The 120,931-nt window shown below is 42.5% G+C and overlaps 4 protein-coding genes and 1 non-coding gene across 9 annotated transcripts; 4 read left to right on the top strand and 1 right to left on the bottom strand.

Moving 5' to 3' along the window:
• The first annotated feature begins 5,036 nt into the window (after positions 1–5,036).
• On the top strand, positions 5,037–29,700 carry LOC124036265 (dihydropyrimidinase-related protein 2-like). Its single transcript, XM_046350594.1, has 14 exons — positions 5,037–5,396; positions 19,046–19,134; positions 20,559–20,743; positions 21,859–22,023; positions 22,203–22,264; positions 23,047–23,127; positions 23,422–23,490; positions 23,777–23,897; positions 24,128–24,284; positions 24,488–24,629; positions 24,879–25,049; positions 25,831–26,010; positions 26,146–26,335; positions 27,477–29,700. The coding sequence occupies exons 1-14, from the start codon at positions 5,355–5,357 to the stop codon at positions 27,566–27,568; spliced, it is 1,746 nt and encodes a 581-aa protein (XP_046206550.1). The 5' UTR covers positions 5,037–5,354; the 3' UTR covers positions 27,569–29,700.
• A 4,785-nt stretch (positions 29,701–34,485) lies between these two features.
• Positions 34,486–34,538, top strand: LOC124036783. Its single transcript, XR_006839033.1, has one exon. It is a non-coding gene; the product is annotated as a U7 small nuclear RNA (small nuclear RNA).
• An 8,442-nt stretch (positions 34,539–42,980) lies between these two features.
• Positions 42,981–70,959, bottom strand: LOC124036264 (alpha-1A adrenergic receptor-like). Of its 3 annotated transcripts, none has more exons than XM_046350592.1 (3): positions 70,439–70,959; positions 52,425–54,154; positions 42,981–44,910 (listed from the first exon to the last, which is right to left on the bottom strand). In XM_046350592.1, the coding sequence occupies exons 2-3, from the start codon at positions 53,326–53,328 to the stop codon at positions 44,399–44,401; spliced, it is 1,416 nt and encodes a 471-aa protein (XP_046206548.1). In that variant the 5' UTR covers positions 53,329–54,154; positions 70,439–70,959; the 3' UTR covers positions 42,981–44,398. The 3 variants fall into 3 exon arrangements, with proteins under 3 accessions (XP_046206548.1, XP_046206547.1, XP_046206549.1); XM_046350591.1 differs by lacking the exon at positions 70,439–70,959 and adding an exon at positions 61,365–61,590; XM_046350593.1 differs by lacking the exon at positions 70,439–70,959 and adding an exon at positions 56,453–56,533.
• A 5,844-nt stretch (positions 70,960–76,803) lies between these two features.
• LOC124035199 (transmembrane protein 230-like) lies at positions 76,804–78,705 on the top strand. Of its 2 annotated transcripts, none has more exons than XM_046348628.1 (3): positions 76,804–77,257; positions 77,548–77,682; positions 77,812–78,705. In XM_046348628.1, exons 1-3 carry the CDS (start codon positions 77,162–77,164, stop codon positions 77,950–77,952), a joined length of 372 nt encoding a protein of 123 aa, XP_046204584.1. In that variant the 5' UTR covers positions 76,804–77,161; the 3' UTR covers positions 77,953–78,705. The 2 variants fall into 2 exon arrangements, with proteins under 2 accessions (XP_046204584.1, XP_046204585.1); XM_046348629.1 differs by having other exon boundaries at positions 76,819–77,257; positions 77,548–77,670; positions 77,812–78,704.
• Positions 78,706–79,388: 683 nt separating this feature from the next.
• On the top strand, positions 79,389–116,472 carry LOC124036263 (protein turtle homolog A-like). Of its 2 annotated transcripts, XM_046350588.1 has the most exons (22): positions 79,389–80,018; positions 86,684–86,779; positions 91,199–91,405; positions 101,968–102,114; positions 102,846–102,997; positions 103,106–103,223; positions 105,350–105,491; positions 106,003–106,148; positions 106,260–106,402; positions 106,506–106,646; positions 108,034–108,150; positions 108,253–108,403; positions 108,518–108,629; positions 108,731–108,906; positions 109,018–109,256; positions 109,431–109,515; positions 109,775–109,945; positions 110,674–110,710; positions 110,979–114,560; positions 114,717–114,886; positions 115,021–115,230; positions 115,507–116,472. In XM_046350588.1, exons 2-21 carry the CDS (start codon positions 86,719–86,721, stop codon positions 115,212–115,214), a joined length of 6,291 nt encoding a protein of 2,096 aa, XP_046206544.1. In that variant the 5' UTR covers positions 79,389–80,018; positions 86,684–86,718; the 3' UTR covers positions 115,215–115,230; positions 115,507–116,472. The 2 variants fall into 2 exon arrangements, with proteins under 2 accessions (XP_046206544.1, XP_046206545.1); XM_046350589.1 differs by lacking the exon at positions 115,021–115,230 and having other exon boundaries at positions 79,391–80,018.
• Positions 116,473–120,931: the final 4,459 nt, after the last annotated feature.

Here is a 120,931-nt window from a genome sequence, read left to right as displayed (position 1 = left end):
GGCAAAATGATGTGCTCTCATATCAAGTGAGAATGAGTGAGCAGGCGAGGATTGATGCTTTACAAATATTTGAGTTCCTTATAAATTCATGTCAACAGAAGAGGAAGGTAGGTGTGGGATTAGTGTTAATGTGTCTTTTTGGTGGCTTTACATTGCTGACCGGGATGCATGAAATTTACAAAGAATAGCAAGGACATGTGCAGAGGTCTCACATTATTCATTGGCTGATGTTATTGAACCTAGACAGCACGGACTGGGTAGATGTAACAGTGCCTTCTCTCCATATTTTCTAACAGTGATGCACAAAATCAAATGTGGGTCAAATGTGCCAGTAACCAAAAGGTTGTTACATTACATTTACATTTACATTTAAGTCATTTAGCAGACGCTCTTATCCAGAGCGACTTACAAATTGGTGCATTCACCTTATGACATCCAGTGGAACAACCACTTTACAATAGTGCATCTAAATATTTTAAGGGGGGTGAGAAGGATTACTTTATCCTATCCTAGGTATTCCTTAAAGAGGTGGGGTTTCAAGTGTCTCCGGAAGGTGGTGATTGACTCCGCTGTCCTGGCGTCGTGAGGGAGTTTGTTCCACCATTGGGGAGCCAGAGCAGCGAACAGTTTTGACTGAGCTGAGCGGGAACTGTACTTCCTCAGTGGTAGGGAGGCGAGCAGGCCAGAGGTGGATGAACGCAGTGCCCTTATTTGGGTGTAGGGCCTGATCAGAGCCTGGAGGTACTGAGGTGCCGTTCCCCTCACAGCTCCGTAGGCAAGCACCATGGTCTTGTAGCGGATGCGAGCTTCAACTGGAAGCCAGTGGAGAGAGCGGAGGAGCGGGGTGACGTGAGAGAACTTGGGAAGGTTGAACACTAGACGGGCTGCGGCGTTCTGGATGAGTTGTAGGGGTTTAATGGCACAGGCAGGGAGCCCAGCCAACAGCGAGTTGCAGTAATCCAGACGGGAGATGACAAGTGCCTGGATTAGGACCTGCGCCGCTTCCTGTGTGAGGCAGGGTCGTACTCTGCGGATGTTGTAGAGCATGAACCTACAGGAACGGGCCACCACCTTGATGTTAGTTGAGAACGACAGTTTGTTGTCCAGGATCACGCCAAGGTTCTTAGCGCTCTGGGAGGAGGACACAATGGAGTTGTCAACCGTGATGGCGAGATCATGGAACGGGCAGTCCTTCCCCGGGAGGAAGAGCAGCTCCGTCTTGCCGGTTCAGCTTGAGGTGGTGATCCGTCATCCACACTGATATGTCTGCCAGACATGCAGAGATGCGATTCGCCACCTGGTCATCAGAAGGGGGAAAGGAGAAGATTAATTGTGTGTCGTCTGCATAGCAATGATAGGAGAGACCATGTGAGGTTATGACAGAGCCAAGTGACTTGGTGTATCGCGAGAATAGGAGAGGGCCTAGAACAGAGCCCTGGGGGACACCAGTGGTGAGAGCGCGTGGTGAGGAGACAGATTCTCGCCACGCCACCTGGTAGGAGCGACCTGTCAGGTAGGACGCAATCCAAGCGTGGGCCGCGCCGGAGATGCCCAACTCGGAGAGGGTGGAGAGGAGGATCTGATGGTTCACAGTATCGAAGGCAGCCGATAGGTCTAGAAGGATGAGAGCAGAGGAGAGAGAGTTAGCTTTAGCGGTGCGGAGCGCCTCCGTGATACAGAGAAGAGCAGTCTCAGTTGAATGACTAGTCTTGAAACCTGACTGATTTGGATCAAGAAGGTCATTCTGAGAGAGATAGCGGGAGAGCTGACCAAGGACGGCACGTTCAAGAGTTTTGGAGAGAAAAGAAAGAAGGGATACTGGTCTGTAGTTGTTGACATCGGAGGGATCGAGTGTAGGTTTTTTCAGAAGGGGTGCAACTCTCGCTCTCTTGAAGACGGAAGGGACGTAGCCAGCGGTCAGGGATAAGTTGATGAGCGAGGTGAGGTAAGGGAGAAGGTCTCCGGAAATGGTCTGGAGAAGAGAGGAGGGGATAGGGTCGAGCGGGCAGGTTGTTGGGCGGCCGGCCGTCACAAGACGCGAGATTTCATCTGGAGAGAGAGGGGAGAAAGAGGTCAGAGCACAGGGTAGGGCAGTGTGAGCAGAACCAGCGGTGTTGTTTGACTTAGCAAACGAGGATCGGATGTCGTCGACCTTCTTTTCAAAATGGTTGACGAAGTCATCTGCAGAGGGGGGAGGGGGGAGGGGGAGGAGGATTCAGGAGGGAGGAGAATGTGGCAAAGAGCTTCCTAGGGTTAGAGGCAGATGCTTGGAATTTAGAGTGGTAGAAAGTGGCTTTAGCAGCAGAGACAGAGGAGGAAAATGTAGAGAGGAGGGAGTGAAAGGATGCCAGGTCCGCAGGGAGGCGAGTTTTCCTCCATTTCCGCTCGGCCTTCCGGAGCCCTGTTCTGTGAGCTCGCATTGAGTCGTCAAGCCACGGAGCGGGAGGGGAGGACCGAGCCGGCCTGGAAGATAGGGGACATAGAGAGTCAAAGGATGCAGAAAGGGAGGAGAGGAGGGTTGAGGAGGCAGAATCAGGAGATAGGTTGGAGAAGGTTTGAGCAGAGGGAAGAGATGATAGGATGGAAGAGGAGAGAGTAGCGGGGGAGGGGAGCGAAGGTTGGGACGGCGCGATACCATCCGAGTAGGGGCAGTGTGGGAAGTGTTGGATGAGAGCGAGAGGGAAAAGGATACAAGGTAGTGGTCGGAGACTTGGAGGGGAGTTGCAGTGAGGTTAGTGGAAGAACAGCATCTAGTAAAGATGAGGTCGAGCGTATTGCCTGCCTTGTGAGTAGGGGGGGAAGGTGAGAGGGTGAGGTCAAAAGAGGAGAGGAGTGGAAAGAAGGAGGCAGAGAGGAATGAGTCAAAGGTAGACGTGGGGAGGTTAAAGTCGCCCAGAACTGTGAGAGGTGAGCCGTCCTCAGGAAAGGAGCTTATCAAGGCATCAAGCTCATTGATGAACTCTCCGAGGGGACCTGGAGGGCGATTGTTAAATCAAATCCCCGAGCTGACAAGGTAAAAATCTGTCTTTCTGTCCCTGAACAAGGCAGTTAACCCGCTGTTCCTTAGCCGTCATTGTAAATAGGAATTTGTTGACTGACTTGCTAAGTTAAATAAAGGTTAAATAAAAAATACATTTTTTTTTACCATTAAGCATTTATCTTAATATATGTGAAAGGTTAAAGATTGTTGCAAGGTATGTGTCATATATATGTAAACATTCATACACATAGCTCATATAATATACAGCGCCAAGCCAAACCGCCTGACTCAAGTCATCTTACGTACCCCTGCTAAAACAGGAACTAGCTCACACAGCCAGCAATAAAACTACCCCCCCCCCCCCCCCCCTTCAGCTCTGTTGTCTCACCACCCCAGGAAACAAAGATCTTCCATCGCAAGAACACATACACCCAGCCATAAAACTGACCCCCTCTGCTCTCCTGTATCAGATTTCCTGACACACAAATACCTTCGTGAATGAACACACACACCTTACTCCCCCCTCTACTGGTCGGGTGCTCAGAACAAGAAGACTCTGATGTGCACAAATGGGGCTACTGCTCTGGCAAGAGCAGGTCCGCCTCCAACCCTTTCGGGACCAGTCAGAAGACCAACACGACAAGACTCCACCTACATATTCCATGTATAAAATCTGCTGTGACCAATATCTAAGTCTCTTTTTCACCTTTCTAACCGAGTTATATGAACTAGATCCGTGCACGTAAAACTGCGGGACATTTGGATGTCTGTCCTCTAAGCTTCAACATGAAATGTGACCAAATTAATGTTTACATTTCTTTGTGATTGTTGAAAAAGTCTATGTGTATGCCGGAACAATGTTTTGTAGAAAAGAGATCCCTCTTGGTTCATCCCATTCATGTTTCCATTGATTATTGTATACTCTATAAACGGACAAATACCGGTCATGGCTAGCTGGGATACAGTTTATGTCAAATTGAAGTCAAAAGTAGATTTGTTTGCATTTTAGCTAACCCTAACCTTTTCCTAACCATAACCTAAGTATCCTAACCTGCTATGTGCATTATCCTAACCTGCTGCGTAAATTCTAACCTGCTACTAAAAGTAAACTCTGACAAAAACTACCTCATCGTAAATCCATGGCAATAGAGGGGTTTGGGGATTTCAGACATTTTGATTGGCTAACCGTAGGAGTTCTGAGGATGAAGTAGGTGTTATGTGTTGTGATTATTTTTTCCCACCCGATTAGACTACAATGGTGTGATTGTTATGATGATTTCTACCCTTTGATGGGGTAATTCGTCTAATCGGGTGTCTTTCCTGGCGTTTGAGACTAAATTGTTTAGATTTGAAAATCCAACTGTTGTATTGGAAGGGGGGCTCGGGGCTGTTTGTGCTTGTCCATGTTGGTGTTCGAGTGAGAAAGACACAGAAAACCAATCAGTAAAAACATCACATCCTCTTCATTATCGATGCATCGTGCCGAGAACATCAAAATAGCCTTTCCAGACTGAAGTCAGGAGGACTTCGAGTTAGGTGTTAGGCATACTAACTGGGCCTATACAAGTGAATGACCTTGTTTCATTTTTAAATTAAGGAATTAATTAAATAAACATGCACTTCACTTTCATATTGTTTAGTGAAAAATAACAGCAATAAATCCATAAGGATTCCACATAATATGTCTTACTAAATAAGCACAACATTGGTTTCGATCAAAGGTGGTGGTTAACTTTAAACCTGACAGTACCTTGTCACAATAGAGTTGGTATAGGAACATCAGTGTGTGGGCCTTTTCCCCACTACATTAGTAACGTAGTAACATTCATGTTGACCATGCACAACTTGATTATACAGGTTAGGGTTATTCGTAACACACAGCCCTTTTGACTTTGTTTGTCCTTTCTGAATAAAGGAAGTTGCATTGTTTCAGACCAGTCAGATTAGCATCAGTGTTACTGCTACTTCTCTCATGCTCCAGACTTGCTGGTAGCAGGTGAGCTGGAGAGTGAAGATGGGAGCAGGGTGGGGCGTTGCGCATGCACTGTGGCCACGGCCCTCATCACCGGTTATATTCTCGCTCCCTGTTGGTGACTGACTGTCTGGACTGGCTTGGCTCAGCATTGGAACGTGAGGAAAGACTGTCAGACCGTTCAGGTTCATTCAGCAAACCTCTTTGGACGTTGGAACGGATAGAGTTATTTCACGAATTTAGTTATTGGTTCTGTTGCAGGCGATAGCTGCAGACACAATTTTGTCTGGGCGTGGACTGGTCTCAACACATCTGAGCATCCATTCCTTTCATTGCTAGCGGTCTAGTTTACATAAGTGTGGTGACTACCATAATCGAGGAGGCTGACAACGCGCCGCTAAAATGTCTGGGTACCAGGGAAAGAAAAATATCCCACGCATTACAGTGAGTATTGTGTTTTAAATGCTTATAGTTTTACAAAATGGTATGTAAAATCTTGACCGGCGATGCATGGCTGAACAAGCTAGCAGTGGGGATTACACAGTTAGCTTGCTAGCTACAGCCAGCATAGTCTGAGGAGGACTGGATCCATTTGTACAAATGCAATTTCACCACTTGCACTGCTATAATAAACAAAGACACGGTAATTGGTCATAAGAAATTGAACGCATTGTAGCTCGCTCTTGTCATTGGAATACTCATTGAGACGCGCATTTGATTCTGTGCATCATATTTTGCAGCCATTCCATATCCTACCATGTTAGACGATTTAGCCTAGCGGCAGGTTTAGGGAAAAATAATAGATGATTGGGACATTATGTACTTCTTCCTCCTTATATTCAGATTGATTATATTATACTTTTAATGCAGTATTGGTAATACTGTAGTTATAGACCTTGGGAATACCATCATATAAAATCAAATGTGAGGAAAATCCCAGCAACAATAGCATTTGTTTTAGCTAGGCCTCATTATTTTTCAAATTGTTTGGAAATATATTAATTGGATAAATATGTATTTGTCACAACAATTCGTCCTATCAACCCTAGAAAGCATTGGGTTGATTTGCCATGATGACATATGGGGATGGGGACAGTAATTGAAAGGGCAAAAAAACATTTCTATAAAGTAGGTCATTGGATGAAATCCATCCTTGCTTTTTGCTGTGATCGTGAAGGCCTGGCTTTTGACTATATGCTGAAATATACTGTAGATACAGTAATGACATTTAGGTATTTATTGCATTGAATCAAATAACAAACCACACATTTTTGTGCGTTCCTCTCTAAAATATATGAATTATTGAAATAAAAAAGGTTCTTGATAGCTGTTCATTTTTGTTTCTGCAAGGGCAGCATGGAGGGGAACTGTTATTTTCAGGCAGCTGTCGGATCTCCTTCACAACTGGAGGAGGCCTATCTAAACCCCTTACATCTCAGGCATTGCATACAAACGACTCAATTCCAGCAGCCCCCAGCCTTCAGATGACAGCATGGTGTGGCTTTAAAAGGGGACCCTGTTATTTGCATGAACTAGGCTACTCTCTCACCCCACCTAAGCAAAGAGATAAGTTATGGGATGCTGGCAATGTACATGGATTTGACTGTGGGGAGGTATGCTGAGGAGTAGTTTTGTCCGCTCTGCTGAAAAGTAATTATTATTTTAATGTTTTTTTTATCGGGGGGCGGTGCTGCAGCACCCCCAGCATCCATTCTTCCCATGGCTATGCCTAGACTAGAGGTCGACCGATTAATCGGAATGGCCTATTTCATGTTTTCATAACAATCTGAAATCGGTGTTTTTGATCGCCTATTATTATTATAAAAAAAAAAGAGACTGCCTGTTACGCGAATGCAGTAAGCCAAGGTAAGTTGCTAGCTAGCATTAAACTTATCTTTTTAAAAAACAATCAATCATAATCACTAGTTAACTACACATGGTTGATATTACTAGATATTATCTAGCGTGTCCTGCGTTGCATATAATCTGACTGAGCATACAAGTATCTAAGTATCTGACTGAGCGGTGGTAGGCAGAAGCAAGCACGTAAACATTCATTCAAACAGCACTTTCGGGCATTTTGCCAGCAGCTCTTCGTTGTGCGTCCAGCATTGCGCTGTTTATGACTTCAAACCTATCAACTCCCGAGATGAGGCTGGTGTAACCGAAGTGAAATGGCTAGCTAGTTAGCGTGCGCTAATAACATTTCAAACGTCACTCGCTCTGAGCCTTCTAGTAGTTGTTCCCCTTGCTCTGTATGGGTAAAGCTGCTTCGATGGTGGCTGTTGTCGTTGTGTTGCTGGTTCGAGCCCAGGGAGGAGCGAGTAGAGTAACGGAAGCTATACTGTTACACTGGCAATACTAAAGTGCCTATAAGAACATCCAATAGACAAATTTGAATGAAATACAAATGGTATAGAGGGAAATAGTCTTATAATTCCTATAATAACTACAACCTAAAACTTCTTACCTGGGAATATTGAAGACTCATGTTAAAAGGAACCACCAGCTTTCATATGTTCTCATGTTCTGAGCAAGGAACTGAAACGTTAGCTTTCTTACATAGCACATATTGTACTTTCTTCTCCGGCACTTTGTTTTTTGCATTATTTAAACCAAATTGAACATGTTTCATTATTTACTTGAGGCTAAATTGATTTTATTGATGTATTATATTAAGTTAAAATAAGTGTTCATTCAGTATTGTTGTAATTGTCATTATTACAAATATATATATGTTTAAATTGGCCGATTTAATCGGTATTGGCTTTTTTGGTCCTCCAATAATCGGTATTGGCTTGAAAAATCATAATCGGTCGACCTCTAGCCTAGACCTACTGAACATTTGACCTGTAGCCATAGAGATAGCCATAGAGTTGGAGGACTGTAGTGCCCTAAAGCCAGTTTTAGCATGGGGTGCGTAACCTGATTAGGGAGTCCTCCCACAGAGCTCAGAATGAAAGAATCACATTTGATTACGATAATTCATATTAACAGAACATACAAGTCGAGGATGCAATGATGTGCGGTCCTTCTTACCAAATTCTGATGTGCACACTGAAGACGCTAGAGTAACAGGCCACATTTACTTTTTCTCAGCCAACAACACGAGTAATGAACAGCAAAATCACTAGCCTATGTCAATCTACTATCCCCAATAGTAGAAAAGTTTACCTATTGTATTGGTCAGTTTGTCGAGAAGGAAATAGCCTATTCCAAACAGACTTTGGGACAGTTGTGGGAATATAGATCAGAATGTTTAGTTTAAAATGTTGATAAACTATTATTTCCTCACATTATAAGAGTAGCAATGCGCACAAGGCAGTAGGCTATGGATGAATGTTTGTTCCATAATGCAGTTAGCGGGAAAACACCGATGTCAAAGCCGCACCGCACATGCAAACGGTTTCATGTGACAGAGATGAAAATGTCTGTTAGAAATTTAGAAAGAGGGGAGTTCTAATTTTTAACAACTAACATGGGTTGCTAATATGACTAGGATTGTGCCTTTAGCTACTGGACGATGAAAAAAAGTTGATATAAAATAATTGCCTCCGGATATGGTCTGATTTTGACTGGGCTACATTGAAGCAAGGCCAAACATGCCTCATAATAATTTATAGTAAAACGTTCAGGTTTCAGACAATTAAGTGTATGTTTTCAAAGTGCATACTGTCTCCAGCCCAATGCGAAGTGGTGTGTGATGCGCTGATGAAACCTGCCTTCTGTTGCCTGTGCAGTTGCTGTTTGAGATGCTGTAGCAGCAGCTCTCGTGCTGTCGGACAGATTTTCAGCTCAAAGCCTCTGTATCTGCATTTTGTACACGTGTGATAAATAAGATACTTAATATACAGTATACATGTGCCAATTTAATTCCTCTTATGCAAATTAACCTATAGACCAATAAGCATGACTAGTCAAATGTATTTACATTGACTGGTATTTCCATCAATGAATAGGTTAAAAAGCATTCTTTCGAGAGAAAAAAAGCATTATAAAAAGCATTATTATTATTTTTTTCCTTCTCGGACAATCGGCGGACCCCAATTTTATAGACTTTTCTATTTTTTTATCGTCCAAAAGCCGGCTATTATCGGCTAATAGAAACCCTGTGTTTTACCTCAATTAGCCACAAAATCCCTAGTTTGAAAGCAACTGTTTTTCTCGAAGCTATGCGGTGCCATTTGCCCTATATTTTCCCCCACATGGGCCGGCCCCTAGCAATTTGAGTTCAACCAATGAGCTTCAGCCCCTTGCCATTTGAGCCAGATGCACATCATTCACACAGCAGAGACGGTAGTGACATAGTTCACATATCTGCACATATGTGACATAGTATGCAATTTTCAGGGACCACTTTATGCTTGTGGTCACTACTTTCAGAACTACTTGATAAAATGTATACAAAAGTACCAGAGAATCTCTTTAAGGAAGGATCACATAATTCCATCCAAGTCACCAGAAGGGATCAGCCAATAAATTATACTAGTAAAGGAAACATTCCATAACTGCAGGGGGCAGTAAATTGCCAACCGTGGCTTCATACCTATTCAAACAACACACTCTAGGTGGCAGTGTGCACCCTTTCAGTTTGTTTGCCAACTTTATTTATTTATTTTAACTAGGCAAGTCAGTTAAGAACAAATTCTTATTTACAATGACAACCTAGGCACAGTGGGTTAACTGCCTTGTTCAGGGGCAGAACGACAGATTTTTAACTTGTCAGCTTAGGGATTCGATCGAGCAACCTTTCTGTTACTGGCCCAACGCTCTAACCACTAAGCTACCTGCCGTCCCAAAACCCATAGAAGTAGCAGAATAAGAAAATGGACTACTTCAAATGGCACTGCCCATGCTCTCACGGACACCATAATGGGACAGATACTATGATGCGAAGTCTATGGCAGTAGCCTAAATAATTCCAGGAGAGTGTTTGGTACAGAATCATTTCCGTGTCACAACGATTACCCATCCACTCATCCACAGAGCCCATCCAGCTCAGCATTTTACTGGGCTCACTGTACATGAGGCAGGAGGAAGCCTTTTTAAGTGAGGATATGGATTATCATTACCTAACTAGTCATAATGCATGTTCTAAATGCCATTCAGTGGAGTGGTTGCATTTCATTTCGCTCTCATTTCATCACTGTGTCAAGAATTTTCACAGCATGGAGTTGCTCAGATTTTTCACAATTATACCCTGGGCCCAATTGTTAACAGCATTACCATGACATAAATCAATTATATGCTTGCCCTTGAGGCTTTCAATCTCAGGGATGTTTATTTCTCTGAATAAATAGTTTACCTCCACTGGTGCATTTGGGTGTGACAGAGATTCATTCTGTTTGTGAGGTGTTTATTAAAAGATGCTTCAGTTATCACCTGCCTCTGCAGTGGCAAGACATAGATTAAAACACAATACATCAGTGTTTTGCCTAGATCTCCTAAGACTATTAAAGATACAGGTATTACTATGGATGATGAACAGAGGAAGATAAGTAAGACCAGATCACTCATGGTTCTAAAAGAGGATATTGGAACCAGTGTGCTTTATTCTCTGCATTCAGGCCTGTTATTAAAAATGTTCCAGTTTGAGTCCAGAAATGTAGCATAATCTGACCCACTTGACAATAGTCTGTTAGATCATGATGGAAGAATGCCCTTTTGGACTGCCTTTAAGATTCTGAGGTTTGTCTAAAGTCTTCTCTGCGGCCATTAGTGGTTGGCTATTGGTCACTGTCTGAAGGTGGAAGTGGTCAGGTCAGGGTGCTAGCTAGGGGATACTAACATCCTGCATCTTGTGGGCTGCTGTGCAGTCTGGAGAGAGCCTCTGTCAGCCTCATTACAGAAGCTACCCAGCCCACACTGGGTAGCTTCACACTTCCTCACCGAGGAAGGCCTGATGAGAAGTAGGCCAGCCCGAGCCTACACTAACATGCTCTCCTTAGATGGAAATGGGATTATTTGTCCTACTCTTAAAGGTGCATTGTGCATAATTCACTCCTCCATTTCCTTGTTGCTAAAATTGTAATATACTGAACAAAAATATAAACGCAACATGTAAAGTGTTGGTCCCATGCACACATTTGTTTACATCCCTGTTAGTGAGCATTTCACCTTTGCCAAGGTAATCCATCCACGTTACACATGTGTGGCATATCAACAAGCTGATTAAACAGCATGCTCGTTACATAGGTGCACCTTGTGCTGGGGACAAAAGCCCACTCTAAAATGTTCAGTTTTGTCACAACACAATGCCACAAATGTTCTCAAGTTTTGAGGAAGCACGCAATTGGCATGCTGACTGCAGGAATGTCCACCAGAGCTGTTGCCAGAGAATTTAATTGTAATTCCTCTACGGTAAACCGCCTCCAACATCATTTTAGAGAATTTGTCTGTACTTCCAACCGGCCTCAACCACTAAACACATGTAATGGGGCGGCAGGGTAGCCTAGTGGTTAGAGTGTTGGACTAGTAACTGGAAGGTTGCAAGTTCAAATCCCTGAGTTGACAAGGTACAAATCTGTTGTTCTGCCCCTGAACAGGCAGTTAACCCAATGTTCCTAGGCCGTCATTGAAAATAAGAATTTGTTCTTAACTGACTTGCCTAGTTAAATAAAGATAAAAATACTTTTTTTTTAAACCATGCCAGCCCAGGACCTCAACATCCGGCTTCTTCATCTGCACAAAATCGTCTGAGACAAGCAACCCGGACCGCTGATGAAACTGTGGGTTTGCACAACCAAAGAATTTCTGCAAAAACTGTCAGAAACCGTCCCAGGGAAGCTCATTTGCGTGCTCATCATTCTCATCAGGGTCTTGACCTGACTGCAGTTCGGCATTGTAACCAACTTCAGTGGGCATATGCTCACCTTCACTGGCACTCTGGAGAAGTGTGCTCTTCACGGATGAACCCCGGTTTCAACTGTACCAGGCAGATGGCAAACAGTGTATGGCGTCGTGCTGACGAGCGGTTTTCTGTTCACAATGTTGACATCAGAATGCCCATGGTGGCGGTGGGGTTATGGTATGGGCAGGCATAAGCTACGGACAATGAACACAATTGCATTTTATTTATTGCAATTTTGATTGCACAGAGAAACCATGACGAGATTCTGAGGTCCATTGTCATGCCATTCATCCGCCACCATTACTTCATGTTTCAGCATGATAATGCACGGCCCCATGTCTGTACACAGTTCCTGTAAGCTGAAAATCTCCCAGTTCTTCCATGGGTTGCATACTCACCCAACATGTCACCCATTGAGCATGTTTGGGATGCTCTGGATTGACATGTATGACAGTGTGTTCCAGTTCCCGCCAATATTCAGCAACTTTGCACAGCCATTGAAGAGTGGGACAACATTCCACAGGCCACTATCAACAGCCACATCAACTATATGCAAAGGAGATGCTGCATGAGGCAAATGGTGATCACACCAGATACTGACTGGTTTTCTGATCCACACCCCTACCTTTTAAAATAAAAAAAAGTATCTGACCAACAGATGCGTATCTGTATTCCCAGTCATGTGAAATCCATAGATTGTAGCCAAATTCATTTGTCAGTTGACTGATTACTTATGAACTGTAACTCAGTAAAATTGTTGCATGTTGCGTTTATATTTTTGTTTAGTGTAGTTCACCTAATGTAGAGAATCATTGTACCATCTAAACTGCTGTGAAATATATTTTCAATAATATATTGTTTTTTCAGTTTGAAGCTGGTGTATAAAACCAAAAGTAAAAGATGCATTTGGTCAGGTTGCCCAAAATGTTACGTATTGCAGCTTAAGTGCATTCTCTTGGTCTTCCATTAACCCATGCCCTAGTCTACACAGCACTTTCCTCTGCATCTCAGACTGAACTAAGCTACCCCTCTGATCTGAGCTATTCTCCATGATCTGAGCTGTTTGTGATCGGGGTGGAATCTCTTATGACTTAATGTATAAAGCCTGATTCTATATGAAAGATATAGCCTAGGCTAGTATAAATGTACAATCCGAGTGCTGTCTGAGTAGATTATGGATGTGGTTGCTTTAATAGGGCTTTTCTGTTGGACATAAGCCTAGTCTTTGCACTCACATAATATGGAGACGCGTTATGAGTATGTGTTAACTGCATCACTGGTTTGACAGAGAAAGAAACAGCTCTGGTTGGGAATAGTTGGTTATGAAAACTACAGAAAGAGACAAAGAAAGAAAGATGTGGCCATAAACCTGTGTCCTTTCTTTTGAAATATTCCATGTAAACAAATCAAACTTAAATTTTTGAAAACCGTTGTGTTACTTTGTTTTTCACTTAGCTCTGCTTATGCATTGTTGTTTGGGGTTTCTTGGCAGACTAGACAATGGCCATGTCTTGGCAAAGCCCTAGTGCTGTTCTATACAGGAATGCATGCTGAGGATTCTTGTCAGGACCCGGTTACGAACCCGGGTCTCCGGAGTGAGAAACAGTCACTTAACCAACTGAGCCACGAATAGTCGGTAGAACCCAGAAGATGAGGCAGACACAGCAGTACTTGAGACGGTGTATTTAATGAAGTAAAAAGTAAAGTTCTTCAGGAAAACATGTAACTCCACAACCTCAAAAGGAATTCCACAAGAACAAAGGTAATCATCCAAGACAAAAAGGTAAATCCACAAGGTGGAAGGTATAGCACAAAAAGCCTCAAAAGATACTCAAAAACAAACAAACAAGAACAAAAAAAAACAGAATTCCACAAGAGAGTCCACCGGGATCAACAAGAGTTCACAGAGTACTAAGGATGGGTGCTAACATACAAACACAGAGCAAAGAACTGAGGAAAACGAGGCACAGGTGCAAATAATAATGGGGATCAAGGGAAAACAAAAGGTCAAAAGGCACAATGGGGGCATCTAGTGACCAAAAACCGGAACAACCCTGGCCAAATCCTGACAGAATCCCCCCCCCCTAGGAACGGCTCCTGACGTTCCTACCAGCTCTCTCAGGGTGGAGGGCCCTGAACTGACGAATGAGGTCAGGGTCCAGTATGTCTTTGGCAGGAATCCAGGAGCGCTCCTCGGGACCGTAGCCTTCCCAGTCCACCAGATACTGCCAGGACTGCTGCACCCGGCGGGAATCCATTATCCGATGGACGGTATAAGCCGGCTGGCCTCCAATGACACGAGGCGGATGGGGAGGTCTGTCTGCCGGGACAAGGGGAGAAAAAAAAACAGGTTTTAATAAGGAAATGTGAAACGTGGGATTAATCTTAAGGGATCTGGGTAAGTGTAGGCGATAAGAAACTGGGTTAGCTCTCCTGGCAACCTTAAAGGGACCAATGTATTTTTGGGACAGCTTGCGAGACTCCACCCGTAGTGGTAAGTCTCTTGTGGAGAGCCAGACTCTCTGGCCAGGGCGCAGGGTAATATAATAATAATAATATATGCCATTTAGCAGACGCTTTTATCCAAAGCGACTTACAGTCATGTGTGCATACATTCTACGTATGGGTGGTCCCGGGGATCGAATCCACTACCCTGGCGTTACAAGCGCCATGCTCTACCAACTGAGCTACAGAAGGGTAGGCCCGGGACGGCGACGTCTGTTGGCTTGGTGTTGGTACCTCTGTGAGGAACGCATAAGATTAAGACGGGTCTTCCTCCACATAAGCCGACAGCGTCTGATGAACTTCAAGGCTGAAGGCACTCTGACTTCTGCCTCCTGGTCCGGGAACAATGGAGGGGCATAGCCAAACTGACACTCGTGCGGGGACATACCAGTGGAGGAGGAGCGCAAGGTGTTGTGCGCGTATTCGGCCCAAACAATGAAGGACGACCATGTGGACGGGTTGTTACGAGTCATACATCGGAGGGTGGTTTCCAGCTCTTGATTCATCCTCTCTGTTTGGCCGTTGGACTCCGGATGGTACCCTGAAGATAGACTGGCAGAAGCCACCATGAGTTGGCAGAAGGCCTTCCAAAACCTTGAGGCGAACTGGGGACCTCTGTCAGAAACCATATCTTGAGGAATGCTGAAGACTCGGAACACATGATTAATTACCAACTCCGCCGTTTCCTTGGCAGAAGGTAACTTAGTAAGAGGGACGAACCTGGCCGCCTTAGAAAACCTGTCGATTATGACTAGGATAGTAGTATTGCCATGGGATGGAGGAAGGCCAGTAATAAAGTCCAACGACATATGGGACCAGGGTCTGTGGGGAACAGGTAAAGGGTGAAGGAGTCATTGCGGGCGGAGGTGAGAAGATTCGCCCTGGCAGCACACGGGGCAGGCATTGACGAAAGTGGCAACGTCTTCTCTTATGGTAGGCTACCAGAACTTACGCTGGATGAACTCCAAGGTGCAACCTACGCCCGGTTGACAGGTGAGGCGAGAAGAGTGCCCCCACAGAAGGACCTGAGTCCTCACTGCCTTGGGGACAAACAACCGATTGGCAGGACCTCCTTTCGGGTCCGGTTCAATAGCTTGAGCTCGTCTCACGGTATCCTCAACTTGCCACGAGATCGGAGCCACGATCTTAGCAGCAGGAAGGACAGGCATGTCCGTGTCATCTCGAATGGCAGGAGCGTAGACTCGGGACAGGGCATCCGGTTTGAGATTCTTCGACCCGGGCCGATAGGTGAGGATAAACTGGAATCGATTGAAGAAAAGAGACCATCTAGCTTGTCTAGAGTTCAACCGCTTCGCCTGCTGGATATACTCCAGACTTTACTCCAGACTTGAAACGGGTGAGAAGCCCTCTCGATCCAGTGTCTCCATTCCTTCAATGCCATCTTAACCGCTAGGAGTTCACGATCCCCCACATCGTAGTTCCTCTCAGCCGGGGTAAGCCGGTGTGAGAAGAAAGCGCACGGATGAAGCTTCTTGTCTTCACCCCTCTGAGACAGGACAGCTCCAACACCAACCTCTGAGGCGTCTACCTCCACCACAAACGGTTCATCCGTAGTCGGTAGTATCAGGATGGAAGCAGAGAGGACGCGCTGCTTGAGTCCTTGGAAGGCCGTCTCAGCTTCTCTTCCCCACAAAAACCTTGCATTGCCACCCTTGGTTAAAGCTGAGAGAGGGGCTGCCACCAAGCTGAAGTTCTTGATGAACTTGCGGTAAAAGTTAGTGAAGCCCAGGAAACGCTGAACTTCCTTAACGGATTTGGGGGTGGGCCAATCCGCTACCGCCCCTACCTTCCTGGGGTCCATTTGGACTCGACCGGGTTCCACTACAAATCCCAGGAATTGTACTCGGGATGAATGGAATTCACATTTTTCCGGCTTAACGTACAGATGGCTGTCTAGGAGGCGTTTGAGTACTTGTCTGACATGTTTTGTGTGTTCTTGAAGAGAGCTCGAAAAGATGAGGATGTCATCCAAGTAAACGAACACAAATATGTTAAGCATATCCCTAAGCACATCGTTTATGAGCGCTTGGAACACCGCTGGGGCGTCGGTCAGGCCGAAGGGCATCACCAAGTATTCATAGTGACCAGTAGGCGTGTTGAAAGCGGTCTTCCACTCGTCACCAGGTCTGATCCGCACAAGATGGTATGCGTTCCGCAGGTCAAGCTTAGTGAAAACAACTGCTTCATGGAGCAGCTCGAAGGCTGTGGCCATAAGGGGTAGCGGGTAACGGTTACGGACGGTTATGGCATTGAGTCCCCAGTAGTCGATGCAAGGACGTAATCCACCGTCTTTCTTGGCCACAAAAAAAAACCCTGCTCCCGCCGGGGAGGTGGATGGACGCATGAGGCCTGCTTCCAGAGCGTCCTTGATGTAGGTATCCATAGCAGCTCGTTCGGGTGGAGATAGGGAAAAGATCCGACCCCTGGGGGGCAAGTGCCCGGAAACAGTTCGATGGGGCAATCATAAGGTCTATGGGGTGGTAGCATGGTGGCCCTCTGTTTGCTAAATACCAGTTTGAGGTCATGGTAACACTCGGGAACTCGGGTCAGGTCGATGGATTCTAAAGATTCGGGAGTAGAACTCGGGGAATTCGGGAAAATACAAGTAGCTTGGCACGTAGGATCCCACTGCTTGATAGTGCCCACTCGGAACAGGAGATCAAGTGAAAGTTCATCAATTCCTGGTGTTGTGAAACTGAAAGTCGCAAGGAGGTAGTGACATGAGTGACAAGTCCAGATCCCAAAGGGCTTCCATCCAATGTAGTAACCCTCATGGGGTCACTTAGAGGTTCAGAGGGAACGCCATTCTCCTTCGCCCAGACACCATCCATGAAGTTACCTGCGGCTCCAGAGTCTACCAAGGCTTGAAGGTGAAGCTTGTGGTTGTCCCAGGAAAGGGTGACTGGAATGAGCAGACGGGAGTTGGACGGATGGGAGGAGGTTATGTTTCCCGTTACAGTTCCCCCCCGGTCTGTACGGGACAGAGCGTTTCCCTGGAGCCCGGGACACGTGGAACGGAAATGGCCCGGTTTGCCGCAATATAGACAGCGTCGCTCCCTCATCCGGCGGTCTCTCTCAGCCTGGGAGATGCGTCCAATCTGCATGGGTTCCGGTGGAGCCAGCGAGGATAAAGGTGGGGACTCGGAGCTGGGACTGATAGGGGCTAGAGGTCTACGGTTGAGTTCTCTCTCTCTCAGACGCTGGTCAATGCGTGAGGCCAACTTGATCAGGGACTCGAGATTGTCCGGTGGTTCCTGAGTGGCAATTTCATCTTGGATAGTGTCGGAAAGGCCTTTCAGAAAGCACACCGTGAGCGCCTCGTTGTTCCAGCCACTAGCTGCTGCCACCGTGCGGAACTGGATGGCATAGTCCGTCACGCTGCGCCGACCTTGGTGGAGAGTCAGGAGCTGTTTGGCTGAGTCAGGACCACTGCTTGGGCCTTGAAACACTCGTTTGAATTCCTCAGCAAAGGCAGAGTAGCTGGCACAGCAGGAACTATGGGCATCCCACACAGCAGTAGCCCAGGCCAGGGCTTTTTCCGACAGCAGGGTGATGATATATGCGATCTTAGACCGGTCGGTGGGGAACGACGAGGGTTGCAGCTCGAAGGAGAGAGAACATTGGGTGAGAAATCCTTTACAAGCACTTGGATCACCTGAGAACCGTTGGGGAGGTGGAAGACGAGGTTCAGCCAGAGGGTTAACTGCCATGGGTACGTGAATCTGAGGTACTGGGATGGGAACTGTTGCCGGGGTAAGTCGATCAGATATCTGCTTTATGGAAGTCAGCATCTCTGACAGAAGATGAGAATGTCTAGCCATTAAGGCCTCTTGCTGAACCAGGGCGGCTTCGTGGCGTTGGACAGTCTCCTGGTGGTGGGACAGCATGGCAACAAGGTCCTGGGAACTGGCTGCCTCTGGGTTCATTTTTGGCTCTGTGTTTCTGTCAGGACCCGTTTACGAACCCAGGTCTCCAGAGTGAGAAACAGTCACTTAACCAACTGAGCCACGAATAGTCGGCAGAACCCAGAAGATGAGGCAGACACAGCAGTACTTGAGACGGTGTATTTAATGAAGTAAAAAGTAAAGTTCTTCAGGAAAACATGTAACTCCACAACCTCAAAAGGAATTCCACAAGAACAAAGGTAATCATCCAAGACAAAAAGGTAAATCCACAAGGTGGAAGGTATAGCACAAAAAGCCTCAAAAGATACTCAAAAACAAACAAACAAGAACAAAAAAAACAGAATTCCACAAGCGAGTCCACCGGGATCAACAAGAGTTCACAGAGTACTAGGGCTGGGTGCTAACATACAAACACAGAGCAAAGAACTGAGGAAAACAAAGGGTTTAAATACAATCAGGGGAAACGAGGCACAGGTGCAAATAATAATGGGGATCAAGGGAAAACAAAAGGTCAAAAGGCACAATGAGGGCATCTAGTGACCAAAAGCCGGAACAACCCTGGCCAAATCCTGACAAATCTATCCTTTTGTGCAGCTTGTTCGTTAGCTACTCATGGAACGCCTCTGTGCTTCTATTCAGTGTGGTTCTGTTAAAGCTCTCCTGGACGGATGGATGTGCCAGGGTTGAGTATTGGCTAGTTTACCTTTCATGGCAAATATGTTCAATGTGGAATATGCTTTTTAATCAATGGGTTGTGGTACTCACTGCTATAAATACAATCAAGTCCAATATAAATGAAATTCTTCCCACAGAGTGATCGTCTCCTAATCAAAGGTGGGAAGATTGTGAATGATGACCAGTCTTTCCTTGCTGACATCTATATGGAGGATGGCGTCATCAAGTAAGTCCTAATAGTTAGAGTGCCATTTTCTTGCCTGCACCTTTGTTGGTTATATAAACTCAGTAAAATAAGAAACGTCCCTTTTTCAGGACCCTGTCTTTCAAAGATAATTAGTAGAAATCCAAATACCTTCACATATCGTCATTGTAAAGGGTTTTAACACTGTTTCCCATGCTTGTTCAATGAACCATAAACAATTAATGAACACGCATCTGTGGAACGGTTGTTAAGACACTAACAGTTTACAGATAGTAGGCAATTAAGGTCACAGTTATGAAAACTTAGGACACTAAAGAGGTCTTTCTACTGACTCGTGTAACAACACCTGCACAGGATCGGTACATCCGAACATCACACCTGCAGGACAGGTACAGGATGGCAACAACAACTGCACGAGTTACACCAGGAACACACAATCCCTACATCAGTGCTCAGACTGTCCGCAATAGGCTGAGAGAGGCTGGACTGAGGGCTTGTAGGCCTGTTGTAAGGCAGGTCCTCACAAGACATCACTGGCAACAACGTCGCCTATGAGCACAAACCCACCGTCGCTGGACCAGACAGGACTGGCAAAAAGTGCTCTTCACTGACGAGTCGCGGTTTTGTCTCACCAGGGGTGATGATCGGATTGCGTTTATCGTCGAAGAAATGAGCGTCACACCGGCGCCTGTACTCTGGAGCGACATCGATTTGGAGGTGGAGGGTCCGCCATGGTCTGGGGCGGTGTGTCACAGCATCATCGGACTGAGCTTGTTGTAATTGCAGGCAATCTCAACACTATGCGTTACAGGGAAGACATCCACCTCCCTCATGTGGTACCCTTCCTGCAGGCTCATCCTGACATGACCCTCCAGCATGACAATGCCACCAGCCATACTGCTCATTCTGTGCGTGATATCCTGCAAGACAGCAATGTCAGTGTTCTGCCATGGCCAGTGAAGAACCCGGATCTCAATCCCATTGAGCACGTTTGGGACCTGTTGGATCAGAATGTGAGGGCTAGGGCCATTCCCCCCAGAAATGTCCAGGAACTTGCAGGTGCCTTGGTGGAAGAGTGGGGTAACATCTCACAGCAAGAACTGGCAAATCTGGTGCAGTCCATGAGGAGGAGATGCACTGCAGTACTTAATGCAGCTGGTGGCCACACTGGATACTGCTTGTTACTTTTGACCCCCCCTTTGTTCAGGGACACATTATTCCATTTCTGTTAGTCACATGTGTGTGGAACTTGTTCAGTTTATGTCTCAGTTGTTGAATCTTGTTATGTTCATACAAATATTTACACATGTTAAGTTTGCTGAAAATAAACGCAGTTGACGGTGAGAGGACGTTTCTTTTTTTGCAGAGTTTATATGTAGAAAATCTGTATATTGTTTTGTAATACCTTTTGATAATTTCTCTCAATCTGTTTCTTCTTCTCTCAGGCAAATTGGAGAGAACCTGATTGTTCCTGGTGGGGTGAAGATCATTGATGCCCATGGGCACATGGTGATTCCCGGGGGCATAGATGTGCACACACGCTTCCAGATGCCAGACAGGGGCATGGTGTCAGCAGATGACTTCTACCAGGGCACCCGAGCTGCTCTGGCTGGGGGAACCACCATGATCAGTATGTACTAATGAAATGGCATACTTGACAGAAACCCATAATACATGTGATGTCTAGGTAGATTCTGACTTACTGATACTTGGTACTGACATCCTAGATGGTAAATTGCTGAAGTTGGTAACGGAATAATTTTTTCCCCTGTTTGTCGCATTTTCAATTTAAGCTTAGAAGACGGTGTGTGCCCTCAGGCCTGGAGGAAGGGAAAAGGTCATTACACGGCCAAAGAATAGCAAATCACCCTTTGGTTGGCTGTTTGAACCATTAATCGGCCTGTTAATAGTGTTTAGCAAACTTTTGGAAATCACTTTTGACCAAATACAATGTTATTTTACAGAAAACAACAGACTTTCAGCATGCTTATAAGGAAGGGCACTCAACATGCTTGAAACTGACATAATTGACTAATGATTGGCCGAAAGCAATTGATAATAATAAGATTGTGGGAGCTGTTTTTTTAGATTTCAGTGCAGCTTTTGATATCATTGCTCATAACCTATTGCTGACAAAACGTAGGTTTTATGGATTTATATTATCTGCCTTATCATGGATTGAGAGTTACCTATCTAATAGAACAGAGGGTTTTCTTTAATGGAAGCCTCTCTAACATGCTGACCAGACGGCCTGCGTGTGTCCGTCCGTCATTGCGCGCATGTTGATTTGAGGAGAGATTGACTGCATCACTATTGGTCTTTGTGCGAGGTGTTGATGGGTTAAAGGTACAGAACTGTCTGTTCAAGCAGTTTGCACACATTTCGGGCACTCATCAGTACAACACAAGACATGCAGGCAGAGGTTTCTTCACAGTGCCCTGGTCCAGAACAGAGGCTGGGAAACGTACAGTTTTAAATAGTCATGACTACATGGAACTCTCTGCCACCCCGCTAACAGTACAATAGATAAAAGAACACCTTACAGGGACAATATTTTGTACTGTATTTTTAATTGTGTTATGTATTTTCTTTGTTGTGTTTTGTTTCCTGTTTGGACCCCAGGAGGAGTAGCCAATACCAGGTGTTCACATTGTCTCATGATTTTTAATATATCTGGCCTCTGTAAAATGTGATAATGTTAATGCTAGTGTGTTTTCAATGGTGTGTGTTTGTGTGTGTGTGTAGTTGATCATGTGGTTCCAGAACCTGGTGTGAGCCTGCTGGCAGCGTTCAACCAGTGGAGGGAATGGGCCGACAGCAAGTCCTGCTGTGACTACTCTCTGCATGTGGACATCACTAACTGGCACAAGGGCATGCAGGAGGAGATGGAGAGCCTGGTGAAGGACCATGGTACGCCGCTAACACAATTACACAACCCATTCTCTCTACATTCACTCATGTCAGGGGGTTGGGGCAGTTATTACTTCTACTAAGACTCTTTCTGGTTTATTTCCTTCCTGTGACTGTCCTTTCCTCTCCCTTTTCTATCCTTTTATTGCTACTATTGCTCATAAGTTTTCTATCTTTAGGTGTCAACTCTTTCCTGGTCTATTTGGCTTATAAGGATGTTTTCCAACTTTCCGACTCCCAGGTACGATTTGAAGCATTTCAGATTGGTATGATTTACTGGCGACGGATGGAGGAGTCAACATTTCTGGAGGCTTGTGCCTTTTTAAAGTAATGATTGAATTGCACTTTGTGTAGCTAAATTGCATGACAGAATGATATTCTGTATTACATTTCTGATAAACTCTTTGGAGGCTGAATCCTAACTATAGATTAGCAGGCGTAAAAAGTAGTTGTTGACGTAAAATGGGGGATTTGCACGAGTGTTCACGTTACGCCTGCGTATCTTGCTTGCTACAGTACATCACTGCTCCAAACATTCAGAGATTATTGTAGACCTCTTCACCTCTTCTGGAAAGTCTACTGCTTTCTGAATGCTAGGTAAAGGATTGTCTGTCTGGGGTGAATGATCACTTCCATGTGCCTCATGTCTTTCTGTGAGAGCTTTGTTATGGGCCAATATTGAGTTTCCCCACTCAGCACAGGCTGGTTAGTGTTTAGGACTGACACTGGGGATGACAACACGTGGCAACACGTGCTGAAAGATTGCCTGACCGTTTCCTGTGGCCTATTGCAGCTGTGAATAGCTAGTTGATTGCCGTGGGAATTCGGAGTTGAACAAAGTGGTCCAAGCTAAAGAGAGAAGTGGAGTAAATGAACTAATCTGTGCATTTAGCACTCTCCTTCTGATTCTGATTCTCATCCCAACACGTGTTGCTCTGATAAAGAGATCTCCAGTCATCTTGTAAATGTCCTCATTGCTAAAGCCTGCCCTGCGTGTGACCGGCTGCTTTCCTCCTCCTGTAGATGTACGAGGTGTTCGGTGTCATCAGAGACCTGGGTGCCATCGCTCAGGTGCACGCAGAGAACGGGGACATCATTGCCCAGGTAACAGAACCTCTAATAAACCCTATCACCGTGTCCCAGCTTGCCTTCTCCGATGGCCAAGCGCAGGTAGCCTAAGGGTTAGAGCGTTGCACCTGTAACTGAAAGGTTGCTGGTTCGAATACCCGAGGTGAAAAATAGGATGATATACCATTGAGCAAAGCACTTATCCCTAGGTTGTTCTAGGGGTGCCGTACTACTATGGCTGACCCTGTAAAACAACACATTTCACAGTTTTATTGTATGTGGCAATAAATTATATATTTTTTAAAAAGCTGTTGTCTGATGTGTTTGCAGGAGCAGTGCAGGATCCTGGAGCTGGGCATCACTGGCCCTGAGGGTCATGTACTGAGCCGCCCAGAGGAGGTAAGTATGACCTCTGGCCAGGTCCTGTGCTTCTATCAGCCTTCTGCTTGTATTTTATGTGTGCCTTTGGTTGCTTTACATGGACATTAGGTAAGAGGCTGTATGATATTAACAGAATTCAATACAGATGTAAATTAATGAGGCAAGTGTCTGAGTGTTCTTTCCTATGCTTGCTTCTTCCAGAATGCCGAGAAGCACTAAAGCTAGTCTGTAACTCAACATGAAGGTCACTGAGTCTGGTCTGTTTGGACTGAAGTCCCTCTCTCTGTGTCTGTCTGGTGTGTAGGTGGAGGCAGAGGCAGTCAACCGGTCAGTCACTGTGGCCAATCAGACCAACTGCCCCCTGTACATCACCAAGGTGATGAGCAAGAGTGCTGCTGACGTCATCGCCCTGGCCAGGAAAAAGGGTACTAGTAAAAAGGAGAAAGAAGTGTGGTGATGGACTACTGCAACATGTTTTTGTATTGATTGTTCTCTGTGGTTATAGATACACTAAATGTCAAATCCCACATAAATGATTCCACTTGTAAATCAGTCCTGGCTTGCAGACCGGGCACGAGCACTCTGAGGTGTATAGAACACTGACTCTCCCTGCCATGCTGACCTCGTGTTTTGCTGTGTTTCTGTGGTACTCTAGGCGCTGTGGTGTATGGAGAGCCCATCTCTGCCAGCCTGGGCACGGACGGCACCCACTACTGGAGTAAGAACTGGGCCAAGGCAGCTGCCTTCATCACCTCCCCACCCCTCAGCCCCGACCCCACCACCCCTGACTATCTCAACTCACTGCTCTCCTGGTAGGTACACCATTTACACTATGTACCTTTATTCAACACAGAGCTATGCAGTAATCATGTGTTACTTACGCACATCTTCCACCAGAGGGCGGTATGACATCCTAGCCTCCTGGAAAGTCGTATCACTCAAGACAGAAAGATCAAACATAAGACCTGTCAGTAGTCTCTCTCCCTCTTCCCCTCCATCCTTTGTTCCTTTCCAGTGGTGACCTGCAGGTGACTGGTAGTGCTCATTGCACGTTCCACACCTCCCAGCGTGCCGTGGGTAAAGACAACTTCACCCTCATCCCAGAGGGCACCAACGGCACTGAGGAGAGACTCTCCCTCATCTGGGACAAGTGTGTGGTGAGGCACACTACTGACTTTTCTGCCGGGTTTCCTACCATCAAACATACCCCAATCACACATGCTTCTTTTAAATGTATCCTGTTATTGTAAATAGACACAGATATTGTGGTATTAACAATCAATCTACTTTCCCTGTTTGTGCCACAGTTATTCATGTAATCAAGCGGTTGTCTCAGTTGGTGGTGAATGTTTGCAGCTGTTTTGTTAGAAAGGAAGTGACAGCGCCTTGTCTTCTGATTCCCTTAGGTGACTGGAAAAATGGATGAGAACCAGTTTGTGGCTGTGACCAGCACCAATGCAGCTAAGATCTTCAACCTGTACCCCCGTAAGGGCCGCATCGCTGTGGGCTCTGACGCCGACCTGGTCCTCTGGGACCCAGATGTCAGCAAGGTCATCTCTGCCAAGAGCCACAACGTGGTAAGAGCCTGGCCAACCCACACTGTATTGACCATGTCATGGTATTTATACATGGTTTTAGTCACACCTACTGTATGTAGGACTCATTTTCATATGAAACATTGAAGCTCTTTTACCAACAAAGCTTTCATCCAACCTAAACAAGTAAAAATCTACTCACCCGAAATGGCTTTTCACAGAACACCTCATGCTGTTTGGTAGCCTAGCGGTTAGAGCGTTCGGCCAGTAACTTGTCGGTTTGGGTTTGAATACCCAAGCCGGCAAGGTGAAACATCTGTTGATGTGCCCTTGAGCAATGTGCTTAATCATAATTTGGTCCGGGGCGCTGTAATTGCTATGTCTGACGCTGTAAAACGTCATATTTCATTGCACCTATCTATCTGGTGTGACAAACGATTTGTATTGTTCTTTTTTTATCGCTCACTGAGTCATCACTACTCATCATTTAGAGGAGCTAGCTGGCTATATTATGGCACTAGTTTCCCAGTAGGATGTCAGCTGAATGTCAGTGACTCACTGTGTAACAGTGTAACAGTCAGTCTTTCTCTCTGGGCATCTATGTTGATGTGATTGATGGCCATCACCATGCTGGCACAAGTCATTGAAAGACTAAGGCCCAGACTGAAGTTCATATTGAAAAAGGCCTCAACTTGTTTAAATGTGTTGTTGTTTTGTGCATGTGATAATCGTGTAGTCATGGTGTTCTCTTTCTATGTTATTTGCCCTCTTGTACTGTGCCAGTCTATTTGTCACTGTTCTCATCAGAGCTGTTCTTCTGCAGGCGGTGGACTATAATATCTTTGAGGGCATTGAGGTGCGTGGAGCCCCCCTGGTGGTGATCAGCCAGGGTAAAATCGTGTTGGAAGAGGGCGACCTCCATACCACTGAGGGATGTGGGCGATATGTGAGCCGCAAGCCCTTCCCTGACCATGTCTACAGGAGGATAAAGGCTCGCAGCAGGGTGAGTCTATAGTGCTGTGAAATTGGCACAGAATAGATTGTTTATGACCATTCCCACTGACAGTGATGATCGCAGAACTCGAACAGCCGAACTGATACTGTCATCTTGTCTGTCTCTCTGTTTGTCTCCTCCAAGCTGACGGAGCTGAGGGGGGTCCCCAGGGGTCTCTATGACGGGCCAGTGTGTGAGAATGTGACACCTAAGGTAATGACTCCGGTCACCTCAGTGAAGACCTCTCCAGCCAAGCTGCAGCAGCAGCAGCAACAGCATCAGCAGGGTCCTCAGCCAGTTCGCAACCTGCACCAGTCTGGCTTCAGCCTGTCTGGTGAGTACAGCTCAAAATGTCTCACAGCTCTTACATGGAACATCAGTAGGAATAGCATAATACTAAGACATGTACAGTTGTGGCCAAAAGTTTTGAGAATGACACAAATATACATTTTCACAAAGTTTGCTGCTTCAGTGTCTTTAGATATTTTTGTCAGATGTTACTATGGAATACTTAAGTATAATTACAAGCATTACATACGTGTCAAAGGCTTTTATTAACAATTATATGAAGTTGATGCAAAGAGTCAATATTTGCAGTGTTGACCCTTCAATCTGCCCTGGCATGCTGTCAATTAACTTCTGGGCCACATCCTGACTGATGGCAGCCCATTCTTGAATAATCCATGCTTGGAGTTTGTCAGAATTTGTGGGTTTTTGTTTGTCTACCTGCCTCTTGAGGATTGACCACAAGTCCTCAATGGGATTAAGGTCTTGGGAGTTTCCTGGCCATGGACCCAAAATATGGACCCAAGATGTTTTGTTTCCCGAGCAACTTAGTTATCACTTTTGCCTTATGGCAAGGTGCCCCATCATGCTGGAAAAGGCATTGTTCGTCACCAAGCTGTTCCTGGATGGTTGGGAGAAGTTGCTCTCGGAGGATGTGTTGTTACCATTCTTTATTCATGGCAACCCCCACGTGAATGGTCTCAGTATGCTTTACTGTTGGCATGACACAGGACTGATGGTAGCGCTCACCTTGTTTTCTCCGGACAAGCTTTTTTCCGGATGCCCCAAACAATCGGATAGGGGATTCATCAGAGAAAATGACTTCACCCCAGTCCTCAGCAGTCCAATCCCTGTACCTTTTGCAGAATATCAGTCTGTCCCTGATGTTTTTCCTGGAGAGAAGTGGCTTCTTTGCTGTCTTTTTTGACACCAGGCCATCCTCCAAAAGTCTTTGCCTCACTGTGCGTGTAGATATACTCACACCTGCCTGCTGCCATTCCTGAGCAAGCTCTGTACTGGTGGTGCCCCGATCCCGTAGCTGAATCAACTTTAGGAGACGGTCCTGGCACTTGCTGGACTTTCTTGGGCGCCCTGAAGCCTTCTTCACAACATTTGAACCGCCCTCCTTGAAGTCTCATTCAAATCCCCTTTAAGATTTGACTTTTTTTCTCTCTATCTCTCATGCCCAGGTGCACAGGTTGATGATAATATTCCTCGCCGCAACACCCAGCGCATCGCGGCGCCCCCTGGTGGGAGGTCGAACATCACCAGCCTGGGTTAAGCTCTCCTGTCAGCTGAGCCAGAGAGGAGATGAGCGGGAGAATCCACCCCAACTCCCAGACAAACCACCACAACCAACGCTTCATCTAATGTGATCCTTCTCCCTGACTCAACTGCACCCTGGTCAAAAACACTTCATCTTCATCCATATTTAACAGCTCTGTCACCTCATTCAAAGAAAAAAAAAGTGATAGCACTCAATGTTTTGTTTTGTATGACCTATATGCCACCTTCATTTAAAGGAAGAGTCCAGTGAATTTAGACCTCTTGATGTTTTACAGTTTTGTGACAAATATATTTATATCCCATTTAAGTTTGGGCTTTGTTTACATTTAGGCTTTTAATTGTACAAGAGGAACTGTGGATTGCAGTCGTGACATTTGATGTATCTGTTATTTAATGGGCCTTGACACGCATTGTTTCCAAGAAGTGATAAATGTCGTTATGAACTACGGAGACACTGAATTGAATCATTGTCAAAGACACGTGGCATATTTTATTAAAATACATCTTATTGTTTTCCTTCTATCCTATAAGTGAATGGAATGGTTTCTTGCATTTGGCATAATTTTAAGGCTTTAGAGTAGTGTCGTTTAAGTAACTGAGAGGACCTTTTAACCGCTCTGTCAGTTTGCAGTATTTGAATGACTTTAAACAGCTGTGAGTTCTTGGTATTATGCTCCCAGTCTTTCTGGTCAGCATTACCACAGAAGTTTCAGCTGAACAAATTCACTTTAATCTTCCTTTCTCTCATTACTGCACTTTTTGTATTGTTGTAATATTTTTGTTGTTAATATTCTACATTTTCAATCGTGTCTAGAGCTAAAACACTACTGTAATCTCTGAAATATTGACTATTAGATCTTAGCTTGTTTGCTGATGGAATGCACAGAAGTCAAAGGTGAGAGTATTGTAGGGTTAAACCATTCATCTCCTCACTCAGAACACCTTTGACACAAAGCATGCACAATACATGGCAGCAGGGAGAACCTTTGGCAAAAAAACAAACAGACGAGAGACATTTTGCCTCTTATTTCATCCTTTATTTTTCTCTAGCTTTCCAAAGTTAAAGCTCGCCAAGACACCAGGCTTCCTATAATCACACTGCTGTTTATTTCTAATGACACTGACAGCCATGCTGGATAGAAGGTTGCCCCTAGCAACCTCTCTGGTGCTATTTGTTCAATGTGCAGATGGTGGTGCCTACTTTTTCCACTCAACCACACAAATTCAAGCTTTGTGAAAACCACTTTACGGGGGAAGCGGGGTTAGCTCTTACCATTCCTCCATCATGGTCTCATACGTCACAGGTCTTCATTTTCTATCTGCTAAAGTGCAAAAGGTGAATCTGAAAAAGTTGATTTGTATTAGATGTTTGTTTTAGTTATTTTTCAGAATGTTTGTTCAATATCACTTGCCTGCCTATTCTATAAAGTATTGATTGATTGCACACTATATGAACCATGTATTTATGAAAAATATCTTAAGCACTGTCAGTGACAAAGCTAGTACAAGTGGTGCTTTGAGATCCAGTGAAAAAAAGCTATGATAATGACATCCATTATTTACAGTGTGCCGGTTATGTGGTTTGACTCCTGTCCTTATTGTTGGAGACATTAGAATAGCATCTCCTTGTAGCTCTGTGAGTGTTGACGATGAGAGCCACTTTTAACAGGTGCTCCATCATCACTCTCTTTATCCTCTTACCTATTCACATTAGACCCCACTGTTAGTGCCACTCATCAGGGTATGGACAATGTTAGTTAACCACTCACTAAGCACTCACTGTGTGAAAGGTACAGTAGAGACCTTTTACAGTAGGCTCCTTATTCATTGATCAGTTATCTGTATAGCATTGTATTCTTTCCTCCTTGCCTTGTTTAGGTACAGGTCATCATGCCAAGCTTGTATGTGATGTAAGTGAATTGCAGATGGAGAGGTTTCCTATAGTGTTTATTTTTAATTTCTGAAGTTTAGCACTGTCATTGCCCTCTCTGCCCTGCCATCTAGTGATAAACTGTTGACCATGTATGTTTTGTAGGCTACTGGGATTTTGGGGTACTTACTCCTGACGGCATTGAATCCCATCGGTGTTGATGTAAATGGTTTTAAACATTAAAAAATTCAACAAAACTTTGTCTCTAACAGTTATTGTGCTAGCAGATACTGGTTTAGTTTTGGTCATAAAATACAGGAACAACTTTGGTTTTAGAAGTGTGGGAGGGGCATACACATATAGTCAAGTTTGGACACCTACTCATTCCAGGTTTTTTCATTATTTTGACTATTTTCTACATTGTAGAATAATAGTGAAGACATCAAAACTGAAATAACACATATGGAGTCATGTAGTTATCAAAAAACTGTTAAACAAATCAAGATATATTTTAGATTCTTCAAAGTAGCCACCCTTTGCCTTGATGGCAGCTTTGCACACTTGGCATTCTCTCAACCAGCTTCATGAGGTAGTCACCTGGAATGAATTTCAATTAACAGGTTTGCCTTGTAAGAGAGTTTGAGCCAATCAGTTGTGTTGTGACAAGGTAAGGTGGTATACAGAAGATATCCCTAAGTCCATATTGTGGAAAGAACAGCTTAAATAAGTAAAGAGAAACAACAGTCCAACATTAATTTAAAACAAGGTCAGTCAATCCAGAAGATTTCAAGAATTCTGAAAGTTTCTTCAAGTGCAGTCACAAAAACCATCAAGAACTATGATAACTGGCTCTCATGAGGACCGCCACAGGAAAGGAGGACCCAGAGTTACTTCTGCTGCAGAGGATAAGTTCATTAGAGTTAACTGCACCTCAGATTGCAGCCCAAATAAATGCTTCACAAAATTCATTTAACAGACACATCTCAACATCAACTGTTCAGAGGAGACTGCGTGAATCAGGCCTTCATGGTCGAATTACTGCAAAGAATTCAAGGCACACACGCCCAATTTTTCAGTTTTTGATTTGTTAAAAAAGTTTGAAATATCCAATAAATGTCATTCCACTTCATGATTGTGTCCCACTTGTTGTTGATTCTTCACAAAAAAATAGTTTTATATCTTTATGTTTGAAGCCTGAAATGTGGCAAAAGGTCGCAAAGTTCAAGGGGGCCGAATACTTTCGCAAGGCACTGTATATATATTTTATTATTTTCCCCTAACACTACCATCCCTCCCATAATTGGAATAAACTAATGGACAACAACACTTAGGCTTCTACTTCCAGCATATACATACTTTATATATTTTACGGACACAGTACTTTTACAATAGGTATCTTTTGTTCGTTTTTAGTCCCATCCTTCAGCTCCACTCAACTGCTCCCATCTATCTCTGAACACCATACACTTTTAATTTCTATGTGAACTTAACGTCTGATTATCTTTAAGATATCCTGTATATCAAATTACAGCCAGACCGCCCAGCCAACCTGAGCAGCCTACACGGCCGACCCCCACCAGTCTAGTCAATAACTGAACTCTACAACACAACATCCTTCTCATATTTATTTTTTTGTCTCAGGGGAAAGATTTGGAACACACAATGTAATGAAAACACACATGCACCTTCACATTAACACACAGAAACCGCACATCCTCCGTATAATTCATATCATCGGCCTAATAGTACTGTGGAGCTCGTTTTACTTGCACACAATATAGCTGGGTCACCCCATCCTGTCCCTAGGGGTCCACGGCCCTGTCTTGTAATTTAACTTACTTCATAAGTTATTTTTGCGCATTTGATATTGTCTATAGGTTGCAAAATTGCTGGGACCATGGCTGGCAAGGGAGCTGCATCAGATATGCCTAAAATAACATTGCGGGACTGCGGTTGGTTCTGGGACCAGTTCTTGCGGTAGCGGTTGGGTGTGGGAGAGAAAGCCAGCGGGTGGTTTCATCATTTGATTCAGGTCTTGTTGATTGAGGCAAAAATAATAGCGAATGAAAGCCAACTTTCGGTCAGTTCTCTCTCTTAACGGTACATCAACTGGCGAAAGCTTGCCAAGTTAATTTACTCCTGAAACAGGACCAAAAAAAGGCTACAAAACATGTACATGCCAACAACTGCTGTTAGTAATAATTGCCACATCATATTGCTATCTGACAGATAGTTAGAGACTAGAGCTAACCTGGCTGTGGTAGCTACTCACTTACGTAGATTATTCATTCACCTCAGTCGAGAGGGGATGAAACATTAGCTGACGTTACATTTCAGTTACAATACTAGCTCAGCACTGCAAATAAACACTAGTTTAGTTTTTTTTCTGTTAAGTTAAACAGAAGTTACCTTGCCAGCTACATCAGTCAACTAAAGAGTAGCCAGTCTCTGTTCTGTTACATTTTACAACTTGGTGAAAGAGCACTACACGTACACTAAACCATGCTCAACTCTCCTATGCTGATCCAGCCAGCCTTCCAGAAGCTTTGCCTTCACCCAACCTGTCAGGCCGCTCTGTGGGGTCCTAGCGGTCCTAAATCCAGTCGGATAAACACCCCAAACAGCCCACCTGACTGCCCGGAGGCGTCCGCATGGTCCTAAAGCAAACCGTTGTCCTATTGTGTATCATATTCGAATGCTAAACCTGGGGGTGACAAAAATGCAATTTCAGAATGTGGGAAGGACATCCCCAGTGAAAGCGGCACCCCTGTTGCGCCCCTGATAAAACCAGTATGTATGTATATAAATATGAGAGGATAAATAAACACATTCATTATATAAATATTACAATAAATAATGACAAGAATCTCATGTTCCCATTGTACTGACGACTATTTCAAATGTATTTTCAGCGTTACATATAATCCTGTAATTATAAATCACTGTTCTCAATCTAAAGGCGAATAGTCAATGTTGTCCATTGTATTCGTTTGCTGTTCATTAGATTTGTCTTGAAGTATTTTGATAAATCATGCTTTAATTATATTTATTTGCTAATAACATCTCTGAGATGCTAGTTTCAGAAATTATGTAGTAAAAATGGAAGTGTAGGCTACAGGAAAGCACACTAGGTGGAGACAGTCCGCTTTGTGTGGTCAGCCTCAAAATAGCCTCTCTACAAACTCGTCATAGGGCTGCAGGTAGCCTAGAGATTAGAGCGGTGGACCAGTAAATCGCAAAGTCACTGCTTCGAATACCCTTTACTACTATGGCTAACCCTGTAAAAAAAAATACATTTCACTGCACCTATCTGGTGAATGTGACGTTAAAACTTTATTTTTATTTTTTCAAGGGCGCAACTTTGGTTTTTGAAGCGGGCGGGACATATTTATAATTTTTGTCGGATAAACATGGTGGTCCTGAAGCACACCGTTGCCTCGTTTTGTATCACATTCTAATTATAAAACTGGGGGGGGGGAGAAAAATGCAATTTCAGAATGTGGGGCTAAAACAACATGGGCTATTTACTCCACCAGCAGTTTCATGATTATCCACGACCATGCAGTTGTCCAATTACGACTGAATCTAGTTATGTGAGGACACACTAATTGGTAGTGGAGAAAGGAGAGCATAAGGTCGATCAATCCACCCCCACAGACAAGAGCTTCTGAAAACAGACACTGTAGAAGAACTTCAATGGAATAAAGCTCCAGGGGAATCCTATATGAGCACATGTAGTCATCATCAGTGAGAACTGCAAACATTGAGAACGTGACAGTCACTATTGACCAGCATGTTCTCTCACGCACACATTTCTCATTCATTGCACATGCAGTGCCCATATGAAGAAAGACTACACCGTTTACTATATAATACTACAGTACATACTATAGAATTGTATAGTAAACTAGTATACTGTAGAATACTATGCTACCCACTTCATCCCAAAAATGTTTGATGGGTTGAGGTCAGGGCTCTGTGCAGGCCAGTCAAGTTCTTCCACACCAATCTCGACAAACCATTTTTGTATGGACCTCGTTTTGTGCACGGGAGCATTGTCATACTGAAACAGGAAAGGGTCTTCCCCAAACTGTTGCCACAAAGCACAGAATCGTCTAGAATGTCAGTGTATGCTGTAGAGTTTAGATTTGCCTTCACTGGAACTAAGGAGTCTTGAAAATCAGCCCCAGAATATAATTCCTCCTCCACCAAACATACATTTGAGGAACTGACTTGTTGGAAAGGTGAAAGTTTAGATTTGAAAGTAAGTGAGCTCTTCAATAAGGCCATGATACTACCAATGTTTGTCTATGGAGATTGCATGGCTGTGTGCTCGATTTTGTACACCTATCAGCAACAGGTGTGGCTGAAATAGCCAGATCTTCTAATTGGAAGGGGTGTCCACATACTTTTCTGTATTGTGTTCCCTACAGATTATAGTAAAGAGCAGAAATGCTAAACTCTTTATTCAGCAGTGATGGAAAAAGTTCTCATTGTCATATTTGAGCAAAAGTAAAGATACCTTAATAGAAAATGACTCAAGTGAAAGTCACCCAGTAGAATACTACTTGAGTAAACGTCTAAAAGTATCTGGTTTTAAATGTACTTAAGTACAGTGGTGGAAAAACTATTAAATTATCAAGTGAAAAGTACAAGTAAATGCTATTCATCAAATTCCTTGTATTAAGCAAACCAGATGGCATGATTTTCTTGTTTGTTTCAATTTACTGACAGCCAGGGACGCACTCCAACACAGACATAATTTACAAATGCAGTATTTGTGTTAGCGAGTCCACCAGCTCAAAGGCAGTAGGGATGTCAACATGTTATATTGATACGTGTGGAAATTGAACCCTATTGCTGTCTTGCCTGAGCATTGGAAATGTATCGAGTACTTTTTGGTGTCAGGGAAAATGTATGGAAGTAAAAAGAACATATTTTCTTCAGAAATGTAGTACATTTAAAATGTGTCAAAAATATAAATAGTAAAGTAAAGATACCCAAAAAAACTACCCCAGTCCTACCTACCTACAGGTTATAGAAAATGTGCTCGTTTAGTATTTCTCTAGAAGGTTTCTTCAAGGAGAAAGCCTACACTTCTATGTCGAAGATAATAAAACAAAAACATTATATTAAATACAACATTACTGTCCGCAAAAACACTACAGTAAATACTATAGTATACTACTGTCAGCAAAAACACTCCATTAATTACTATTATGTGTACTACATATTATTTTATTACAGTATTTATTCTATAGTTAACTGTAATTACTACAGTATACTACAGTAAATACTACAGTTAAGTCTGTAAAAACACTACACTGAATACAAAACAAATTCAAATTAAATTAAAATATTTGTCACATGCTTTCTAAACAACTGTCACGACTTCCGCCGAAGTCGGTTCCTCTCCCTCTCCTTGTTCGGGCGGTGTTCGGCGGTGGACTTCACCGGTCTTCTAGCCATCGCCGATCCACCTTTCATTTTCCATTTTTGTGGCAGCCGGTGCTTTGTACTTGGGTTTTGTACTTTGTGCTGCCTCACTTGTTCTTTGGGCGTTTGTGTTGTGATGCAGTTGCGTTCTGTATAATGATTGCCTAAGTAAAGTGCTTTGTCTATTCATCTCTGCTCTCCTGCGCCTGACTTCCATGCACCAGCTACACCCACCATGGACAGAATACCCCACCGTCGAATGGAGTCAGCAGGAGCAGGTTCCCCTGTTATTGGGGTAGAGGAGCGAGTCCAGGAACACGCAGTGATGCTCCACCATCTCGGCGCCGCCATGGACCGCATTGTCAAAACAATGGACCACTGGGAGAGACAGGAAGTTCCTCCAGCACCTCCACCAGCACAACAGGGGAATCCACTACTCGCTCCCCCTGCACCGGGTTCCACTGGGATTTGCCTCACCCTCCCCGGGGAGTACGATGGGCCCGCTGCCAGGGTTTCCTGCTGTAGTTGGAGTTATACCTGGCGACTGACGACACAGCTCCTTCGGGCCGTGAGAGGGTGTCCGCCCTCGTCTCATGCCTCTCGGGGAAAGCCCTGGAGTGGGCCAACGCCGTGTGGGTGGAAGGAGATGAGGTGCTGGACCACTTTGAGGACATTTCCGGGAGATACGGTTCTGGACCACTTTGAGGTCATTTCCGGGCAGTCTTCAACCACCAGTTCCTCTGGGGGTCGAGGCAGCAGGCAGGGCACTCTAGTGTCACCCCAGGTGAGTCGGCACCATTCTCACCCAGAGCCCTTGGTTGAACACCTGTTTTTAAATGTCATGTTTCCTGAGTGTTCCCCACATTCCCAGCATAAGGCGCTCGTCCATTCAGGCGCGGCTGGGAATTTTATAGACAGAGCATTCGCTCATAGTTTAGGGATCCTCATTGTTCCAGTGGCTGTGCCCTTCCCAGTTCACGCCTTAGACAGTCGACCAATGGGGTCACGGTTGATTAGGGAGGCCACCGCTCCCCTGTGCATGGTGACGCAGGGGTGTCACAAGGAGAGAATCAGTTTTTCTTATTAACTCTTCTGCGATTCCCATGGTGGTAGACCCCACTGTTTCAGAGCAACGGAGGGCTCTCACGGGGTGGTCGCGAGAGTGCTCGGGGAGGTGTTTAGGGGTTTCTGTCAACTACGGTGGAAAGTCCAGACCAGGTCTCCACCGTGCGCATTCCCCCTGAATATGCCGATTTGGCTCTAGCCTTACTCACCAAACTAGATCTCAGGAGTGCTTACAACCTGGTGCGTATCCATGAGGGAGACGAGTGGAAGATGGCGTTCAGTACTACCTCAGGGCATTATGAGTACCTCTTCATGCCGTTCGGATTGATGAATGCTCCATCAAGTCTTCCAAGCCTTTGTAGACAAGATTTTCAGGGACCTGCAAGAGTAGGGTGTAGTGGTGTATATTGATGACATTCTGATATACTCCGCTGCATGCGCTGAATATGTGTCCCTGGTTAGTTGTCTGTTGGAGCATGATCTGTATGTCAAGGTTGAGAAATGCCTGTTCTTCCAACGGTCAGTCTCCTTCCTAGGGTACTGCATTTCCACCTTAGGGGTGGAGATGGAGAGTGACCGCATTTCAGTCGTGCCTAATTGGCAGACTCCCACCACCGTAAGGAGGTGCAGAGGTTTCTAGGGTTTGCCATATACTACCGGGGGTTTATCTGGGGTTTTGGTCAGGTAGCGACTCCCATTACCTCACTGCTGAAGGGGGGACCGGTATGTTTGCAGTGGTCAGCTGAGGTGGACAGGGCTTTTGGTCACCTGAGCGCTCTGTTTACCTCGGCTCCCGTGCTGGCCCATCCAGATCCCTCTTTGGCTCATAGTGGAGGTAGACGCATCCAAGGCTAGGATAGGAGCCGTGCTCCCCTGTGCCTTCTTCTCTCCCCCATGCCTTCTTCTCGAGGAAGCTGAGCCCGGCGTAGCGAAACTATGACGTGGGGGACCGGGAGCTGTTGGTTGTCTTCAAGGCTTTGAAGACGTGGAGACATTGGCTTGAGGGGGCTAAACACCCTTCTCTCATCTGGACTGACCACCGCAATCTGGAGTACATCCGGACTGCGAGGAGACTGAACCCTCGCCAGGCAAGGTGGGCCATGTTTTTCACTCGTTTTGCTTTCACCCTATCTTACAGACCAGGTTCCCAGAACGTGAAGACAGAGGCACTGTACCGGCTGTATGACACAGAGGAGTGGCCCATGGATCCCACCCCCATACTCCCGGCCTCCTGCCTGGTGGCGCCGAACGTGTTCATGGAACGTCTGAGGGTCTCGATCAGCCTTACCTCGGGTTTTCACCCCGAGAGTAATGAGCAGGTGGAGAAAGTTCACCAGGATGTGGGTAATTTCCTGAGGTCTTATTGCCAGGTCCGGCCAGGGGAGTGGGCCCTGGGCAGAGATGGCCCAGATCCCACTCCGCTACTCCTCCACTAACCTCTCCCTCTACAGTGCGTTCTGGGGTATCAGCCAGTTCTGGCTCCTTGGCATTAGTCAGACCGAGGCTCCTGCGGTGGATGACTGGTTCCAGCACGCGGAGGAGACATGGGACGCTGCCCATGTTCACCTTCAGCGCGCCGTGCTGCACCAGAAAGCCAGCTCTGACCGTCACCGCAGTGACGCCCCGGTGTTCGCACCGAGTCTGGCTCTCAACCCGAAACCTGCTCCTCCGCATGCCCTGCCGGAAGCTGGGCCCGTGGTTTGTGGGGCCATTTAAAGTCCTGAGGAGACTGAGCGAGGTGAGTTACAGTTTACAGCTTCCCCTGATTACCGTATTAACCCCTCGTTCCATGTCTCTCCTCAGGCCAGTGGTAGCTGGCCCGCTCCAGGAGTCTGAGGTGCGTGAAGTTTCTCTGCCCCATACTGGATTTGAGGCGTCAGGCGAGGGGCCTTCTGTACCTCGTGGACTGGGAGGGGTACGGTCCGGAGGAGAGATGCTGGGTTCCGGTGGAGGTCGTGTTGGACCCTTCAATGCTGCGGGAGTTCCACCGTTTCAGTCCGGATCGCCTCTACACCTCGCCCTCCGGGTCGTCCCTGAGGCCGGTGACGGTGCGCTGCTGGAGCTGTGCGTCAAGGGGGGTTACTGTCATGACTTCCGCCGAAGTCGTTTCCTCTCCTTGTTCAGTCGACGTCACCGGTCTTCTAGCTATCGCCGATCCACCTTTCATTTTCCATTTGTTTTGTCTTGTCTTCCTGCACACCTGGTTTACATGTTCTAATAATTAACATGTTTATTTAGCTCTCTGTTCCCTCCATGTCTGTGTGGGGTATTGTTTTTTTGTCAAGGTTGGTACGCTTCCGGCTGGTTTGCGCCAGTTTTGTTATATACCCGTGCTTTGTGGCAGCTGGCACTTTGTACTTTGTGCTGCCTCATTTGTTCTTTGGGCATGTGTGATGTGACGCGGTTGCGTTCTGTATTATGATGCCTAAGTAAAGTGCTTTGTCGATTCATCTCGGCTCTCCTGCGCCTGACTTCCATGCACCAGCTACACCCACCACTGACAACAACAGGTGTAGACTAACAGTGAAATGCTTACCTAAGGGCACTTTTCAACATTGCAGAGAGAACGAAAATAGAGAAATAATAAAACACGTAATAATGAATACATAATGAGTAACGATAACTTGGCTATTTACACGGAGTACCAATACTGAGTAAATGTGCTGGGGTACGAGGTAATTGATGTAGATATGTACATATAACTAGGAATAAAGTGACAGATAATAAACAGTAGCAACAGCGTATGTGATGAGTAAAAAAAAAAGAGTCAATGCAGGTTAGTCCAGGTAGCTATTTGGTTAACTATTTAGCTAACTATTTAGCAGTCTTGTGGCTTGGGGGTAGAAGCTGTTTAGGGTCCTGTTGGTTTCAGATTTGCATTGGTACCGCTTGCCGTGCGGTAGCAGAGAGAACAATTTGATGTCTTGGGTGGCTGGAGTCTTTGACAATTTTTAGGGTCTTCCTTTGACAGCGCCTCACATAGAGATCCTGGATGGCAGTGAGTTCGGCCCCAGGGGTGTACTGGGCCGTATGCACTACCCTCTGTAACCAATATTCAATTTGGGCTGTAACACAAAAAAATGTGGAAAAAGTCAAGGGGTGTGAATACTTTCAGAAAGCCCTGTATACCATAGTATACTATAATATTTTTTAATGTGGGTGAAAACGCTTTGGGAGTTTTTTGGGGTCTATTTCAGGACCTTGGCAGTTAGGCGTGTGTGTCTGAGTCTGGCTCTCTCAGAGGAATGAATTAACAGCGTCTTTGCCCTCGTGGGAACTTCGTATTGAAGTATTTCTATGGAAGTCTATCCTTCGTATGTCACAAGCACGTCACATTGGGCTGAGTCAAAAGTAAAATCAGCAGGGTCTGGTTCACGTGTCATTGCAACAGAGGATGGAAACTTCTATTTTTCCAGTCTGATCCCTTTTCAGCCAAAGCTCTATTAGTGGAATTCATTAGAAGGTTGTACTTCAAAGACGGTAGATAATTGAAAACCAGAAGCAGAGGGTAGAGCAAAGAGAGACTTACAAATGTGTAATACCTTTCTCAGTACTTATTTTTTGTATTATTTGTTTGACAATACTAGTGTGCTACCTGCATGACTATTTTATCTTTCTTTGGAAACTACAGCCCACGCACCCACACACTTCTTATTCAGGAAACTGGGAGCATCTGCATAGGAGGGGTATCTACTCAGTACTGGTTGTAGGTTTTTACCCACAACTTTTCTATATTCAGAAAAAAGCAATTGCGTGCTTTTAATAATGCAGGTTCGATTGAATTGGGCTCTTAGTCTCTTTGTATCCCTCTCTCCAGCCCAGAGAGCGAGAGACAGTCAGTTCATCATCAATACCCTCTGTGTTTTGAGCCAATAGCCTCTCGATTACGTCAGCACTGAGACAGTATGACTCACAGAGAGAGAGGCACATTCATGCCAGCCAATGTCAATGGGGACAGAGTGTCTGCTGGCTCAATAAGTATTTCTGGCCACTCCCCTCAGGTCAACCTGTCCACTTGGCTGCCAGGACTTGCTGGAGATACTCATCTTCATGCCGGGAGTGACAATTGTCGTTGCAATGCCATTCACATTCCAAACGCACAGAGGGAGTACATTGTAACACCCAAGAGAAAATAACCACAGGAAAGTCAACCAATACTACCTGCGCTCCATACCCTGTTCACTACCATGCTTCTGCCTTGATGTAAATTACAGATAACCCCTCTGTAGAGATTATTATTATTATTATGCCCACAATGTGGTCAGTGCATACCCACATGAGGAAACCTGGTTGAGAAAATACTCAGGGAGCTAATTTTCTGTATCAGGTAGGTAGGTAGGTCGGAATGGAAAGTTCAGTGCTTCTGCTGTTTTCTATAACCGGAAGGGAACACAATATATGGTCTATACTTGGCATGTAGGTTTTTTACTTATGGGTGGCACAAATTGGGATATGGGGGAGGAGAATGGGCAAGGTATATGCAAATTAAAAACTGTAGTATATACTAGTAATTACTGTAGTGTTTTTGCGGACATCACTGTAATATTTACTGTAGTGTTCTGCGGTCTGTAGTATATTGTATTATTTACTGTAGTATTCTACAGTATACTACAAAGTCCTATAGTAAGTACTACACATGATCGGGATACTACAGTGTGTAGTATAGTATTCTACAGTACTGTATATTACAGTTTACTACAGAGTTCTATAGTATTTACTGTAGTATTCTACACTAAACTGTAGTATTTTTTCACATGGGTATCCATGCAATCACTTTTATTTGTGTGCTTGTGTAAGTGGCGGTTGGTGATGTTTAAGATGAGGGAGGACATTATATCTTTTCTTATGAGCATGGCCTTATTTCTATTACAGCATATTGGATGACTGTCATTCCTATTCCATTCGCCCAGCTCGATATAACATCGATTGGTTTAGGCTACTAAATTATACTCTAATTTCCCTATACCCATCATGAGGTTGCTACAATCTAGCCTATGAATGACAGTTTACAACGTAGGTGCACAGGTCGAGAAAAAAAATTGAGTCGTCAAGGTGACAGACAGTGACATATTCAATACCGCCTTGCACGCTCTTGTCCGCATTTAGCTAATCTAGGGTGTAATCATTAGTCCAACAGTTGGAAATTCAGTCAAATTCAGGTAGATTTATCCCCATTTTGTTCCGTTTGATTCTGTTTAAGAAATGTTTTGCAACAGAATCGGTGGAATGAATACACCCCTGATCACATGCAAACACAGTTCACTTTCATAGCAGCCACAAAGAAAGAGCATTATATTTTTGCTCGTTGTAGAATTCCTTCTTGCATCTATGCACTCTACTCCTCTCACATTTTCCCTTCGCTTGTGGACTTCAGTGCACAACACATCAGCTAGGCAGAAAAACTTTTCCAAGCCAAACCTTCATATCATAACCGCTACACACAGCCTACATCGTTGTCACCATGTTAGCTAACATCATAGCTAGTAAACATAGCTACTAGAACTAACGCATTAGTAAATCCGCTACAATCATGCAGTAAAGTGTACAGTCAGCAAGCAGTTTAGCAGTTACATCAAGGAGCCCTGTTGACAATAAATTTATAAAACCAAAAGTTTGCCTTGACTTGAAAGCATTCCAGTGTTGGACAGCCATAGCGTTGGATAGCCATCCCTCTCCGTTTGAGGTGGGTGTTTGAGTAGTCTAAACTAGCTAGCTGCATTTGCTTGCTAAGTGAAAGTGAAAAAAATTACAATGATATATACAGTGCTGTAAAAAATGTGTTTTCCCGCTGTCTAAATTTCTCTACTTTTGCATATTTTTCATACTGAATGTTATCAGATCTTCAACCAAAACCTATTATTAGATACAGGGAACCTGAGTTGACAAATATCACAACAATTGCATACTTATTTCCTTTATTTCATAAACAAAGTTATGCAACACCCAATACCCCTATGTGAAAAAGTTATTGCCCCCTTACACTCAATAACTGGTTGTGCCACCTTTAGCTGCAATGACTCCAACCAAACGTTTCCTGTAGTTGTTGATCAGTCTCTCATGTCGCTGTGGAGGAATTTTGTCCTATCCTTCCATACAGAACTGCGGTAACTCAGCAATATTTGTGGGTTTTCCAGCATGAACTGACACAACATCTCAATTGGGATTAGGTCTGGACTTTGACTGGGCCATTCCAAAACTTCAAATTTGCTGCTTTTTAGCCATTTTCATGATTGTGTGTTTTGGATCAGTCTTGCTGCATGACCCAGATGCGCTTTAGCTTCAGTTCACAGATGGATGACGTTCTCCTGTAGAATGCTTTGATACAGATTGGGTGAACAACATATCAGTCCCTGCTACAAGAACTCTGTTAGGTTGGAGGAAATCCTCCAGAAGTTGTCATAATTACTGTGTAAGTATATGGAAGGGGGTGAGAACCATGAGCATCCTAGGTTTTGTATTGAAGTCAATGTACCCCGAGGAGGACGGAAACTAGCTGTCCTCCGGCTACACCATGGTGCTACCCTACAGAGTACTGTTGAGGCTACTGTAGACCATTGCAAAACTGTGTTTTATAAAATTATTTGGTGACGTGAATATATTTAGTATAATTTAATCTAAAAAGGATAACCTTTTTAATTTCACAATTTTTATGAAATTCACTGAGGATGGTCCTCCCCTTCCTCCTCTGAGGAGCGTCCACTGTATGGATGCAATTTGCAAATGGTTCTCTGATACTGGAAAGCCTGAGCTACAGTATGAAGGCAAATTTCTCACTGGTTTATGGTGGATTTAGAGGCTTGGGAGCAGTTATGAGGTCAAAACCCATGAAATGATCCCTCAGAATTCCAAAGGAGGAAGTTAATCTTCTGTCTGGCAGTGGAGATTGGAAAGTGGTATCGTGGGAATGTTGGAGTACAAAGCAATACTGTTCATGCGTGTTTATGAAACATGTGTGTCCATGAAATCCCAAAAAAAGGATTCTCAAAGTAATGTTGCAACTCCCAAACTGAGAATATCTCATACTCTTTTTATTGGAATACGTGACATGGAAGGACAGTATCCTCTTGGGTTCCAGCCTGCTGTGGACAGTATGGTGTGATTCATTTGTGATGGGCATTGTGCCTGCCCTCTGACTCCCCAGGGAGACTGGGAGTGATGTCACAGTATCACACAGTCACACACTATTCTCACAACGGGACAAGAGCTTGGTAAAGGGTAAGACACTGGGAGAATGATTACAATTTTGAACAATTTGTGAGGTTACCACCAATTACATATGTACAGACTTGACCTAGAATGCATTGGTAATATTCTTTGTAAGTATACAACTTGTAAACATTGCACAAGGAACACACAATTTGGTCCTTCTTAAGAAATAACTTCACAAACCCCAATATCTTATCAGGAATATCTGGAATAAATAATACATATATTGATATAGCTAAAGTGTAGATCCCAGTAAGATCCCCATGGAAAACTTTTCCTAACATGTATATTTAACAGGGGGGGGGGGTATATTTTGCTCTTGGGGAACTATCACTTTTGGCATTAGATTGGAAATGTAATTTGGACGGTTTTCTTTACTATTCAAATCAACTGGATGGTAAAGTGTGAAGAGTGGCAAAGACCACCTGAGAGAATGTGCACTTGTCTTAAAGGCCCAGTACAGTCAACAACGTGATTTTACTGTGTTTTATATATATTTCCACACTATGAGGTTGGAATAATACTGTGAAATGTGAAAATTATGATGATGCCCTTTTAGTGTAAGAGCTGGATAGAGTTGTGGCCTGCCTGGTGGCATCACCAGGTGGTAAATTAGTTAATAGACCAATAAGAAAGAGAGTTCCAATAACAGCTAATTTTCCATTTTCCCCTTCCCACTCAGACCACTACCAGACAGCCTTAGCAAAACTCTTGCTTGAGAAATTGCTCTTCGCCAAGAAGCTATTTTTGTTTCTCACTAGTGTAAGACGCTCTGATTAAGAACATCTGCTAAATGACTAAAATGTAAATGTAATGTTACTTTTTGATAATTTTAATTTAAAACAATCACAGCAAGTTACTTAATTGTTACCCAGAAATTAGTTGATATGTAGATAATAACTGCTGCATTGGACCTTTAAAGAGTGTCATCATCTTGAGGTAAAACCTTGTTTTAGTGTGTAAAAACAAATAGTCATGAATTTAAACACTGCCATTGTGTATCTGCAGTCAGAGTATTCCAAAATCCGCTGAAAAATATTTCAGAATTTCATTGACCATCTCCACCAGCTATTATTAATGTTCCATCGTTGTAAACTCCACTGGGCTTAGAAATGTATTCACTATTCACTTTAGTTTCCTTTAATAGCACTGGACCTTGAGGGTAGACCATGCTTTGTTTAAGAGAAGAAGAACTACAGTATTCATACCAGAGACATTCAAAATGATTTACTCCATCATTATCTCTGGTTATACGGCCTCTCCATTTTCACAGAAAGACAACTGGTGGATCTTAATGGTGGGCATGTCACCGTGTGAAGGGGGCTGGGGATGGCTGGGCCCCTGGTTGAGGCTCCGGTCTCTGATGCAGCAGCAGGTCTTCAGCAGACTCCTACTGCACAGTTGGGCCACCTTAGCCTGTCCTGTCTCTATCTTCCACTCTCTGTCATCCCTAGAGGAGGGTGTGCGGGACAGGGCTATGGAGGAGGAGGGGCTAAGACGGGAGGGGTCACCTCTGCCATCTACTCTCAGAGTGAGAGAATGACCCTGGACCTGGGCTTGACTGAGGCCCGGACCTAGGTGATGAGTGGCTCTTGGCTGGGCTCTCAGACAGCGCACTCCTAGAATACTCTGGAAGGCCTTCTTAAACTCCTGGTTGGAACAGGGGTAGATGATAGGGTTGATGCAGCTGTTGAAGTAGCCCAGCCAGAAGGTGATCTTGAAAACTGTGTCCGAAGGTCTGTATGCCGGGAATATGGAACCTATAATAGGCCACACACACACACACACACACACACACACACACACACACACACACACACACACACACACACACACACACACACACACACACACACACACACACACACACACACACACACACACACACACACACACACACACACACACACACACACACACACACACACACAGAGAGAGAGAGAATTAGACACGGACACACATGCCACACATAAAGGGAAGAAAACTGATTAACATCAAGGTATTGACGTCAAGGTATCAGTTGATTTAAAATTGCCTTCATAAATCCTACTACAGGGGCTCATGGGAGAAAGTGTGATAGAGTGTGAGCTGCACACTTAATAGTGAAGTAGATTAAATGGTTTAACATGCACATTACATGAAGGACTTTTCACAGCCAATGCTCGACACATTAAAATAATTAAATGGCTAATGTCTTGGATGGCCTTCAATTTGAGCGTCTATCTTCAAAGGTAGGCTGGGTGAGCTGTCTTGTGAAATGTTGGACAACTTTTAGTGATGTGGAGATGGATAGAGAGAGAGAGAGAGAGAGAGAGAGAGAGAGAGAGAGAGAGAGAGAGAGAGAGAGAGAGAGGAGGGAAGGAAAGGAGGTGAAGTTTGAGTTGATATGATTCCGTGTCAAATACATCTCAGATGACTACTGTGCAACAAGCAAGAGCTATTCTACTACTCTTCTTACTACTGAATTCATACATCCTGGAAACCTGATTGCCGTTACTCAGGAAGCCTAATTTTTCTATGAAAAGTTGACACAATAAAGACAGTGATGCAAAGCATGTTAAACAAGCTAAACAAATAATTTGGTTTCATTCTCTCCCTCTACTGCACCAAACAGAGGGTATACAGTGATTTATAGCGACAGAAAACAAGATAGAGTGAGAAATAAATAATGGATGACCAATAAATGTGCTCACTTCCCAAGTGAGACGTTGCCATACATCCAGGAAGACACAGAAGCACACTACTGATCTAATACTGTAGCTCACTACCAACACCCCCAAATATAATTCATAATGTCAATAATGATTTAAGATAACAATACCAAATATGCATGGTAGGCACAAGTGCAACTACCGACTAACGACCACAGCACCAGCAGACAAGATACCACTACCTTGTGAACGTGTGAGTAAACAGTTGCGTAGCTCTTGGTCATGCCTTTTAAATAGCTACTGGAACAAACCAGTCTCAAAATAAACACACTGCCAAGACAGTGATAGCCCTCTTTAACCCTTTTGAACCACTCAAATCCCCACAAGGGTAAGTTTCCCTCTTAAAGAAGAAATAAAGCCTGCCCCAATAAACCAAAGCAAACCAGAATAACCATCTCCAGCTGAACACAATCAATCTTAACTTGAAAACGGTTCTGTGATTTAACAGCATAATAATACATAACATTGTGACATGTTGTCCAGACATGGTAAGGGAGTAGAATCACCACCCTAGCTCTCTATTGCAGTTACTATATTTCTGAGCATGAGAGTGGTGTGGGGGCTGTGCTTTGGCAAAGTGGGTGGGGTTATATCCTTCCTGTTTGGCCCTGTCCGGGGGTGTCCTCGGATGGGGCCACAGTGTCTCCTGACCCCTCCTGTCTCAGCCTCCAGTATTTATGCTGCAGTAGTTTATGTGTCGGGGGGGCTAGGGTCAGTTTGTTATATCTGGAGTACTTCTCCTGTCCTATTCGGTGTCCTGTGTGAATCCAAGTGTGCGTTCTCTAATTCTCTCCTTCTCTCTTTCTTTCTCTCTCTCGGAGGACCTGAGCCCTAGGACCATGCCCCAGGACTACCTGACATGATGACTCCTTGCTGTCCCCAGTCCACCTGGCCATGCTGCTGCTCCAGTTTCAACTGGCCTGGGCCCTAGGACCAAGTCCCAGGACTACCTGACATGATGGCTCCTTGCTGTCCCCAGTCCACCTGACTGTGCTGCCGCTCCAGTTTCAACTGTTCTGTCTTATTATTATTCGACCATGCTGGTCATTTATGAACATTTGAACATCTTGGTCATGTTCTGTTATAATCTCTACCCGGCACAGCCAGAAGAGGACTGGCCACCCCACATAGCCCGGTTCCTCTCTAGGTTTCTTCCTAGGTTTTGGCCTTTCTAGGGAGTTTTTCCTAGCCACCGTGTTTTTACACCTGCATTGTTTGCTGTTTGGGGTTTTAGGCTGGGTTTCTGTACAGCACTTTGAGATATCAGCTTATGTACGAAGGGCTATATAAATAAATTTGATTTGATTTGATTTGAGTGTATAATACATCGGAACCCTGAGGGGTTAGGAAGGAGTTGACTTGATCTTAAATTTGATTTGATTTGTATTTTCTTCCCACATTCATCCTATACTGAAATGATTAAGCTAACAAGCAGACTTTATCTTTCCTTCCTGCTGTTATCACATTGATGAAAATGCCTCTATGTGCAAGAGAAATAGATGCCGAGAGAGAGAGAGAGAGAGAGAGAGAGAGAGAGAGAGAGAGAGAGAGAGAGAGAGAAAGAAAGAGAAAGAGAGAGAGAAAGAGAGAGAGAGAAAGAAAGAGAAAGAGAAAGAGAGAGAGAAAGCGAGAGAGAGAGAGAGAGAGAGAGAGAGAGAGAGAGAGAGAGAGAGAGAGAGAGAGAGAGAGAGAGAGAGAGAGAGAGAGAGAGAGAGAGAGAGAGAGAGGGGAGAGAGAGAGAGAGAGAGAGAGAATGGTTGTCTGAAAAGTGTGTGTGAAATATGACACAAAAGAAAGTTTCCGGCAGCATGTGCTCAGCACTCCTAACTTCACACAGCTCACTCCACCCATTCCCCGATGTTGCCAGAGAGACTAGGGGATCATAAACTGGCTCCCCAAACTCTGAATTACCTCAGCTACCAGGCCACCTATAGGTTGCTAGGGAAGTTGCTAGGGAGGTTGCTAGGGGGCAGGACAGCAGACCGTCCTTTTGCCTGCTCAGGTAAGAGCCTCGTCAGTCTTTCTCCAAGTGGAGTGCGTGGACAGACGTGAGTGATGTTGTTATTGAAACTTGTGTGCATTTACTGTTGGTTGTTACTAATGCCAGTCATTAATAGTAGTTGATGCTACTACGTGTTAAACAGTCATTGTCATGTTATGGTCATTATGTATAGTATATTCATTATCTTTGTACAGAACCACATACATATGTCCTCTGGAAATGATTAGTTTCATTCCAAAACGCTATACCAATTTTCAGAAATGTTGGTAAATTTGCTTGTATTGTTTAAAGACATTATGAATGAGATGAATGTGTTTTATTTCACTATCTAATCATGGCATGGGGGTTGTTCATTGACAGATACGTATTAGTTTAAAATCTGTCATGTCATGGTTTAATTTCAGAAAGACAAACCTCACTCTCAGAGAAATAAGTAGTACTGCTAGGTTTTACACAGTCACATGGAACAAATAACTACATCTTTAGTAAAGAAATGTACAAATGATATATTTGCGACATCAATATCAAATTTTAAAATATATATAACTAAAGACAGTAATATGAGATCTGTATGTAAAACATTTACATTTGACATTTAAGTCATTTAGCAGATGCTCTTATCCAGAGAGACTTACAGTAAGTGCATTAATCTTAAGATAGCAAGGTAAGACAAGTACATATCACAGTCAAATACACAGGACACAAACATGCCATTCCAGCTAAACAAGGAATATATAGCGTTTAGCAAAAAAAACATTTTCATACTCTCTCAAATCTATGAATAAAATATCTGACAACAGTAATATTTTACACACACATGAAGGTACCCATAAGCAATCATTTCTGGTGAAAAAATACAAATGTGAAAAATGTGTGGATATAGCGTCCAACTCTTCAAATACAGTTTCTTATGTGTAACTCTCTGTGAGGTTGCCTTATTCACAGACCAGCCAAACTGGAAAGATGCTTTCTTTCAACCACAGCAGCTCTTTGATCACACTGAGAAGATGACTGAGACAGAGGCTGACTGAAAGTGACCACGCACCAATGCTGAGAGTATCTCTGTTGTCTGAAGAATCCTATGATGACCCAGTGTCTGGCAAGCCTAGTACCAGACCCGGTCACAGCTTTTAACTTTGTTGCCTGCACTGCATCACTGAGACACCTGGCCCAAATGGAGGTAACTCCTCAGTGGCCTTCCGAAAAACCATTCAATTAACACCAAAAACGATCAATTTAACAAGCACTTACGGCTATGGTTGGATAACAAAAATCGACATTGGTGTCTTGGAAATGAATGAATGGAAGTTCCAAACGTACTCTATCTTTCTCTGTAGCTCTCTATCACTTTCTAATGTGTGTGTGTGTGTGTGTGTGTGTGTGCGTGTGTGTGTGTGTGTGTGTGTGTGTGTGTGTGTGTGTGTGTGTGTGTGTGTGTGTGTGTGTGTGTGTGTGTGTGTGCGTGTGTGTGTGTGTGTGTGTGTGTGTGTGTGTGTGTGTGTGTGTGTGTGTGTGTGTGTGTGTGTGTGCGTGTGTGCGTGCGTGTGTGCGTGTTCGTGTTCGTGAACATCCTCTCTATATTTTCTACACAATAGTAAACACAATAATTGAATCAAATGAAATGATGAGGATAATGGGCCTAATCTGAAATGTTCATCAATCAGTTTTATTTTAAAATAATACTGACTCTATTCAAAGATTGTGATAACATCAGTAAATGTTTATGGCAATTATACTTGTTATTGGGCATTGTGTGCTCTGAAATAAAAGCTACTGAAATTACTTTTTTACTTCATTATTTACACATGAAATACCACATTATTGTAAGTGTATGTACAGTTGGGGTCGGACGTTTACATACAACTTAGCCATATACATTTAACTTAGCCAATACATTTAAACTCAGTTTTCACAATTCCTGACATTTAATCCCAGTAACAATTCCCTGTCTTAGGTCAGTTAAGACCACCACTTTATTTTAAGAATGTGAAATGTCAGAATAATAGTAGAGAGAATTATTTATTTCAGCATTTCTTTATTTCATCACATTCCCAGTGGGTCAGAAGTTTACATACACTCAATTAGTATTTGGTTGCATTGCCTTTAAATTGTTTAACCTGGGCCAAATGTTTTGGGTAGCCTTCAACAAGCTTCCCACAATAAATTGGGTGAATTTTGGCCCGTTCCTCCTGACAGAGCTTGTGTCGGCCTCATTGCTCTCACACGCTTTTTCAGTTCTGCCCACAAATTTTCTATGGGATTGAGCTCAGGGCTTTTTCATGGCCACTCCAATACACCTGACGTTGTCCTTAAGCCATTTTGCCACAACGTTGGAAGTATGCTTGGGGTCATGTTCCATTTGGAAGACCCATTTGCAACCAAGCTTTAATTTCCTGACTGATGTCTTGAGATGTTGCTTCAATATATCCACATAATTTTCCCTCCTCATGATGCCATCTATTTTGTGAAGTGCTCTAGTCCCTCCTGCAGCAAAGCATTCCCACAACATGATGCTGCCACTCCTTGTGCTTCACAGTTGGGATGGTGTTCTTCGGCTTTCCTCCAAACATAATGGTCATTATGGCCAAATAGTTCTATTTTTGTTTCATCAGACCAAATCAAATCAAATCCAAATGTATTTGTCACATACACATGGTTAGCAGATGTTAATGAGAGTGTAGCGAAATGCTTTCTTCTAGTTCCGACAATGCAGTAATAACCAACAAGTAATCTAACTAACAATTCCAAAACTACTGTCTTATACACACAAGTGTAAGGGGATAAAGAATATGTACATAAAGATATATGAATGAGTGATGGTACAGAGCGGCATAGGCAAGATACAGTAGATGGTATCGAGTACAGTATATATATGAAATGATATGAAATGAAATGATATATATGAAATGAGTATGTAAACAAAGTGGCATTGTTAAAGTGGCTAGTGATACATGTATTACATAAAGATGCAGTAGATGATATAGAGTACAGTTTATACGTATACATACATATGAGATGAATAATGTAGGGTATGTAAACATTATATTGTTTAAAGTGGCTAGTGATATATTTGACATCATTTCCAATCAATTCCCATTATTAAAGTGGCTGGAGTTGAGTCAGTGTGTTGGCAGCAGCCACTCAATGTTAGTGGTGGCTGTTTAACAGTCTGATGGCCAGAGGACATTTCTCCAAAAAGTACGATCTTTGTCCCCATGTGCAGTTGCAAAGCGTAGTCTGACATTTTTATGGCGGTTTTGGAGCAGTGGCTTCTTCCATGCTGAGCAGCCTTTCAGGTTATGTCGTTATAGGACTTGTTTTACTGTGGATATAGATACATTTGTAGCTGTTTTCTCCAGCATCTTCACAAGGTCCTTTGCTGTTGTTCTGGGATTGATTTGCACTTTTCACACCAAAGTACGTTCATCTCTAGGAGACAGAACGCGTCTCTTTCTTGAGTGGTATGACGGCTGCATGATCCCATGGTGGTTATACTTGCGTACTATTTTTGTACAGATGAACGTATTTGGAAATTGCTACCAAGGATGAATCAGACTTGTGGAGGTCTACAATTTTTTCTGAGATCTTGGCTGATTTCTTTTGATTTTCCCATGATGTCAAGCAAAGAGGCACTGAGTTTGAAGGTAGGCCTTGAAATACATCCACAGGTACACCTCAAATTGATTCAAATTATGTAGCTTCTAGAAGCTTCTGAAGCCATGACATCATTTTCTGGAATTTTCCAAGCTGTTTAAAGGCACAGTCAACTTAGTGCATGTAAACGTCTGACCCACTGGAATTTTGATACAGTGAATTATAAGTGAAATACTCTGTCGGTAAACAATTGTTGGAAAAATTACTTGTGTCATGCAAAAAGTAGATGTCCTAACCGACTTCCCAACACTATAGTTCGTTAACAAGAAATTTGTGGGAAAACGAGTTTTAATGACTCCAACCTAAGTGTATGTAAACTTCTGACTTCAACTGCATATACTACTAAAAAATGTCTGGTAGTTAAGTTAGACAAAAGCAGTCATGTATGACAAGTAAAATAACATAAGGGTGAAGAGAAGATTGACATTTTGCACAGCTCAAACAAATACTTTGATTAGTGTACTCTTTTTAATGATACATTTGCGTTACTTCAGATGGTTTCTATTTGTAAACCAGTTTTAATTAGTGTCATCAATGAAAGTAAATCTTTGCAGATGCGGGCCCATTATTGATTAATGCGACAATAGACTACATTTTACATCATCCAACAGCCTCACATAACCTAAAATCACTGATTTATTACACACATAAATAAACTTGTTCTATTTCTATGGTTGATACCGTATGACATAAGAAAGGCTTGCATGAGACTGTTGTGAACATCTATTTTGGGAGTCATCCCACACTCCCTCCTACATCCATCTCTGCAATGCAATTTAATTATAAACCCTCATAAATTATTTTGCCAAGTGTAGATACAAAAGGAGGTGGCATTAACAGCATGACACAGCAGCTGTGGAGCACGGTCTACAAGGTACGGAGCCGAGGTACAATGGGTAACACTCACCTATGGGCAGAACCAGGAAGAAAGGCAGCCAGCAGAGCACGAAGCAGCCAACCACAATGCCCAGGGTCTTGGCGGCCTTCTTTTCCCGGGAGAACTTGAGGAGGCGCAGGGCGAAGTGTGTGTGGCTGCGCAGGGCCTCGTCCTCAGACACAGCCGTGTTGCCGCGGTGTATCCTCAGCGTGATGCTCTCTGAGTCTGACTTGTCTGTTTTGTGCCCCTCCCTCAGGCCTCGGCTCTCCTGGCGGGCCACCACATACACCCTGCAGTACATAGACAGTATGATGGCCAGCGGGAGGTAGAAGGAGCCCACAGCAGAGAAGATGGCATAGGCAGGCTCCTCTGTGATCTTACAGATAGACTCATCCTCAGGCGCCGGCTCCTTCCAGCCAAACAGAGGGCCGATGGAGATTGTGACAGACAGAGCCCACAAGCCCACCAGAGCTAGCAGTGCCCTGCGCTCTGTCACGATGGCTGGGTAGCGCAGCGGGTAGCTGACCCCGATGTAGCGGTCCACTGAGATCACACATAGGCTCATGATGGAGGCTGTGCAGCACAGCACATCCACCGCTGCCCACACATTGCAGAATGGCCGTCCGAACACCCAGTACCCTAAGATCTCAAAGGTGGCAGAGAAGGGCAGCACGATGGAGCTCAGCAGGAGGTCTGCCACCGCTAAGTTGACAATGAAGTAGTGTGTGACTGTGCGTAGGTGTCGATGACAGACCACCGACAAGATAACCAGGATGTTCCCAAAAACCCCAAATATGATGAAGGTCCCAAGTATCAGTCCCAGCGCCACAGCCTTGATCACATTGAGCTCTGGGACAAACGCCTGGCTGCAGTTGGAGCAGTTCTGTGTCGGAGGCTCTGGGGTCATGTTCATGTTGTCTGCTATAGGAACCATCTGTTCTCTATACAGTATTGATACACTGTGCTGCCCTGTACTGTAACAGTAGACTGATAAACAGACTGCAGACAGTTATGTTTGCTGAGAGAAGACAAGGACATCAGAGCACTTTCCTGAGAAATTAAAATAATTACAATAAGGATCACATTAAGACTGTCATGTCAAATTATAATTTGACTGATGATGTCTCAATCTAATGAGCAATTAAGATGAATCAAAAATAGTAAGCTATGTCCTTGTTTTAAACACTGAGCGAGACACACATTGTGTATGCAGAGGAATGCTATTTAACACAGAAATCATAATCCATTTTGAGATTGTGCTTGATGTTAAGCCACAAGTTTAAATACAGTTGGAGACCACAAAAGATATTTGATGGAGTGTGAAGTTGACTATGACAGTCTGACCTGTCAGAGTCGTATTTGGTTACTGAGGATCATGATCATAGGCATAGCTCTGAGGTCGATCTCTCTGATCTTCCCAATACCTACTTCAAAGTGTACAAGGGCAAGTCTGTGTCATATCAAAAATGTAGAATAGTGGGAAGAGGACAGTGAATCATATACAATCTGCAATCTGAGTAGTTTGGTTTTAGTTTTGCTCAATCCAACTGGAAGATAATACTGAAAGGTATTCTCACTGAGCTTGAGCTCCACACCAGACCGCTAGCCAGAGTAGGAGTCAGGAGGTAGCAGGGTTATTACAGGTGAAGAGACAGGCCAGTCCCAGGGCAAGTCTGGCCAAGCCTCCTGAAAGTGGGAACAGCCTCAGCTTGGATGTGGATGAGTTGAATAGTCACTGTGCATCTGTGGCATGACTCTCCCTGAAAAAAAAGAGATACAGCCACAGTGATGCTTTGGTCTGAGTAAGACTAAGTATAAGCTGGTATGACATCCAACCACCACAACAGATCTCATGCAAAATCAAACCTCAGTAAGACAAGTCGCTACATCTTTTAAAACATTTTCAGACAGCCACAATTTGTATTCTGCCACGTGTTTCAATATCATTAGCTGCTTAAAATTACCTATCTGGCCCCTATCCAGTCCCATTGTATGGGAGATACAATCCCTTTTCTCATCCTGAATTAATTTCCTTTTTGAAAGAAAGGCAGGTGCAGACTTTGCACCTGCTGCAAATGCTGAGCAAATCTGTCCCTTTTTCTCAATTTATCTGTGTAGCCTAAGAATGGAATAGAAGGAAAGCCTCCATATAAAATTGGATTTGATTGCTGACTTTTATGACGGAAAAATGTATTCATCTGTCTTAAGACATGCAGTCCTTTCGTGTACTGTATACATTGCCTTTTAAATATATTAAATTGAGGTTTTGTGTCACCCATCTACACACATTACTTCACAATGTCAAAGTCGAATCATGTTTTCAGAATTGTTTACAAATTAATTCAAAATGAAAAGCTGAAATGTCTTGAGTCAATAATTATTCAACCCTTTTGTTATGGCAAACCTAAATAAGCTAAACATTTGCTTAACAAGTCATATAATAAGTTGCATGGACTCACTCTGTGTGCAATAATAGTGTTTAACATGATTTTCAAATGACTACCCCCATCTCTGTAACCTACACATACAATTATCTGTACGGTCCCTCAGTCGAACAGTGAATTTCAAGCACAGATTGAACCACAAAAAGGTTTTCCAATGGTTCGCAAAGAAGGGCGCCCATTGGTAGATGGGTAATAAAAAGCAGACATTGAATCCCTTTGAGCATGGTGAAGTTATTAATTACACTTTGGATGATGTATCTGTTATGCAGGTGAGTGAGGACCCAAAAGCGGTTTAACAGAAACAGAGTCTTTTAACGTCCAAACACAGGGAAAACATAAATCCTTTTCAGAAGTCTCGGTTGAGAAAATAGACAACCCGCAGAGAGGGCGACAAACAAATCATTAAGTCCTCTGATCTTTACAGGAGAGTCCCCTTCTAGCAACAGAGGAGAATAGCAGGGCTAGCGGCAACAGACTGCAGGTCCCTCCGGGTAGGCGCGGACCGTAGAGGACAGAGGCACCTGATCACACGCAGCATCTAATGAAGAAGCATATACGACAGGACTGGACAAGGACGAAGCAAACAAGAATCCGACAAAGACAGAAGCAGAAACAGAGAGAGAAATAGAGACCTAATCAGAGGGAAAAGAGGGAACAGGTGGGAGAGAGTAAACGAGGTAGTTAGAGGAGACGAGGGACAGCTGGGGGAAGCAAAGGGAGAGAAGGTAACCTAACACGACCAGCAGGGGGAAACGAAGAGAAGAGAAAGAACAGGAACAAGACATAACATGACAATACATGACAGTATCAATACACCCAGTCACTACAAAGATACAGGTGCCCTTCCTAACTCAGTTGCCAGAGAGGAAGGAAACTGCTCAGAAATTTCACCATGAGGCCAATAGCGATTTTTTTTTGAAGTTACAGAGTTTAATGGCTGTGATAGGAGTTAACTGAGGATGGATCAACAACATTGCAGTTACTCCACAATACTAACATTAATGACAGAGTGAAAAGAAGGAAACATGTACAGAATAAAAAATATTCCAAAACATACATCCTGTTTGCAATAAGGCACTAAAGTAATACTGCAGAAAATGTGGCAAAGAAATGAACTTTTTGTCCTGAATACAAAGCGTTATGCTTGGGGAAAATCCAACACAACACATCACTGGTTACCACTATTCATATTTACAAGCATGGTGGTGGCTGCATTATGTTATGGGTATGCTTGTCATCGACAAAGGACCTGTGATTCATTTTTAAACGTTTTTTAAAAAATAAACGGAAGAGAGCACAGGCAAAATCCTAGAGGAAAACCTTGTTTTCCAGTCTGATTTCCAACAAGCACTGGAAGACAAATTCACCTTTCCGCAGAACATTAACCTAAAACACAAGGCCAAATATACACTGGAGTTGCTTACCAAGACGACATTGAATGTTCCTGAGTGGCCTGTTAGTTTAGACTTAAATCGTCTTGAAAATCTACGGCAAGACCTGAAAATGGCTGTCTAGCATTGATCAAAAACCCACTTGAAAGCACTTGATAAGTTTAAAAAAGAATAATGGGCAAATATTGTACAATCCAGGTGTGCAAAGCTCTTAGAGACTTACCCAGAAAGACTCACAGCTGGCTTTCTCTCCTTCGCTTTCAATGAGTAAACTTTCATAATAGAGGACATAGCTATGTGTGCTCTATATTTCAAGATCTTCCACATAAAGAACAACTGTCTGGCTGATGTTAAATGTATCTAATCAGCTTTATCACTACTGCTCAATGGCATTTGGTACATGGACGTCATCTATGGAATTTAGATTTGATCGAATGCTTGACAACACATTAGAATAATAAAAGTAGATGGAAACAGCCCTAGTTTGGTTTATATTGGGTTATGATAAGCAGCTTTGACTTAGATGATGATATTAAAAGTTCATCTGAGTGCAGCTCTTAGACTATAAATCCATCAGTGTCAAGGTTTATGTATTCTAACCAATTCTCTTGTACTTTGTGTGCACACCATCCATTCCCATACAGAATAGGTGAAAGTGGAATCAATGGGTGAAAAAAACACACACGGGTAGTAATGGGTCTAAATTAAAACATGACTTAGTTCCCTACTGTCCTCCTTCTCTCTCTCCTCCATCATATTATTGGTTCTGTCTGCTTTCCAACAGACACTGTAAGACAAATTCACCCAGGACAATTACCTAAAACACAAGGCCAAATATACACTTGCGTTGCTTACCAAGATGACATTGAATGTTCCGGAGTAGCCTAGTTACAGTTTTGATTTAAATCGGCTTGAAAATCTAAGGCAAGACTTGAAAATGGCTGTCTAGCAATGATTAACAACCAACTTGACAGAGCTTGAATAATATATTTAAGAATAATGGGCAAATATTGTACAATCCAGGTGTGCAAAGCTCTTAGAGACTTACCCAGAAAGAGTCACAGCTGAAATAGCTGCCAAAGGTGATTCTAACATGTATTGACTCAGGAGGGTGAATACTTATCCAATCAAGGTACATTAATGTTTTATTTTCCATAATTAAATAAATATGTTCAAATTTTTCTTCCACTTTGACATTAAGAGTATTTTGTTTAGCTCATTGAGAAGAAAATTACAATTAAATCAATTTTAATCCCAGATTGTAACACAATAAAATGTGGAAAAAGTCAGGTGGTGGGAATCATTTCTGAAGGCACTGTAATTCATCTTGACTTTGTTGTATGGTGGTGATGCAACAATCTTTCGAGCTGTCTCTCCTTCGCCTTCAAAGAGTAAACTTTCATAATAGAGGACATAGCTACATGTATTTTTCACAATGTCCCACAGAAAACACCCACTGTCTGACTGATGTAAAATTAATCTCATCAGCCTTGTCTCTGCTGCTCAATGGCATTTGGTACATGGACGTCATATATGGAATATACTGTAGATTTGATCGAATGCCTGATAACACAGTAGAATACTAAAAGTGGATGGGAAACAGCCCTAGTTTGGTTTATATTGGGTTATGATAAGCAGCTTTGACTTAGATGATGACATTAGAAGTTCATCTGAGTGCAGCTCTTAGACTATAAATCCATCAGTGTTAAGGTTGATGTATTCTAACCAATTCTCTTGTACTTTGTATGCATATCATCCATTCCCATACAGAATAGGTGAAAGTGGACCGTTAGTGATGGGTCTAAATTAAAACAAGACTTAGTCCCTTACTGTCCTCCTCCCCTCTCTCCTCCGTCATATTATTATTACCGCAGCGTGACCTTTCCTCTGTGCCCCACAGAGTCCTGCTCCACACTGGCTGAGCAGCTGCTGAAGCAGCCTGGTGAACTCCTGTGTACAGCCAGATGCCACTTACATTCACACCTCCAACTAGTTCCTGCGTGTGGTGTGCTGCTGGAGAGAACACTGGGATGGTGCAATAATATTACTCACGGTGTGGGTTATAACACACAACAGCGCTTGGCTTGTGTCCTAGCAGGGCGAGAGTGCTCATTTGCTTTAAGGGCAATATAGGTGCTGAACCAGTATCTTTAGACCTCTCTAACGCCCCGAAAGCTCAGATTCAAACTCCCATTCACCAGCTCTGAAAGCGTTCTAATGTCTAAATACGTTTGTTGTTCCATAAAAGGTCTAAATAAAAATGTACAAGCAACCCCAAAAAATCATATTCTGCACCTCCAATCACTCATTACTGCCCCTCACAGGTCGGAAGTATACAACAGCTCATAAATTGGAGGTGCCGAATAGTCATTTTGCTTGTACATTTTTTATTTCATTTTTATTTAGACCTTTTTTGGAAGCACATACCAACCGTGACAGGAGTAAATGAAGACAATTGCTCAGCAAAACTCCATGTTAATTTTAGTGATCAACAAACGTATTTTGACATTATAATGTTTGCATAACTGGTGAATGGGAGTTTGAGTTTTCTAGGCATTAGAAAGGTCTCTAATGCACAGATACTTACTTGGGTAGTGTACTAGCAGGATGAGAGAGTGCTCATTTGATTTAAGGGCAATATAGGGTGCTAAGACAGTGTCTGATTTTAGCCACTGAAGCGCGTGGGACAAACAAAAAACTGCCCATGGCAAAGTTATGAATAAACAACAATGACATTTGCATCATTGTCACACATGAAAGCATTACTTAATGAGTTTCCCTCAGCATAGTGCCTTGTAAGCAACATCTGGATGTTAGAAAGTAGGTGCATACCAGACTCAGGTGCACAGGTAACATGAAATGCCTCAATAAATGACCACAAACCCAAACCGCAAAGACATTATACTCAAATCAAGAAAACAAGGATTGTTTGTGTCTAGCAAGCTGCACAGACAGCCAACCCCATCTAAATGGTGCCTGTTAGGATTTGTTCAAATTAGGGATGGTAAAAGCATTACATTATGCCCGAGACAGTGTGTCCACATAACGGCAGACATGACTGCCCCTAAAGCAACATCCATTCTGTCCATGATTACATCACAATTACTGGTACGCTTTAATGAACAATTATCACATTATTGCAGTAGTATGGTGGTATTCCCTGTCTCCGACCATTAGCTCTTGTCAAGTCATAATGCCAGAGAAGCCGGTGTTTGGAGTATATATTGGCACGGGTGTTGTTAGGCCGAGACGAAGTCGGAGGCCGGCAAACCATGCCAATATATCCTCCGAACACTGGCTTCGAGGGCATTATCATTTTTATACAACGAGTTACCAAAATATTCAAATAATGATTTACATATTTTCATTAAAAACCTTATTTTGTTTCATTTATTCATACTATTTCATCCATTTACATGACATTTAAGTCATTTAGCAGACGCTCTTATCCAGTCCTGACACAAATCGAGGGTTGCTACCAAAGCTGGCTGGTCGTTCTTTCTATCGGTTCAGTTGCCAGAGACACGATCCAGTCGTTTTTGTTCTGTATCTATGGACACGACCCAGTTATTTGATCTAAATGTTCTATTGCCATACTTATCCCTTGCTTGCTAGCTAGCCAACTACGGCTAACTTTGTCACGTCAAACAGTGCAGCCAGAATAAAAACAAAGTAGATGCATTTGCATTTGTTTAAGCTGTTTTCTAGTGGAATTTATTTGGATACATCAATAACGATGAGCTAATGAGGCACGATTTCACCTGGTATAGAAAATGTGATCCTCGTCAGGACACTATTGTTCATAGGAAATAGACAACAACACAGCAAACACAATTCCTTGAAACTGAAGCTGGAAAGATTGCAAACTAGCTGCACTTTGTTTCATTTTCTTTGTATATATCCATACAATTATGCTTATTCATGATTTTGACTGGCTGACAAAAGCTGCCTGCCTGTCTATGTAATCCTGACTCGTGACAAGTTCATTACTATGCGACAGCTGTAGATCGAATATGAATATTGAAGCAATGTTGCAAATGTCAGAGAGACAGACAGCAATGTTTATACTAATCTCCGCTGTTGAAAACTAAATTTTAGTCTAAAAGATGAGATAATGGCTAGATGTTCTTTGTAGTGGAGATATAAATTGCCTGGCTGGGCTGATGAGACAGTGGATTTCGCAGTCAAATGGAACAGAGTAAATAGGCATTTTAACATCAAAGATTTAGCAGGTGGTCATTTGTAGAATATACACCAGCTGGAATGCGGTTTTAGCCAATCAGCATTCAGGATTAGACACACCCATTGTATAATGCTTAGTAATCACACTTTGTTTTTTCATACATTAATGGACTCTGTGGTGACCTCTCACAGCTCAATTCTATTACATGAAAAACTGATGGAAGACAATGAATATACAGTAGGCCCAGTGGGAAAAATACATAAAATAAATACAAATACACAATTTATAAGAACAACATACTATTTCCTCTGCAAAGAAAGAAAGAAAGAAAGAAAGAAAGAAAGAAAGAAAGAAGCTATGGAAGCCATGGCCTAACTATGGACTGTTTCTCCTTACTGCTTGCTCTTCAAGGCTAATGCAAGGTGCAACGCAACAAACAATTAAACATATTATTTCATACATCGTTATAGCCTACTGTAGCAAGCACATAGGCTATAGGTTTTACAATGATTTCATTGTACAAATTTAAACTACACAATCTAGGCTCTGCAAAAGCGCCACATATCTAACGTTTATTAGGTTATTGACTAGTATTGAAAATGACGAAGTTTGTTGAACTATGGTAGCCTAGTGGTTAGAGCGTTGGACGAGAGAATGAAAAAGTCGAGTAGATGTTCCGTCTTTTCGACCATAACTGTGATTCTCATAAATTGAACTGTTTTCAATCTACTTGGATGTAATTTTAAACCAATACTAGTCTACATTTCGTTCTCCTTAGACTATTTTTTCCAATACTGTACATCAAAGTAGCCTATGCAATACATGAAAACATTATTAACATATCTGTTGACAATCAACTAAAAATAGATTGCAATAAATGAGTTACTTCTTTTTTTTAAAATCGATCCCATTGACCAAAGCAATCAAACATTTTCACTGGACCGTTACTCACCTAACTCTTGACACTTGTCCGGATGGTTTGAACAGCAACAAATGTCAAGTATACGGAAAAGCAAAAAGAAAGATGAAAAAGGAGCGTTGTAAGGTGTAAAAAGGACAGGGTGTTAATAACTGCGGGCTTTTGTGATATGCTACGCTTTCTCGACCGAGGTGAGGTATCGGATACTAATTCAGATAGCCAAGTGCGCTCCTAATGGAAAGCCCTAGATCCATTTAAGTGCTGCTCTTCAAGAGCATTTACTCCTTGAAACGATGACTACGAAATGAGTCATTGCTACCACCCCTTCACCCCCCCCCGCCTCCACTATAGCCTATACATTTCAGCTTCCTTCTACAGATCAGCATACCATGCGTCATCAATATTTATACAAAACTTTAGATTTTCCCAGCGATTTCTCAGCGATGGCACAGCCATATTTCATGGTTTCCAGAAAATGGTGATTCATTATAGCACGGTCGAACTAAGGAATCGAATGAAACTGGTTTGGAGACGCTGTATATTGTTTATCTTTAATTAATTGGTTTACAGTTATGTTACATTAAACTCAGAATTATTGCGGTGGAGGGTCCATAAATAAGACCTAAAGTTCTGGAAAATGCCTGAGGCATTTTTTAATGCTAAAAAAGAAGTCTGCGGGTCAAAGAGTTTAGAAGAGCTGTAGAACAAAACATGTGTTTATGTGTTGTGGATTAAATAGATTAGTCTCATATCCCCCATGGGCCTCAAACAAACACAAAGACGTAGACACACAATAAGCAACAAGACGATTGACACACATGGATACATCCTCAAATAGTATAAACTGCCATGCGGTTGAAATCTTATCTCAAATGGTTCCAGATGTAAGATATTTATGGGGTGCTGGGAACTGTACGATATCTGAGCCTTACAGTGAGAGATGACTGTAGTTAGGGCACTGAAGATAAATTACTTTACCAGGGATAGATGTCAGTGAAAAGACCATCTGACCATCTTCGGCTTCAACAATTCATCTGAGGCTCATTACCTTCATCGATATGCAGTGCTTTACTCCTAGCCCCCCCCCCCTCTCTCTCTACCATCCATTGTAAACTGTCCATAGCTTGTTTGTTTTCAAGCTCATATAGATTCAACACCAACACAAGCCTTTAGGGTGCTACTGTATCATAGCAAAGAATCCCTTCTCCCCCACAAGCAGATGAGCAGCAAACCACCTCTCAGTACCTGCTTCTCCTGCCTGGGGATGATACATCACCATGACAACTCCTAGTTGTTCATCATCATTTAAAATGACTAGTAATGGTACACTCATAGAAAAAGGGTTCCAAAAGGGTTCTTTGGCTGTCCCCATAGAACTGTTTTGAGTTCCGTGTTGAATCCTGTGGAGGATTTTACATGGGACCCAAAAGATTCTACCTGGAACCAAAAAGGGTTATTCAAAGTGTAAGCCTTTTAGGTTCTTTATAGAACCTTTTTTTCTAAGAGTGTTGTTACAGATGCTGTATCTTAATTTGATCAACCTGTTGTTGCAGGAATGTTCCTAACGAAAAATGCATCAACCACTACGAAAAATGTCCAATAACTATAATTACCATAATAATTACAATTTCTTGTCGCTGCAGGATTGTGTTCCTGCTGTAGCAAACTGGCTCAAATTAAGATCCTACATCTGTATGTAAACATATTTAGTAAACATATAATAAACATATATAGCAGTGATGACATTTGGGTTGCACAGAGGGGTTGGGTCAAATGCGGAAGACACATTTCGGTTGAATGCATTCAGTTGTGCAACTGACTAAGTATCCCCTTTCCCTTTCCCACATTTGGGTTGCTGCAGAGCAAATCTGTTCTGACCCTTCCTTATTAAACATCTAACATTTTAATTCACTGATGAGATATTATCAGTGATTAAAAAACATCAAGGACGTCATTAAATTGAATGATGGAATATGAACACGTTAAACATTTTAAATAAATAACTGTGCTGCGCTGCGCTGCGCTGCGCTGTGCTGTGCTGCGCTGCGGTGTGGTGCGCTGCGGTGCGCTGTGCATGGATCAAGGTATATTATCTTAAGAGATTAATTTGGTTAGAGATGAGAGATTTCTCTAAATGTTAGAACAAGAGCAGACTATTACCATAACAGATTGTATCTCTCTTTCCCTTCCTTTCCACCCCATCTCTCTCTCTCTCTCTCTCTCTCTCTCTCTCTCTCTCTCTCTCTCTCTCTCTCTCTCTCTCTCTCTCTCTCTCTCTGTTCATCTTGTCAAGTTCCATCTGTAAAAGACCTGTCTGAATGGCAATTATCAGTCTGAGCCTTTCAGTCTGATGAGTTTTGATGTTTCTAAAAATCAAGTTAGAGAAATTTACACTTAACTGAGGGACATATCTTGCCTAAACATTTATACAAATTTTGCCATTTACACCGACACTCACCTTAATGACTTCCGCTAGAGATGTTCTTGTTGTCGATCAAATATGTTCCTTGACGACAACTCCTCAAATTTCACATACATGCATATTTTAAACAGTTATTAGTCGATTGGAGCACACAACCCTCTTTTGGATTTACTGACAAAAAATAATGTAGTTCAGTTTCAGCTGCAAGAGCCTTCAAAATGTCACAGTATGATGAGATGACATTGTATGATCATGGACATCTGTCCAGCAGCCGCTTACAGATACCCGGGTCTTCACATTTACACAGGAAGGTGACAGTCTTAGTCATCCATTTGAACCGAGGATAAAGCCTTACGGAATCTGACGAAATGTGTTAGCGCACCAGCCAATCCTCCACCCACACACAAAAACATCTCAGGTAGAAAAAAAGACAGGCTTGTGCATCATTGGTTGAAGTGTGTTCAAGCCTCACATGGGCAGACAGATTGAAGATGAGGACAAAATTCTTGCATGCTTGAAAACCAACATTTTCTTGTCAGATAATATTCAACAGGTTAGAAGTACAAGAGCCAAAACAGTGAATATCTCATTCTCTGTGAACCCCTCACTTTAGCTCATTTCACCTTTTCCATCCATTTTAGAGGAATTTAAAACGTTCTATCTATGTAACGGCGGCTATGGGGAGCATCGACTAACGACCCCAGCTCAGTAGGAAGAGATGAACCCTGCTTGGGTAGAGCCAAACAAGCTAACACTGGCCACCGCTCCGTGAGTGAATCAACTGCAGTGTTAGTTTGGCCCGGTGCCCATAGTTAGCCTATAGCCCAAAATCCTATGCCTTTCATATGTTTCTAATCGGGCCATAGTGATACTGAGTATTATTGTCATTGTTGTAAACGCGGAATTTAAAAAAATGATCTTTGATTTCACTTTGGCCTGCCTCTGCGGTTGTGTTTGCCGTGGGATTTTAGAACTCTGCGTTTGACATTTTCAGTCATGGCACTGTCTGAATTGCTGTAATGAAGTCGGCCCTAATTATTTTTGCCGATGGAACTCTGCCCCCAAACAGGACTCTAATTATGGCCCTGCTGCAGCTGCCTGACTGCTGCACATACACAAACATCCCCGGGGCTATGCACATCTGGTATTATGCTATAACTGACTATGGGGGGAAAATGCTCTCGTGGTTATCATCTAAAATGACAACCCTTCACGTCTCCTTTGGACCAATGGCAAACTATTTTAGATGTTGACAAATGGACTCTTGCGTGAGTTAGGGCTTGGTTTCACACATGGTTTAATCATGTTACTATGTTGATGTGTTTTACTGGCTTTAGTGTCATGTCTTTTGAGTCTTAATGAGTGAGTTTTTAAAAGGAAAATCAATGCCTTACACCCTGAAACAGAAATAAAAATACCAGTACTAATATTTTACAATTAAAATGGCCATTACATCTTTATGTTAAAAGTAACATGAAGTCAATGTAAATGAAGTATTGGTTGCCATCAAGTCTAATCATCTGTTTTATCTGATCACGGAGTAATTATCTAATAATCCTCTGAATCAGTTTCACATCAATACACCATTATTTAAGATTCCATTACCAAATTCCAGAAGGAACTGTTCAGCCGTCATTAATTAAACAATACCGATACATTTTAGTAGCTTTGTTTACTCAAAAATTCTATACAAGGAAATAAATGTTTCCCACAGACCTTTTTGTTTGCGCTCTCTGCACTACCAGAAATCTATACCAGAAAATGGTTAAAAAGTCTACGCAATGCATCATTTAAAGTGCCTTCAGAAAGTATTCACACCCCAAGAAAAAATGAAACACTAATATATCTTGATTAGATAAGTATTGATTCCCCTGAGTAAATACATGTTAGAATCACTTTGGTAGTGATTACAGCTGAGTCTTTCTGGGTCGGTCTCGAAGAGCTTTGCACACCTGGATTGCACAATATTTGCCCATTATTTAAAAAATTAACGTATCAATCTCTGTCAAGTTGGTTGTTAATCATTGCTAGACAGACATCTTGCCATAGATTGTCAAGACGATGTAAGTCTAAACTGTAACTAGGCCACTCAGGAACATTCAATGTTGTCTTGGTAAGCAACTCCAGTGTTTATTAGGCCTTGAGTTTTAGGTTATTGTCTTGCTGAAAGATGCATTTGTCTCCCAGTATCTGGTGGAAAGCAGACTGGACCAGGTTTTCATCTAGGATTTTTCCTGTACTTAGCTCTGTTCTGTTTCTTTTCATCCCACCAAAAACTCCCTAGTCCTTGCCGATAACAAACATATCCATAACATAGTGCAGCCACCAACATGCTTGAAAATATGAATTGTGGTACTCAGTGTTGTTGTGTTGGATTTGTCGCAAACATAATGCTTTGTATTCAGGACAAAAAGTTGATATATTTTCCTCATTTTTTTTGGAATATTTGTCATTTAGGTTAGTATTGTGGAGTAACTACAATGTTGTTAAGCCATTAATTAAACTATTTAACTGTTTTAAAATCCCCATTGGCCTCATGGTGAAATCCCTGAGTGGTTTCCTTCCCCTCTGGAGTAACTGGGTGTATTGGTACACCATCCAAAGTGTAATTAATAACTTCATCATGCTCAAAGGGATTTTCAGTGTCTGTTTTTTTTTACCCATCTACCAATAGGTGCCCTTCTTTGTGAGGCATTGGAAAACCGCACTGGTCTTTGTGGTTGAATCTGTGCTTGAAATTCACTACTCGACTGAGGGACATTACAGATAATTGTATGTGTGGGGAACAGAGATAGGGTAATCATTAAAAAAAAGTGAGTCCATGCAACTTATTATGTGAATTGTTAAGCACATCTTTACTCCTGAACGTATTTAGGCCATAACAAAAGGGTTGAATACTCAAGGCATTTCAGCTTTACATTCTATATTAATTTGTAAACATTTCTAAAAACGAAATTCCACTTTGACCTTGTGGGGTATTGTGTGTAGATCGGTGGCACTCAGGCTGTAACAGAACAAAATGTGGAAAAAGTTTAGGGGTGTGAATTCTTTCTGAAGGCACTGTACTGTATATGCTGTACTGCATTATAAAATACAACATTTAGAACATCAAGACCAGAGGAATAAGATTGTATTGTTTTTCACTTCAAAAGTGTGATGACAACTCAAATAGCAGCATGTACGTGTCATATGTGTGTGTCCAGGTGGATATGTGTTGTCTCAAGACTCTAATAATTTGCCAGAGAAGAGATTAATTTATTTCATATAAAGCAACTCTAATGAGTCTATCACAGTAGCGGTGGAATGAGTCCTCAGATATTTAAATGAAATCTTCCCTGTTTGACTCACATTTAGCCGTAAGATAATTCATAATCTGAGCATTTACTCCATGAACGCTGTGTGTGACCCTGGCAAAGCGCTCATATCACTGTTTCCCCGCTAGCTAGCTGGAGGGCTGTACTGTGAGGATGCTATCAGACACCCCTTCCTAAACGGGGCTCTCTAGTTTGTCTATGTGTTGATGGTCCAATTTTCCCAGGACCAGAGGGGCAATGTGGAATAATATAGTATTTTTAATGGAAGGAAGACAATTTCCCTCTATCATCTGCAACGACATCAATTATTTATCAGTGTAAAAGTCGTGCCGTATTGTTATTCTTTGTGTGTTTGAATCATCAGGTAACCTGCGTAGACTTTGTCTGCCTCTGCCCTGTTTTGTCTTCTCAGACAACACCAAGTGTATCTACTTTATTGACCTGTGCAGAGCGATCAGTCACATCTCTTATTGCACAGACACCGGATAGATAATCAAATCATTTCTAGTCTGTTAAACACTGTCTGAGATACAGCCTAGGTCAACAACGACAACATATTCTGGGAAGTGATGGCCTTTAATTGTTTTGTTGACTCAATATCACCATTAATTGAAAAAGTCAACTTATCGTATCACAGTTAATAAATTGACTAGAGGGCTAATTGATATTTTTACAGAACACAGAGCTCTGGACAAGATTGACCCTGCAAAGACTGGTTTATTCTGGGGGAGTTTGATGAGAACAGACATACAGCATGGGAGTGAATGGTGCACATGGAATGTACCTCAGTAAGTATGTGTATAAGGATACTGCGATGGAAATGAAGCCGTAAAACCATGTCCATACATAAAACATTAACAAATATCCAAACATGCCACTTCAAAGTGCACTGGACACAAAGATGAGAGATGGGGTTTGTATTTGTCTAATTGACTGAAAGCAAGATAAGTTAGAGACAAATACAGTATATGGGAGAAATATACAGAGATTTAAAAAATACATCTTAGAGAAAGGAGACAGTGCCCTGAATAAGAGAAACAGTATATTTAAGCACATCAATCCATATCTGAGTACAAGCCTCAGGGCAAAAGATGTGATATAACCATACTAGATAACAATTTCAGATAACAGTAATTGCCAATTGAATCTGACATGTTGTCATCGTATGAAAATGAATGTCTAACATGGATTACTATGACAATGTGCATCATTTCATGTTTATTGACAAAGACTGTTGAGCTGCAACTGATGGCTTGTGTGTGTGTGTGTGTGTGTGTGTGTGTGTGTGTGTGTGTGTGTGTGTGTGTGTGTGTGTGTGTGTGTGTGTGTGTGTGTGTGTGTGTGTGTGTGTGTGTGTGTGTGTGTGTGTGTGTGTGTGTGTGTGTGTGTGTGTGTGTGTGTGTGTGTGCGTGCGTGCGTGCGTGCGTGCGTGCGTGCGTGTGTTTGAGTAGGGGTGGGAGGTGATCCCTGCACAGTTTTGATTGTTATTTCAACAGAGCTTCTTAATTTTATTCGCACAAACAACAGGAAGTGACAGATGCAGTAGCTGGAGGTTCTAATACAGTTACCATCTGTTGATTTGACTTTCTTTCATACAGATCTAGGATCTTAATTTGAGCCAGTTGGCTACGGCAGGAAAATAATCTTGCATCAAAAGGAAATTAGAATTATTATGTGGATTATAATTAATGAAACATTTGTGTAGGGGTTGATACAATTTTTGTTAGGGCAAATCAAGTTTGAAAATTCAAAGTGAAAATTACAAACTTTAGGGAGAAGTCAAAATCGGCACAATTGTTACCCAGTGGATAACAGGGGAGGGTCAAGCTTTTTACATTTCAGTCAGGGGAGGGTTTAGTACTTTTTTATTAAGTCCAGGGGAGGGTCATGTAATTTGTAATCGATTAAAAGTCATATTGCTCAGTGTTTGAGAATTAGTTGGTTGTTATATCACGATGTGTGCCCATTGCAGCCTCTCATTCCTGATTCTCTGCTGGGAGCACAATGTCAAGTGCGCCTAGAGTGGTCTCAATCAAATTATCCATTGCTTATACTATAGGCTATAGGCCAACACGAAGAGCACGCTCGGAGAAGCGCAAGGCAAAGTAATATTTCTAAGAAAATGTACTTCCTTCCCGAGTTTTTGCACTGCTGGGATGGTGTATATAAAACTAGTCTACATTGCATTATACACTGCAATGATAGGCTTTCCCAATTGTAAGCCCTGGCCTGCCCTGGCTGTGCTGTGTACCAGTGTCACTTCAGGGGTTTCTTATAACAACTTCAGGGGCTTCTTATAACAACAACAAAATATTGTGTCCAAAAAATGCTTTATCTGCGGTGTGGACCAGGCCTACTGATGTCCTGTTCAGTTTGAGAGGGAGAGAGTGAAGATGACCGGAGGGAAGCTTGTTACTGCTGTAATATAAAACAATATGTGTTCTTTGCCCATAAGGAAGCTAATTACCAGAGTTATTGACCTCACAATAAGCCATGTTTACATCATTTGCTATGAATTGGCAGCCACAGAGATGGTCAGCACAGGTGCTGAAAGTAGGCCAATTTGAGATGGCTTCATTTAAAATGTCTTCATTTGAATTGTAATTTAGCCTACGAAGAACAAGAGGGGCTTTGAGTTGGAACCTATTTCTTCCTATTCAAAAAATAAGTTTGACAGACAAAATTATAGTCTACTATCCACATATTTTGTCTGCCAATTCCTTCTGTCACCATGCACTCCTTAAATATCTCAGTATCAGTGAATGATTTAGTAAAGTGTTAAGTTAAAAACAGGGCTGAAATTGTGAAGTATGTATGTGAAGGTATTGTGGTCTTTGATAAAGAAAATGTCTAAAAGCATAGGGCTTTGTGCTAGAAACAAACTGTAAAATTCCAGGGAAAGATGTGACTCCGATACATATGGGATATCATATGGGTTTGTCTGTATGGCATTCAGAGGCTGCGCTACAACCTTCTATACCTGAGGAGAGAAAACATTGACTATGCTTGGGAAGTAATGTGTGATTCTGTCACTATCAATCAGTTGCGGTGCGTGGATAAAATCACTAGGGAAGCCGACATTCTTGGACCACTAAACAATTATTGATTTTGAACCACAGAGAGATACCACAAGTAACAAAGAAAACAAGAGCTGCCTCCACTATTCCAGCACCATTTCAACTTCAACATTTCAACATCATCAAATCAACTCTAATTAGTCTAATACAGTGACAACTAAAATATACCAAAAACAATTTAATCCAATCAATTTAAGCTAAATATGTGGATGCCCATACTTCTGATTTCTGTGTGCATGTGTGCGTATGTGTGTGCGTGCGCGTTCATGCGAGTAGAAAAACATGTTGACTCACCCAACTTGTAGAGAAAACCAATGCCATCCTCCTCTTTCATGTTGACGAAACGGTCTATCACTTTGTCATACAGTACACGCTAATATTTTTTTTACCTGGCTAAAACGCTTGCTCGTTAGCCTAACTTCTGTTCATGGGCATCGTTAGCTAGTTAACATTAGGCTTCTAGATCTAGCTACATATTGAACTTAACTTATATTGAATCGCCTTATAATCATTGGCCAGTATGGAGAATTAAGTAAAACCACAAGTCCAGCCACCGGAGGACAACAACAGAAGGAGATTAAACAAATCAAGTTTTTCTGTCAATGACATATGCTCTCGATGGGATTTGATAGGAGGGACGCCAAACTGGCTTCCCTTTACACTTTTGTTTTTGGTGCCAGGACCATTCCAGTTGTTTAGCCCACAAGCTGATTGGCTAATGTTTTATACCTTTTTATCAAGAAAGAACAAAAGCTCGCTGACTTCCCTTGTCTTCAATGCTACAAGGCAGCAACAATGTGATACTCGTTTCGACCAGACAGCATCAGATAGACGGACTACACGTAGAGAGACAGAGGAGCGCTGTTTTGCTCGCTCGGATTCTCCTGTGAAAAAGCCTCTTGCGAATTCAATGAAAATGATGAAACACAGAGAGGAAAGTTATTTTTTTTTTTTTTAAAGTCAATATTTTATTGGTCAATTTTTTGGCATCATGAATACACTCCACTGCTATCAATTGATATTCAACATTTCAACAGGCGATTCAACGACATACTAACTCCAAATCAGTCAGGAGCAAGCCAGGTAGCCTAAGAAGGAACGGAAGTTAATTATTTAGGCTATATTATTCTTATTTCAAGGCTATAGCTTGTCATTTAAGAAATCATTTGTGACATGCTAGAAGGCTGGAAGGAACACTCAGCATGTAACAACAGCACTTCAACAACATGCCTATACATTTCACATTTAGACTACATAAAAAATATATTTTAAAAATATGACTTAGAATTAAATAATCATGAAATGAAAAAAAATGCCTTATTAGGCTATACAGTGCCTTTTGAATTCACTTTTAGAAACATGAGTTTGGCCAGTCAGGTTTGATGATCATGCGGTGAGCTATGCATGCCTAGTTTGTTAATTTATATTCCCATGCCCTATTCACTGTCGACACAAACCTATTTTGTTACAACAATATCATGGAATAAATAGGATAAATTAGAAAATTATAGTTTCACCCTACCTGATGATATGCGCCTGCTGTGATTGTGACTAGGGGGCAGTATTTTCATTTTTGGAAAAATAACGTTCCCGTAGTAAACGGGATATTTTGTCAGGACAAGATGCTAGAATATGCATATAATTGACAACTTAGGATAGAAAACACTCTAAAGTTTCCAAAACTGTAAAAATATTGTCTGTGAGTATAACAGAACTGATATTGCAGGCGAAAGCCTGAGAAAAATCCAATCCTGAAGTGACTCATCTTTTGAAAGCTCTGCGTTCCAATGCATCCCAATTGAGCAGTGAATGGGCTATCAACCAGATTACTTTTTCTCCATATTCCCCAAGGTGTCTACAGCATTGTGACATAGTTTTACGCATTTATGTTGAAGAATACCCGTAAGCGGTATTGCGCAAGTGGTCACCTGATGGCTCTCAGAGTGATTCACGTGTAAAATACAGGTAGGTAGCCATTATTCCAATCGGTCATACTGAAAAACCAATTGTCCCGGTGGATATATTATTGAATAGATATTTGAAAAACACCTTAAGGATTGATTATAAACAATGTTTGCCATGTTTCTGTCGATATTATGGAGCGTTTTCGTGACTGCAATTTCCAGGCGATTTCTCAGCCAAACATGAAGAACAAACAGAGCAATTTCGCCTACAAAAATAATATTTTTGGAAAAAAGGAACATTGGCTATCTAACTGGGAGTCTCGTGAGTGACAACATCCGAAGCTTATCAAAGGTAAACGATTTAATTTGATTACTTTTCTGATTTCCGTGACCAAGTTACCTGCTGCTAGCTGGACAAAATGCTATGCTAGGCTATCGATAAACTTACACAAATGCTTGTCTAGCTTTGGCTGTAAAGCATATTTTGAAAATCTGAGATGACAGGGTGATTAACAAAAGGCTAAGCTGTGTCTCAATATATTTCACTTGTGATTTTCATGAATATGAATATTTTCTAGGAATATTTGTCCGTTGTGTTATGCTAATTAGTGTCAGTCAATGATTATGCTCCCGGACCCGGGATGGGGAGTTACTAGAGTTTTTTTTTTTTAAGAAATGGCTTTTTCTCAAATTCATTGATGATCAGATGCTTCAGTTGTAACTGGTTCTGTAAATAAGATCATAGTTTCATGTAGTGTTTTTATTATAATTGAGATCGTTTCACCCCTACCGTTGTCCGCAGTGGTCTGTATTATCCACAAGCTTCTGGCTACTTTGCCATGTAATGCTGACAAAACAGAGAACAGTTTCTAAAACTGCATATCTAAGGCTCTGGTCTGTCGTAGGAGTGAGGTTAAATGGCATATAAAGATATATATTTTGCTGAAGGGAGGGCCATCCATTTTCACGTCAGAGAGGTCATATTTTCTCCAGGTATCCATCATTCTAAATAACGTACCGTCCCTTAGAAGCCTTTTTAAACCCTGAATGCACCGCAAGTTTGCTTTTCTGCAACGCAGGAAAATTCCTGCGACAACGGGATCATCAAATGAAGATATCTGCATCTGTGTGCATACAAAATAAATGAGTCATGACTATGCACTATACTGCGAACACGTAGAATCATGTATGATCTGACAGCTACCTCAAGGTGAAGGTTATAAGTTAAATAATGCATGGGAAGACGATGTAGAGAAAGCTGTCAACTAAAACAAATACTAAATCACAATGTACTGAATATTTCAGCACTAACTAACTAATAACATCACTGACAGTATCACATTATGTAAACCTACATGTGATAGATCTATTGATTTTATGAAAAGACAGATAATGACATTGTCAGTAAGTGTCTCCAAGCCAGTAAGCTAGCATCTTCTGCCGAGACGAATGTCAGGTAGCCTATAGCCTAGTTTATTTTGAATGTTTTATTTATTTATTTATTCGCAACAAAGAAAATAAGTAAAAGACAAAACAGTACAGTTAAAAAAAACTGGAAAAAACGGTGTGCAGTTGAGGTTAGAAGCCCAAAGGTACTTATATGAAAACCACACCACAAATATAAGTTTAAAACATGTCTTCAATCAGTTAAACAAAGCATATTAATTATAATTGTACATACTTTACCCAGTAAACAGGAAAACAACAAAAAACATATGTGTGTGTGTGTGTGTGTGTGTGTGTGTGTGTGTGTGTGTGTGTGTGTGTGTGTGTGTGTGTGTGTGTGTGTGTGTGTGTGTGTGTGTGTGTGTGTGTGTGTGTGTGTGTGTGTGTGTGTGTGTGTGTGAGAGAGAGAGGGGTGAGTGAGGCTACATGGAGGGGATTATTGGATAGTTTGGTTCATAAAGCTGACCCCCAGTCTTCGCTTGAAGTTATTGAGGGATGATGAGGTTTTGGCAATGTGAAGATAAGAATTCCAGAGTATGGTACCTCTGTATCTGATAGAGAAATGACTATGTGAGGTGTGGCAGTAGGGAGGGTGAAGGTTATCATAGTGTCTTGTGTTATATAGATGGATTTCAGAATTAATTTGGAAGGATACATTGAAGGGTTTAGGTAAACTGTCTGGGAGATAGGAGTATTTGTAGATGAAAGTGCATAATTGGCATATAGATGTTGTAAATAGACAAGTTTCTTAAACAAAGGTGCAGATGGAGCCAAGTAATTAGAGGAGGTGGCTAGTCTTTCAAATGTATTTTGTATGATGAGTAATTTGTGTAGGTACAAGGCATATGTACTGGCCCAGACAATATTATAATAAATGAGATATGGGTCAATTAAGCTATAGTATAGAGTTAGGACACAAGCCTGATGAACCAATCCACTAATCTTTCTGATGATACCAGTCGATTTCATCACTTTGCTACAGACAAATGTAATATGAATACAAACTGAATTGGTCCACTCACACTGACAGCGTCGTGAAGAAGGCGCAGCAGCGCCTCTTCAACCTCAGGAGGCTGAAGAAATTTGGCTTGTCACCAAAAGCACTCACAAACTTCTACAGATGCACAATCGAGAGCATCCTGGCGGGCTGTATCACCGCCTGGTACGGCAACTGCTCCGCCCTCAACCGTAAGGCTCTCCAGAGGGTAGTGAGGTCTGCACAACGCATCACCGGGGGCAAACTACCTGCCCTCCAGGACACCTACACCACCCGATGTTACAGGAAGGCCATAAAGATCATCAAGGACATCAACCACCCGAACCACTGCCTGTTCACCCCGCTATCATCCAGAAGGTGAGGTCAGTACAGGTGCATCAAAGCTGGGACCGAGAGACTGAAAAACAGCTTCTATCTCAAGGCCATCGGACTGTTAAACAGCCACCACTAACATTGAGTGGCTGCTGCCAACACACTGTCATTGACACTGACCCAACTCCAGCCACTTTAATAATGGGAATTGATGGGAAATTATGTAAATATATCACTAGCCACTTTAAACAATGCTACCTTATATAATGTTACTTACCCTACATTATTCATATCATATGCATACGTATATACTGTACTCTACATCATTGACTGCATCCTTATGTAATACATGTATCACTAGCCACTTTAACTATGCCACTTTGTTTACTTTGTCTACATACTCATCTCATATGTATATAGTGTACTCGATACCATCTACTGTATGCTGCTCTGTACCATCACTCATTCATATATCCTTATGTACATATTCTTTATCCCCTTACACTGTTTATAAGACAGTAGTTTTGGAATTGTTAGTTAGATTACTTGTTGGTTATCACTGCATTGTCGGAACTAGAAGCACAAGCATTTCGCTACACTCGCATTAACATCTGCTAATCATGTGTATGTGACAAATAAAATTTGATTTGATTTATGATCTTTCCAGGATAACTTTTCATTAATTAGAACTCTGAGGAATCTAGTGGATGTGACTTGTTCCGTTTCATTCCAACCAATTGAAATTCGGGCTCTTAAAATAAATTGAAAAAAAAAAAAATCTTATTCTTACTAGTGAATACAATAAAGTAGAATTTTTGTAACATTTAAAGATCATTTGTTCATCTGGAACCATTCGGAAAATGTGGCCTTACCCGAGTTTGCTTCATTAATTAGTGAATCAAAATGACTGTGTGATAAAATCAAATTGGTATCCTCAGCAAAGAGAATGTGAAGTATGGTAGAAGACACAGCAGCAAGGTCATTGATATAGATTAGGACTAACAAAGGCCCCATTATAACCCTGTGGTACACAACATGATATCTGGGCCCTGGTAGATACACAGTTATTTGCATAAACACATTGTTCTCTATCATGAACATAACTATATAACCAATTAAATGTATAATCATGAAACACGTAATAATGCAATTTAGAAAGTAATATTTCATGATCAACCATGTCAAACTCTTTGGATAAATCTAAAAAGATGCCAAAAGCATATTCATTGTTGTTAATTAACGACTAAAGATTTTATTCCCAAGTTGCAGTAGTTTTTACGGAAACCATATTGGTGCTCATATAGAATACAGTGTTGATTTAAATGTTTCAACACACCAATTTTTCTTGTACAGAAATTGGGCAATAATTTGTAAAAGATCTTGGATCCCCAGATTTATAAAGGGGGATAACTTTGGCAATTTTCAAATCTTAAGGAACAATACCAGTTTGCATAGATTTGGTGAAGATATTACGAGGAAGACACTGATTTCACCAATGAGTATCCAATCTCATCATGACCTGCTGCTGATATCTTTAAATTGACGATTATCTCCATCACCTCCATTACATCAGGAGGATCAAACTGAAGCAGAGAAGGGAAATGTCACTTAACGTAATCCAAGGGATTTCCATCAGTTTTCTAAATATTATTTGACAAAGAGGAACTCACACGCTCAAAAAAGTTATTAAATACACATGAAATAACATCAGGACCACGATAGCCTATATACTATAGCCTATATAGCCTACATTTTTGTGATTCACTTGAGCGGTACCAAAATGTTTTTCAGCTGTGATACGGCAGCGCCCCTTAGGGGTAGGTTTCTTCCAATACACTTTAGGGACCTGGGATGTATTCATCCTGCCCATTTTGATGAAAAACGTTTCTCATACGAAAGCAAATAGTATTTGTCTAATATAAACGTTCATTTTGCTCTGTTTTGCTTCGTTTGGTTCTTAAACGTTAAACGATTTCCGTAATGAATACACATCTCTTATCTGGAGAAAAGAAACGCGCATTGCGCAGGCGTTGTACAGACGAAACAACGGAAGAGGTCACTTCAGCATGAGTAGCTAGGTGGACTACCAACCATCGTTTTGATTTCTACAGAATTAGGCTACCTCTCTTTTAACTTCTTATCTGAATCGGCGGTACCCTTCTTTCTATTTACACTTGGTTCCAACGTAGGTTACAGTAGGCTAATTATCGAGAGAAACAACATTGTAGCTGACAAGGCGGGCGCCATCAGTGTAGCATTTCTCAATATGAAATGATATAATCGGCTGCCAATGTAACAGAACAATGCAACATTTTTAAGCAAGAGTGATACTTTTGTTTCCTGTCATTTAAAGCAAAGATGACAGCTCGCAACAGTGTAACACATGGAATACCCAACACTAAGGTCAGGTACTCCAAATTAGCCAGTGATGATGACGGCTACATTGACCTGCAGGTAAGGGCTTGAGTGTGCTAGAATGGGCCTGGTAGGGTTGGAATGGATATCTGGAATCTATAGGCCGTTTGAAATTAACTGCCCATGACAATTATGGGAATCTATCATCATCATTATGTAACTATAGACATAGTCCAATATCGTTATTGCATCAATCAACCCTGTATATGAAATAATGTTGTAATATCAGTATTGGAAAAAGCTTTTGGGATGGTTTGGTGAAACACAAATGACAAAATGTTTGATATTCTGTAGTATGTTGTTATTAAGTCATGTTTATCCCCCCACAGTTCAAAAAGAGCCCACCCAAGGTCCCATACAAAGCCATTGCACTGGCCACTGGCCTCTTCTTGATTGGCTCTCTGTTAATCACCATTGGAGCCCTCCTATTGGCAGGATATTTTGAAGTCACAGTGAGTATGACAGTTAAGTCTATTTGTACATTCCTGTCATGTTTTACAACAAATACATTTTCACCCAGTTAACTTTGACACATTCTAGTGTGTTCCTTAGATATGAATATTTTATAGATTTTCTGTCTTCATTCATTTCAGCATGCTGACCGGACTGTGCCTGTTCTCATCATTGGAATCCTGGTTTTCCTTCCTGGATTCTATCACCTGCGGATAGCTTACTATGCATCAAAGGGCTACCGTGGTTACTCCTATGACGATATACCAGATTTTGATGACTGAGCCACTCCTAACTGAGAGTCGTGTGTTATTTTTATATAGTGTTGTTAAATACAGTAATCAGACAGGTATCTAGTCCTAAAGCGGATGTCCTTTGATGTTTTTGTTAATCATAGAATGTCTTAACTTTTTGTTCTTTGACTGAATTACCACCATAGTTCATTATGATTGATTACTATATTTAGTTTAGATATGTTTGTGTTATTGTTTCTAACAAAGAACATGTTTTTTAGTTGACTGATCAATTGGGAATGTGTTTCTAGGATGCTTTTTTTTCAACATATAAAAGAGAAGGATGTCATTTCTATGCTGATAAAATACTTAGCTGTGCTGTGAGGGAGGCATGAGTTGAATTTATTGTCCAACTGTTAGTCCTATACCTGATCACTGTAACCATAAACAGAACCATGAGTTTGAGACATTATGGCTAAACATGAAAGTTGACTGTTTTTCTGTTGAAATGTCACTTGTGCTTTCCTGTAGGGTTTGCTGGTAGGAGTATCTTATGTGATTAATGCCAATCCTTTGATCTCCATATGGTGTGCTTCTAGGCCTGTGAGAGTCAAGAGGGAAAAGTAGTCACGCAACAATACAGAGCTCAAAGTGTCTGGTATAGATATTTACTGACTAAGTTTGAGAGGCATTGCCACTGGCAATGACATCCGGAGTGTATCCATATGTTGAAAAGAAAGGCAATTGTGGTTGTGCACCAGCTCAAATAAAGGCTATTATAAACAACCATCTTCACTTTTGTGTCAACTCACGCCCTCATGTGGTGTTCCAAAGTTTTCTCAGTGGGGAAAAAACAAACCCAATATTCTACAGACAACCATTGATGTTGTCTGAACCAAATGTTTCGAAAATGTAAGATCTGTGTTTGTTTGAGAGCTATTATTTGACATATTTGGGTGAATGATGCTACTGGTAGAGTAGATGAAGTTATGCCTAAATCAAGCAGGTAGGGCGTTACCACTAAGGTAACCTCATCAGGCTATTGCGCACAGGCTATTCTGTGTTTGGGTAGAAGTGTTTGGGAACGAGATTACCACTAAGTGAGGGTTTCTAGGAGCAGTTTACCCCAACGACCTCAGACCCCAAAACATTTTTTAAAAAGTTGTTGGAGAGACATCTATTCCTATAGGAAAACTATCCCACACATATTGATAAAAATGTGATGTTGTGAAGGCATTTTGTTGTAACTTTGTGGTGCAAAGTATTTCCCCTTGTAATAAAGGCGTTATTGATCACTGCATCACCGAAAGAGACATGACAAGAACAGAAGCAAGGCATTTTGGATAACATTTGGACCCTTATTAAAAATGTATGACTGGGGGCATAGGCAACATTACATTGTCATTGTTTATGGACGTGTCCCGTTGTATAGCATGTGTCTTTTGTCAGGGTCTCCAAAACGTCCTCTCCCACGGAAAAGCGCTTTTGTCTGGAGCGCTTAAACTGAGTGCATATCTTAGGGAGGAGGAGGGAGATACGAGGAAGGAAAGAAACCGCGAGGAACGTAGTGCATGAATAGACGACTATACTCTTACACATTCTCCGTCATTGTAGGGTGGAACTGAGAGGTGCACATCATTTGGGGATTTTTTGAACAACGCATTACTTAAATAAATGCGTTGAATGGATTCAGATAGTTTGTTTCTACTGGTCCTTTTTACGACACTTTGGATAACTTTGGACAAAGCTGCAAGAAGAAGAAAAATGTGAAATATGCTCGGAAACTTTCAAATTATTATAAACCAATCTAGGCACTCCTTAAGTTTTTCTCTGTCGTTATATTGGATTTAATGACTTAGAATATAATTAAATACTGCTACAGTTACATCTAAACTGAGTTCTTCCTATCTTCACTCTTGTTGAGTCAGCACCTATCAGGGGCTCGTGAAAGACAGTTTCACGTTGTTATAAAATATGCGAACACCTGCATTTTTAAGTCAAACGTATCAAACTTTAGAATAACCAATGAAAGCCTAAATACGCCAACTGCTGAAAAAAGCAAAGGACCCGATGGACTGATTGTATTCTGGTCAACTCAGAGAAGTGCCTCAAGCAAGGTAAATCGACTCCGCCACATCCTACATGTGAATAACAGTTTATGTGATTTACACATGTGTTCCACTTTTATTGCAAATGTACATTCACTTATTATAGAATCTACTTTTTTCACAAACACACATTTCCTCACCCTTTTTTTTGTCTAGACAAAGATTCCGTTGTAGCTTTATACTTTTGTCTCAAGTAGCCTATTCGACCTACCGTTAAAACAGTTTGACAAGCAGAATATTCCCTGAAGTGCATTGTGTTGACGTCCGTTCTTGTTGACCATTTTGCTCGAGACATGTTGCTTTATGATTGCAGGTTGAGGTGTGATTTATGTAGCGTGCGTTAGCTTTTAAGTGTACATTTGGAACAAGGTAGATTATTCATAGCCTTTGGTGAAATTAAGATGAATTAATGCATTAAATGAATGCATACTGAGAACAATGTTCAATCACAGCAGAATGGTCATTTTGTATTCAGGTTGGGTCCCTTTCCAATCAGTCCATGTCAGACAATAGAGGCACCTGTTTTTGTTGTTGTTGCCTGATATGGAGACCATCCTTGTAAACAAACCATGTAGTTACTCTAAAATAACAATGACGTTCAGATTTTTCTTCTGATATATGATGTTATTCCTATTCTTTAATGATTTACTGCATTCAGATATCAGCCTTGATGCCACATATTATATTTTTCTTTATGTTTAAAAACTGATCAATGAAAACAGCATCTGCTACTAAACCCTCCCATCCCCCACTATGGATAAAGGCAAAAACCCAACAGAATATGATGCATATTTGCTTACACTACTCCATAATGAGTCACCAGTTCAATCCACACTTGGTTATTGAGACTAACTTCATTCTGAAAGACCATGTATTGTGTCGTTCAGTTCGTCTGTTTGACATGTTTATGAATTACTTATACTGGATATCCTCACTTGGACTGTGGCAATTCAAGAGTCATGACACACGGGCATCATTGATGCTAAATAGTTCAGTTATCTACCATGGCACCTATTTCATGATATAGTAAAGTGTCCATTGTATCAGAGTGATGTTTTTTATTGCTGATTTTGTAGATTTTAATTGCTTACTCAGGTGACCAAAGTCCAACTGTAAAGCTCAGTTCATCCATGGGCCTTAGTGATTTACCGGACTCTGTGGTTCTATGTTCTGCACAGTGGAGGCTCCTCAGTGTAGGAAGGGGAGGACCATCCTCTTCAGTGAATTTCATAAAAATAAAAATAGTGAAACATAAAAAAAGTTATCCTTTTTAGATAAAACTGTACTGAATATATTCACGTCAACAAATATCTGATTAAAACACAGTTTAGCAATGAAGTTCCACAGTAGCATCATCAGCACCCTCTAGGGTAGCACAATGGTGTAGCCAGAGGACAGCTATTTTCCATCCTCCAATGGGTACATTGACTTCAATACAAGAAATTATGACAACTTCCGGAGGACGTCCTACAACCTATCAGAGCTCTTACAGTATGAACTAACATGTTGTCCATCCAATGAAAGGATCCAAGAATTAATCTAGTACTGAAAGCATACGCTACAGCTAGCTAGCATTGCAGTGCATAAAATGTTGTGAGTATGTGACTCAAAGAGAGAAAGGACAATGGTTGAACAGTTTTGAGAAAAAAAATATTTATTCAAAAATTAAGGAGAAGCAGCAGAGAGAGCTAACTATATTTTGTTGTATTTTAGCTTCTTAGTTTACCTTTCACTTATGTAGCTAATGCAGCTAATTTAGCCTACTCAACAAGCTGACTCAAACAGAGAGGAATCCTACTTAATGTTAGCTAGCTGGCTAAAGATATCCAACACAGCAACTCTTCCAAGTCAAGGTAAGTGTTCAGTTTTATAAATTCATTGCCACCGGTGCCCAGTGTAACTGCTTGCTGTACACTGTACTGTGTGATTGTACACACATATTGGATTGTGGGTTTACTAATGCATTTGTTCTAGTTTGTTGACTATGACATTAATATGGTGACAACTATGTAGGCTGTGTAGTGATTAGCGGTTATGGTTTGAAGATTTGGCTCAGAGAGGTTTTTACACCTGGTCACAGACAGCTGTTGTGTTGTGCACTGAAGTCCACAAGCAAAGACAAAAGGTGAGAGCGAGAAAAGCAGATAGATGCGCGAAGGAATTATACAATGAGCAAAGTGATGATGCTCTATGTGGCTGCTGTGATAGTGAACTGTGTGTTTTGATACAAAACCGCTTAGAGTTTTGAGGGAAAACCTAAAGGAGATTAGAAAAAGGGAGCAAATAAAGACATATTCAGCTGAATGCAGTGTAAAAGGCACCATTGTATAGACATGGCCATTTCAATCTGCAGTGTTGTTGGAAACTCTGAATGTGTTTCTCAGTCGTACAGTAGATGGTAAGAGTTGACTTGGTGTGGTATAAATTAACCTCCAGAACTAAATGGGTTCTTTAGTGTTATTTTAGCTTTCTTTCAATCAACCAAGACATTTGGGCAGCACCTCACTTTTAACAAGGCCAATGTGGTTATTGCGTGTGAAGTATTCTAGCTCAGGTGCAGCAATCAGCTATCTATGCCTTGAGACACTTCATTTCACATCAATGCAGTGGTTGACCCTAAATTAAGGTTTGTATGGGAACCAGAGGTCATGGGGTGGGGCAAACTACTCTAAAGGGCTGGTTGAATTAATGGAGGATGTCAGTACACAAGATGTAGAGGCTGTATCAGAGGGAGTTGGGATATGAACAACAAAAAAATCAAATTCACACATGCGTACAGTATAATACACACAAATATAAGCACCAACCAAATTATTATCATTATTATTAATGATGGGTCTCAATGATGACAGACGTATCCATCTCTTCTCCCCCACTACACTAAATTACACCTTGAAAGAAGAGTTTGGTCTCTATTCTCGCTAATTCGGTCAGTAAAATGTTGATTGTTGGCCTTAACCCTTTCCTTTTATGAAGTAATCTGGTGGGATGTGCAGTGGATGAATTCTATATTTGTTTATGATTTACTAGTAGGTGTGTTCTTTCTTTGCACCTGCAATAGGGCCCTCAGTTCCCCCATCAAACCCAGCAGGCCTGTTCTGAGGCCATGGCCCAAGCAGGATTAACCAGGATTACTAAGAAAGTAATACAGCTGCTTATTAGGTCCGTCTCTATCACCAACATCACAGATGGGCCTTGGCGCTAGGCCGCTAGGATCTTCTTAGTATGTATTACCAAGTGTGTGAACGTAGAGAGTTAGTCAGATGGATAGTGTCATGTTCTATTGTTATGAGTTTGATGTACACATTTGCGGTTTTGTCTGGGTGCAAATTCGGCAAAACTTTTTCGGGGGTGGTGGGGTTTACTCTCAGTGGGCTTACTACTTTACTACTGGCCTGGCCTGGCCTGGGGGGGGATCATTTTCCTCCATGTTTTCACCTCTTTCCATCTTAATGCAGGGCTCTTCAAACTGTGCTGCATCCTACCTGTGAGATCCAGCCCAGCCCTGTCTGTCATTTGATTCCTTAGCGCTACTGTAAGTGTGTACCATGCACGCTGTGCCACATTTAGATGGGATAAACCATCCATGTTATTTATAATGCCATCAAAATGGCAAGCATCCCTGTAAACAAAACAATCTGGCAGGTTATGGAACAGTATTTGCTGACAACTGTTTACTGAGGAGAAGACAACAGTCTTGATAGATTATGGATTTATGTATGATGGCTCTCTCACAGGGGATGGATGGAAGGTTTGGTATGGTACATTTGTCAGTGAGATCAATGGCTGTCACTCTGCTATGGCAAGCAGTGCTTAATAATACAAATTCACCAACTGTTTGTAAAAGCATATACAGGACAGCGTGCTGCTGACGGATGCCCTTTATCTTTGATTTCTAATTCGATTACACTATTAAGGTTGGGAGCAGCAGTACTGGATTAGACTAGGTGTTCACAAGGGTGCAGTCCAAAGTCATTTGTCTCATTGAAGCCCAGTAAGAGATGCAACTATTCTTAAAGGTGCAATATGCAGAAATCGCATTTCCTTGTTGGCCTATTTTCAGTTTAAGTGGCAAAACAAGCAGTCATTGTGTAGATAATTTTTATACCATTTAAACTGCTCGGACAAATATTTTCCATAACCAAAAATGTTGTATTTTCAGCTGTTTGAACTTAAGAGCGGGAGCACATAGAACAGATCTACCACTTCTTAAACTTGCTTTCAATGGGAATGACAGGTCTCTAACTCACATGTCACGGGTCGCCCAAAAAGTTACATATTGCAGCTTTAACAGGTTTGAATGTCTTTACACTGTCATTTCAAAGTAAAATGTCTTCTGTGTAAGTGTCCATTAGTCTACTGCATTGATTGCCAGACTTATGGGAGAAATGGCCCAGACTATTTGAGTGTCTGAGGTTGTGTATCGGTTGTGTACTGACAGAACGGTCTTACTCAGTATGACTGAACAGTCCGGATCTCCCTCAATGGCTTCTTTTGTGTGACTTAGACACTTATGTAACGTCTCCGTGTTCCCCTCAGATACCCTCAGGCTCAGCTCCCCTCACTTCCTAACCAGCATCTGCTCTATGTACAGTTGATCCTGGCAGAGCTGCATTTGTCTGCTGTTCAGGACTGTATAAGAGGGGCTTAGCTACCACTCCCAACCCTGTAAACTAAAGCCAGGTTTTAGGCAAAGAAACTTAAATGACTGTTGGGCAAAATTAACATAATCCAATAATTCATAATAATTGACTTGGTGTATTTGTGTGCAACCAGCAACTTTTTCATTGAAGAAGCAAAATCAGAACCCTCCTTGAGCAGCTCCCATAATTGCAATGATTTCTCTTGACAATATGCTTTTAGAAAGAACACTGAGTCCTCTCATTCGTTTGAAGATAGAGAGATAATCATTCTGAAGGCACCCAATTTGCTTTTCCATTATGAGATTAAAGGCACATTGATATGATGCTTTGTGTACTGTGCATCTCCAAGCACTGTCTGGTTGGCTGGGTGCTCCATTGAATGCCATGTGACTGAATGAGGAAAATTGTTACCTTGGAAGACTACTTCTACCTCAGAGAATGATGCAGTGCTGTGCAATCAGCTCCAGTGACAAGTAATCGTGTGTTTCTGTCACTTTGTAGGGATGATGACACAATAGCTAGTGCAGTTGGGAAAAAAACAGAATGGGATGGGCAATGTTCGATTTAATTTGGCATTTCAGGCGTAAGGCAGGAACGAGAGGACATCATTATTCCTTCCATCTCTGTCCTGTCAGAGCAAGTTATAGGTATCATGTATCCCTGTGAAACAATTTCTGTTGCTCCTTTTCCATTCAGAGAGGAGAGACTTTTGTTTTGGTTGTGACATAGCCCATGGCCATGTTGCCATTTCTGCTACTCTCATATAATAACATCATTGTTGCCCTGCCCCCAAATCAATGATAAATATCACACTGATTTAACCAACTTAGGACAGATGCCATGGCTAATTCCCATCAGGACTAAAGAGTCCCGCTGAGTCCCATACTCTTATCAGACAAGTGCAGAGGATAACAATATCCCTAACCTATTCTTCCCAGATCTGTTTACTATGTCAGGTTACTACTATGAAACCAACTGTGTCACGTGAGTTGAGTTGGCATATCTGTTGCTATTATACTTCCTAGCTTTCTAAAAATGGCCTCCTTCTATTAGTGTAATTAACTTACACTAGTGATAAGCTGGTATTAGTGACTCTGAATTGCGTGTGCGGGAGGATACAGTGTATATGTGTGTGTGGAGGAAAGGTGAAAGCTTAAACTGTAGATGATTTTAAGCTGTATGCTGCTACCTTAACACATCATGGGCCAGACAGTGCAACACAGATTCAGTTTTCAGAGCTTTATTCACCCTTTGTATTGTCAGGCCTCATCCATTCTTCTCTCTAGGAAGTGGATTATTGAGCAGTCTGGTTACAGTAATATCCGGTTCACATTCAGTGGGATCGGTGCAATAATGCACAATGTCAGAGATAGAAATGACATTCATGGAATTTACAGCGTTCTCTTCTCGAATACAGTAAATGTTTTTTATATATATATATATATTGAAACACAAGAGTAAATATGAATTGAAAGTGCATTGACCATTAGACTGGGGTTGGGATGACGAGATAAACAGAGATGTCCCTGATGTTTTCCTCTTGCATGTGTCACCTGTCTAAAGCTGTTAGCCCAGTTAGCTTGAGACAAGACCTACAGTATGAGCTGGGCAAATCACAGGCAGAAGGTTCATCTTTTTGACCATATCAGTGACAGGGACACCCACAGGTCTGTCTAATGGCGATACACACAAACTCATACACACACATACACATCAATATATTTTCACTCCCAAAGCTAGTTTGAATAAGCACGTTTCCCTTAATCCAAATCCAAATCACAAATCAGACATCCAATTTTGCAGTGAGCAAAGACTTTTTACAGAATACAGTCAGTTATCAAGCCATCAACAGACTGGAATACAGTTTGAAGTAGGGATTATGAAATACTTTAGGGTTGATGTTAACTTGGAGGATTACCTTGGTCTTGTCTGATGCCAGATGCAGTGGGAATGTCCTTGTACAGTATTGAAGCCTGTGTGTTACTTTATGTCAGAGGTTTGATTTGAATGTGTGTGTTTCTGTGTTTTCAGGTTGGGAGATGTGTGAAGGTGTGTGAGGGACGGCGATGGGATTGGAGAGGCTGTGGCTTCTGGGTGTCACCACTGCTGTTGTCCTCTGTCTGCTGCGTAAGTATAATACTGCACAGTGCATTTGCTATGCTCATAACATTTTATTGGTTTCTCTCCTTACACCTACATTGCTCTCCTAGCTACCCAAGTAATTCACTTCATACATTTCTATTACAATGGTAAATCAATATAGTGAAGTTATGTACTGTAAATCATATAAAATGTGCCTCTAGAGAAATCCTCTCATTCAATTCGCTATCTGCCTCTCGCCGTTTCTGTCTCTCTTCATCCCTTTCCACCCTTAATTACCAATGTCCTTTCCTCTGGAGTTTATACCACTCTCTTTACATTCCTTGTTTACGTGGACGCTTATGTAATGGCAAAGAGTCCAAGGCCTTGGCTCTCATGTACTGGTTGGTGGACGTTTCTGAATGCACTCCCTAGAACATATCATTCAAAGCATCATACTGATAAGTCTCTGACATCAGCCACTATGTACATGTGACATAGATTGGGGAAAGTGATGAGGAGGGGGTCGGGGGGTCTAGACACAAGTGTGTACAAGGGAATGGGGTGAAATCCGAATGTACAAAATACATCTGATGGTGCGGATTTAGATTAATCTGGGATTTATACTGGTCCCATCCAAAAAGCACGCTTCTAGGGGGAGGGGAGTTTAGTGGAGCGAGGCCATGTGTGGACCCCAGGGGGTTGTGGATCGGGAGGGAGGGTTGAGGGGCCTACTACCCTACCATCTATCAGGGAGTGTCCCCTTTTGAGCAAAGCACTGCCGCAACGTGTTGTATTTTAAAGAGAACAGTGCAGCAGAAGCGAACTCCTTCCACTACTCTTTTGTCCGCGTGAGGCATACAATGCCTTGAATTTCCCTGGGAGGCTGTGAAGCGAGCTGTAGCCAATTGCGTGATTGTGTTTATGAGTCTGTTATTAAAGGATGTGAAGCAATGTTTATGTTTACTGCTTTTCATTTAAGTCATGTATGAATATAAATATTGCATATGCATTTGTTCATATGGGCAGAAAATTGTATATAAATGAATTCATATGTTTATATAAAGGCTGAAGGCTAAAAACAGCCTATACTATATCTAGGTCTTTTTTCTAGTTTTCTACAATGTGTTTTCGTTTTAAAGACTGCACTGGCGATTTTAGCATGGAAATCTTGGTGGGGCAAAAACATTTTATTTGGGATGCATGCCAGCAAATCCATTACACAACACAACACTAAACATTACATTATTTGCACTATAACAGTGAAAAACGGTGCACACAAACTGTTAGGGCCTACATAAAGCTGTCCCAACAGCAGAGTCCCAACAGCAGTCCCAACACATTACCACTGCTACACCTGGCTATCAGCGGAGCCTTGTCTGGGAGCGAAACAGTTCATTCAGCCTCATTTACTGCCTTTAAAAAAACTTGAACGTCCTTCCTAGCTCGCTCATTAATGTCTTAATCGAAATTACGGATTGCCTCTTATCTGCTTGTCATCCCCTTATGCCATAGTTTGTACATCTCAATTGTCAGTAGAAACCACATTTGTTGAAGCAAGTGTGGTTTCTACTGACAATTGAGATGTACAAACTATGGCATAAGGGGATGACAAGCGGATAAGAGGCAATCTGTAATTTCGATTAAGACATTAATGAGCGAGCTAGGATGGACGTAGTCAATATAACTATTTGTTCAGCACTTTTGAAATGTACAGCAACAGAATTCAGAACATGGGCCGTTCTTACAGTGTTCTCCCTGTACACCAAATCAGAACCGTAGGATAAATAAAGGGGGCATATAAGCAGACAATGAAAGCTCTTACAATATTCAAAGACTACATTTCTCAAAAACAGGTTATAGGCTTCATGTGCACCACCAAGTCAGAACAGTAGGGGAAATTAAGAGGTGAAAATAGACCAAATTATTAGGGTGAGGCACATTGGCTACTAACAGCCAAACTTACCCTAGTAAAACTGACTATCCTACCGATCCTCGGCTGAATAATTTTGCACGCACAATTTTTCAGTTTTTGATTTGTTAAAAAAGTTTGAAATATCCCATAAATGTCGTTCCACTTCATGATTGTGTCCCACTTGTTGTTGATTCTTCACAAAAAAATACAGTTTTATATCTTTATGTTTGAAGCCTGAAATGTGGCAAAAGGTCGCAAAGTTCAAGGGGGCCGAATACTTTCGCAAGGCACTGTAGCTAAGATTTTGAAAGTATGATGTTGACATGATCAGTCCAATCAAAGCTACTGTAGATATAATGTGATTTGACATCATTTTATCTGTGGCCAATGACCTTGAGCCTTCTTGGACGGACAGTTCTAATGTAACTCTATGGCAGCACCCAAGGGGCTAGAATTTTCTAGCTCTACCCTTAGACTTGGCGGTGACATAGTGTCCCCATGAGTGATAGAACACTGAGCCAATCATTGCTCTGTATTTTCTGTTGGCTTGCCCCACCACCACAGAGAGCACTGTGCTAGGCTGGAACACCTGCATTTTGGTGCAGCCTTACTCAAGAAAACAAAAAGAGACCATGTTTGTACACGGATTGTATGCGGCTTAAATACATATTTTTTTTAACATTGTTTGCAAACTGATATGTGACACGTATTAATGCCAAAATAAAATGCAAAACAGGCAAGCCCCCCCCCCCAAATGGTTTTTGTTTGTTTGCTTCTTTTTTTGCAAAAAATTGGGGGCTCTGCCCCACCTGCCCTGAATGACGGGTTGCCACTGAAAGAATGTATTTTCTCCCCAAATAAGCACAAACCGTGTGTACCACGGTCCACAACTTGGTCGGTTTCTTCCTGGGTCTCCAGGCTTCTCTCCTTTAGGCCGTTCATCACCTTTCGGATCTGAATCCGAGCATTGTCTGGGATATAGTTGTATTCTCCAGTTAAATTGGAGATAACCCATCAACACCTAGTCCACTGTGCACAATTGTGTAGGTCTATTGCTATTGCCCAACAGCCAAAGGTATTTTCCTTACCATTATTCAGGACATAAAACAAATGAGTCGCCTAGTGGGCTTATTAACAAAATGAACTGGTAATGACATTTCATGACGAAGAAGTATTATATCATAGTCCTAAATCTATGGTGTTGTTAGACCCAATGTGTCTCTCCTTACTGATGACAATTAATGAATGACAGGCGATCGAATTGTGCATGTGACTTGATGGAATTTGAATTATGTGAAGTGCCTAATGATAATGATAATGATGGTGTGAGCCCAGTAACAGATTGACTGCAGTCCATTTCATCATAGAGTAGGCTACTGTTACTTTGAGTCTCTAAAACCACACTGTTTCCATTTCTATAGTCATGTGACAAATACTCAATTTTATTGAAAAATATGTTGGCCTTTTACTAGATTCTTATATTTTTGCATGGACTGAATATTTCCATAACTGATCAAATGTCCGTAGGCTAATAGGCAAGACTAATATTCTGCCCATATTAACACATTTATTTTAGGTCATAGCCTAAAAAAATAGCCATACATGATTTAATGAAAAGCAGCAAACAGACACAACATTGTTTCACATTCTTTAATAACAGACTCAAACACAAACATGCAATTGGCTACTGCTCTTTCACAGCTGTTTCCCGCGCAAGTACAGGGAAACTCAGCATATTGTACAATTCATATATTGATTGCGCAGAGGGGTCTGTAGTCTCTGTAGTGTTGTACCTTCGCTGTCGTGTTTTGCTCAATAAAAAGACTACAGGTAAGCCCTTTGAGATTAGTACTTAATCACCAGGCTAAACAAGGTGCAGATACAACACAACACAGGCTCTGGCCCAAGTGTCGTTAATGAGATTGCAGCATGTCTACAGAGCTGGTTGCAGCCTAGTGATCTTGTCACCAAATGGAGTACCATTGTTTTACATGGCCTCTGTGTGCCTGTTTTAAACAGAGCATACTCTGGAGATATTCAGGCTGGCATCCAACTCATGAATATTTATTCACACTTAAATGTGTGTTTATGTTATCTACTCTTGTCTCTTTCCCCGTAGGCCTACTGCTTGTTATTTTCTCAATCTCCTCCCAGTTTTTCTCTATCCATTCCTTTTGGTTTTAGCCCTGTTTCTCCTGTCTTTGTCCTCCCCTTCCCTTTCATGAAGTGACACATTTGCTGCAAAACAGTTTTATCATCAGTTCTCTGCCCTGCAAAAGATTTATTGAATATTTACTCAATATCATCCTGGAATGTGTAACCAGAAATTCCAATGAATGCATTTAGAAAAACACTTAAAGTTTATCTGGTTCTGCATGACACTCAAACCTATGTGGAACAGATCCGCATAGCTTATGGGTGTTAAATATTGATTTATGTTGTGGGTGTTGATCGTTCAGATATTAGCATGTTTTACTGCAGATTCACCAGTCATGCTCAGCCTTCCTCCATGGTATTGTTACCTGTGTGTTACCTGTGTGCTTCCTCCTCAGGTACATCCCAAGGTGTGGAGGCGGTGGTACGAGCCAGGGTTGGGGGGACTGCAGAGCTCAGTTGCAGTCTTACCCCCCCTTCTACAGGAGCCACCACCCCAAACCTGTTCCCACTGCACGTGGTGGAGTGGGTTCGCCTGGGATACAATGTGCCCATCCTCATCAAATTCGGAGTGTACACGCCACGCGTGCATCCCAACTACAAGGGTGAGTCCTCTTGTCCCAGATATATGTCTTAGCACTGCTTTTTTCAAATTACGCAATGCACAGGAAAGGCATTGTGGTAATTGCAGTTATACACCATTACTGAGCATGTGAACCTTTTGGTTCTCACTTCCAGAGTCCTGGTGCAATTGAATCTTTTGTCCTGTTTGTTTATTGGGAGCCATTTGCCTGCATACAACAGCCCAGTGTTTTTACTGATGGGAAAAGGACAAAGGAGAGTTTAACCTCAATTACCTAGACCCGACGATAGCAGTTGTGGTATCTCAAAGGAGTGAAGAGAAGGACCTGACAACTGTATCTGATTATATCTGAAGAGATTGCGTGCAATAAGGTTGCATTGTCTTAAAACAACTTTCAATTACCTTCCTTTCAGCCTTCCTTTCCCCTGATGAGGAGCTGGCTGGGAATGTGCTTTAAGTACAGCTGATTTGTTTTGAGTTGGGATGGGGATGGAGGCTACACTGGTATTTTTGAATGCTGGAAGGTTTCAGTGGTGAGAATACTCCAAATAGGTAATCAATTAAGAGCCCTGTAATTAGACTGTGTGTGTGTGTGTGTGTGTGTGTGTGTGTGTGTGTGTGTGTGTGTGTGTGTGTGTGTGTGTGTGTGTGTGTGTGTGCGTGCGTGCGTGCGTGCGTGCGTGCGTGCGTGCGTGCGTGCGTGCGTGCGTGCGTGCGTGCGTGTGTGCGTGTGTGTGTGCGTGCGTGTTTGTCTGTGTCTGTGTGTGTGTGGTAGGGCAGGGCACTGGGACAGGGACTAGGCGAGGACGGAAATATGTTAGTCAGAGGGGTGGGATGACAGGCGGGGCTGTGTGTGGATGTGTGTCTGTGTGTGTCTGTGTGTGTGTGTGTGTTTATGTGAGTGCAAGTGGAGTATGGATTGAAGAGAGTGGGGTTAAATTGAGACAGGCTTGGCTGAGGTGGGGGCTGGTGGTCTGATGACAGTTTGTTCTTGGTATTCAGAGGGGTGACCTTGTTTGGAGGAGCTGTAAGGAGGATGGATGAAGCATATGGAATATCAGAGTTCTCTTTCATTGAGTACCATAATCTAGTCATTGTTTCTCTGAGAAATAAGACAAAGGCTATGTCACCCCCAACCCCCCCACCCCACCCCACCCCACGTCCTCTGACAGAGCCCATGCCAATACTCCAAAATCCCATACCCTCTCATCTAGGTCACTGAACTGGCAGGAAGCTTTTCAAGTCCACCTAGAGTTTGTTTGCATTTGAAAACAATCACTAGATACATTCAGCTATCACACTGAAGATCAAATGGACCCTGGCATGCACTGGACAAACACCAGACTCTGACCACTCAGGAATGGCCTGGAGAGCACTGGCCAACAGATGTCTGGCAGTCTGTCTGACCCACCCATAGATAGGCCATTAACAGTGTTGTTGTTTTAGGGCTGTCATGTGATGCTCCATGACACAGAATTCATCACTGAATCTATGGGGGTAAAACCAACAGAAAATATGCAACAACAGTCTAACGGTTTGTTACTTAGCTTTGATGAGGGATATTCTCCCTCTCTGTGTGTCTGGGCTCCGCTTAACCCCTGTCTGCCTCATATCCCCTCAGCTCCCCTTCCTCTGGAGGCAGATGGCAACATGTGAAGCGTATCAGCACTGCAGATCTAATATATTCTACCCTCAAATTAAAATGTTTTGGGATTTAACCACAGCCCCATCTCACTAGACAGTATGAAACACAACCACTTCCTGGTCTTTGTCTCAAGCAGTCTATGCTCAGGGACAAACAAGAACAACTTTTTAGTAAGGGGAAGAAATTACTCACTGTTGTTAAACCTTATTTAGAGCCTATAAGACTGTTCTGTCATCTCTGTCTCTCATGTGCAATCTTGCCCTGATGCCATCCCCCAACCTAAAAATGTCACATGCAAGAATGAGAGGAAGCATTATCTTGGATGAGGACATAATATTGCCATGCATTTAATGTCCAGTTGTTCCGGGAGGATATCAGGTGTATTTCTGATGACAGTGAGTGCTTGAGGAGTGCTTGCTGTGTCTATGTCTGTGTCTGTGCAACAGAGTAATGTTCTTCTGTTGACCCCATTAGAAGCCAATCCCTCTGAAACACAGACAGATTACTTGTGCAGGCTGCTCTGCAAATCTCTTATTTCTGGAGGGAATCAGAAACCCTTTTGAAGGAGGCTTCCCAGTACCACATCCTTCTTCCTCCGTGTCTATTTTCTAAACATACCCTGGAGGACTGAACATCAATCACCTGACAAAACAGAGGAACAGACAAATAAATAGTGACTGAAAGTGCAGTCAACTTGACTGGTGAAGTCTGTTCGAGTTGTGCTTGTTGAGGAAATGTTTAGTCCAAGCTGGCCTGTGAGTCTCCCTGCACTGGATGCCCTGTCAGAGGCACTTACTCTAAAAAAGGGCAGATCAATTGTGTCCTCTCTGCTGAAGTAAATGAGTGGAGACAGTGTGGAGGGGGTTGAACGACAGCAGCAAAAACCCCCGACTCAGCCCAGCAGGCCCCCATTACTTGGTCTCAGTGTGAGCCCTAAACGCTGGGGGTGTCATAGCTTTGTTTCACCTTTTTACAAATACACACATTAAAGAACCTCAATAAATGAGCCTTGTTCCAACACAAATCTTATTTGGAATTTACATTTTCATTAGTAAACATAACCGTATTTGACCACCTAAACCAGAACATAGGTGGCAGCTGACGCCGATCCACATGATCCAGCTGCAGCCTGCATTTCTGCTGAAACTGGACCAGGGAGACGTTTGCCAAACAGTGACACAATAAGAGAAGAAAGCAGGCTGGATCCGTGGAGCTCATCAAATCAAATGTTATTTGTCACATGTGCCAAATACAACAGGTGTAAACCTTACCGTGAAATGCTTACTTACAAGCCCTTAATTGACCAACAATGCCGTTTTAAGAAAATAGAGTTAAGAAAATATTGACTAAATAAACTAAAGTAAAAATAAAAGATAAAAATAAGGAACACAATAAAATAACAATAATGAGGCTATGTACAGGGGGTACCGGTACCGAGTCAATGTGCGGGGGTACAGGTTAGTCGAGGTCATTTGTCCATGTAGGTTGGGGTAAAGTGAGGTTGTGGCATGTTCTCCAGCTCTGAGGTGGTCCATCAAGACAAAGGCTCTGTTTCTTCATCTCACAACGCTGTAGGTGTGTCCCATGGGACTGGGATCAGAGCAGGGGGAAAGAGATCAGACCCAGTATTGTGCTGCCTGGGAGCTTTTGTATGAAAGCCTTCTCTAAGGCCCAAACACTTCCTGGGATGTTCTACCTTATCCCAGACCTGAGACCTGAGGATAGGGCTATAAGTTAAACTTAACATGTGTGTTATTACACACCGCTGAAAGGCTTGATTTATTATGTAGAATTCACTTAAAAAGGTTTAAACTGATGCATCATGTTAGTTTGCAAGTAAAGAGTTGTACTTGCCTGAATGAGCCCCCAAAAATGCTGCATATAATTTGGAAAGTCAATCTAACTGTGAATCATTTACCAACACATCATGTGTGGAATACAGAAGGGATTATGAGAGAACTCACATGTGCATGAACATATACACATGGTGATTTCTAAGTCATGTTTTACTAACTGTGAATCATTTACCAGCACATCATGTGTGGAATACAGAAGGGATTATGAGAGAACTCACATGTGCATGAACATATATACACATGGTGATTTCTAAGTCATGTTTTACTAACTGTGAATCATTTACCAGCACATCATGTGTGGAATACAGAAGGGATTATGAGAGAACTCACATGTGCATGAACATATACACATGGTGATTTCTAAGTCATGTTTTACTAACTGTGAATCATTTACCAGCACATCATGTGTGGAATACAGAAGGGATTATGAGAGAACTCACATGTGCATGAACATATACTCATGATTTCTAAGTCATGTTTTAGTAAGTGTCTAATACAGTGTTGTTAAAAACAGCGATGACACACTGACATGCTTTCGTGCTCTGTCACAGACCATGGTTGACTAGATTGCATGTTCTCTTGATTCAGGCAATGGCAGGTCATGCTGAAGTTGGCCGAGTTGTCTGAGTGCTGAAGTTTGGATGTGTCAAGCAGTGGCTTGAACATGTGAGCAGGGGTTAACGCAGTCGGACAGAGAGTGAGGGACAGAGTTACCTGTAATCGTTTGACAAAGAGCTATTCATAAGAGGGTTAAAGTGATTAGGGGAGAGGAGGATTGAAGAAAGACATTTTGGAGGAAGGGAGGGGTGGGCTGCCAGGGGCTGGGGTCCAGCCCCAGACTTATGATTGTATTCAAATCAAAACACGTCCCACAATGCACCTCTGCCACATACGGAACTGACAAAGAACAACAGAACTGAGGCCTCTCAGAATGATCTGTCTTCCTCCATAGGTGCCACTGTGATTGTAGCATATGAAATTCTGTTTATCTCCGCGCATTACAACATTCCATTTTTTTGTTAATACGATTTTTTTGACCCTTTTTTCTCCCCAATTTCATGGTATCCAATTGGTAGTTACAGTCTTGTTTCATCGCTGCAAATCCCGTAACGGACTCGGGAGAGGCAAAGGTTGTGAGCCATGCTTCCCCCGAAACACAACCCAACCAAGCTGCACTGCTTCTTGACACAATGCCCACTTTACTCGGGAGCCAGCTGCACGGAGGAAACTCAGTACACATGGCGACCGTGTCAGCGTGCACTGCGCCCGGACCGCCAAAGTAGTCACTAGTGCGCGATGGGACAAGGACATCCCTGCCGGCCAAACCCTCCCCTAACCCCGACGACGCTGGGCCAATTGTGCGCCGCCCCGTGGGTCTTCCAGTTGTGGGCAGCTGCGACAGAGCCTGGACTCGAACCCAGAATATCTAGTGGCACAGCTAGCACTGCAAGGTCACTGGAATTATGTGGGTAAAATGAATATGATTTTAACACTAGTTTCAATGAAGTAAGCATGGGGAGCACAGTGATTTTAAACACAATGCAGTACACCACAGAGAGAGTCCTTGTATATTAAAGGCCCCAGGCCATGGTTACATAAAAACGGTTGTCAGAGTACAGGCTAGGCAGTTCTCTGGCAGTGCAGTGAGCGGTGTAGCTCAGAAAGAGCTGAGTGATTTTTAACCTGCCACCCAGTGGGGGAGAACCTGACTCTGGCTAATGTGAAGAAGGTGGTACGTTTTAGAGATGCGGGTGGATTATAGTGTTTCCATTTTGCACCCTTCACTGCACACCAGCCAGAATAGCAGCTCATTTTTAAGGTAGAATGGAGCCATCATGTGATATCTGGGAGTGGAAAAAGAGTAAGGAGAACAGACAGGAGAAAGCAGCAGCTATTGTTTCTCTGCCTCTGTGTTGAATAAAGACTAGTGTATAGGACCTCTAGACATTGTGCTAATGCAGACGAAGGGGGAGTGATCAATGTCTCTGCTGGAGTGTTGCAGGCTCACTGAGGTCATAGAGGTCTCTCACTCATTGGTAGCAGTCGGTGAATTATTGATCAAAATTCCCTCCATAACCTCTTCATAACCTCTCATTGTATTCCTTGTGGAATGCAGCGATGGGACACTTAACTGTTTTGATCAATACTTGGTCATCTTTGATGAGTATTCAGATCCCCATATTTTTGTTTTGAGTTGGGATGGATTGGAAATTCTCGACAGTTTAAATTTGGAACACATTTTAAATAATGTGATAGAGACCTGTCTGTCCATCTTAACAAAAGCAATCATTGACAGGGCACATATTTATTTGTATCTTATCCTAATAGTTTTTTTATGAATGGAAGCAATTTTAACCATGGCTAGAAAATAAATATTAAAATTCAAATTGAACTGCATTTGTCACTCTAAGTCAAGGACTATTGTCTGACCACATATTCAAACGAAAACAAGCTTTTCTCTCTCTCACTCTCTTTTTCCTCTCACTCTCTCTCCATGTCATACTGTTTTATCAGTCACAAGCCATTTACCCATCTTTAAATACAAACATGCTTTCTTCCACGTGTCCTCTTTCAAATCCCAGGCACAAACCCCTGTGATCGACCCTCCCTTCCCTGTGTTTTGCCGCCGTCGCTCCCCGTTGCTACAGCAACTGAATTCAAATCTAAACGCCCAGCCTGGGGTATTCTTGGTTTCATCACTATGGTAACCTGAGAGAATTACGAGGGGTGGTGTGGGAAGGGGGGTTGCAGTCCCTTTGTAGTGATGGACAGGCAGGAGGGGAGCAAGAAATGGTTAAATGTTTGATGGTAAATGAGAAATTCCCCATTGGTAAGCCAGTTGGCACTACACACTAGCACTCACATGCATTTGGATTTAATTAACCATTACAAATTCCATGGTTTGTGTTTGTTTCTTAATCATTCTTAGAGGTGCTGGAAATCTTAATGAACTTAAAATATCCCGCAATATTTAGCCACACAGGGATGTGGTGTGAGAGAGAGTCTGTGTGGTGTTGCACATGAAAGTGATTTTCCTCCAGTTCACTCACTAGGTGTAGAATACATTTTATTGCTGTTTGGGGAAAAGCCTACATAGGAAATAGGCAGCTCAGGGAGGATCCCTCAGTTTGAGATATCAGCCAGTGGATGAAGTCTTTCATACACCTGTTATCATTTCAGCACACATTTCCTCTCTCTGAGTGCTCTGTCAGTTCTCCTGGTAACACTGACCTGGGATTAAAGGGACCTTTTTATGGAAGCACAAACTGAACTCCGCCCAGTAAGGGTTGGGTCTGTGTTTAAGCAGGTCAATCCCTACCTCGGCAAGCAAACCTTACTATTAACCAAAGCAACAGCCCCAGCCAGGAATGTGGGGTCAATTGTTAGTCACTGTAATTCCTTTTTAAACACAGTGTGGTGTTTCACCCTGCACCCTGTGGGTGCATAATTAATCACAAGGCTACCTCTGTTCACTGCTGTCTGAAGGGAAAACATCCTGGAAAGCTGAATAGGGTTGCTATTGGGTTTTCCTCTGACGTGTTTTGGCATCATTTTAAGGTTGACATAAATTCAATAAATCTCTGTCATACAACACCCTGGAGAGATGACCGCAGTAGCTGAACTACAAGATTGTGTGGTGAAAAGATTCAATGATGAGGGTGCTACTCCGTTTCTATTCTCATTGTTATTCAATGAACAGACCAGGTTTCAAATAGGGGCTTTTTACACATTGTGTTGTCAATCATAGGATTTAGTGTACAAGGTGCCTACAGTCTTTTATCCAGATTCTGTAGGCTCTAGAGTTTGATTGGTTAACTATTATAATTGCTTACTACAGAGGCCCATAAAGCCTAAGCATTTATCAGACCTAATCATATTCCTTGTCAGGGTTAATTGGTTCAACTTTTTCACCTTGAAAAATATGTGTCGCCCTTTCCACTCACAGCCACTGTCATCCCATATACGGGTTGAAAGTGGCAGATTTTTGTCATTGATAAGCGCCTAAGTTGGAATGCAGTGGTTGTAGAGTAACATGCTATACATGATATCAGAGCTTAGGTTCTCCGCATCACAGCGCTGTGTGGTTTTTGACTGACAGCTGTAATTTGAGCACCGCACCCGACAAGAAGATGCCCCCATCCCTTCCGCTAATTGGGCTACTTTTGCACATTTGTTATTGTCTGAGTGAGGGAAATGCTGTAAATTGAGAGAAGTCAATGTGTTCTGATCCTGAACAGAATGAGTCTGTTAGGATGACATTTATACCCTGGGTTATCCGAACAGAATTACAAGGACAGGATGACATGTTATGAGTCTGTTAGTTACAGGATGACATGCGTTATACCCTGGGTTATCCTGAACAGAATGAGTCTGTTAGTTACAGGATGACATTTATACCCTGGGTTATCCTGAACAGAATGAGTCTGTTAGTTACAGGATGACATGCGTTATACCCTGGGTTATCCTGAACAGAATGAGTCTGTTAGTTACAGGATGACATGCGTTATACCCTGGGTTATCCTGAACAGAATGAGTCTGTTAGTTACAGGATGACATGCGTTATACCCTGGGTTATCCTGAACAGAATGAGTCTGTTAGTTACATGCGTTATACCCTGGGTTATCTGAACAGAATGAGTCTGTTAGGGTTATGAGTTACAGGATGACATCCACAGTTAGTTAAGGATGACATGCGTTATACCCTGGGTTATCCTGAACAGAATGAGTCTGTTAGTTACAGGATGACATGCGTTATACCCTGGGTTATCCTGAACAGAATGAGTCTGTTAGTTACAGGATGACATGCGGTTATACCCTGGGTTATCCTGAACAGAATGAGTCTGTTAGTTACAGGATGACATGCGTTATACCCTGGGTTATCCTGACATGCGTTATACCCTGAACAGAATGAGTCTGTTAGTTACAGGATGACATGCGGTTATACCCTGGGTTATCCTGAACAGAATGAGTCTGTTAGTTACAGGATGACATGCGGATGACATATACCCTGGGTTATCCTGAACAGAATGAGTCTGTTAGTTACAGGATGACATGCCCTGTTATCCTGAACCTGTTAGTTACAGGATGACATGGTTATCCTGAACAGAATGAGTCTGTTAGTTACAGGATGACATGAGTCGTTATACCCTGGGTTATCCTGAACAGAATGAGTCTGTTAGTTACAGGATGACATGGTTATACCCTGGGTTATCCTGTACAGAATGAGTCTGTTAGTTACAGGATGACATGCGTTATACCCTGGGTTATCCTGAACAGAATGAGACTATGTTTCTCTGAAGTGCATTTTGAAAGCCTAACACTGTAAGATCGTATTTTATAACTTAGCTAGCCATGTTGGCAATAGAACATGATGCCCACCTGACCCAGATTGCGATTTATAATGGAACATTTTTGGATTGCGTAAACAACAACAGTGTTAATGATGGCGACACAGGGCTGTTTTCCAAATAAAAAACTACAAGTGTGCTAGCTTAAATTACTAAATTCATTCAAATGTCTTTACCTTATAGTTGAAGGCTCTTTCATTGAGTCATAAAAGTGCAGTGAAATGACTTAAGAACTGTGCAGAGGGGTGTGGCCACTTGGAGACACCAGTTAGACCTTTCACTCAAACCCTCGTAATTGTTTTTTCTTATCTTTCACCTACTCCAAAAGTACAATTAATATTTGTATTATGTTACTGAATGTATCTAGAGTATTTTCAGATTTCATCATTGACAAATGCTGTGAAAAGTACATAAAATCAAGTGTAACTTTTGGATTCAGTCTTGTGTCAGGTGAACTGTTGTGTCCTTACCTTTGGTCTGATAATTTCCCTATACTATTGCTCAGCCTGGTCTCATAGACAAGAAGTAACATAGTAAATGAACATCCAGGACACTCAAATTAGTATGATATGTTATGTTTAGTATGGTCAGGCAAAAATGGAAGTAGGGTGGTTGATCAGGGTGAATGGGTGTATAACGCGAACATCTAGCAACCCAAAGGTTGCGTGTTCAAATTTCATTACAGACAACATTAGCATTTTAGCTGATTAGCAACTTTGCAACTTAGCATGTTAGCTAACCCTTCCCCTAACCTTAAGTCTATTTCCTGTTTTTGGAAGCCATGCACTTTCTCCTCTGCTCATATAAAGCTACACACGTTATTACAGTTATGGGTAACTGATTGGGTAGGTCCTACATTTGTTTTGTTCTCATGAGGGGGATGCATGAGGTTTCTCTGTAACTGCTCTGTTTATTTTCAAACTGCTTGACAGTTGCCTGCTAAGTGCATGTGTTTTCCCCTGATGTACTGTACTATACACATCCTCTGCATTTGGGAGAAAAAAAATAATAATTGAGAGACAGAATAAAAGGCTGGGTACCCTGAAAACCAGGCTTCAGTCACCAGGCAACCACGAGATCATGTTTCAAAGTTGAAAGAAAAAGAGAGGGGTGCGAGTGAGAAATAGAGAGACGTGGGGTGTCTTCCGCTCTCCAGTGTTTGTTTCTCTCTGCCATATGCTCCTCCACGATAAACACAAACAGGTGGTACATTTCATAAGAAATCTTGACATTTTGACATTGATAGGAGCTTCTCTCTATATGTTGATCTTGGTACCAACCTGCCTTCTGCACTCTTCCTATTGTAAACAACAGGAGGTCTAAATAACATAGTAAAGCTTCCTCAACTATAATCTTGCTTTACTTGTCACAAGTGAATCATGTGTTTGCACTTCCCCAAACCCAAGGTCTCTGGCTTCTCTTGAAATTCTATTATCTCCCTGCCATTCTTCTCATTCCATTCAGCAGACCAAAAAGCCCTGAGTCCAAACCTCTTTGAGAATGGATGTAATGCATAATTGAATATTTGATACTAACAGCAAACGTTATGGGACAGCATAGTTAATGTCCTCTTGAACCGAGCTGAAAACCCAAGAGGTTGGACTTTGACTGTGGCCTTTTGTGACACTGGATGCCAGTGTCCTCTGCTTGGTAAGCCCTCTGTCTGCATGTGCTGACTCTGATAGTCTGGTTGTGTGTTCTGACCCTGGTGGCTCCCTGTCTCTCTCTGTGCCCAGGCCGTGTGTCTCTGACCCGGGGGGCCTCGCTGCTGGTGGAGGAGCTGAGCCTGGAGGACGAGGGCTGGTTCGAGTGTCGCATCCTGCTCCTGGACCGCACCACAGACGAGTTCCGCAACGGCTCCTGGACCTTTCTCTCCATCACAGGTGCAGCTCAGTGGGACTCTGTGGCAGTCAGAGGAACTGGACTAGCGCTTACAGGACAGGAAATCCTCCAGCTGCTTACAACCATCAATGTTTTCCCTTTAAAATATCCTCAGCATGAGGCTGGAGCATGACAGTCCCTCTCCTGTTTATCTTCATATGGAGTCTTATTGCGGTGTGTGAGCTGTTGTTGCATAATGCTCAGTGTTTTACACAGTGCTCACGTCTCGTCCTTGTCTGGTTCTGCTGTTCACTGTGGGATGACGTTGACACAGGAGTGTCTGTTAGGAGCCACAGGGGACGTAGACAGAGTGCATGTGACCTCACCAGGATAGTGGAGGCTAAAGGGAAAACAGTGATTTGTGTTGCAGTTTGTGTTGCAGTCCTGGATCATCTCTCCCCTACTGTCACTCTCTCCTTCTCTCCTTTTCCTATTCTGTCTTTCCCATCCACACTCATGTCAAAACACATGCCACTCCAATTTACTATCTACCTCTACCTTTCTTTCTTTCCATTTGTCTCCTGCCTCCTTCATTCATCAAATAGGATATCATCAGGGCAAGTATTGTGTTACATCCAAGTAATGCACAAAGGCCATGACTAGCTTACAGATGTAGCAATAACAGAATTCATAGTTTGCCATTAGTTATCTAATTGTTACACATTAGTTAATTAATTAGCTAGCTAATTGTGATATATTTGTTTAAAGATCATCAATTGTTCCTCTATTACAGCCCCACCTGTGTTTATCAAGACTCCGCCTACCTTTGTAGAAGTCTTGCAAGGGGATTCCCTGGCCCTCAGCTGTGGTGCTCATGGCAATCCTCGACCAACTGTTATCTGGCATAAAGATGAGACCCCAATTGAGAAACATGAAAAGATGGAGGTATGTAAAAAAATAAAAAAATAAAACCATGTTTGCTGTTGTTGGATGAAGTTGTTGGTTATGATTTAAAGCATCTCCAATCTCTCTCTCACTCTCTCTCTCGCTCAGGTGCTCAATGGCACCTTGTCTTTGGTCACCGTCACCAGAGAGACATCAGGAATGTATAAATGTCAGGTGTCCAACTCGGAAGGGAATCTGACCCATACTACCCAGCTGCAGGTCAAAGGTCAGTGACTATTTTTAAACCATCTGGGAGAGGCAGAAAGGTCTTCCCTCTGCTGACACTTCAGCTCAGTTAGCGCAACCTTTCGGTTACTGACCCAACGCTATTAACCGCTATCAAAAAGTTATATCAGCATAAACCCAATGTTCTATCTGCAATCCAATAACAAGCCTGAACAAATACAGATGGACCAATCAAAACATACTGTATGTCTTTGCCATCTCACTCTAAGTATGGTCTAGGCTAGTCTAATCAGCAATAATGACACGCAAACAAAAAAAACAACACTGTCAAAAATCTTAAAGTAAATGATGTTGTCACATCGTTGTTCAGTGATGACAGTAGTTGGTCAGATGATCATAATACATGTATTAATGTATTTGATGTTTTCTGACTCTATCTTGGTAAAATCGTGTTATTCTATCATTTATGTATGAAAATAAGAGTTTTCTTAAAAACAGAACATGTCTAATTCAGAAGTGTCAGATAGAACATTATGGCCAAACCCAGATTGACATTTCAGAGCCATACGGTTTTATCTGCTTTTGCAACCCACTAAAATGTTTCAGGATTTTGATACTCTGCACTCTAGGTACCTTTATGGTGAGGACCTTAATGGGTTATGAAAGAAGCATTCACTACAAAACTGTTCTGAGATCTGGGATGTGAAAACTGGGATGCTCAATATCTCAGAACTATACTTTGCGTAGATAAAACCTTATAGTCCCAAGGTCACGACCTGTTTTTTAACATGATACGCTATGAAACACTGCCGGACAGATGCACACTCTGGTTATAGACTAGTTTTTCATGCAAAAATGTTTACTTGAGAAATACTGCACCAAACACCTTAGCTAGATGTAAAATAGACAGATTTCTTGATTAATTTGAGATTAATTCTGACTATTTTGAGGAGGTGGTAGTGGCTGTTTTGTTGTTACCGTGCCTCAAGAGGGAAAAACAACTCTAACTGCCAGGGTATGATAAAGTGAATATAACAGCCACATCGAACCACACCCCAAGACTCTAATCTTAGTTTTTTCTTAAAGGAAAAATATTCATTTTTTTTTAAATTAGTCCACTGTTGATATAGTCCCAAAATGTTTAGCATGTCAGCAGTCAAGTTTTCAAGATATAGGATTTTCAAGAAGCTAATGCCGTATTCACGTACTAGTCAGAACGCGGAAACATTTCCAACTAGATTTTTGTTCTAGGTAAGTCAGTTAAGAACAAATTCTTATTTACAATGACGGCCTACCCCGGCCAAACCCTAACCCGGACGACTCTGGGCCAATTATGTGCCGCCCTATGGGACTCCGTTTCCAGGCTATTTGTGATACAGCCTGGAAATGAACCAGGGTCTGTAGTGACGCCTCTAGTGCTGAGATGCAATGCCTTAGACTGCTGCGCCACTCGGGTGCCCAAAAGACAGCTACGTGTAGGCGACTTGTGTATAACTGCAACACAGTTGCAATGTAGCAGTTATAGCGGCAGGTAGCCTAGTGGTTAGAGCGTTGGGCAAGTAACTGAAAGGTTGCTGGTTTGAATCCCTGAGCTGACATGGTAAAAATATGTCCCTGAACAAGGCAGTTAACTTTAAAATATGTACAATTGATTATTTTAAACCAGTTGCCAAGTCAGAAATGTCTGAGTTTCTTAGTTCCGAAGAGCACGTGAAGGCGACAAAAATGTAACTTGCCACATCATCACGATGATGCGTTTTGCATCATATGATGATGTGGCAAGTGACACTTTGCTTTTTGAACGTCCAAATTCTTGAAAACTGCTGACATGCAAAACATTTTGGGACTGTATCAACAGTGGACTAATGAAAACAGACCAGAAGATAGTCTTTGAGTGGATTTGTCCTTTAATGAGCAACAGAAAAACAAATGCGGGAATCTCTCTAATAGGTAATAGAGTGCAGATCAGAGCTACTGTCATACTGCCATCTAGTGGTGTATGGTCTATAAATGCACTGCCCTTGTCACATCAAATCGTGATCTGATTGTGAAGCTGTTATTTGGCACGAGAATAACTGTATCATTAAGGTTAATCAGTTGAATCACTTGTTTTACAGCCAGATAATAGCACATGCAGTAACTGAAAATCTCTCAAATTGAAAATAGGTCCTCCACTCATCATTATCGCCCCAGAGGACACCACCCTCAACATATCCCAGGATGCAGTTCTGCAGTGCCAAGCTGAGGCCTATCCCTCCAACCTCACCTATGAGTGGTGGAAACAGGGACAGAATGTCTACCATATCGAGTGAGTTGACTACAACACAAACACACACAAATAACACAAACTATAGTAGCTACAGGGATATGTGAGAATCATACTGCACTCTTTAGAAAAAAGGTGCTGTCTAGGTTCTTAAAGGGTTCTTTGCCTGTCCCCATAGGAAAACCCTTTGAAGAACACTTTTTGCTTCCAGCTAGAACCCTTTTGGTTCTAGGTAGAACCATTTCAACAGAGGGTTCTACATAGAACCCAAAAGTGTTCTGCCTGAAACCAAAACGGGTTCTCATTTGGGGACAGCTGAATAACTTTTGGAACCCTTTTTTCTTATGTTGTGCATTTATGTTTTCAAGCATTGATTCCATGTGATCTTACAAAGCCATTGGCACTACAATTCAGGTTAATTGGATTGTTACTAAGTCAGTTAAATACCGGTAGTAGCATTGTCACCACAGGTAATCCCTAGACAGTGGTGCATAATGCAACTAAGAAGATACTAACTCAAGGCCGGGTTGTGATGTGTGTGTTTTGTCCTCAGGTATCTTAAGACACGTGTGAAGATCCTAGTGGACGGCACACTCCTCATCCCTAGTCTTGTCCCAGAGGACACTGGGAATTACACCTGTATACCAACCAATGGGCTGATGACCTCACCCTCTGCCTCAGCACACCTCAAAGTCAAACGTAAGAATTGTGGTTGACTATGGCTATGCATGCTTTGATTTCCTGGCTTGTGTGTTTTAGTCCATCTCTGGGAGAGTGACTTACTATATCTACTTCCTCTGTCTCTCTTAGACCCTGCCAGGGTGGGCCGGATGCCCAGGGAGACGTATCTACCTACGGGCATGGGAGGAGTCATCTTCTGCCCAGTCCAGGCTGAGCCCCCCATGATCTTTGTCAACTGGACCAAAGATGGGAACAATTTAAACCTTGACAATGTAGGCAATCAGGGCAACATGAATCCTATCACACAGTATATCCACCATTAATCTCTGTTGTAATTCATATTTGTTTTTTCTCCTTCTGTCTTTGCCTGCTCAGTTCCCTGGCTGGTTGGTGAACGCCGAAGGCTCTGTGTTTATAGCTACAGCTAATGACAATGCAGTGGGTATGTACACCTGTACTGCCTATAACAGCTACGGGACCATGGGTCAGTCTGAACCCACTAAGGTTATCCTGCAGGTAAGGCTGTACCCCAGGCCTCTGTTCCCTAGTTATGGATTACAGTGCTACCTGTAAATGTGTACGCAAAAAAAGGTTCCTGAATTGTACTTAAAGGGTTACAAACGCTTGTCACTGTAGGTACCCTGTAAGGTACCATTAGTTATAGGTACATAGTTGTATCCTTCCTGTTCGTACTACTAAGCTAACACATGGAATTGTTTTAAGAAGGTGGATTATTTAGCTATTTGATTTAGATTTATAAAACAAATATATTTAAAAACGATTTGATACAATTTCGAAAGTGGCCTTTACTACTAAGCCATTGAATTGAATAACACATTCAGAAATGGCAAAAAGACAGTAAAACATCTATCATAAGCAGTAAGGGTTTGACATGTCTGTCCTATATCTAGGAGATATAAGAAAGCTCAGGAAATATATATACAGTACCAGTCAAAAGATTGGACACACCTACTTATTCCAGGGTTTTTCTTTATTTTTACTATCTTCTGCATTGTAGAATAATAGTGAAGACATCAAAACTATGAAATAGCACATATGGAATCTTGTAGTAACCAAAAAAGTTAAACAAATCCAAATATATTTTATATTTCAGATTCTTAAAACCCTTTGCCTTGATGACAGCTTTGCACACTCTTGGCATTCTCTTAACCAGCTTCACCTGGAATGCTTTCCCAACACTCTTGAAGGTGTTCCCACATATGCTGAGCACTTGTTGGCTGCTTTTCCTTCACTCTGCGGTCCAACTAATCCCAAACCAATTGTGTTGAGGTCGGGTGATTGTGGAGGCCGGGTCATCTGATGCAGCACTCCATCACTCTCCTTCTTGGTCAAATAGCCCTTACACAGCCTGGAGGTGTGTTGGGTCATTGACCTGTTGAAAAACAATTGATAGTCCCACTAAGCGCAAATTAGATGGGATGGCATATCGCTGCAGAATGCTGTGGTAGTTATGCTGGTTAAGTGTGGAGTGCTGCATCAGATGAAGTGCCTTTGAACCAGGTATTGTAATAGGTGCCAGACGCATCGGTTTGTGTCAAGAACTGCAGCACTGCTCCCTTTTTCACGCTCAACAGTTTCACGTGTATGTTAAGAATGGTCCACCACCAAAAGCACATCCAGCCAACTTGACACAACTGTGGGAAGCATTGAAGTCAACATGGGCCAGCATCCCTGTGGAACGCTTTCGACACCTTGTAGAGTGCATGCCCTGACGAATTGAGGCTGTTCTGAGAGCAAAGGGGGAACTCAATATTAGGAAGGTGTTCCTAATGTTTGGTATACTGCATATGTACCTCTGAAGGTTATGCGTATTTTGATATTTTTGTACCCCAGGGAAAACATTTCTGAGAGTATATGGACTTAAAACTCTCTCCTTCTGCAGGACCCACCCTCATTCTCGGTGTCCCCTCGTGCTGAGTACCTGCAGGAGGTGGGCGGGGAGCTGGTCATCCCCTGTGAAGCTGATGGAAACCCCTCTCCCAATATCACCTGGAGCAAGGTGAGGTGTCCCTGATAGACATTGCTGAAGGAACCCCAGACATCATAGCCCTCTCTCTCTCTACTTACGCTAATCTCTACATGTTGTCCCTTTCATTTGTAGGTTGGTCCCATTCCTCGCTCCCCGTACACTGTTCTGTCCAATGGCTCCCTCCTCTTGAAGCCTCTCAGCAAAGATCATCAGGGGGGCTGGGAGTGCCTTGCCACCAACCGTGTGGCCACCGTTGGCACTGCCACTGTGGTCTTGGTGCTGGGTGAGTGCCATCTGCATGGAGCAACATGGTACAACATGGTACAAGACATGCTATACTATATTTACGTACAGTTCCGCTGGTCTATTCTCATTGTTCTCCTCATCTTTCTCCCAGGCACCAGCCCTCATGCTGCCTCATCTGTATCAGTCAGTACTGGGATGAACCAGGCCAATGTGTCCTGGGAACCTGGCTTTGATGGAGGATACACCCAGAAGTTTACTGTCTGGTTAGTAACTCATCTCAATGTTTATCCGAATGAGACTCAACTCAACACTGCTCTCTGGAACATGGTGGTTGAATCTCTCTGTTCCTCCCTTTTTCCCCCAGGGTCAAGCAGACCTCCAGAGGGAAACATGAGTGGGGATCTATCTCTGTGCCCACTTCCAAGTCTCACTTGTTGGTGACAGGGCTGCTGGCTGGCACCAGCTACCAGTTCAGTGTCCTTTCTCAGAACAAACTGGGCTCTGGACCCTTCAGTGAAATTACCTCTGTCAGGACGCAGGGTCAGTACAGATTTTAACTGACAAAGTACTCTTTAATTTGTCTGTATTGGACATTTATCTAAATTTTTACTGTAAGTACAAGTCTGATCTTATCTTGTCTCACCTCCACAGCCCTGCCAACATATCCACCGACAGTGGTGACCAGTCTACCAACTCTCAACCCTCCCTTGTTCCTGTCAGCCAATCGGACAGTGCTGGGGATTGTCCTGCAGTGGTATCCTCCTGAGTCTCAGGCCACACTACTCACGGGGTATGTCCTCCAGGCTCGGAGGGACAGAGGCCAATGGGTCATTCTCAACAGTGCTGTGAAGACCAACCAGAGTGAACTACTGGTGCAAGGATTACTGAGGGTGAGAGGCGATGATCATTTTGGACCTTGGCAGAATGAATGAAGACACTGACTATTTGATAAATGAGGTGTAATGAACTGTAATCTGAAGGCTATGACCTCCAAGCTCTAATGTGTTTTCAGATACGTTGCCCAGAATTGTGTCTACTGAACACTTGTCCTTCTCCCCTCTCAGGACTGCATTTATGATCTGAGATTGATGTCTCGCAGTAACAAACTACTGAGTGAGCCCAGCGAGTCTGTCAATGTGAACACCACAGGTTAGTATCATCACTGTACAGCCAGCTGTGATCAACTGCATGATAGAAACACTGTTTGGGTTCATAAAGCCTAGACTAAACAGTCCTAAACATTATGTAGCAGGTATATCAATTGTGCTTGATAATAATCAATGGTCATGACACTTGTCGTTATGTTGATAAATGTATTGCGTAGGTATTTCCCATTGTTAGCCAAAAGCATGGATGTCTACGCTGTTGGTAATGCATTACTCAGACACTGTGCCTGGTATGGTTGCAGGGATGGAGATGTACCCTGTCCAGCCAGGCGTCTTGGAGTTTGTCCCTGAGCCCCTATTGGCTGGTGTGTTGGGTGGAGTGTGCTTCCTGTTCGTGGCAATCATCCTCTCCTTGGTGACAGCCTGTGTTATGAGTCACAGAAGAGCCCATCGGCACAGGAAGAGGAGAGATGGTAAAGACTGTTGCATCCTAACATTTTTCTGATACTAAAACAGAGAATTTCAAGCTTTTGTTTTATTAGAGGTTATCTTTAAGAGAGTATTTTCAAAGCCTACTCAGCTGGAGTTCCAACGCCTTGGTGACTGGATCAACTCTTTGTAACTGTCAAGTGGTTCCTATGCATGCTAATCTACACTGAGTATACAAATATTAAGGACACCTGCTCTTCCAATGACAGACTGACCAGGTGAAAGCTATGATCCCTTATTGATGTCACTTACATCCACTTCAATCAGTGTAGATGAAGGGAAGGAAGAAGAAGGATTTTTAAGCTTGAGACAATTGAGACATGGATTGTGTGTGTGCCATTCAGAGGGTGAATGGGCAAGACAAAATATTTAAGCACCTTTGAACGGGGTATGGTAGCAGGTGACAGGCACACTGGTTTGTGTCAAGAACTGCAATGCTGCTGGGTTTTACCACACTATACAGTTTCCCGTGTGTATCAAGAATGGTCCGCCGCCCAAAGGACATTCAGCCAACTTGACACAACTGTGGGAAGCATTGAAGTCAACATGGGCCAGCATCCCTGTGGAACGGTTTCAACACCTTGTAGAGTCCATGCCCCGGTGAAATGTATACTCAGTGTATTTCAGTTGACAGCGTTCCTTTTCATCCCATCTATTTGTTTATTTTACATGTGCCATTGTTTGACCTTTTCACCCTTCCCCGCATTTTCAGATCAACCCTCTGCCTTCCAGAAGAGTCTTTCTCCAGAGTAAGTTCCCATCCTTACCAGCATGTTTTCCTCATTGCATTGGCCGTCTTCTCACCAACCCATGTTTCATTCTTGTGCATTTTTTGGAGAATCATTGCAAATTAATGTGTATTTATTTGATCTGCTACTAATAACAAACATAACTATTTGTATCCACTGAATGCATCCTTACATATGGTTCTTCTAAGCTTGAGACAATAATGTAATAATGTATTAACCTGTACTGTTTAACTCATCTCTCCTCCTTTATGACTCTTCTCTTCCTCAGAGCTCGCTCGCCTTCTGTCAGCCCCGACAGCGTCCTGAAGATCAAGTTTTGTCCTCCCCTGTCTTTCTTCCCCAACTCCTCGTCTTCCCAGGCTGATCGTTCCTCCTTCAATAAAGGCAGCCGTGGAGAGTACCAGGACCAGCGCAGGCAGCTCCTGTCCAGCTCTACTCCCCCACCACATTACACCCTCTTTGAGAGCCACCTGGGAGGTAAGGCCCCCTCACCCTCTGCTCTGGAGTACATCTTAAGAGGCCCAGATGGACGTTTCATTGTCCAACCCCTGCCAGAGGCGCCTACTCTTTCCAACATGAAGACAGTCTTCCTACAAACCCAAAACAATAGGGGAGACAGCGGCACAGGGAGCAACCGGACATCATTCAGAGACTCTCCGAAGTCTAGCAGTCTGAGCTCTGAGAGGGGAGAGAGAAAGGACTCCCCCCTGACAGTGGAGGTTACAGAACTCAGCAAGCCCCCTGCCTCCCCGGGCAGAGTGAGGGCAATGGCCAGGAACTTCTCCCGTCACGGCTGCTTCTACTCTGATGACGAGCAGGGCTTCTCAGAAGCTCTGCTGGAGAGAGCCAGTTTCCACTCCGATAGGAGTGAGAAGAGAGTCTGTGACTCCCTGAAAAGATACCGATCTGGGCACCCAGAGGACATCTTCCCCAGCCTGGGCAGGACAGCCAGACTGCTGGAGATGGACAGGCATCACCTAGCAGATTACCAACCCATGGATAGAGAGAGCCAGCTGACTAACGCCAGCACACTGGTCTCACAGATTGACATAAGTGAACAAAAGCAGGATAACCTCAGAAATTGTCGGCAGCTGGCCAAAGAGAGGGAGATGATGGAAAGGGAGCTGGATAACTATACTGCCAGCCAGAGGGAAAGGGAGCGGGAGAAAGAGGAGAACCAGCTTGAAAAGGCAACAAGCCCTAACAGAGAACTGGGCAGTTCAGGGGCTGAGGATCCTATATGGAAGCCACAGGACATTACCTTACGTCCCAAAGCCCACCGGGCGTCCGGGCAGACCCATCAGCTGTCGGACTATAGGAGGGCCTGCTACTTTGGGAACACCAGCAGCCCAATGGACCGGCTCCCTTCCTCCTACATCCAATGGGACATCAGCCCAGTCACCTCCATCAGCAGCCTTGTTTCAGTGCAGAGGCCCTTAGAGAGCACCACGTCAAGATCCCAACATCCTCACCAACGTCATGCTGGGCTGTCCATGGAGGACTCACTACATGTGGACTGCTCACGCTGCCCAGTCACTCAATGCACCTCTCCATCTCAGCTCTCCACTACCTCAGAAAGACCACCTATCAGTCAAGGAACAGACAGAAACGTAGGCAGAGCCAGGTCAAGGAGTCCTGACAGAACTGTAGAAAGAGAGCAGGACATGTATCGTAGAAGGTCTATGGTTGAGGAGGGCTGGAGGGAGACAAAACAGCCAGGGGGAGGTGACTTAAAACCAAGATCGTCCTTTGCTTATGGTACACAGCATCTGGAGCCAACAGCTGAAAGATCTGTTTCAGCAGAGCGAGTGAGGGCCACAGGTTCTGGCCAGCCATACCCAGGCACTGCACCATATAGTCTGTCTGAGGGAACAGAGACAATGGATGATAGGGAGAGATTAAATCAAATTCCCTCTGGTTGCTCTACCTTGCGATATGGTTACTCTACCTTGCTCCACAAAGCAGGGGCCAAAGGGAAAGTGAGAGGTGATCAAATTAGGGATGACCCTCAGAGTTCACTGTCAAATCCTGAGCAGGAGAGAGAGGGTGTCAGGGCACGCTCCAGAAGGAGTGATAGGGCTCTTTTTAGTGACAGCCCCAGTCAAATTTCCCCCTTAACTCTTCTGGAAGCGTGTGAGAGCGATCAGTCCCAGTTCTCTGCTGCTAGAATAACAGAGTCTTTCAAGAATAAGCCGGCAACCCAGGCACCCAAAATGTCCCCACTACAAACAAGTGCAATTCTGGAGTATTTGAGCCTCCCGGGTTTCATTGAGATGAGTGTGGACAACCCTGGGGATGAATCTGAACTCACAGACACTGCTTGCAAAAGCGTAGAGCCACAGACAGACACTTCTCTGGAAGGTAAGCCAGACGTGGTTCCAAAAAACTGGGATGTTCATGTGCAGGAGAAGCTAGAGAAAAGTTCAAGCCAAAACACAGTTTCTTTTTTAGAAAACAGACACTTTGTTGGTACAGCAGGAACTTCAAAGGCAACTGAGAAGCCAGACTATAGATACTCTCTGCAAGTGCAAGCAAGAGATTCAAGCCACAGTGCTGCGATTCCAGACAGGTCCAAAAAACTAGTACCCGGGTCAGAATACACAGGGAATTATCGTTATTATGAGCAGTCACAACCACTTATTAGTCAAAAGACAACAGGCTCAGAGAGACCACCAACGAGAATTGGTTTAAGTCCAGCCCAGACGTTGGCTAGTGCAGCTAAAAGCATGGCAGAAGTTGTGTTTAAACACACTAATACTTTTGCAGGGAAACCAGAGTCAGCTTCAGAACAATTCCAAAGACTTCATTCTCAGGGCAACGGGACTAATAAAATAGCCTCTAGGATCTATCAACACCCTGCACCGTTCATCAAGAAATCTCTGAGCATTGGGCCCTGCAGAACTCTTTCAGGCATGGGACAGCCTCGTCCATTCATAAAAAAGTCCATCAGCTTAGGGTCACAGAAATGGGAGCATTTTGAAAGACCAAGGACTTATGTCTCAGAGAAATGTTACTGGGATGAGTTCCCAAACCCAGACGTCCGGGTCAAATCGTATAGTTTAGGACGCACCCCTGCATCCTCCTTTTCCAGACCAGACCCCTCGTGGCGGGACGGGGTCCAGTTTAGACAGCCGAGTGTAGGAAGCTTGGAGAAGCCTCTGAATGCTGACAGATCCTTGGAGAGGCTTCAGTATGACAGATCCCTAGCCAGCTCTTCCTATACCTACCTCAGCCCCTCCATGTACCCACCAAGACAACCCCCAGTCTCTGTTAGACTAGACTTATCAGATCGGTGTAGACAGGCCAGTGCTTATCCTGATGCCACCACATCGCCTATCACATATCAGGATGCTCTGAGGTCTGTAGAGCAAAGATATGTCTCTATGAACTCCTCAATACCCCAGTACCTACCTAGACTAGACCAGTACCTACCCAGACTAGACCAGTACCCACCCAGACCAGACCAGTACACACCCAGACAAGGCATGAGGGGAGACTACCCCAGACCGATGGAGTCCAAGAGGGGCCAACCGAGGCCCAACCTGCCCCGGATGTATAGCTGGCCTTCACCCTACCATGGTGACCCTTTCCCAGCCAGGGATGTAGACAGTCATAGAGAGGCAGAGAGAGGGACAGGGAAGGGGGCAGGAGCTGAGGCAGAGATGAGCGACAACAGGGAAGAATGGAGGGCCAGTTATGCCAGTCAGAGCAGTGGGAGAGGTAGCGTTGGCCTCCTCCGTCAGTCCCTCTCTATCACTCCCATCCTTCTCAGCTCCCCGGAGACAACAGAGGAAAGTGAGACACAGAGACACAGAGCTGAGATGGATCTACGTGAGTGGAGAAAAAAAAGGTGAAACTACCGCACCAGTCCAACATCACACACAGGTGTCTTCACAGCTGAAGAAATTGAGGATATTGCCAAAATGTAATTGATTTACTGTTAAATTATTGCTATTGTCCCCTGTATGTCTGACTCTGACTACTTGTTTTGTGTGTTTGTCATTAGAAGGAACACATCAGTAGATGAGAGTTATGAGTGGGATTCTGCTGATGTCTGTGTGGATTTGGAAGTCCTGGAGGCCATGAAGCCACAGGCGGGGGTAGGGAAGGGCAGGGGCCAGGGCAGGCATGATCGAGTCCTTTCTGTGGCTGGCCTTCAGGACCTCTACAGGAAAGGTAAGACAATTGTATTTTATTATTCACCACACTGAATGTATCATATCATGTGCCTTTTGTTGTGGTTGTGGTGATGTGAGTTGTACCCATGATTCTTCCCATTCCATGCTGTTCCTCTCGATCCTGCCCCTCAGGCCCTCCTCCCTCAGTCAGTCCACCAGTTTCCAACCTACCTCACTGCCAATACACCCGCTCCCTAAGTGAGGCGCGCTTCAATGCACTCCGCCTGGAGTACCAAGAGTACAGGCGCTCTCAGGGATCCTCCTGCACCAGTGATCCCTGCCTCCCTCCTGCCACAGACTCTGACTCCAACTCAGCACTGCTCTAACTGCCTGCCCACCCTGGTCCGTTCCTCTCTGCCTGCTACTGTTACCCCCTCACCTTCTCTTTGACCTCTCACTGCCTGCCTCTATCCCTGCTAGTTTTCATCCATCTGTTGTGAAATTGTGCGTTCACTTTTTCTGTTTATTTTAGAACACTGTATTTCTTTAAGCAAAGCACCGATTTATACTAGCTAATGGAATCCTAATATCTCACAGTATTTTGATGTTTGTCTTTCTGAATCTTATATTGTTTGTCCAGGGAATGTGTTTAACGGTTTTTAACATTTTGTATTTCAGATATGTCAAAGAAAGGAACCAAATAGTTACTCAGATGCAGAGAACTGACAGTACTGTGGTCCTGGATGTATGCTTGATATCTTTTTTGAAGCTTCATGCAACACCTTAAAATCCAAATCCTCCACTATCCAACTGGATCCTCTGTGGACGGAACACTGTCAAATGTGTAACCAACTGAAAGAGACAGGATATGCTTGATCATATGAAAAATATGTTATAAAGTTGTCCATGACAGGGACAGGTTGTGTATCATCTTTGCTTTACCTTTGTCCCCCCAAAAAATGGTAGTTCACCATTCACAATTATGGTTGAACATTATTCCCAAACTAAGCCTATATTAAATGATTGGAATTCAAGAATAACAATACGGCTTGAGATTAAGTACTGTGTATAATGTATGTCATCATCATGTATGTCATCATCATGTATGTCATCATCATGTATGTCATCATCATGTATGTCATCATCATGTATGTCATCATCATGCATGTCATATTTTGTACTACAAGCATTATTGAACATGATTGTATATTTGTTAACATGAGTTTTGATATGCAACAATGCTTACATGCAAGTTCACATTATTGATGTGAAAAGCACACTGTGAATATACTCCATTAAGCTGAATTCTGCTGGAATAAGAAGTCTCCATTTAGTGTTGTACATTTTATATCCAACATTGTGTCCTGACATTTGTTATTTAATAAAAAACTGTACTTTATAATGGAACTGTTTTACAGTAACCAAGAGAGATATTTCTTATACAATTTCATAAAAGGAAAGAATTGAAGCATGTATTATACTTAAGGAGCATTTGTACATCTGTACATTTGGAGTGCATTGGCATTTTTACAAATAAGTTTGATGTTTTGTACAAACTGGATGTTTTTTCAATATCTGCTCATATGGTTGTTGTCATTGTCGTTTTTATTTTTGTATTGAATAAATTGTTTTATTCTGAATGTACCAGAATGTGACATTATGATTTGACATTGAAAAGTCTTGAACAGTGTCCTGAACTATCCAGTCTGCACCCATGTTCATTTCAGACTTTACACCTTTACTTATTCCAGACTTTACACGAGGTCACCATTCAGTGAACTGGGTTCAAAATTGAGGGCAGCATAATTTGTGATTATTATGTTGTGTCCTACAGCACCACTCTTCTCAGACGGGAATTCAGCACAGTTTGTTCCTCCTCTCTTATATGTTGGAGTTTAGGCTGTTTGATGAGACCCAAGACCACTCTTTCTCTCCTGCCAATCGGCGCTAGGGTAGGAGGCGTAATGCGTGCTATACCTCGATTGTAAAATATAATATTTAACTAACAACTGATAAGGCAATGCCGCAATTAGAGTGATTATTGGGAGACTCGAACTGCTGATGCAACGAGAACCGGGAGTGACGACTTCTATGGGCAGGAGAGTGTACGATTGTAAGTGCAAACTTCACATCACACTTCTTTTGAAGAACGTTGAGAAGTGGAGGGGGGAGGCAGCAGGGGGCACAATATGTCGCGACAGCTCAGACTGCTATGGAGTGTTACGTTGAATGACTAGCTAGTAGAGTCCAGGGGACTGATTGGAAGAAATGTTGGTTGATGTGATCACGTGCTGCTACAATTGCCTATTATGTTTTGGTTGTTTGAGCATTTTTGTTTGTGGTTAATATTGCTAGATAACTGTAGCAAGCGAGCTATATAATAACATCAGCTAGTTAAACTAACTAGTTAGCTATATAGATTACATTAAATTCGGCTCTATTGTGGTTACAGGATCTACATAGCTCTCACTAACGTTAGCTAGCCAACCAAGCTAAACTCAAGTCTAATCGTAAATCGTTGAGTTAGCGGACGTGGCTAGCTAACTAACTGTTTTAGATGCTGACCAGACTTTGCTTTTTTAGCTAACCTAGATTGCTAGTTAGCTGCAGGATTTGAGTCCCTGGCGGACTAGTGTGTTACTGATGGTAGGCTTTGTTACTTTGGTCCCAGCTCTCTGCAGGTCATTCACTAGGTCCCCCCGTGTGGTTCTGGGATTTTCGCTCACCGTTCTTGTGATCATTTTGACCCCATGGGGTGAGATCTTGCGTGGAGCCCCAGATCTAGGGAGATTATCAGTGGTCTTGTATGTCTTCCATTTCCTAATAATTGCTCCCACATTTGATTTCTTCAAACCAAGCTGCTTACCTATTGCAGATTCAGTCTTCCCAGCCTGGTGCAGGTCTACAATTTGGTTTCTGGTGTCCTTAGACAGCTCTTTGGTCTTGGCCATAGTGGAGTTTGGAGTGTGACTGTTTGAGGTTGTGGACAGGTGTCTTTTATACCGATAACAAGTTCAAACAGGTGCCATTAATACAGGTAACGAGTGGAGGACTGAGGAGCCTCTTAAAGAAGAAGTTACAGGTCTGTGAGAGCCAGAAATCTTGCTTGTTTGTAGGTGACCAAATACCTTTTTCCCACCATAATTTGCAAATAAATTCATAAAAAATCCTACAATGTGATTTTCTGGATTTTTTTTCTCATTTTGTCTGTCATAGTTGAAGTGTACCTATGATGAAAATTACAGGCCTCTCTCATCTTTTTAAGTGGGAGAACTTGCACAATTGGTGGCTGACTAAATACTTTTTTTGCCCCACTGTATATGCTACGAGACAATAGGATCTCGCACTTGATTTTGACCACCTCCTTGCTTGTTCTGCCCACTAAGCTTCCCTCTTGTTCCCACTGTAAACAACACAGATTAGTTATAAATATCTTTGGCAATAGTTTCAATTTGAGGTGGCACATTGTTGGCGTTCGCATGCTTCCTAGCCGGAAGAGTTACTACATATATTTTTATTTAAACTTTATTGAATTTATTTGAACTTTATTGAATTCGGCAAGTGAGTTGTTGTTTTTTCCCGTTTTTATTTTATATTTATTTGTATTTTTTATTAACAACAAATCAATACATAAAGCACATTAGGGAACACAAGCATACATAGATTACAAACCATGGACAATCAAGCTAGGAGGTACAATATCACATTACAATTACACAAGGACCTTAAGGGACATACATATACTTATAATTCTTACAGCTTTTTTGTTAGTAACAAATTTAACTGTCTTAAAATACAGTTCGATTTCTTTTTTGAAGGGTATTAAATGTGGTTTTCTGTTTGTAAATTTACATTTGTGTATATGAAATTTGGCCAAAAGAATAATGAAATTGAATTACATGAAAATGATTCTGCTTATTTCTATTGTATGTAAAGAATTCAAACACTACATCTCTCAACAATAGAGTAAAATCTTCATAAATGTGTTCAATTATAAACCTACTGATGTCTTGCCACAGTTTTCTTACATTCATACAATGCCAAAAATGATGCAACACTGTTTCTGGGTGGTCATTACAAAAGGAGCCATTTGAGTTGATGTTTTCCTTAAACTTCTTCATATAGTGGTTGGCAGGATAATATTTATGAATAATTTTAAAGGAAACTTCCTTCATTTTGTTAACAAGTAGGTATGTGTGTGGCAACATCCAAACTTTTTTCCAACATATATTATCAAAAAATCCATTCCAATAAAGGCATGACATAAGGTATACATCCAGATACCACACCCTGCTGAAACAAGGATCGTATCGCTCTGTTGTTGAATGGACCAAAAGAGAAACAAATCTTTCCTACTGATGAGTCAACAGGGTCAATAGAAGGTAGGCTCTGAGGGTCAGGTCTTGACACGTTCCTGAACAACATAGCAACACCTGAGGGAATGGCATCTAAAATAATTGCAAAAGCTACTTGTTCAGAAAATAATTTGTAAAATTCTGATGTAATTCCATCAACACCTGGTGATATATTGTTCTTTAGACGTTTGATAGACTATAATCTCTTCAACTTTGATGGGTTCATCACACTGTTTAGATTCTATATCACTGATAGAGTGAACATTTTTCAGTGAGTTAAAAAACATATCTGTGGATTCATAGAGCTATACAATTTTTTGTAAAAATTGCTACAGTATTTAGCAATTAATTTTTGGTCATGTGTAATAACATCATCAATGTTTAACTTATGGATAGAGTTATTTTTAGAGTGAAATTTCTCAAGTCTAAAGAAATAGGATGAATTCTGTTCTCCCTCTTCAATCAATTTTTTCCTAGATCTAATAAAGGCTCCTTCTGCTTTTAATGTATATATATTATCCAGTTTATTTTGTAACTCAATTAGTTCCATCTTCTCCTCCCCCGAGAGGTCTGTTGGGGACCTCTGAGAAAGGGAAGGCATCTTAATGATCACCTTTTCCTCCTCAGCTCTTCTGGTCTTAGCAGGACGACGTTGGGCCAATTGTCTGCCGCCCTATGGGACTCCCAATCACGGCTGGATGTTACGCAGCCTGGATTCAAACCAGGAACTGCAGTGGCGCCTCTTGCAGTGAGATGCAGTGCCTTAGACTTTGCGGACCTCTGGAGCCCATATTATGACACAATTTTGTGACGTTTTTGTTAGTTTTGGACTTCGGTAAGGTTTTTTTTCGGCTGCAGAGGGTCTTTTACTTAATTATAAGGAATTCTTACCACTCTACAATATCCCTGCAACACCTAAAGATGTGCAATTGTTTTAGATGCCATTCCCGCAGGCGTTGCTTTATTTTTCAGGAACGTGTCAAGGCCTGACCCTCAGAACATACCTAAGATTAACCCTGTTGACTCATCAGTAGGAAATATTTGTTTCTCTTTTGGTCCATCCAACAACAATACTAGCCTTCTTTCAGCAGGATGTTGTATCTATATCTCATGTCATGCCTTTATTGGAATGGTTTTATTGATCATATATGTTGAAAACAGTTTGGATGTTGCCACACACATACCTACTTACTGTATTAACAAAATTAAGGACGTTTAAACATTTAAAAAAACCATGAATATTATCCTGCCAACCACTATATGAAGAAGTTTAAGAAAAACATAAATTCAAATTGTACCTTTTGTAATGACCTCCCAGAAACGGTGTTGCATCTTTTTTGGCATTGTATTCATGTAATGAATCTGTGGCAAGACATCAGTAGATGTATAATTGAACACATTTATGAAGAATTTACACTTATGGAGAGATGTACTACTTGGATTCTTTACCTACGATTGAAATAAGCTGAAACAACTATGTAATTAATTGTATTATTCTTTTGGCCCAATTTCATATTCACAAATGTACATTTACAAACAAAACACCACATTTTCTTACCTTACAAAAGTAAATTGAACCATAAGACAACTATACTCTACCAACAAAAAAACTAAGAGTTATAAATGTGTGTGTATGTCCCTTAAGGTCCATGTGTAATGTGATATTGTACCCCCCTAGCCCAATTGTCCTTTGTATATTCTTTATACACATATATCTCACTGTGTTCCACCATGTACTTTTTGTATTG

This window comes from Oncorhynchus gorbuscha, linkage group LG05 (assembly GCF_021184085.1).
Source record: "Oncorhynchus gorbuscha isolate QuinsamMale2020 ecotype Even-year linkage group LG05, OgorEven_v1.0, whole genome shotgun sequence".
NCBI classification, from domain to species: Eukaryota; Metazoa; Chordata; class Actinopteri; order Salmoniformes; family Salmonidae; genus Oncorhynchus; species Oncorhynchus gorbuscha.
Note: the sequence above shows the minus strand (reverse complement) of the source record. Positions and strands in the feature narration are given on the sequence as shown.

What these genes read in the sequence shown, in the direction of transcription:
- LOC124036265 (XM_046350594.1), top strand. Translation starts at nt 5,355, where the DNA reads ATGTCTGGGTACCAGGGAAAGAAAAATATCCCACGCATTACA. An exon ending in GAGCCTGGTGAAGGACCATG is followed by an intron (nt 22,024 to 22,202) that starts GTACGCCGCTAA and finishes TTCTATCTTTAG; the next exon opens with GTGTCAACTCTTTCCTGGTC. An exon ending in TCATCTGGGACAAGTGTGTG is followed by an intron (nt 24,630 to 24,878) that starts GTGAGGCACACT and finishes TGATTCCCTTAG; the next exon opens with GTGACTGGAAAAATGGATGA.
- LOC124035199 (XM_046348628.1), top strand. Translation starts at nt 77,162, where the DNA reads ATGACAGCTCGCAACAGTGTAACACATGGAATACCCAACACTAAGGTC. An exon ending in ACGGCTACATTGACCTGCAG is followed by an intron (nt 77,258 to 77,547) that starts GTAAGGGCTTGA and finishes ATCCCCCCACAG; the next exon opens with TTCAAAAAGAGCCCACCCAA. An exon ending in AAGTCACAGTGAGTATGACA is followed by an intron (nt 77,683 to 77,811) that starts GTTAAGTCTATT and finishes CATTCATTTCAG; the next exon opens with CATGCTGACCGGACTGTGCC.
- LOC124036264 (XM_046350592.1), bottom strand. Translation starts at nt 53,328, where the DNA reads ATGGTTCCTATAGCAGACAACATGAACATGACCCCAGAGCCTCCGACA. An exon ending in CTTCCTGGTTCTGCCCATAG is followed by an intron (nt 44,911 to 52,424) that starts GTGAGTGTTACC and finishes GGCCTATTATAG; the next exon opens with GTTCCATATTCCCGGCATAC.
- LOC124036263 (XM_046350588.1), top strand. Translation starts at nt 86,719, where the DNA reads ATGGGATTGGAGAGGCTGTGGCTTCTGGGTGTCACCACTGCTGTTGTC. An exon ending in CGTGCATCCCAACTACAAGG is followed by an intron (nt 91,406 to 101,967) that starts GTGAGTCCTCTT and finishes CTCTGTGCCCAG; the next exon opens with GCCGTGTGTCTCTGACCCGG. An exon ending in CAGAATGTCTACCATATCGA is followed by an intron (nt 105,492 to 106,002) that starts GTGAGTTGACTA and finishes TTTTGTCCTCAG; the next exon opens with GTATCTTAAGACACGTGTGA.